The sequence below is a fragment of the Nelumbo nucifera genome, chromosome 2, assembly GCF_055504915.1.
Source record: "Nelumbo nucifera cultivar China Antique chromosome 2, China Antique-T2T, whole genome shotgun sequence".
NCBI classification, from domain to species: domain Eukaryota; kingdom Viridiplantae; phylum Streptophyta; class Magnoliopsida; order Proteales; family Nelumbonaceae; genus Nelumbo; species Nelumbo nucifera.
In genome coordinates, this window is record NC_142650.1 from 28822241 (window position 1) to 28966419 (window position 144179).

At 39.0% G+C, this 144179-nt stretch overlaps 7 protein-coding genes and 1 pseudogene across 15 annotated transcripts in view; 6 read left to right on the forward strand and 2 right to left on the reverse strand.

Annotated features, from left to right (window-relative positions):
• Positions 1–4400, forward strand: part of LOC104586159 (ER membrane protein complex subunit 7 homolog) — a 6914-nt gene extending 2514 nt beyond the window's left edge. Inside the window, exons 3-7 of the mRNA XM_010243313.3 lie at positions 1293–1401; positions 3098–3161; positions 3247–3363; positions 3462–3570; positions 4004–4400. Of these exons, the coding sequence (XP_010241615.1) occupies positions 1293–1401; positions 3098–3161; positions 3247–3363; positions 3462–3570; positions 4004–4095 (491 nt within the window). The 3' untranslated portion in view covers positions 4096–4400. The remainder of the gene's footprint in view (positions 1–1292; positions 1402–3097; positions 3162–3246; positions 3364–3461; positions 3571–4003) is intronic.
• Positions 4401–6620: 2220 nt separating this feature from the next.
• Positions 6621–10080, reverse strand: LOC104586160 (monogalactosyldiacylglycerol synthase 2, chloroplastic-like). Its single transcript, XM_010243314.3, has 8 exons — positions 9600–10080; positions 8866–9038; positions 8599–8760; positions 8365–8506; positions 8040–8264; positions 7866–7928; positions 7693–7767; positions 6621–7132 (listed from the first exon to the last, which is right to left on the reverse strand). Exons 1-8 carry the CDS (start codon positions 9855–9857, stop codon positions 6872–6874), a joined length of 1359 nt encoding a protein of 452 aa, XP_010241616.1. The 5' UTR covers positions 9858–10080; the 3' UTR covers positions 6621–6871.
• Positions 10081–25199: 15119 nt separating this feature from the next.
• On the forward strand, positions 25200–25910 carry LOC148802030 (uncharacterized). The gene has a single exon (XM_088897811.1). It carries the CDS (start codon positions 25200–25202, stop codon positions 25908–25910), a length of 711 nt encoding a protein of 236 aa, XP_088753937.1.
• A 5829-nt stretch (positions 25911–31739) lies between these two features.
• Positions 31740–36438, forward strand: LOC104586161 (uncharacterized). 6 transcript variants are annotated; one of them, XM_088898203.1, is made up of 4 exons: positions 31740–31961; positions 33545–33894; positions 33972–34153; positions 34247–36438. In XM_088898203.1, exons 1-4 carry the CDS (start codon positions 31755–31757, stop codon positions 36211–36213), a joined length of 2706 nt encoding a protein of 901 aa, XP_088754329.1. In that variant the 5' UTR covers positions 31740–31754; the 3' UTR covers positions 36214–36438. The 6 variants fall into 6 exon arrangements, with proteins under 6 accessions (XP_088754329.1, XP_088754328.1, XP_010241618.1 ...); XM_010243316.3 differs by lacking the exon at positions 31740–31961 and adding exons at positions 32007–32933; positions 33015–33103 and having other exon boundaries at positions 33972–36395; XM_088898204.1 differs by lacking the exon at positions 31740–31961 and adding an exon at positions 32007–32933 and having other exon boundaries at positions 34247–36395.
• A 432-nt stretch (positions 36439–36870) lies between these two features.
• LOC104588618 (hydroxyproline O-galactosyltransferase HPGT2-like) lies at positions 36871–86587 on the forward strand. Its single transcript, XM_088898206.1, has 13 exons — positions 36871–37622; positions 37739–37925; positions 38029–38092; positions 38185–38234; positions 38358–38552; positions 39136–39196; positions 39353–39425; positions 79753–79876; positions 80000–80087; positions 82464–82511; positions 85412–85483; positions 85708–85820; positions 85972–86587. The coding sequence occupies exons 5-13, from the start codon at positions 38525–38527 to the stop codon at positions 85992–85994; spliced, it is 630 nt and encodes a 209-aa protein (XP_088754332.1). The 5' UTR covers positions 36871–37622; positions 37739–37925; positions 38029–38092; positions 38185–38234; positions 38358–38524; the 3' UTR covers positions 85995–86587.
• Positions 86588–95666: 9079 nt separating this feature from the next.
• On the forward strand, positions 95667–98959 carry LOC104588609 (mitogen-activated protein kinase kinase 10-like). 4 transcript variants are annotated; one of them, XR_016082017.1, is made up of 3 exons: positions 95667–96799; positions 96893–98043; positions 98235–98959. XR_016082017.1 is itself a non-coding variant. In XM_088897057.1 (2 exons), the coding sequence occupies exons 1-2, from the start codon at positions 95809–95811 to the stop codon at positions 96982–96984; spliced, it is 1083 nt and encodes a 360-aa protein (XP_088753183.1). In that variant the 5' UTR covers positions 95667–95808; the 3' UTR covers positions 96985–98959. The 4 variants fall into 4 exon arrangements, 3 of the variants coding, with proteins under 3 accessions (XP_088753183.1, XP_088753184.1, XP_088753185.1); XM_088897057.1 differs by having other exon boundaries at positions 96893–98959; XM_088897058.1 differs by having other exon boundaries at positions 95669–96799; positions 97082–98959.
• LOC148802031 (receptor-like protein 56) lies at positions 97860–115034 on the forward strand (annotated as a pseudogene).
• Positions 115035–115702: 668 nt separating this feature from the next.
• Positions 115703–118760, reverse strand: LOC104588607 (glycerol kinase-like). Its single transcript, XM_010246611.3, has 4 exons — positions 118339–118760; positions 117982–118203; positions 116820–117813; positions 115703–116122 (listed from the first exon to the last, which is right to left on the reverse strand). The coding sequence occupies exons 1-4, from the start codon at positions 118506–118508 to the stop codon at positions 115883–115885; spliced, it is 1626 nt and encodes a 541-aa protein (XP_010244913.1). The 5' UTR covers positions 118509–118760; the 3' UTR covers positions 115703–115882.
• Between the last annotated feature and the right edge of the window lie 25419 nt (positions 118761–144179).

Below are 144179 nucleotides of genomic sequence, written 5' to 3' on the forward strand. Positions count from 1 at the left end.
ATCATCTCATATTGTTTGATCTTGAGATTGTCTGATACTAATTGAATATGTTTTCTTATGTTTCTGAATCGAAGTGATTAATCACTTTTTACTTTCGAGTTTTGACACAGAAAAGTGTTGATCACAAGTAGGGTAACGGGACTGAGAATTTGATCTATAATCACTTTGCATAATTTATTTTTCAGTTTTATCTTTTATGGGAAAAAATCTGTTTTCCTTGAATTTGTTTTTTCAATGGGCCAATGGGGACAATATTACTTGGATCTTGTACAGACATTTTGGTGATTAAGGATATGGCTGCAATAATATACACATTAAACTTTCTGTTTTTCCCTTGTTTTTTGGTATTGCAATGCAGCTTTGGCACCCATAGGAGCAAGGTGTTATATTCTGGACCTGTAGTTAGCAGGTTAGTTGGGTTAGGGTGGCAGGGTTGCAATGGGGGCCCACTGGTTTACACAATGCAGGGTGCCTTTTTTCTGTGGCCTTGAACCTGCATCACTATGTCAATGGGAGGGATGCCAACTGACTACCTAGTCTACATAATCATTGGCATATACTCATTGAATTTGATCATGTCACTGCATTATCTTGGGATTATCTTTTACTAGTTGAATAAGCTTTCTTATGTTTCTGAATCAAGGTGATTAAGCACTTTTGTCTCTTTGTTATCAAGTAAGATAACAAGACTGAGACTTAAAATATTCTGACTTTGTATCAATTCTGTTAGTCATACTCTTCTATTGGAAAAAAGAATAAATAAAATACTATATACTTGAACTTGATTTTTCAGTGGATACAATATTCCTTTGATCCTGTACAAAAATTTTGGTGATTAAGGACATTACTAGAATCATTCATTCACACCTAGGCATCTCCAACTTGCTTCTCTGTTTGTCCATATGATGACTTTTGGAATTATAATTATATTGTGGTTTGGCTGTAGACCTTGAGAGTCAATGCATTAGTTGAGATAACTGTTTTTTTTTTTTTTTTTTGACTTGTACAAAGATTATAGTTGTTTTCGTTTTGATATATAAGATCATCAGGAAATTCACTGAGAAAAAATTACCATGGATATTGACCAACTGGAAACTTTCTACTTAATGTTTCTTAGGAATAATAATTGAAAGTTGATAAAAAAAATAATAATTGAAAGCATGTTTTATCTTTTTCTTTTTTTTTCTTTTTGCTTTCATTTCTGTTTTTTAGTTGATGTTATGTTTTGTCATAATTCTTTCCTTTGCTGATTCATTGGTTTCTTTAGGTAAGTGATACTTTTTATGTGGCAGGTATGGGCGTGAAAGGTTTTACTCTTCCTGGAAAGATATCAAATGCCAAAGTAATACTAAATGGTGGCCAAAATGTCACTTATCTTAGGCCTGATGGCTATTTTTCTTTGTATCCTTCCAATTCTGATGGCCAAAGTTTATGTTATGTTTCTCTTGCTGAAGGGGGCTTTCTTATGATGATCTTCTTTCTAAAAAATAGTAGTTTGTGTACATTTGTTACAATAATTTTTCTGGCTGCTGACAGGAAAACCTGTAATCTTTCCTGTTTCTCCTCTATTTCTTTCATTTTTCCTGTATTTCCTCATAAGTTAGTGGCGTTTGGGAATTTTTTTTGTAACTGACAAGTGTCATTCCTGTCAGATCGTGGACTCTCTGGGAATTCTGTATATATCTACAACCTTTGAGTGAATTGTATTTTTGAAGATGTTAAAAATATCAATTGTATTTTTGTGTCCCAATTATAATTGGGTTGGGACCAGTTTTTGCTGTTCTGAACTGATTAAGATCCAGACCAATTATGTAATTAATAATATAAGAGTCTCCTGGATTTTCTTGTAATTTTTGTTATATTTCATGTTTAAAGGGTAAATTTCATATACAAGATAATTTTGGTTAAAAATACTTGCTTTATCAACCTGTAAATAGTTTACTATTTACTTTCATTTTATTAAGGTTATATTATTAAAAATGAAGTTCCAAGTTGTTGTATTGTAGGTAATTATAGATGCCAAGTATAATTGGGTCTAGTTGGGTCAGACCTGATTATCCCAATTAATAATTGGTTCAGTTCTGGATCTATTTTATAGAACCAATTAATGATCAGTTCAGGACTGGTCCAGCCTGTCTCGAACCAGGCCTGGCTGATTGACAGCTCTAGTTGTAGAAGTCACTGGATAATCACCTAGGAACTTTCATGACAAGTGAGGTCCACCACTGAACTAAGTGAGGTACGTATTGCCAATCAAAGAAAGTTAGTTACATAGTTGTATAGACAGCAGGGATGTTGTATTGACTGTGTATTATATAAGTGGCTCAAGGGTTGGAACACAAGCTTGATAGGATCAGGTGGAAACCTTGGATTGCCAATGGTCTGGTTGATAGTCTAGCAAAATTGGGTTCACAAGTCAATAGTCTGCCTTGGGGTCTGCCTGGGTCCAAGAATGAATTGTTACTTTGTGAATATAAAATATGCCTCGCTATCTGTGAGCTGTTTATAATTGCTCTTGCTATCTTTTCTTTTCGATGGTAAGTTCCTATTGCCATTGAATACCATATATTCTGTTGATTATGAGAAAACAGTTTGATATGACCATATAGGAGGTCTTCTTCAGTAAACTTGACCGATTGGATAGACAAAGATTACCTGAAATATTAGCTTATTTTGAAAGGTAAAAAAACTGTATGTAATCCTGTAGAAGGTTGACAAAGAAAGATGAGATTAAATTCTCTCATCAGTGAACTTTCCTTGCAGAAGATTGCCCCTGATCAGTTTAGGGGCCATTACCCAATATTGGTCCTGGCTATCCTGGGTCTTGGAGGGGTGAACTGGATACTCTGATCAGTTTACAGAGTATCTTTTAGTAAGGTTTATTTAGAGAAGGAATCTTTTCAAGATAAGTTGTGTCCTGAGAAACCTCCATTCTGACTAGGTTGGTTCTAAAGTCGGCCCATAATAGCATTTGTTGCTTCGGACTTTCAGAAGCTCAGTTCAAAAATAGAGTGCAATTTCTGCAATGTGTTATGGTAGTAATTGCTGATATATAATTTTGTGGGCATTGTTATTCCTTCACCTGTGATGCTTATAGCCACAACATACCAGCGGGAACTCATCTAATTGAAGTGGCTGCCCTTGGTTTTTTTTTCTCTCCGGTAGGTTTCTTGGATCACAGTTTATTCTGGATTTTTAGTCAATAAACCTAATTCCAGATGATTATATTCAATATTACATGTTTAGGTACGTGTTGATGTCAGCGCTAGAAACCCTGGTAAGGTTCAAGCTGCACTGACAGAGAACAGGAAAGGTCTGAATGAATTGATTTTGGAGCCTTTGAGAGAGGAACAATATTATGAGGTAAGTTCATATATTAGCTTTAGTCACTTTCGTGTTGAAAATCTCCATTGTTAACTTTTGGATTACAAGTTTGTCTGGCGTTTGCTTGTTCATTGCAGATAAGGGAGCCCTTCTCCATAATGAATGTCATAAAGAGCCCAATGGGCCTGATGGTTGGCTTCATGCTGATTGTTGTGTTTCTCATGCCCAAACTAATGGAAAATATGGGTACAGTATCCCTCACTTTGGTTCAAGGAATTTCTTATTTTCTATTCATATCTAGATTCTGGGTCTGAGCTGAATGCTCACTCAGGTTGATTGGGGTAGAGAACATTCATTGGCGTATTTTTCTAAGTACAACTCATGTTCAGAGTTTAGTATGGTATTAGCTCACCCAAGTGGGTCAATTTTGATTACTGGCCACTAGATTTGGTTCGGGGGCATTCATGAGTCTATTCTTCTATAAGTGCTATCCAACTGATGTTGAGAGTGCACTATGATATAAGCTCAGTAGCTCACCAAGTGGGCTCACCTGAGTTTGACTGATGGTTGGGTGGCCTTCGTCTGGCATAAGTGTTCTTCAAAAAGAATTAGAACATTGTCATGTTTAGCAAATTACTATGGTTCTGGTTCTGTTACTGATCAATCTATTTGTTACCAGATCCTGAAGAAATAAGGCGAGCTCAAGAAGAAATGAGGAGCCAAGGGGTTCCTTCTCTGGCAAACTTGATACCTGGTGCTGGAAGAAACTAGGACTAGTTCAACCAATCACATGAACTCTTTTCGGATTTTGTGCTTCATCTTTGAGAGTTGTGTATTAGAAAACAACACGATGAAAGGCTCATTTCAAATTGTAAGGCTGCTTCTGCTGCAACCTCAACAACTTTCTGATACACTAGCTCTTTCTGCTGGGGGACAGGGAGAGTGGGAGTTTCTTTGGAAGTTGGTTTATTTTTTGTGATCATATACTCTCATTTTCAACACTAAAAATGTACATTTACATTATCAGACAAGGGATTTTATTTTAGTTGGAAAAGATGATTTTGTCTTGATAGCTACTCTCAGCAAGCAACTCTTGATGCATCTTTTATATGATGGACCTTGAGTGGTCTAAAGCCATTAATGATGGGGTTACTTCTTAGCCCAAGAGCTGCGGAAGTTGGATAATTTATTTCCAGCATAAGTGGATGGGTTTGTGCTATATAAGTGTTCATGATTGATGTCTCGCATGTCTGGAGAAAAAAAAATCCTGAGACTGGCGTTATTGCAAATACTGGTTGTTTGCATTTTTATTTTCTATCATTTTAAATCAATATTTCTGTTACTTCTGTTTTTTTTAATTATTTTTTAGGTGTTTTTTCAATTATTATGGGTAAACAAGTGTTAGGTTCAAAAATGTCATTTAACACATGCGGTATGCCTTAAGAATAGGTATGCAATCGAATTGAGCTTTAGGCTCCGTTTGGATGGAGTATAAATATAAATATGTAGAGTGCAAAACTTTACATTTTGTATTATTTTATATGTATTTGTACTGTTTCCAAACTGAGCCTTAATGGAACATTTCAGGCTTAAATTCGATTAGGCTCATTTGAGTTTTGATAATTTGAATCTCAGAGTAAGTTCGAATAGTTTTTCTAGCTCAAATTTGATTAATAAAATATTCAGCTTGATGATTAAAGATGAGTAAGGTAGCCTGTTGAATTGGAATAATTGTTGATTTATAGCATACCGAACTTCTTTAGTTGGGGCCCATGTATTGGATCCCAATCCTTGTATACATAATTTGACATGTGGCAAGCTAATGTCCCCAGATGGCCAGATCTTCAAGGGTCTAGTGGTTGATTAAGATCATTTAATCCAACAGAGCTCTTAGATGGGGCCCGAAGAATGGAGTTCGGATCTGTTACCAACCAAACGCTTCCAACATGTCCCATCTGAATGGAGTTCAGATGGGGCCCAATAGGACATGTTGGCTAGTTGGTACAGTGTTGGGAGCGTTTGTTGGTACTTGTTAGCAGATCCTACCCAATGGATTATGGATTATGGATGCCGTGTTGCGTGTTGAGTCTTCTGTTGTTCTTATGTTTCCCAAAAGAAACTGAAAGGGACGCGCTTTTTGTCTTGTGATCCTCAACTTGCATTTCCAAGTAGCACACGCCATCAAAAGCACAAACAACATTCCACTATTTTATGGGACTGGTGCCACTTGTATGCAGTCTACTGACCCACGTGGCATTAGAGCATGCAACCCAGTCTACCACCACAAACCCTGCTTATCATGCAACCAACCAACCATTAAAAATATATGCGTATAAAAAGGAACAAACTATATAAATTAGTAATCATGGAAATTAAATAATCAATAAATAAATGTCCTTTTAATCACGACTTGCATTTTTTATCCCATGAAAGACATTTGCAACATCTTTGGCAATAATTATTCTGGGAGTAGCAATTTCAGTCTAGGCAAGTGAAAGATTGAATGATTTTCTTAAGAGTTCTTTTCTTTCAAACAATTGTAATGCTTTCATCTCTGTGAATTTTGTTCTTCTATGTCAAGAGACTCAAAACTCAGGAGTTTTTTTTTTTCTCTTTTTCTTTTGTTTTTTGTTTGAAGGGGGGAGGGGGGAGGGAGGAGGGTATCAGAATCAAAGGAAAAGAAATTGAACATCAATCAACACTGTTGTTTCATGGGGGATGAATCTGAGGATAACGGAACCATTAACCATTCCCAGAAAATGTATAAGCTTGCAGAGGCCAAACATTCAATGAAGATGAGATAAACGATTATGAAGGTGTGGGATTACAATTAGATGGATGGAACTAGTCTGATCAATATGATTTCAATGGTCAGAAAGTGAAAACCATGTGAAAGCACATGGATCTCATAAGGGTAGGACAAATTTAATAGGCGTCCTACTCAAAGAATAACCCACCTGTGACCTGTACAAGTTCTAATTTTGTACAGTTAATCTATTGGGCCGATCATGATTCGTCACGTCACAGATGGGCACCACGTGCCTGGCCAATGTGGTGTATTCTGATTGGTCCAGTGCCATCTGGAAACCAGAGGATTTGGACTTGGACTCAACCTGTATTGTCTAAATGAGAGTTCTAATTGAAACTGCTTGTCCTTAACCAAATCAATTGTTATGGACAAACCTTGAAGATCAGTGCTAAATTTACTAGAAGATAAGTAGTAGTTTAGTGAAGCAAGCTATTGATAAACGTCAAGACAAGAAAGTTTCACACCAAAGAGTTAAGAGTGGACAGGTAGCAAGAGGCACTGATTTTAATTAATCACCAAAATCAAAATAAGCAGCAAACTGAGGTCGTTGAAGGACACATCAAACATTTTCAGGCATAAGAAAAAAAAAAACTACATTAATCACACTCCCAAGACCTTTACAAGAAAATTTACATATTTGTGGAATAAAGCCGCATAAGGCCAAAGAATGACATCAAAGCTAGCTACATATGGTACACAAGTAGGACCTGAATTTGTCCTGATCTCAGATACTTTGAATTAGATTGGGTATGAGAACGATGAGGTTAGTGAATATGAGATGCTGGCTAGGGACCCATGTTGGCGTGCAAGATCATCAATGTCTCTTACAATGTTGAAAACAGCATCCGGTTGTGCTAGTTTAAGTGCATTCTCTGACATTTTCTTCAACTCTTCTGGCTTGGAACTGAACCATTCAGAAACTAGAGCAGCTGTTTCCTTTGGATTTTGCGAGAAGACACCTGCACCGTTGTCTACCACATAAGGGATGTTGCCAACTTCCTGCAAGATTGTCAAATGAAGGGAAGGGAAGTGCTTTGGCATCAGAATTCAAACTGGGGCATCTTGATATGACCCTCTACTTGAAAACCAATGAATTTCTAGGAACACGATTTCAGCTCAACTTGAAGATCAAAAGAGTTTAATGGATAGGATATGGTCTTGACCTACAAGGAGAAATTAAGGAGCACCAAGAAAGAAATGAAGCTTATATTTATATACCTCCTACACCTAAAAAATGATTTGAGGTTCATATACTTTTCCAGTAAGAAAAGACTAGGTAAATTTAATCTAGTTATCTGCAGAAGTTATGTTTCATTAAACTTAATAGGTCAACCAAATCTAAGTTCAAATTAGATGCTTCCCAATTAAGTTGACCAGGGAGAATTAGAATTTTTGTTAGTTCACTAAAGCAGACCATAAGATGCACAGATTAGATCAATTTGGTTGTATTTTTATGAGATTAATTAAACGTTGGATACTTGTGGCATATATTCTGAAGTACATGGAAAACCATTAATTCCATTAACCTTACTGAAGTAAACAGATCCATCAGCACTGACCTGTCCAGGGATAAAGTCGTTTAGGATAATTGGAAGGCCCCTTATCAAAGCCTCAGTAATTGTGCCAGGTCCAGCCTATGACAGCCACAATAACCATTAGCTTAGGATGCACAAATAAAAAACAAATTGAAGAACAAAGAGGAACATTAAGACATGGCAAACTACTAACACACTTTTGTGATAATGCAATCACAAGCTCCCATCCATTTCTCCATCTGTGTCTCAAATCCTCTTATCTGTGAACAAGAGAATAAAAGATTAAAGGGATTTTCCACTATGATTCTTTTGTCACTTAAAGACAATTTGAGTCATCGTTGTGTGACTGGATAAAAAAGTAAAAGTATCACCTTCACAGGCACCTTCCACTGGATTGACCCTAGTGTAGTAGCTAGGTCCTTATTACGGCCACATATAACAATCATTTGGCCAATGGGCTTCCCAAGCTCTTCATCAAAGAGTGATTCACCAAGGGCCCTTGCAGTTTTCTTGACAGGACCCATTCCTTCACCACCTCCCATCAGCAAAACTGCAGGCAAAGAAGGATCCATCTCTAGTTCTTCTCTTAACTCATCCTGCATGAAAAACAAATCCAAAAGCCACAAAATCAGAAATCCACCAAGTGGTCCATAATAAAATTGACTGCTTTAGCTAGATGTTAATCTCAATGTCAACCTTGGGTAGAACTGCTTGACAGAATGATGGGCGGATTGGCAAGCCAAAGACACGAATCTGGGAAGAATCTAGCCCATCTAGTAAAGCTCTCTTTGCTACATCCTCTGATGGGCAGTAGCATCTGGTGACATTAGGGTGGAACCTGGTCATAACACAGCTTCCACCTTAAAACCTCCAATAAGATAAGGCTATTGGCCCAAATAGATGATGGAATTAGAGATGTCTTAAACTAACCATGTTCTGTGGCAAGTATTGAGGTCAGTAATGACTGTAACAAACACCACTTTCTTGTGAAGTCCCTGCCATTTAAGCACCCAGAGGGGAATATGCTGCATGAGAGGATGGACACTAATGATAACATCTGGTTTGTACTCCATCAGACCAGCCTCTACCTCTCTTCAAATGTAAAACAAAAAGAAGTTAAAAAAATTAATATGTACAAATTGAATACTTCTTTCCTTGTGATTGGGAAACATGGTTACTGATAATTGGGAAACATACTTGGCATAGAATGCGGCAAAAAGAGCTAGATAGAAGCAGTGAATCCAGCGAGGAGAGGTACTGTGAAATGCAACCTTCCAAAGCTGTACATGTTTCACCATGAATTTGTATGACCTTTCCATATCATTCAATGGCCAACCAGTGTACTCTTTCCACACATCCTTTATAAAAACCTGAAATCAACGACCCTTTTACATAAGCAAGAAGAAATATAGACCTGAATAAGTGTTTATAGAGGAAATATACCAAATAAAGGAAGAAGACATAGTAAGTTTGAATAAAAAACATACAGTAAAACCCCAAAGAACCTAAATTGAGATCAAGAGTATGCTAACACCATCAGAGAAAAAGAAAAGGAAGAAGGAAGAAACAGAAACACCCAAAAATAGATCCTTTTAAAGAAACTAGCTATCCAGAAATGAAGGGGGAAAAGGCAGCGAAAAACACATAAGCCCATGAATTCAAAATCTGGAAGCAAGAATTTAAATTTACAATAGCAAGAACAATGCAGACCATATTGTCCAGATTAAGAACAAACCCGAGAAGAAAAAAAAAACCATATAAAACAAATAGGTCACATAAAATTTAATTAAAACATCAAACAAATAAAAACAAATTTAAAGAAAGAAACTAACAAAACAACTAATGGAAACAAAAACAGAACATCAATATCACATTAAACAGAAAATACAGAAGAAAATCCATTAAACCCAGAAAAGAAACAAGAAACTTACTCTATACTCGTCCCCAAATTCCAACTGAAACGCGTCCCGAATGGCCTCAGCTGAAGCTCGATGTCCTCCACCAGTGTCGCTCATCAAGATCAAGACATTTTTGGTCCTCTCAGCTCCAATCTGTACAAGCTCCACCGGCTCATCATCGTCACCATGATACCCATAAGAACACCTCTTCTGATTATTATAATCGCCCCCAGCGCTGTTAAACCACGTATCTCTAATCGATCTTCTTGGCGACACCACTGACATAACCATGTCTGTTATGCTTCCCTCCCAAATTTTGAAAGAAACATACAACAACAGTCAAGTTTCCTCCCTCTAGCGCCGGCGAAGCCAACCGCCGGACGAACCAGCTTCCCGGCAGACACCGAGAGAGAAAGAGAGAGGTTGACAGAGAAGAAACGAGGGGCCGGGGGAAGAGCGAGCGTGGGAGCGTGGAAGTTTGAAAGCCTCTGAGCTGGCGAAACGGAACGTTTCGTTATTGTTTGTAACTTGTAAGTTGTAACATTCAGATTCCCGAATGATGCCGGTACTTTGGGTGTTAAGGAATTTATAACCGTCAGATTCGCATTTTAGTTTTGGAATGTTCTGAGAAAAAGATCCGCATCTAATCCTATTTAAATACAAAATAATGATTTAATTTTTTTTTCTTCTCTTCTTTTTTTATCAGTGGACCGTGGGCCCAATTTTCGGGTGTCCAGGTGAGCTGGCGAATAGGCCAGCTTACTGTATCGTGACGGAATGTATGGGCCTGACGTCATACTAAGGCCTTTAATGCAGTTATAAATCTGTCATTGGATTGGATTGGAATCTTATTTTACCTTGGCAATAGATAAAAGTAGAAGATGCTTTGGTATCTCACGTTTTTGAATGTTGATTCTGTTTAAAAGAAACCGGATTAGATTCATTTTCTTTTGTCAGATCTGTTATCTTGAACGTAGAGCTTCAGTAAGATTCCAATCCAAGGGTCACCCATGTTCAATGCATCAATTCCAAGTTGCAGAAGAGACACAGAGCAGACAACAAAGGTGGACCTTGGTTGGTAGGAAAAATGACTGAAAATACGCTTACATCACACATGTTTGTATGGGTCCCTGTCTTCCCATTTGAAACACCCTTTTCCACGTGGAATTTTTAATAAAAGAAAAAACTGGCAAATTAGTAATCATTGATTTGGAATCTATGAAGTGATCGAGTGGGTTTGGGACTGTAGGGCCATCAGATTGGAATATACCGGGAATAAGGATGGGGAGATGCGTGAGTGTGAACTGTTGAAATGAACCGACTGACAATGCCCAACTCGAACTACTGAGAGACTTGAGAGGCAAATCTTCCAGCCCAAAATGACATGGGCGTCCACTGGGCTCTGAGTTTGATACCATTTAGGGTACGTTTGGTTAAAAGTTGAAATCCAAAATTTAAATAAGAATTGGAGTGGTCTATTCCCTCGCCTGTGTGGTTCATATGGAAATTGAAATTGATTCTCATTCTCAAGGGAGGGAGAGAAAATGATCATTCTCTCAAATGGAACAATATCATTCCACCAAAAATAAGAATTGGATTCCAATTCTATCCAACCAAATGGTCAGAAGTGGAATCAGAATGGACCATTTTCAATTCCAATTCTGATTCCTGATCTCTATTCCTGGACCCTTAGTTAATTTGAGCTGATCATTATTGAATTGAACCTCTCTACTGGACATCAAGTCAACAGCAAGATTAGCCACCCTGGCAATTAGGTTAGTACATGTAAAAGTCCACAAATTGATTAAATTGGAAACGTAGTTTAGTGGGCCCCACGTAGAGATGAACTGGGCCAGTGATAGTCATGACCTATGAACATGAAGGTATCTCTATAGCTGTATCTGGACTGTATTAATTCAAGGACAGCCAGAAACACCCTGATCACCTTCAAAAAATTGTCAAATAACTGGAAATCATCTGGTCATGATCATGCAGATACTAGCTAGGTAACTTATGGGACTTGCATAGTACTGAATTTTCAGACCTAACAGTCATAGAGAAATGTATTTGAGACGGATCTGTTCCTCATAAATGGGCGCCTCACATTTACATCCACTGTGCATTGAGAATATCTCCCGTGAATAATAATTAATAAGTACGGAAGATGTTCCTAATGCATGATAAGATGTGCATGTGAGGCATCAGGTGTGAGGAGTAGATTCGGTCTCATATATATATATATATATATATATATATATATTGACACAAATGTTTGTGACATAAAGGTTCTGTTTATGTTAATATTGAGTAAATGTTTCTTGACGGTGTCACATAGGCACCCTGTTAGCAAATACCTCATTAATTGCATTTGTATGTATTGAAATTTGTAAATGTGCGCCTCTCTCGTTTCAAGAAGCTTCATTTTGGAGCTTCTTGAAATGGATAGATGTTTATTGGCATTTTGCTGATGTGGCGTCTAATGGTGCCTATGTATCATAAACGTCCTCATTAAATATATTTCTCGGTTTTACAATTATACAAGTACAGAACGTACTGAATAAACATAAATGGAACCAAACAGCCTGAAAAAACAATATGATTTTACTATTGGGACAGATTTTTTTTTTTCTTTTTGAAAAAGAAAACCATTCATATTGATGAACACCCTCAAGTTGATTCGGTTCTGGTTATTTTCAAATTTTAATTCCATTTGGAAGAAGTTCAGAGAATGGAGACATTTCCTGTTCTTTAAAACAGTTCAAAATTTTTTTCATGGTCGGGAAAGAACTTTAAACTTAGATGGTTTTCCATTGTTGCCAATACTGACTTTTCTGGTAGGGAATCCGTTAATCGATTGGTTGGCCCATTAGACGTGAATTATCTTTCTTATTCTGAGTTTCAAAAATAAATGTGTTTTCTGATTTAAAACTGAACCAAAAACGTATTTTTGCATTTTTTTTAAATCAAGTACGATTACAAAACCTCACCCCTCAAATGAGAAATAGCAACTTTCACCATTTCTCTTTCTTCCCCAGTTTTTTGCCGTTTCTCTGAATATCTTCTACCCAAAGCTTTCTGTTCCCCGCCACTGCCTCAGGAACGAAAATTTCATGACAAAAATCACCAACTCATACCGGGGCAACACAACTCTTAAGATAAGTTTTAACCTGGCCATCAACTATTTAAACACATCACTAGGGAAATCCCATAATGCAACTATACATTTGTTAGAGGAATAATGTATGGCTAACCTCACTTATTGTTACGAAATTTAGTTCAATACAATATCAAAAATTCCTCAAGAGAAAATATATGGAGTGGATATTGAGCACAAGCAATTACTCATCTCCAAAACCAAGTTCACATTCCTTATCACCCAATAAAACCCAGCCCCACTCATGACACTGGGATTACAATTATTTGCGTAGCTGGTCATGGCTGTAACATTCCCCGGTGAATCCTTGCGTGCGACATAACCCTGCAGAAGATTTATGTATATAAGGAATAAAATGAATTGAATGTACAAAAAGATACCGAGTAAACCAATGAAGTCATTTTTGCTTCAAGTGACATTGCAATAAAGCAGATACTGATATTTTGAATGCTAGACTATGTTTGGAAACGATGCAAATGGAGTGTAAATCTCGGTTTAGGATAAGTTTGCATTTTGGTTCATTTTTGTTTGTGTTTAGCAACATTACATTTATGCATTGATAAATGACAGATCAATGCATATTTAAATTGATAATAAGATGTAAAAGTATATCAATAAAAATAAGTAAATTTGCTTTTAAGTGGGCTTTTGATAAAAAAAACATATATTTTATTGAAATTCATGTTTGTATAGCTAAAAATCTGTTTGGTAATACCATAAATTTGTCAGTGCAAAATTAAACAAACTTTACAATTTATATATACAAACCATTTTACACTCTACACATTTGCATTCACACTTATTTGCATCGTTTCCAAACGCAACCCTATGTGTATGACCAACACATGCATGATTTTAATTACTCTCTTGCAACAATTTCAGTATCAAAAACAAAGTAAATTTTTGCAATATATCTTTAGTGATTCAACTCCTCAATAAAGTTTTAGAGGCATCTTAGTATTTCACCACACTCACACTCACATAGTATTATATCAATCCACATCCCTATCTTTTCCTCATACTGTATATAAATCACGGGATATAGTTTCGGATGAATCGAGCCCCCATCTCCCACCTAATCACATCAATCATTCCCTACAGAAATGGTACACTATTTTAGTACTAACAAGGAAGAATAACCACACACAAAATTCAAGTGATGCATTCCATATACTTCATCACAAATACACCGCATTCGCTATCACTGCTCAGAACCTAGATAAGCTTTTTTCATACATATTATCCAACCTACGAGGGCCCCATCACATAAGTGTTCAGCTTTTGACACGTACCCAAATTGTTTCGAGGCTGACCTGATGAATTCAAAAGGCCAATTGATGACACCGGTAACAAAAGGCACCAATTTCTCTCCCAATGTTACTTGTTGTCAGGTCATGTGAGACGCACATATATCAACAAACCCACTCATTTGCTTCTATGCAACTAAACATCAACTTGATGACATGTACTATGTTTCTTGCATACGTTTGGCCGCAGTTGGTGTTCAAGGAACTATAAGCTTCGATTTTATGGTGCAAAATATCATTACCATCAACTGCCGGTATGAGCGATAACATCACGACAGGCATCTGAAAAATACAACTGCATTAGAAACACACAACATTAAGGTAATCTTAAAAGATGCAAGCAATATCACATTTAGATATCATTGAAGACATATGGTGTTAGTGGGTCTTGCCATCGGAAAGAACCCATATGCATCTATACAACATCGACACCATATGTCAGTGGGGCCGTGGGGGATTCACAACCAAGCATGTCAAGTCAACACAAATAATATAACTACAACACCTTGCACTACATGTGCACCCAATCAATACCTCATTATAAGCCCAAGCTTCAGGGTTGAAGAGGGCCAGCAGACAATTTAGGATAACAAACATGACACCATCGTTCCATACTAATTTATCACTACATCGAAATTATCTATTCATCAATGAACAACAAGAAAAAAATTAAACGGACAAAATCCAATATACGATGGTGTGTACTTACCCTCTTTTGGAGTTGTGCAAGAACCGTTTTACAATTGCTAGATCCTCCTTCGAAAGCAAATCCTTCTTAAATAAAGACCATAAAGATCGTCCATCCATAAACTGCTATAAATACTCCATTAGTCACTAGAGTACTAAGCAACTTAAAGCTAGATGGTTCTCACTTTATCTTTTCTTTCACTACTCTTTTGGACCCTACAACAATGGCAAATTCTTTTGCAACCTGCGCTTGCTGCCTAGGATCTAGATTAGGTAACGCCACAATGCTGCTTTGCTTTCATTCCTTGCCCAGGTTGACCTATGCTTGTAGGTAGATACAATGGAGGGAGACACATCAATGATCTCGTAGGATGGCACTATGCTGGCCCATTTAGGAGAATGCCTTGCTCTGGTGGTGCTGCCTACGACTCCAACAGGCAAATCTGCACCAACATCATCGACTTCTGGTAGGTAGGTTGCCAAAGCTAATAAGCGCTCGCTCAAGGGGACTTCATCCAAATCCAAGCCATTGTTTGTTAACATTGCGTAGAGCCTTGTAACATCAGCACGAAGTGTTACATTATGCTTTATCGTTGACACTTACTGGTTGGCCTCTGTATAGTGAATTTGATACTCTGGAGATTCAACACAATTTGTAGAATTCATAAACATCACGTTGGAAACTGGTTAACAAATCTCAATAGTAGAGGGTCGTCACCTTATATATAACTCAAAACATGTATATTACGCAAATAATACCTTCTACCCCCTTCAACCCCATCCATGAGTAGGGTCCACACTATCACCCAATGCTTGGACCCCCAGAGTTCACAAACTACATATAAAGTTTATTATTCTATATCCATCAACTTCCATGTGGTTGGGTCAAATATTGAACTCGTTAGAAAACAAAAATAATCTCATTAATTCAACTTATCCGGCCCTTCAAGCAAACCTCCAATAAAGGCAGCTATTCACTCGGAGGGTTCAAGACCTCAACAACTTGTAATGGGTGCAGAAGTCCATGTGAGATCTTGGGTCTTCCACTAACTAAAATAATAAAAGCTATGACCATAAGTAAAGGAACAGAAGTGAGGACTGTTTACGGCCTAGCTTTTTTCCATACATCAGCTTTCCTAAGCTTTCATTGGTAACCCATCTTCCTCCATTTGAACAGTCGAGGATTGGCACCAAGGACTACAACCATGACTACAAAACGCAAACAACTAACAAAATGTAAAGTAGAAATAAATAAAAATAAATACCAACCACACTATCCATAATTACAACACTGCACGAGGATGCACCTATACTCAATCCGACATGAGCATTGGATACAATCTTGACTCATCCAGCCTAGAAAGAGCTGACCCACGAGCTGCCTTGGGAAAACAAGACAATCAAATTGGAACAGGATGATCAACTTCACGACTTCCTCGATGTGCTCCTCACCATCCAAGACAACAATTTTCTTCAACCTATGCCATACCACTTCCAATTCTATGAAGGCAAGTTCACTTTTGCTCATTCAAGGACGGACGAAAGCATCCGTCCCAAGATTTTTATTGGGCCAGCTGGATCTATTAATCCACGTCAGAGTTGCTTGTTCCAATGCGTTTAAATGAGAAACGATTGGTTACGGGTCGTTAGATTAGATCTAATTTGAATAACTCCAACTATTTTCAACTTTTACAGCTTACATCTATAGGGTTTGAGTTTTTACCCAAAATCTGAAAACAGAGAGAAGAGGAAGGCCGAACTTACTCCTCTCCATCACCATTGCAGAGCACATGAAAAACACAACCATTTCCATAATACGAACCGATTAGCTTTTACTTTTTTGTTTTATTTTTTATTTTTTTCATTCTGGTTTCTGTTATACCAATAAACCTTTTCATTTCCGCCAATAACCCCTCTCTGTTTCTATTATTACAACAAATTAGCTCTAAGCCTTTAAACAAAAAGTCTTCTTTGTTCTGCTGATAACTTCATCAATGACTAGGTTCAATGTTTAACATGAATTGTTTGTCTGCCGATAATTTCATCAATGACTAGATACAAACTATTTATTTGTATCTCACCATTATATAAAGAAAAAGACATAGGGTAATATTTGGCTTGTTAACCTTAGGTTAATATGTTTCTTTCACATGTAGGGAATTGTTTACGTATTAGATCTAAAACCATATTTCATCTTTTTTTTGCTTGATATTACATAGTTTTCAGAATGGTGAGACAGTGTTATTGGCATAACAGAAATCAGAATGAAAAAATAGACTAAAAAAATAAAAGCTAACCAGTTCGTATTACGGAAATGGTTGTGCTTCCTTTCTTGTTCTCTGCAATGGTGAGACAAAGGAGATATTGGTGTAATAGAAACCAGTTTGTATTATGAAAATGGTTGTGTTTTTCATGTGCTCTGCAATGGTGATTGGGAGGAGTAAGTAGGGCTGATCATAATAAGGCCCAATCCGACTAAACCGACTAATTTGGACCGACCCAATCTGAGTTGGTTGGGTTTTTATAAGCACCGGTCGGTTTCAGGATGTACAAATTCATAAACCGATGGTTTGGGTCGGTTTCGATTTTTTTGACCCGAATCGAACCGACTTAGTTCCTACTTAACTAAAATGCCTCTATCCTAATTCCTAATTACAACCTAACCTAGTCTTCTAATTCCTATTTAATTAAGTTGTCTCTATCATAGTTTCTGATGAGGGCAGATTTGGTCCTCCAGTGAAATTACGACACGTGGCACCTCGTGACAACTAGGCAAGCACCCAGGCAACAACTTACCAAGTTGGTGTCCCCCCTGGACACCGGTCTGGCTGGCCCGGCGCGACCTGCACGCGGCCCACGGGCGGCCTACACGCGGCTTAGCGCGGCCCGCGCGGCCTGCGCGCGACCTGGCGCGGCCTGCGCACGGCCTGCGCGCGACCTGGCGCGGCCTGCGCACGGCCTGCGCGCGACCTGGCCAGATCAACCTGCCTCAAGCGCCGACCTGGCAACCTGGCCCGGACACAGGCGCCGACCTGGCAATCTGGCCCAGACACAGGTGCCAACCTGACAACCTGACCCGGACACAGGCGCCGACCTGACAACCTGACCCGGACATAGGCGCCGACCTGACAACCTGGCCCGGACACAGGCGTCGACCTGGCAACCTGGCCCGGACACCGACCCGCCGACTTACACAGGCGCCGGCCTGGCAACCTGGCCCGGACACCAACCCGCCGACTGACATAGGCGCCGACCTGACAACCTGGCCCAGGCACCGACCAGGCCGCCTAGCACAAGTGCCAGCCTGACAACCTCGAGGAGTTCATCACCGTACCCCGGTTCTGACGGGATATGACGTCTTACCATTTGAAGGCTTTTCACCCACCTAACCCGCGAGGGCACCACTATATAAGGACTCCGACCCCCAAATCCAAAGGGGAGAAGAAAAGGATGGTAACCCCCGCTCTCTAGCTCTCTCATTTCTCTCCAAGCCCTTTGTAATCAGAATGCTAACTTAGGCATCGGAGAGTCCCCGCCGGGAAAATACCCACGGGTCCTCTGATTCAGTTCTCGCAGGTCCCTCAGCTCCCGCCGTCTACAAAGGAGAGAAAATCACCTCACGTGGAGGGTAGTCGGGTTGCGCTGCACCAGGGAGCTCCACCATCCTCTGAGTTGCAGACCGCCTAGGAGCAAGTCAAGTGACGAGTTCGCCATCAGGCAGTTCGCCACCAGGGAGTTCACCACCAGGCAGTTCGCCACCAGGGAGCACTACCAGGCAGTTCGCCACCAGGCAGTTCGCCACCAGGTAGCTCGCCACCAGGCAGTTCGCCACCAGGGAGCACTACCAGGCAGTTCGCCACCAGGGAGCACTACCAAGCAGTTTGCCACCAGGCAGTTCGCCACCAGGCAGCTCGCCACCGGGCAGTTCGCCATCAGGCAGTTCGCCACCAGGGAGCACCCCCAGGCAGTTCGCCACCAGGCAATTCGCCACCCGGCAGTTCGTCACCAAGTAGCTCTCCACCAGGGAGCTCGCCACTAGGTAGTTCGCCACCAAGCAGTTCGTCACCAAGTAGTTCTCCCCCAGGGAGTTCGCCACCAGGCAATTCGCCACCCGGCAGTTCGTCACCAAGTAGCTCTCCACCAGGGAGCTCGCCACTAGGTAGTTCGCCACCAAGCAGTTCGTCACCAAGTAGTTCTCCCCCAGGGAGTTCGCCACCGAGTAGCTCATCACCAAGGCACGTCACCACCAGGTCAAACAACGAGGTACTTAGCCAAAAAATTTATACATCACAAAAAATGGTACGTGACCAAAAACGGTTACATCAATTGGCGCCGTCTGTGGGAAACGCTACGAAAAGCTAAGTTCTCATCCTACAAAAGCTAAGTTCTCATCTTACCAAAGCTAAGTCCTCACTTTTTTGAAGCTATCACTTTATAGTTTACATTTTTTATGAACTCAAAAACTATGCAGGGGGCTAACAGACTAAGTAGCTCTACCAACCTTACTTTCAATTCAGATAATGCCTCATCAGTCCTCTCCGCAAGGTCCCCCTACAAAGATGAGCTCTTCATGGCTTCCGCGGGAGTTGACGGCCAACAGACTACATAGGCGCCCTTACCGGTCGAGCCTTCCAAGGCTCTCGTGTGAGCTGGCAACCTAAAGTTAGTAGTGCTGCCCCCGAAGGTCGAGCTCCTAGTAGCTTCTTGTAGGAGTGGGTGACCGGCATTACAAAGCTGATGCAGCACAATCATAGCTCGACACCTCACAGGCAAAGCCTACGGGCCACATTACTGTTTAAGACCCGATCGCCTCTCCGGCACGGGCAAAGTCAAAAAAGAGTAGACTATGAGTCACTCCCAAAAGCCTATGGGCCACATTACTGCTTAAGACCTGGTCGCCTCTCCGGCACGGGCAAAAGTCAAAAGAGAGTAGACTACGAGTCACTCCCAAAAGCCTACGGGCCACATTACTGCTTAAGACCCGGTCGCCTCTCCGACACGGGCAAAAGTCAAAAAAAAAGTAGACTACGAGTCACTCCCAAAAAGCCTACGGGCCACCTTACTGCTTAAGACCCGGTCGCCTCTCCGGCACGGGAAAGTCAAAAAAGAGTAGACTACGAGTCACTCCCAAAGCCTACGGGCCACATTACTACTTAAGGCCCGGTCGCCTCTTCGGCACGAGCAAAAGTCAAAAAAGAGTAGACTATGAGTCACTCCCAAAGCCTGCGGGCCACACTATTGCTAAATATCCAGTCGCTTTCTCAACAGGAACAAAATCAGCAAAAGTGAACTATAAGTTGCCCCAGAGCCTAAGGGCTACACTACTGAACTGGCGGAGACCCCCTCGTCTTACTGGCAACTCGCCACATACAGGCAGCTCCCAAAGCCTAAGGAATTGGATCAAAACTTACTTGCTCGTCGACTTACGGGCCAAAAGAAATCTACTCCCTTCACTGAGTTACTCTCAGCTCGGGAGTGGGGGGCAATTGATGAGGGCAGATTTGGCCCTCTAGTGAAATTGCGACACATGGCACCTCGTGACAACTAGGCAAGCACCTAGGCAACAACTTACCAAGCTGGTGTCCCCCCCGGGCACCGGTCCGGCTGGCCCGGCGTGACCTGCACGTGACCCACGGGCGACCTGCACGCGGCCTGGCGCGGCCCGCGCGGCCTGCACGCAGCCTGCGCGACCTGGCCGGATCAGCCTGCCACAGTGCCGACCTGGCAACCTGGCCCGGACATAGGCGCCGACCTGGCAATCTGGCCCGGACACAGGTGCCAACCTGACAACCTGACCTGGACACAGGCGCCGACCTGGCAACCTGGCCCGGACACCGACCCGCCGATTGACATAGGCGCCAACCTGACAACCTGGCCCAGGCACCGACCTGGCCGCCTGGCACAAGTGCCAGCCTGACAACCTCGAGGAGTTCATCACCGTACCCCGGTTCTGACGGGATATGACGTCTTACCATTTGAAGGCTTTTCACCCACCTAACCCGCGAGGGCACCACTATATAAGGACTCCGACCCCCAAATCCAAAGGGGAGAAGAAAAGGATGGTAACCCCCGCTCTCTAGCTCTCTCATTTCTCTCCAAGCCCTTTGTAATCAGAATGCTAACTTAGGCATCGGAGAGTCCCCGTCGGGAAAATACCCCCGGGTCCTCTGATTCAGTTCTCGTAGGTCCCTCAGCTCCCGCTGTCTACAAAGGAGAGAAAATCACCTCACGCGGAGGGTAGTCGGGTTGCGCTGCACCAGGGAGCTCCACCATCCTCTGAGTTGCAGACCGCCTAGGAGCAAGTCAAGTGACGAGTTCGCCATCAGGCAGTTCGCCACCAGGGAGTTCACCACCAGGCAGTTCGCCACCAGGGAGCACTACCAGGCAGTTCACCATCAGGCAGTTCGCCACCAGGCAGTTCGCCCCCAGGCAGTTCGCCACCAGGGAGCACTACCAGGCAATTCGCCATCAGGCAGTTCGCCACCAGGCAGTTTTCCCCCAAGCAGTTCGCCACCAGGTAGCTCACCCCTAGGCAGTTCGCCACCAGGCAATTCGCCACCAGGCAGTTCGCCCCCAGGCAGTTCGCCCCCAGGCAGTTCGCCTCCAGGTAGTTCGCCATCAGGCAGTTCACCACCAGGGAGCACTACCAGGCAGTTTGCCATCAGGCAGTTCGCCACCAGGCAGTTCGCCATCAGGCAGTTCGCCACCAGGGAGCACTACCAGGCAGTTCGCCACCAGGCAGTTCACCACCAGGCAGTTCACCACCAGGCAGCTCACCACCGGGCAGTTCGCCATCAGGCAGTTCGCCACCAGGGAGCACCCCCCGGCAGTTCGCCACCCGGCAGTTCATCACCAAGTAGCTCTCCACCAGGGAGCTCGCCACTGGGTAGTCGCCACCAAGCAGTTCGTCACCAAGTAGTTCTCCCCCAGGGAGTTCGCCACCAAGTAGCTCATCACTAAGGCACGTCACCACCGGGTCAAACGAGGTACTTAGCCAAAAAATTTATACATCACAAAAAATGGTACATGACCAAAAACGGTTACATCAGTTTCTATAGTCTTTTACACCAAATAGGCAACCAATTAGACAATTATAATTAGATTTAGGTGTCATTTTTTACTTAGATTAGAACTTAGAAAGTTTCTTGAAATATACAAATTTCAGCATTCTTTCTATAAAACAGTTTGACTTTCTATTTTCTTGATAACTTTTGTCTTCTATTCTAATTCTAACTTTTTAAATATATTTCTAGAAAATATGTTAAAAACTTCAGTTTTCAGAATAGATATTTCCTTTTAGGCTTCTATGTTCCTTTTGTACAGGAGCAAAACCGAAATCGACCAAACCCGATACAAACCGAGTAGGTCGGTTTTGCTTAACACTGAGTCGGTTTCGGTTTCTATCTCAAATAACCCGACCAGATCAGGTCGATTGGAAAAACCCCAATAAACCAACCCAACCCGACCCGTGAACAGCACTAAGAGTAACATCGAGTTTCCCTCTTCTCTTTGCTTTTTGATTTTGAGGAAAAAAAAAACTCAAACCCTAATAGATGCAAGCCGTAAAAGTTGAAAATAGTTGAAATTGTTCAAATTAAATATGATGTCGTTAGATAAATACGGTAACCAATAGTTTCTCATTTGAACGTTGGGACAAGCAACTCTGACGTGGATTAATAGATCCAGCTGGCCCAATAAAAATCTTGGGACAGATGCTTTCGTCCGTTCTTGAATGAGCGAAAGAAGACGACGTGATTTTCGGCTAGGCCAAAGGAAGCCATAAACAATCTCCTGCTAGAAAGGCCTTCTGAAAGGGCGATAGTGCTACCCGACAAGCCAAGCCTTGTTATCAACACAACATTGGTCTTAGAGAATTTCATGCTCCTCTCTAAAAGCAGTGGATATCTGAGCCCCACGACCTCAAGAGATCACTCAATAAGCATGTTTGACTGAAAGTGCGGCAGATCCAATAAGTGACTAAAAGGAGTCTGTTGGAGCCTTCGTTTGTACTCCAAACTCACTAGCAGACTATCTAGCATCTCCTTGAAATGTTTTGTAGAGCACCTTGTCCCAATTTTGCCGCTTGACATTTTCTGCTAGGAATATAACATAAGTACATTAACACAAGAGACAAACCTCACACAACAATCCGTTTCAATTAGCTATAAACGAATTCACATCGTCTGCATCCGGGTTGCAGAAAAAAAAATTCTGCAACCACGAATAAAAAAAGGCCACGTCACTCCACCTTATTAATCATAATTTAACGGAGTCCAAGCGGTTAACGGGAGTCTGGACTCCAAAAAAAAAGTTGAAGTCTATTAATCCCGCCTTCATTCTCCCCTCAATCGTTTTCTCTTCCCAGTTCCCCCTCTCTCTCTCTCTCTCTCTCTCCATTATCCTTCAACCCAACACTGTCGTCCGATCCATCGCAACCACCAGCGGCTGACGACGAGCAATGTTTCTCTCTCTTCCCTGTTATTTCCTCTCCCGCCCCCTCACCACCCGAACCAGTACAACAAAAGATCGCTTTAGATAACGCTTTTGTTTAATTCGATTACAGAATTGCTAGAAAGTTGATCATGTGTTGGATTCAGATATGAGAGAAATTTCTTAGTGTTACAATCCTTTTGGCCCCCATGCTTGCCTAGGTAGAAATTCAAGTTGAAAACCTCGAGCAGAGCAATCTATATAACAAACAGTTGATGGGATCTCTTCCACGATCCATCAAAAGCTTATTTGACAAGCAAAAACTCCTTGACAGGAATTTTTTGAGGTAGCAATACAACTGAGATGGTAATATTGCAACAAGATGGATTTTAGCAAAAACAATTTCTCGACCCCAATCCAATCACCTTAGAGATCAACCAATGCAAGCTGCTAACATTCATTGATCAAAATAGGAGTGAGTTACCTGGTGAGATTCCACCTAAGATGAGAGGTATACGAATCTTGGATCAACTGAATCTATTGAGGAATATGAAAAATCGTTTTGTAGGGAGCATCCCTGTGTCTATCTTTGCAGTGACGGCACTAGATGGAGGGTTGGGTTGCCGATTCCAAGGAAGAGAAAAGAAACAGGAGAGAGAGAAAGTGTTCGGACGGCGCACCAGTAACGGTGGACGCTGGACGGTGATAGGTTATGAGAGCCTGAGAGGAGAGAAAAGGCAGGGAGAGAGCGAAGGGGATTGGGATTTGGGATTTGGGATTTGGGATTTGGGCGGGTTTTACCAACGTCCGTTAAACCTGACTCCGTTACTCTTGAAATGCTTTCTCATTAGCGGATGTAGAAATTTTTCTGCAACCCGGATGCAGACGACGTAAACTCGCTATAAACAATGACACAACCAACTTATCGCTCAGCAAATCCAAGAATTCAACTCCCAAAGAGACCAATCAAATTGAACAATTGAATACTTGGTATTGAACTAACAAATGATTTGCATTTCGCCCGGTAAAGAGCAAATGACAATGTCCCGTTATAAAACTTAACTTTCTACACAACTTGTTATGTAAGGATCTATTCATTTGGATAGGATCAAGGAATGGTATTTTTTCTGTCAAGGATATGTATGCTCATCTCTGGAATGAACTCAATTTCTCGTTGAGTGAGTTTGTCACACAAATACTATTTGCGTGAACTGTAAAACTAGGGGATATCCCTTGAATTTAGGGATAAATTTCAGCCTAAATTGTATGTAACTAGGAGAGTTAGAACCAGAATCTATGTATAATTAGGAGATGTTTGTATTATGAGTATATATATTTCTCAACCCCTGCAAAGGAAAATAATAAGAAGAACAGAGAAAAAGTTTCTCATTCTACTCGAGTTATCATGGTATCAGAGCATACCGATCCATAATAAACTCGACGATATGATCGCTGCGAAATCTTGGTCATCGACAGAGGCTCCATCCGCTGCTATTACCGCTGCAAATCCCTGTCGCTGCGAAATCTTGGTCATCGGAGGTGACCGCTGCTATCCCCGATGCAGGTTCTGACCGCTGCGAAATCTTGGTCGCCGGGAGGCGACCGTTGCTATCTCCGCTGCAGGTCGTGATCGCTGCGAAAACTCGGTCGCTGGGAGGTGACCACTGCTATCACCGCCGCAGGTTCTGATCGCTGCGAAAACTTGGTCGCCGGGAGGGGACCACTACTATCACCGCTGCAAATCCTGGTCGCCGCGAAATCTTGGTCATCAGGAGGTGACCGCTGCTATCACCGCCGCAAATCCTAGTCACTGCAAAATCTTGGTCATCGGGAGGTGACCGCTGCTATTATCGCTGCAAGTCTGGCGGTGGCTCTATCCACTGCCATTACAGCTGCAACTCCGGCAGTGGATCTATCCAGAACTATCAACCCCACCGCGGACCCCGGGTGGTTGGCTACTATTATTGTCGTTGCAAGACCGACAGGTGCTCTGTTACAATCTCGCCGCCCCATCGTGGTCGACGGTGCTACTACCGCTACAACCCGCTGATAATTATGTCTGATTCGGAAACCTCATATCCATTTGGAGAACAACGGCCTAATCCTACTCTCACTGAATTGACCACCAGAATGACTGAACTCCTGCACAGACCGATCTCAACTACAGAAACCTCTGCAACTCAGATCGGTATCAAGTTGGATGGCACCAACTATGCCCTTTGGTCCCAAGTTGTTGAGATGTATATATTTGGCAGAGACAAACTGGGATATATTAATGGAGAACTTCCTCAGCCTCCACAAACTGACCCAACCTTTCGAAGGTGGCGCACCGACAACACTATTGTCAAAGGTTGGTTAATTAACTCCATGGACGTATCCTTGATTGGTAACTTTATTCGATTCCCTACAACAAAGATGGTGTGGGATTCTGTGGTTACCACATACTCTGATGGCAGTGATACCTCGCAAGTATACGATCTCCGGCGCCATGTGACCCGCTTGCGCCAGTCTGGAGGGTCTCTTGAAAAGTACTATAATGATCTCCAAGGATTGTGGAGAGAAATTGATTTTCGCCGTCTGAATCCGATGGAGTGTGTGGTAGATATTCAACGGTACAATACTCTCCTTCAAGAGGAGAGAGTGTATATCTTCCTAGTTGGCCTTGATGACAGACTAGACAAGATTCGGGCAGATGTACTCCAAATGCATCCGTTTCCCACTATTGAACAGGCTTATGCACATGTTCAAAGAGAAGCTATCCGATAGAGGGTCATGATAACCGACAACCATATTGAAACTCCAGGAGCAGTTTTGACCTCTAAAGGTGTTAAGACTGGGCAACCTACGCCCTCTTCAACGAGCTCTCTGCCTGCAAGCAGCGAAAAATCTGGTACGTCCTCTAAATCTCGAGCATCTTCTGGTGGTACTAAATGCTCTCATTGTGGCAACTCAAAGCATACCCGGGAGAACTGCTTCAAGCTACATGGCTATCCCGACTGGTGGCATGAACTCCAAGCTCGGAAACGCTAAGACAAGGCTGAAACTAGTGGTAAGGCTGCAACAGTTATAAGAGAATCTCAACTCTCATTCACACCATAGGGAGAAGTTCTCCTCTCGGATTCAGGTAATAATCTTCCCAACAAGACCATTGACAACAAGGCATGGATACTTGGCTCAGGAGCCACTGACCACATGACCTATGATGCTACTGATTTTTCAAAGACTTCACCACCAAGACGGACTACAATTGCTAATGCTAATGGGGCAATCTCTCAAGTCACAGGAGTAGGCACTGTGACCTTGTCACCTACTATATCCTTGAAAAACACCTTGCTTGTTCCCTCGCTCTCCCACAAATTACTATTTGTTAGTCAAATCTCCTCTGATCTGAATTGTGTTGTACTCATTTATCCTACTTTCTTTCTTCTTCAGGATATTCTCACCAAGGAGATAATTGGGCGTGGGACTAGGCGAGGGGGGCTCTACTACATGGATGATCTTAGCACGGGTCAAGCGCATCATACACATCATCAAGGTAACACCAAGGAACAACAGATTTGGATTCGGCATCGCCGGTTAGGACATCCATCATTCAGTTATATGAGACATTTATTTCCGGAGTTATTTTCAGATATACAACCGCATGTTTTTCAATGTAACACTTGCATCCTAGCTAAGAGTCATAGAACAATCTATCCCTTAAGTATGAATAAAAGTCAAGTTCCATTTGCTTTGATTCAATCGGACATGTGGGGGCCATCCCCGGTGACTACAGTCTCTGGATTCCGATGGTTTGTAATCTTTGTTATGGATTGCACTCGCATGACATGGTTATATCTGCTGAAACATAAAGATGAAGTGCTGACTGTTTTTCAATCCTTCCATATAATGGTGAAGACTCAGTTCAAATCACAGATTCAGGTACTCCGGTCTGATAACGGCGGGGAATACATGAATCAACGGTTCCAAGATTATTTTTGGGTCCATGGATTACTTCATGAGACTTCATGCCCCCAAACTCCACAGCAAAATGGCATTGCAGAAAGGAAGAATCGGCACATACTCGAAACTGCCCGCGCCTTGTTACTTGGAGCACATGTACCTAACCGACATTGGGCTGATGCTGTTGCTACCGCCATGCACCTCCTTAACCGAATGCCCTCACGGGTCTAAAAGTTTAAAACACCATTACAAGCTCTTTCATCTCATGTCTCATTGCCCTCTGTTTTGATGATTTCACCTCGAGTTTTTGGCTGTGTGGCGTTCGTGCATCTACATCCAAATCAACGTACAAAACTGGATCCACGGGCAGCTCGATGTATATTCCTGGGGTATGCGCTACACCAAAAAGGGTACCGATGTTATGACCCAGTCACCCACCGTACCTATGTTATCATGGATGCCACCTTTCTGGAATCTGAAACCTTCTACTCTCGATCTACAACCAATTCTTCTCTTCAGGGGGAGAGTCAGAGTGAAGAACTGAACTGGTTTTTACCCGACTGGCCGAATACGAGTGCTTCAACAGAAATGGTGGTCCATGAAGCAACTAGTAAGGCACCTATAGAGACTACACCAGAAGTATCTACAAAAACCTCAACGTCGGCATCGCCTCTACTAGCAGAAGAAGTAGAGACCCCAACTTCGCCAGTACCGGAAAGCCCACCTCCTGAGGATATCCCGGAAGCACGTGAAAGCATCCCTGAGGTAACCTCCCCTACCACTCCTTCAAGCTCTAACGATACTTTGGCTGGCTACACCTTACCTTTCAGGCATAATCGTGGAAAATCGTCAAATAGATATTCTCCAGATGTTGAGGATAGGAGGACAAAGTATCCAATTGCCAACTATGTATCAACGAAGAGACTCACCAAACCTCTAAAATCATTTGTGCAAGAATTGTCCTCTAATCATATTCCCACTAGTGTCCAAGAAGCTTTGACAAACCCAAAATGGACTCGAGCCATACAAGAAGAGATGGAGGCACTACTGAAGAACAAGACATGGACTCTAGTCACCTTGCCTGAAGGAAAAAGACCAGTAGGGTGTAAATGGGTATTTTCCATCAAATACAATGCAGATGGGGCAGTCGAGAGATACAAAGCAAGGCTAGTCGCAAAAGGATATACCCAGACACAGGGCGTAGATTATCAAGAGACTTTCTCCCCAGTAGCCAAGCTGAATACGATCAGAGTCTTATTATCTCTTGCCGCAAATCTTGATTGGCCACTACAGCAGTTCGATGTGAAGAACGCCTTCCTCCATGGTGATCTTGAAGAGGAGGTATACATGGACATCCCACCTGGTTATACAGCGAACTCCAAGAACCAAGTTGTGTGTAAGCTACAACGAGCACTATATGGACTAAAGCAAATCTCCACGGGCATGGTTTGGGAGGTTCAGTCTTGCGATGAAAAAATATGGCTTACAGTAAAGCAATTCAGATCATACACTATTCTTAAAGCACCAACGAGGAAAGGTAACAACCCTAATAATATACGTGGATGACATGATTATCACAGGGAATGATTCGGGAGAAATAGCAACACTGCAGAAGCAATTGGCATCCGAGTTCGAGATGAAGAACTTAGGTGGGCTAAAGTACTTTATAGGGATTGAAGTTGCTAGATCAAAGGAAGGTATATTTTTATCCCAACGGAAGTACACCTTGGATTTACTCTCCGAAGTAGGACAGTTGGAGTGCAAACCGGTAGACACACCTATCGTTCAGAACCATAGACTTGGAGAATACCCAGACCAAGTACCTACCAATAAGGAGAGATACCAAAGGCTGGTGGGTAAACTCATTTACCTTTCCCATACTTGCCCAGACATCGCCTACGTCGTCAGCGTAGTGAGTCAGTTCATGCACTGCCCAACCGAAGATCACATGAATGCTGTAATGCGGATTCTTCGATACTTGAAGTCCTCACCCGGAAAAGGACTCATGTTCTCAAAAAATGATCATCTGAAGATAGAAGGGTACACAGATGCAGACTGGGCCGAAAATGTCTCTGATAGAAAATCCACCTCGGGGTACTTTACATTCGTCGGAGGAAATCTAGTTACATGGAGGAGTAAGAAATAGAAGGTCGTGACCCTATCAAGTGCTAAAGCCGAGTTTCGAGGAATGGCTAAAGGGCTGTGCAAGCTACTCTGGCTGAGAAGACTGATGACTGAAATTGGTTTTCCCCCAACCTCTGCAATGGACCTATTCTGCGACAACAAGGCTGCCATTGACATCTTTCAGAATCCCGTCCAACATGATCGAACAAAGCATGTGGAGGTGGACCGACATTTCATCAAACAAAATATCGAAGACAAAACCATTCGATTTCCCTTTGTCAAATCTGAAGACCACCTGGCAGATATACTTACAAAGGTTGTATCCAGTAAAAACTTCTACAACTCACTTGGCAAGTTGGGTGTCCAAGATCTGTATGCACCAACGTGAGGGGGAGTATTGGCGTGAGTTGTAAAACTAGGGGATATCCTTTGAATTCAGGGATAAATCTCAGCCTAAGTTGTATGTAACTAGGAGAGGTAGAACTAGAATCTATGTATAATTATGAAATGTTTGTATTATGAGTATATATATTTCTCAACCCGTGCAAAGGAAAATAATAAGAAGAACAGAGGAAAAGTTTCTCATTCTACTCGAGTTATCAAATACTACCGTAAGGGCACATGCAAATTCAAACTCCCACTGTAAGGGGATTCATAGGTTAATCAACATTAAACACTTCATTTTGAGAGGGCCTTACTGCACTCAACCAACCAAAATGGAAGGAAACAGAGTAAAATGTCGGTGGTGGAGCACCGTTCCACTATGCTCGAGTGTTTGCCGTCGATAAAGTGCTACGGACATTGCAACTAATAGGGATTCCGATCTCCGGTACGCTGCAGATGATCGGAATGCATGAGGAGGGTTGAAGGGTTGATCGTTGAGGTTGGCCAAGAACGTCGAGGAATAACGAAACAAAAGCTTTGGGAAGGCTTCCGTCAGCGCGTAAGAGTGCAAAGAGCTGGAGAAGGCTTCGCACAGGTGGCAAACAGAAAGCTAAAGCTTAAGGAAGGCTTCCGTCAATGAGTTAGAGTGCAGAGAGCTGGAAAAGGCTTCGCACGGGCGGGGAAGAAGATACTCAGAGAAACGGTCCAAAACTGGGTAAGAAGTTGCTATTTCTCGCTTGAGGGGTATAATGGTAAATATTGGCATCAATAAGTGATGACGTGTGAGGCGGGTGGAGTTAGAAATAAATATGCATTTAGTAGCTTGGGATGACGGGGGGTTTTGTAATCCCTACAGGCTACAAGGCTATTTGGCATTTCCGTTTCTACCATAAACCTGCCGATAACAACCCCATGTTTATATTCTAAATTTGTTTAATTTTAGTAATCATCATTTTGATAGTTTCAGAAATATGAACACAGTTTAAGAACTTTTTTTTTATGTGACAATTTCAAAATCAAATAAAAAAACAAAAATATTCATTTCTAAAACATGGAAAATATTGAACTCATTCCCAGTTAGGGGTGCAAATTGAGTGGTTTGGGTCGTGTTTTAGCTCAGCCTATATTCAACCCTTAGAATTGGGCCTAAACGAGTTTGAGGTCAAATCAAACTATTTGACCCAAGCTCAATTTGTATTAAAATTTGGTGCACTTGAATTTAGTTCAAACCTAGGTTAAACTTTAGTGTTGGTCAATCACCCTGCATTAAAAATTGGTATTGTTTATATAAAAAAAGATATGCATATATGAATGTATGCATGCAAATATGTGTCTAATACTATATATATATATATAAACATGTCGATAAAAAATGTATATACACGTATATAATTAAGTCAAACTCAAGTTTAAATAAGGTTAGGCTGGATTTGAGCCCAAACTCAACTCGAGGACAAAAGTTTAAGACTGGCTCAATCCAAAGTTAGTTTGAATCCACCCAAGTTATACCTCTAAACTATTTGTCGTGTCAACCAAAGCCATTTTATACACCGACTTTTGAGTTTAGGGTTTTAAACTTTAAAGTTTAGATTTTAGGATTAAAGTTCAAGGGTTTAAGATTAAAAATAAAAAATTTATATTTAAGATTTAAGATATAAAGTTTAATTTTAGGTTTAAATCTGAAAATTAAGAGATAATAGGAGCCAAGTATTGCCCGTAAAAACACCCACTTGTCGTGATGCAACGTGCCACCGTGGGAATGTAGGACTAGTTTAATTGGATCGATCGTATTGAAATATGTGATATGAACAGTTGTGGGCCCTTGGATATTTCACTCATCTACTAGCCATAAACTTCAGACATCGCCAAAAATCGAGGATCAATTCAAAAGGCATCCACATAGACTATTGGGTGGACCCTACCTACACTCTAAACTTTGTGCTTTCTCATCATCCATCGTCCATATAATACAGCACGGAAAGTCAAAATGATAGGTCCACCATATTGATCTCGACCATCCAGTTGATGGACTTTTATGAATTAGCCCACAGGATTAGGGTCCAAAACAGAAAGTCCGCCCAACAATGTGTAGTCTCCTCTCTTTTGGTATTTTCCCTAAGCATTGTCCTTCCTTTCTGTTTTTCGCTTTTTTACGCTTTAATGCGTTCCCATGGTTTGGTAAATTTCCAAAAAAGTCCCTCCTTTGGACTTCACGTTCCAACTCCACATATAATCGCACAAAACTTAATTTCGATCAGGCCCTCCTCCTTTCATTTCCCGCATTCCTCTCTCCCTTCTGCCCTAATTTCGAAAAGCCCCCAAGCTAGGGTTTCCGTCCACCGGCTCGTCCCTGCGTCACCGACTCCGGTAAGCGCTTCTTCTCTCTTCCTTCTTTTTGGGTTTTTCTATCTCCTTGTTCGTTTTCCCTCTATTAATCGTTCTTTTCTCTGGTTCAATGAGATGGGATCTGTGAGTTTGTGCTTGGCCGACACAGCTTGTTCAAAACTGCTCTCTTCCTTTTGTTTGTTTTTTTCTATGTATTTATTCGTTTTTCTTCTGTTATTCGTTCCTTTTTTCTGATTCAATGAGATGGGTTCTGTAATTCTGTGAGTTTGTGCTTGATCGACACACAGCTTTTTCAAACGATGTCGTGGTAATTGAGTATTGCTAGGATAGTTACAGTGTATAAATGATGTACGTGGGGGCTCGTAAGTGGTATTCGTAGCTTGGATCAGCTTGCTGGTTTATTGATCAGATGATAAGGTCATTGTATATAGATGATCAAACCCTAATCGGTGGACTTAGCTGTTGCGCGCCTATGGGTTTCTGTGTCCGGGTTTGTGCGTGCGTACAGTGTACCCAGTACAGAGCAGAAAGGAGGTGATCCATGATAGTAGAGACCATTTAAGCGGGTTAGGGTTAGTTTTTAGCTGAGGAGATATAGTGGGTCCCCATTGATATAATGCTCAAAATATAGAATCATATGCCATGGTAATTGATATGATTTGATGCCGTCTATGGAGCAGGAACACTGAGCAGTTGCAAACTTGCAATACAAGATCTGCCGGTTTTATTTTTAAGTGGGTTGAGTTGAATAGTCCCAAAACTGTATAGTTTTTGCACTGGATGATCATGTCAAGAGTTTTGTTCTAATGATACATTAAAGGAAAAATCTATGCTGCCTGAAAGACATGATATGGGAAGAGCTTTGGCCAATCAAAACCTCCCTATGAATTTTGATAAATCCCACCTGATTGGTTACCACTTTTATGATACTGGTTCATTTGTTACAAGTTTTCTGGTATCAAAGTCAAACCCTACATTAAGTTGCAGAAAAGAGTAAGTACAAACTATAGAAAGAATCTTTTCTTATAACAGTTACAACGGTAAGTAACTGTTTTTCTTAATATTCATTTTCAGAACTTGCTTTCCCTGCACTACATGGGCGTCCACATGCTTTCCTTGATAGGCTAATAGAATGCACTACAATCACAAGTATGGTGGCAATGGTAATGCCGTGGGTAGATCAATGTGATGATCAAGATGCTTTGTAGAGATAGTGTTGTTTATATTGGTTGCTACCATTGCACTAGACATTTCTTCAATCACCATATAAATTCTGAAGTTAGTTGGCAAACTGGTTTTCTTTCAAATCATCTGTGGTGGTTTGCAATGTTTTTGTTTGGTGAATTGTGGTCTTCAGTGTTGAGAAAACAGCTTTCATTTTCTTAACCCATAATTTACATGATGTCCCTGAATTATAAATGAAGTTGTTTATTATTCTTTAGTCCATAGCATGATAATGCAACACTTGCTTCAGAAAGTAATAGTAATTTGCTTCTCTTGACTTAGAATACCTGAAGCATATTTGATATTTCATGGCAAGAAAATATAGTTGGCAATTACTCACATCTCTTCATATTTTCTTCATTTTTTTTGTTTCTTTAAAGGACATGGCGAGAGAGAAACTTATACTAATATGCCAATCTGGTGGTGAGTTTGTGTCAAATAATGATGGATCCTTGCAATACAGTGGTGGGGAGGCACATGCAGTGGATGTCAATCGTGGCACCAGGTTTGATGATCTCAAATCAGAAATAGCTGAACTGTGGAATTGTGACATCAAGAAAATGTCTATCAAGTATTTTCTTCCAAGCAACAAACACACTCTAATCACTGTATCTAATGACAAGGACCTACAACGGTTGATTGATTTTTATGGGAACTCAGTAACAGCTGATGTTTATATTGTGACAAGAGAATCTGTTTCACAAGATGTATTGGACATGAATGGTAGCAGGTATTTTCTAAAAGTGATTCCTATTTCAAAACCTGATTGTTCACTTTCCATAAAATCACATATGAGGTTTTCTGCAGGACAAACCAAACAGTAGTAGCTGAATCAGCCAACCGCATTTCTTCTACTCCTGCCATAAACTTCCCTGCAACTCCTGCTGCTGCTTCACCAGTTGTCAATGCTTCACCTTCTTTCACTGCATCCCTTGCTGCTGCTGCTGCTGCTGCTGCTGCTACTCTTGTTGATGATGATAATACTAATGGTACACCTACCTCCATTGCCACTCCTGCTAACTCCACTTCAGTCATCCCTGTTGGCACTACTGATAGTTTTACTATTGCTGCTGATATAACAGCCCCCTGCTCCCCCAAAATGGTCACTACCTCCTCCAGCCCTGTACCTGCTGCCTCTGCTGATGATGCCATCTTTGAGAGTGTTGGGCAGCAAAAGCGAACTGCATCTTGGAAATTTGGTGTCAATGGTTTTTCTATTGTTTCTGTTACTGATGGTGTTGGGCAGAAAATATGCACTGTATCCCAGGACACTACTTCCAATGGTGAAGATGATGCTGGGGTGAAAAAGCTCATTACATTGTGGAAAAATGGTATCACTGGAGTTGGTCAGCAATTCAGTGGTGTCCATGAATTTCGTGATGCATTGCGTAAATACTCCATTGCACATCATTTCATGTATATCCTAAAGAAGAATGAAGCTAGTCGTGCAACTGCAAAATGTAGGGCAGATGGCTGTACATGGAGGATTCATGCATCATGGGTACCAACTACACAGACATTTACAATAAAAAGGATGAACAAGACACATACATGTGGAGGGAATATTGGGAAATGTTCTCCTTCAACAAAAAATTGGTTGGCAAGTATTATAAGGGACAGGCTGCAAGATAGCCCTCACTACAAGCCCAAGGATATTGCAGATGAAATCTGTCGAGATTTTGGCATTGAGTTGAACTACTCACAGGTTTGGCGTGGAGTGGAGAATGCAAGGGCACAACTTCAGGGTTCGTATAAAGATGCATATAACCAATTGCCTTGGTTTTGTGAGAAGATAGTGGAGACAAACCCAGGTAGCATCTGTAATTTTACCACCAAGGATGACTTAAGCTTCCAACACCTTTTTCTCTCATTTCATGCCTCATTATTTGGTTTCAAAAATGGTTGTCGTCCCATCCTTTTCCTTGATTCCACACCTCTAAAATCAAAATACCAGGAGATATTGTTGATTGCTGCTGCAGTGGATGGGGAAGATAGTATGTTTCCAGTTGCTTTTGCTATAGTTGATGTTGAGAATGATGCCAGCTGGCACTGGTTTTTGGTGCAACTGAAGTCAGCTGTGTCAACATCTAGATCCATTACATTTGTTTCAGACAAAGAGAAGGGGTTAAAAAAATCTGTTAGTGAGATTTTTGAGAATGCCCACCATGGTTATAGCATCCGTCATCTCGTGGATAATTTCAAGAAAAGCTTGAAGGGTCCTTACCATGGGGATGGCAAGTCTTCTTTGGTTGGCAATCTTTTGGGTGCTGCCCATTCTCCACGACTCGATGGCTTTAGAAAGTGCATTCAGAGAATAAAAAATGTTTCTTCAGAGGCTTATGATTGGGTCATGCAGAGTGATCCGGAATGCTGGGCAAATTCTCTATTTAAGGGTGAGCAGTACAGTCAAATCAATCTAAAGATTGCAGAAACATTCAATAATTGGATAGTAGAGGTGCGTGAGTTACCAATAATACAAAAGATAGATGCAATAAGATGCAAGATGATGGAGTTGATTTATGAACGTAGGGTGGGTGCAAGTGACTGGTCTACACTGCTAATTCCATCTAAGGAAGAAAGACTTAAAGAAGAGATATCAAAAATTGATAACTTTAAAGTCTTATTTTCATCTGATACCATGTTTGAAGTTCATGACAATTCTATTAATGTTGTTAACATTGATCAGTGGGACTGTAGTTGCCAGGGGTGGAGAATGACTGGATTGCCTTGCCGCCATGCTATCGCTGTATTTAATTGCATTGGCAGGAATCTGTATGATTACTGTTCCAGATACTTCATGACTGAGAGTTTCCAGCTAACATATTCAGAGTCAATAAACCCAATGCCCAACATAGGGAAGCCTGCAAGTAAAGATTCTTCAGACAAAGACCAGGTACATCCTCCTCGAACACAGCGCCAGCCAAAACCACCACCAACCCAACCAAAAAGGAAGCGGAGCAGATCAAAGGGAAAAGTCCAAAGGCCACTCCATTGCAGCAAATGCAAGGGAGAAGGGCATAACAGGGCTTCATGCAAAGAAGCATCATAGGTCAATCAAATCTCTTCTATCAGTGCCATCCATCTTTTGCCCAAGGTTTTATATCTTGAGCCTGACAGAACATTGTACAAAAGATGTAGATTTGGGAAGTTAGTTACTCTTGACTATGTCAATTTGAATATGGCTTGTATTTCCATATGCATCATGAATATATGGGTGTACTTTTGCGTAAATTTTTGAATCCCGCACCATCCTGTGGATTTTCATGACAGTTCCTTTCTTGGGTGCAGAAGGTGAGCAAATATAATCAAATTATTCTTCTATTTTCCTTATTGTTTTGCCCATATATAACAAAATTGCAGACGTGGACAGTAAAATCAGCCCAATGAATTCTTGGTTGAACAATCTCACCATTAATTTTGCTTGTATTCGAGTGTTTCAGTGTTTGGGTAGTTTTCTTGTCTTATTATCAAATTTTCATTTTTTCCTTTCTTTTCAGTATAAAGATGAGATAACGTATTGTTTGATCTTTGGCCCAAATTGACTTATTTAGGAATGTAATGGTTTATTTATTAGATATGGCATGTTTTACAGGACATGCAGTTTCCAGAAGTACATTACGAGAACCTTATAGATATTCTTTGGGTTAACTGATCAAAATTCCTGCATATATGCTCTTGACAGAAGATGGTTCTCTATATCACACCGACTCCAATCTTTCATTGTAAGATAAAATGACAAACTTGTTTCACCAAAGATTCCAGAGACTTAAGAGAGTGGTCTGTTCTGATTTTGTTCGTTGTATGGAATCATAAATGGCGAAGCAGGACTATACTGCATGCATACAATGCCCCAGATATTAAGAGGTGTTTGTTAATGATCACAAGTATTAAAACATGTTATTATTCTCCTACTTGCTAATGAAGATCGTATTGCTCTATGACTATGTCTATGGTATGCATGGAATGAGTCCCAAGAGGGCCTAACAAAGAAATTGAGAGGATTCTTGTGAGAATGTTTATGCTGATTTTGGGATCCATTTGAGTACTGGAACAGTAGCCAGTAGGAGTACTTACCAGCGAGTATGAGGGTAGAGAGATGAACGCATGAAACCGTTTCGCGCCATACACCATATTGCCACGTGGAAAATTTTTAGGTCGAACTCCATTTATCATCACATAACCTAGACATTCTATTTTAGTGTGATGGGAACAACTGGAGGAGGAGACAGTATGGGCGGAGATACACAAGTCTACGCTACCGGTATGGAGGTCTGTCTCTGTCAGTACTGTCACGGGCTGTTACCTACGCAACCGCAATGCTCAGTGAGGGGCAGAGCTGCCTGCCTGCCTGCCTATGTGTACGAGCCTGGGGGAGTGGTTATCCATTTATGCTGGAATCGCCTACAGTTCGACTCGTATATGGAGCCAACCATGATAAACCACGTTATCTCCATGCACGTATGACATGCTTATTACGAATGTACAGCTTACTAACATGCAATTTACCCATTTTATTTAATCTTATTTTTCTAAAAAAATTAATCTTTTTTTTCCTGCTTCTTCGAAAACGGAAGTTCTGCTTACCAACCCGGTCGAATCCCATTTCTAGTGCGGTGAGATTTACATCTCTCCATTTGAGGAATGTTCAGCGACTACGATGAAGCACGAAAGGAAATGGAAGTCGAACTCGTTGCAGACGAACAAAACCTCAGTCGTCATGGTCTTACTGTCTTGCCTCGCTTGGCTCTACGTTGCTGGCCGGTGAGTTTGTTTTATCGAACTTGATTCCCTTGCCTAAAGTTTGGTCTCGATCGTACCTCGCTTGTTTTGTTATTATCTAGTTGAACAATCTTCGAACAATCAGGTTGTGGCAAGATTCAGAGAACAGAAGGTTACTGGTTAACCTTCTTCAGAAGAACTCAGGACAGGTTCTTCCCGATTATCGTTTAATAATTTCAAAATTTATTTTATGGGTTTTTCCCCACTTTTCATGTTCTTATTTAAATAATTTTCGTTGTAGCTGGCCAAGGTCCTTACGGTTAAGGATAGGCTCATGATCCTAGGATGCAAGTAAGTTTTTTTTTTTTTTTTTTTTTTTCCTTCAGTTTTACAAATTGCATTTTTTGGTTTCGTTGTGTTTATAAAGCTGTTCATTAACTTTATGATTTATGATTTTGTTTGAATCATTTTCAGGGATTTGTCAGGAAGGATCGTGGAAGCTGAGATGGACTTGGCGATGGCAAAGAGTCAAGGGTACCTACCTCAGGAACCAGTTGCAGCTGAGTGGGTCTGCTTCTGGAGAGAGGCTTTTGGCCGTTATTGGGGTATATACTGGATTTGGTAGCCGCTTGAAGCGGAACATGTTTAGAGGATCTTGGATGCCAAAAGGTCAGCTGGAATTCTCAACCAAGTCCCCCCTTCTTTTAATTTCGTTACTGTCTCAGACTTTTTCAAACTTTCTGTTGTTAGTGGAATTCACGTTTTGGGATATAATCTTGTTTTCATTTGCGACTTCTGATTTAAACTACTTTTCCTTTGCTGTGGTGCTTGCACATTGTAAGGGACCGTTTTTTTTTTTTTTTTGTGGAGGATCGTAGTATTTTGGTGAATATTTGTATAAAGTTCAGGTAGATGTGCTTATTCTCTCTCTCTCTCTCTCTCATACACACATGGCGCGGAGTCCACTGCCAGCATTAATTCCATTAACTTTTCTGAAATTTCAATTGTTGCTTTTCCCCATAGATCATTTAACTGAATATTTTACTTTCATATATCAGTTAAAGAAAGATTTTCTCTAATACCTTTTACCATACTTTTCTGGTTTAAATATCATGTTTCAATTTTAATTTTCCACATCATTTTATTTGCTATTTCAATTTTGACTTCTTATATCAAGTTTATTTAAGAACTTGGACAACCTGTTTTCTGTTATCTGTTTTTGGATATTCACTTTGATGGCGATTCATTGTAGGTGATGCTTTGAGAAAACTTGAGGACAGAGGAGTGGTGATACGTTTTGTAATTGGCCGGAGGTTTTCCCATAATACTTAATACTGTGCTGTTTTGGTATTACTAATTCATTACTATTTTATATAATCCTCTTCATGTATTTCTGTTCCAGTTTTATGCATTTTGGGATCTTCTTAGTGATTATCTTGCATATTGATTTGAATATTGGATATGGACAGTGTTAATCGAGGTGATAGTTTAGATCGTAATATTGATACGGAAAATCGACAGATGAAGGATTTCTTGATTCTTTAAGTTATTGAATTTCAGGGTTTTTAACAATTTAACTCTTTGGATCTTGAAAATTTGATCACATGAGGAGATGTTGGGTCATTTTATTATGGTGTTTTCTAGGGGTACAAGTCGGGTGGGTTGGGCCAGGTTTATGGTCAACCTAGGCCTGACACTAAAATTTGGGCTTAAGGCTCGAGCCCGAACCGAACCCGAGGTCAAACCCGATCTTCCCAACCCAATCCCTGCCCGCTCTTTAATGTGATGCACTTGGGTTGGGCTCAAACCTAGGTTGGTCAATGAATTCACTCTAAAGTTTTACATATATATATATATATATATGTAAATACGTATACATATATTTATGTATTTGTGTAAATATGTATGCAAAATATATATGTATATAGGTTAACTAGTAAAAGTGCACGCGCATTGCACGTGGCAATATCAAATGATGATGATGATAGTTAGCAACCAAATGACCTTACTGATTGAACCATTAACTTATTTAACCAAGAAAATGGACTATGGTTAAGACATTAATTCATTTTTTTTCTTTGTATTTTAGCCATTTGTATCTTTACTAACAATAATTCTTATTTTTCAAACATATTTTTGTTTAATATGAAGAATATATAATATTAATGCATGTTCAAATTTTGTATAAAATTTATAAAAAAATCTATATTTTTATTTTTTATTATTTAATTTATGAGATAATAAAAATTATTTATTTACCAAGAGGAAATGCAATTCCAACATATTGTTTGAATATTGGTTTTTAATATTGTGGTCTAATCAATTATATATAATATATATGTTATTTATTATTTATTTATAAATATGTTATTTATATTGCATTTTTGTAAACTTCTTATATGATGAAAATAGTTGAAAAAATACTTATAAATTTTGTTTTTCTTTATTTCAACTATTATATTTTCTTTTCCTTTTAATAATTTATTTATTTTTTAAATTAAATTGGATTGTATCATATTCGGATATCCAACATCTTGATCAAATTCTGATTCAAAGCAATATTTATGAGATCCGATCAGATCTTCGGATCGAATCGGATTCGAATATACCCTGATTCAAATCCAATCCAATTTGTTTGCATCCCTACCAAACCACTTGCCTACAATTAGACCTGTTCATGGGCCGGGCTGGGCTTTGTATATGTGTCAACAAAATACACTTAGGCCCAAGTCCGAGCCCAACCTAATCATCGGGCCTAGGTCTTGAGCCCGAGCCCAGCCAGAAATTAGAAAATAGAATTTTTTTCTTTTTTATTCAATAAAAAAGTGTTATTTATATTAAAAACCTTCAAGACTCAAAAATAATAAACATCTCACTATTACTTGGAAAAAAAGAGAAGAACAAAGAAAAAATATTGTATATATATTTTATTTATAAAATATATTTTTATTATTTAATATATAGTGTCAAGTCGGGCTCGGGCTCAGGCCAAGCTTTTTTGAGAAAGCCCAAGCCTAGCTCGAAAAAAAGTCAGGCCTGGTGCAGGCCCAAGCCCGAGCCCGCGGGGCCCATGAACAGGTCTACCTATAATGACCTAGCTAATTAAATCAATAAAGCATTTAACATGGTTAGTAGGGTCATGTGTTATACATTAATGCTCTTTTTTTATCCTATTTTTTATCCCATTTCTATCATTAATGAAAATGGTTCTCATTAATCACACTTTTTATATGATAAATATATAATATTATAAAATGTACCCAAAATTATCTACAAATTTCTACATTTTCTAGAATTTTATGTATTTTATTATTTAACAATAACACCATGTGTTGATCCATTTGACATGGATAGTTGAATCACTAACCCACCACTTGGATGGAAAAACCATTTTTTCTTTTTTTGGTTGATTTTAAATCATGTATTCCATTTACATCGTCAATAAAAGTAATTTTTATTTTCGCATTTACTTTTGCATGTGGTAGTATCAAATGATGATGATGATGATAATAATCAACAATCAAATGACCTTACTGGTTGAACCGTTAACCTATTTAACTAGGAAAATGGACTATGATTAAGACATTAATTCATTTTTTTCATTGTATTTTAGCCATTTCTATCTTTACTAACAATAATTCTCATTTTTCAAACATATTTTTGTTTAATATGAAGAATATATAATATTAATGTATGTTCAGTTTTTTATAATATTTATAAAAAATTCTATATTTTTATTTTTTTATTATTTAATTTATGAGATAATAAAAATTACTTATTTACCAAGAGGAAATGCAATTCCAATATATTATTTGAACACTGGTTTTTAATATTGTGGTCAAATCAATTATTTATATATGTAGTATTTATAGGTTATTTATATATAATATATGTGTTATTTATTATTTATATATAAATATGTTATTTATATTGAATTTTTGTAAGCGTTTTATATGATGGAAATTGTTGAAAAAATGCTTATATTTTTTGTTTGTTTATTTCAACTGTTATATTTTCTTTTTCTTTTAATAATTTATTTATTTTTTATAAATTAAATCAAATCATATCATATTCGAATATCCAACATCTTGATTTGATTCGGATTCGAATCAATGTTTATGAGATCCAGTTGAATCTTTGGATCATATCAGATTTGAATATACCCTGATTCAAATCTAATATGCTCTGTTTGCATCTCTACCAAACCACTTGCTTACGATGACCTAGCTAATTAAATTATTGAACCATTTAACATGGTTAGTTGGGTCATGTGTTAGACATTAATGCTCTTTATTTTTTATCCTAATTTTTATCCCATTTCTATCATTAATGAAAATAATTCTCATTAATCACACTTTTTTATATAATGAATATATAATATTATAGAATGTACCCAAAATTATCGACAAATTTCTACATTTTCTAGAATTTTATGTATTTTATTATTTAATAATAACATCATGTGTTGATCCTTTTGACATGGATAGTTGAACCACTAACCCACCACTTGGATGGAAAAACCATTTTTCTTTTTTAGTTGATTTTAGATCATATATTCCATTTTTCATCATCGATAAAAGTAATTCTTATTTTCACATTTATTGTATCAAAATGCTTTATACGAAGCTTATATTTTTACGACATCATAGATTACCCAGAATGTTAGATTATTGACCTACCTACCATCTAGATATGGAAATGGTTTCATTTTCAAACTGGTTTTAAATTTTGCATTTCATTTATATCATTGATAAAATAATTATTGTTTATCATACTTATTTTTTGTTTATTTTATTAGTATATAATATTATAAATGTGCCCAAAACTGTTTCTTATTTTTTGTACTATTATATTTAAAAAAAAATATTTTTTAATTATACATCATGGGTTAACCTATTTGACCTAAAAGGTTGAACAACTAACCCATCCCCTATAAGAAGATGGTTTGATTTCCGATCAGTTTTAAGTCGTATATTTGATGTCCCTCATTAACAAAATTATGTCTATTCTATCATACTTATTTTTTAATATGACAAATATATAATAATGGAAACGTGTCTATTTTTTTCAAAATTTCCTTTTTTTTCTATATTTTTTGTATTTTTTATATTTATAGATTTGTATTATTTATTTATGACATCATGAAATTATCCATTTGACCCAAATGGTTGAAGTACTTACCCACCACCTAGATGGAAAATATGATTTCATTTCTAGCTTTATTTTAAAAATATAAAATTTCATTCTATTAATAATTATTGTGTATGGACTTGTTAATGGAATTTAATCATGATAAACAAAAGTATTTTTTTATATTTCTAAATTTATATTATTTATTTATAACATCATGAAATTATCCATTTGACCCAAATGGTTGAACTACTTACCCACCACCTAGATGAAAAATATGATTTCATTTCTATGTTTATTTTAAAAATATAAAATTTCATTCTATTAATACTTATTGTGTATGGATTTATTAGTGGAATTTAATGATGATAAACAAAAGTATAAATGTTGGATTCAATGAGAGAGAATGTGATTTGTTTAATGACTTAAATGTGAGATTTAGTGAGAGGTAATTGAATGTACTTAATGGTGTTCTTTTAATTACATTTTCTGCCCTTTCAATGGAGATGAACTAAATTCAAGAGGAGGGGTATTTTAGTAAAGAAAAATTCTAGAAGCCCATATATATATATAACACATATGTTGAGCCGGGTTCGGGCTACCTAAAGGCTAGGCCTGGGACCACCCAAAAAATAAAAAAGCCCAACCCAACCTGAGGACTGAAAATCCAAGCCCAGTTTGCATAAAATTTTGGGCTCGGGCTGGGTCCGCCCAAGTTGCACCCCTAGTGTTTTTGCTTCTAGCTAGTAGTGTTTTCTGATTTCTTTATTGCACTATTATTTTGCAGCCATTGTATAAAAATTAGTGATTATTTTTTTTGATGCAAAAAATGCTAGAGATTAGGTCTGTATGCAGCCCACCCTTCCCAAGACCCTGGATAGTAGGTACCGGCATTGGGTGATGGCCTAATTGTAATAAGGTTGAGACAACAAGTGTCTTTTTTTTTCCTTTTTTGGATTTCTCAGAGATTTTCCTTCTATACTTAAGGAGCATAAGGACTAAGGAGTCCTTTGTTAGCAAAAGAATGAGTTAATTGTTCTACTCGCTGGTCTTGCCCTTATCTCCTCTCTTCTTTGTATACACTTGACATCTCATCCCCAAAATTTAACCCATTTCTTCACATTTTCATTCTCCAATCATTGTGTAAACTCAAGGAACAACATTCTGATAACTGAGAAAGTGGAGCATTTAGAAAGAGTTTATGCATGAACACCAATGCGTCTCTTTCTTTTATTCTGTCAAGATCTAGGGTTGTTAACAGCACTTTGCCTCTTTCTTCCCTCCAAAAAACATACACACACACAAAAAAAAAGAAAAAGAAAAAGAAAAGTTAAAGAAATAATCTTAAAATCAAATTGATATATTAGAAAAAAGATGACACAAAAGCCTATCATTATGAGTTATCATTTAACAATTTAAAATTTTTATTAGAAGTCTTTAATTGACTATGGTATATAAGAATAGATGGAATCCATTCCATTCTTTCTGAACTGTCAAATGGTTTTCCTAGTCCAACAGTCTGGTAGATCATGCAAAGAATGTTCTTGACTTCTAGTAAGTTTCTTGCCATAGGGATTGCAAGTTGGAGCTAAGTGGGAATCTATCTAGTTGAGAGAGTTTAATTCTATCAACTGGTTGATGCTGGTTTTAAAAATCCATTGAGTTGTGAAGCTGCACAATGTATCTTATACAATAGAAAACACTCAAACTTGCAATGGATAGAGTCCTTGAATTGGAAATTTCTAACTGAATAATAGTAGAGGATACTGCAAAAATGGTGATAATAAATCTATTCATTTCTTTAATTGTTGAGATTGTATGAGGCAAGGGTCTTTTGGGTCATTTCATGCTTTCTGTATTTGAGTACCCATATGAGGGCTTTCATGTTATTTCTCTTTCATAATATAAATTTCATGTTTGAGAGAGTGAATAGTAACACTCTCTCCTCTATGTATGAGGCAAGGATCTTCTTCTTCTTCTCTCAACAAAACCCTCAACATTGCAACTTGTTATCAAAGTGACTAGAAGCTCTTGGGAGAATCTTCTTTCGCTGATCTTTGCTCGGAGGATGAATTGTTGATGTTTGGCTATTGTCGGATGATGTCAGTAATCTGTATAGGTAATGGAGGCAATCCCTAAAAATCACATGGTTTGATTTGTCCCGATTTTATATGAATTTTGGTATATGTCTCGTTTCTATTTGATGCCTCTATGATTTGTTGTGGGTTTTTCAAGTGGAAAATCACAGAAATTCCAGATCTGGTTTTGAGTATTGTTTCTGTTGTTTGATGGGTTCTTATCTAGTGAAACTTGGTTCTCTTAGGTCATTTTATATCTTGGGAATGACAAGAAGTGATCCCGTAATTTTTTGAACCCTAAAAGATTTTTGGGACTTTTGCTTCTCCTTCTATTTTGTTGCCAGCAATCTTTTTGGCCTTCAACCGAGTTTGATAAACTTTTTTGGGGTTTTTGTGTTTCGGTTAGGTGTTGGGGTTTTCTTTGGTTGTCAAGATAGTTGTTGGTAAAGTATGAAATCACCAAATGATGTATAGATGGGTTCCAATGTGTTTCCAGGAAACGTTGATGTTTCTAGTGGTATGATAACTATTGTAGAACTTGATGGAACCAACTTCTTGGAGTGGTTTGAATCGGTTAAGTTCACTGTTATGATCCATTTGTCCCATGTTGGTAGTATGGGATGCTAATGTGAGGTATCCCACATCAGTAGAATGGGATGCTGTTGTGGGGTATATATGTGCTTGGGTACCCTCCCTCTAACAGCTAGCTTTTAGGGGTGAGTTCTCCTAAGTTATGTATCAAATGGTATCAGAGCCTACACTATGCCTCCCAGTTGCAATCGTGCGGCACAGGTGGTGATGTCGGTATTGCAGTGTTCGGTCTGGACTAGGTGGACTAGTGCAAAGCCAGCCTGCATGGGTGCCGGGACTGTGGAAGCATGGTGGGATGTTACGATCCATTTGTCCCATGTTGGTAGTATGGGATGCTAATGTGAGGTATCCCACATCGGTAGAATGGGATGCTATTGTGGGGTATATACGTGCTTGGGTTCCCTCCCTCTAACAGCTAGCTTTTAGGGGTGAGTTCTCCTAAGTTATGTATCAAATGGTATCAGAGCCTACACTATGCCTCCCAGTTCCCATGTTGGTAATATGGGATGCTAATGTGAGGTATCCCACATCGGTAGAATGGGATGCTATTGTGGGGTATATACGTGCTTGGGTTCCCTCCCTCTAACAACTAGCTTTTAGGGGTGAGTTCTCCTAAGTTATGTATCAAATGGTATCAGAGCCTACACTATGCCTCTCAGTTGCAATCGTGCGGTGCAGGTGGTGACGTCGGTATTGCAGTGTTCGGCCGGGACTAGGTGGACTAGTGCAAAGCCAGTCTGTGTGAGCGCCAGGACTGCGGAAGCGTGGTGGGATGTTACGATCCATTTGTCCCACATCGGTAGAATGGGATGCTGTTGTGGAGTATATATGTGCTTGGGTTCCCTCCCTCTAACTGCTAGCTTTTAGGGGTGAGTTCTCCTAAGTTACGTATCATTTACTATACAAGGAGAGGTAAGTTGGGATTCATTGCAGGTAAGGATGTTAAGCTGGAAATTGAAGACCCTAAGTTTGCAAAGTGGGTGCAGGATAACTCATTGGTAATGTCTTGGCTGGTGTATTCAATGCAACCTCACATTGCTCGTAACTACATGTTCCTCTCAACTGTTAACTAGATTTGGGACAGGGGTTGTCGCACTTACTAATAGATTAACAATATTGCTAGAATACATTAGCTTCAGAGGGAAGCTTGTAGTATGCGTTAGGGGGAGAGAACAATGGATTTAGGAAGAAATGGGCCACTTGAGGGCTCTAGAATGGAAGGGTCTTGCATATGGTGAGCAGTACAAGAAGCACATTGAGGAGAATAGGGTCTTTGACTTTCTGGATGGCTTCAAATTGGAGTTTGATTTCACTAGGGAGCATATTCTTAGTGCAGGTATTGTCTCTTGGGCTACTGCTTACTCTCTTGTGCAAGGGGAAGAAAATAGAAGGGCAATCATGATGCAACCCCTTGTGATTGAGCACTCTGCCTTTATGTCATCTAAGTCCAGGTAGAGTGTTAGTAATCATTTTGTTACTAAGAAGACTAAGGATGTCATCTGTGAATATTGCAAGAGGCCAAGACATATTAAGGAAAGATGTTGGAAACTCAATTCTCACTTGAAAGTTGAAACCGAAAAAGTTTAAAATTGGAAAGAAAGACAATGCTCATTTGTCTACAAGTTGGTAATGATGGTCAGTCTTCTAATGTGTCCACCCCCTCTCATGACTCCTTTGATGTGATGGCTAAACTTTGGAGTCTCCTGTTGCACTTGGAAAAGAGTGAGGCATCCTCCTCATCTGGTTCTGGTAATCCATCCAATGCATATGCTAAAATAGGTTCTGCACTTTCTTGTTCCACCTCCTCTAGCCCATGAATTGTTGACTTTGGAGCTAGTGCCCATATGACCGACATGCCTTCACATCTTACTTCATATAAGTTTGTTGAGTTTTGGGCTGATATTATTTGTTTTTATTTACATAACATAGTTAGGGAGTTATTGGGCCTTAGACCCATTAGTTTATGCTTTTAAGTAGGGCATACTTGTCTTTGTACTCTATTTTATTTGTGAAGTATATAATCTAATGAAGGGGGTGGCCAAACCTAATTTTGGCTTCTCCTATTCTCTTCTATCTCTCTTCTCTTTCTTCCCTTGCTGAAATCTTCTCTTCTCTTCTTTCTCTTCTTTTCTTTTACAGTTTTTATTTCAAAACAGATTATTCAAACCTTTCTACTTGGTATCAGAGCAAGCTTAATGACCTTTTGAGCTGCTCCATCATGCAGCCCTAGATTGGCCGACTGCATGATGAGGTAAAGGGCTGATTGAAGACTTCAGGTAAGCTTAGTTTTTTGATTTTTTGGTGGATCTGCAATTCCCTTTAGCTGGTTTAGGGTTTAACACCAAAATCAGGAAGAACTGGAGGAAGGGGGAGAGTTTTGATTTTGTAAGACTCTTCAATTTTGACCTAGGAAGTGGTGCTCTAGTTTTCTAGGGTTCCTTGAGGTTTTCTAAAGGGGGTGGTTCAAATCCTAGCCTTTTTGGAGGTCTCTGGAGGGAGCGACAACCTCTTCTCTCTCTCTTTTCCTGCTCCTACGGAACAGAGAATCTTTGGAAGGAGGGGCTTGTAGGGTACCACTACCAAGGAGGTGTTTGAGGTTTCTAAAGGAGATAAGTACCTTTCTTTTCATCTCAAATTGATATCCTAATCTATTGTGGGAATTATGGAGGGAAGTGGACTTGAAAAAAAATTGTAGGTGAAATGGGATCAGGGGGAGGAGGTACTAGAGACCTCTTTGGGGCCGGGACAATCATTACAGTCAAGTTGGATGGTACGAACTACTTAGAATGGTCACAATCTACAAAGATGGCCATTGGTGCTCGTGGGAAATTGGGGTATGTCCCTGGTGAGGAAAAGAAACTTGAAACTAACTACTCCTGGTGGGTATAGGAAAACCACATGGCGATGACTTGGCTGTGCAATTCCATGTTGCCCCATATAAGTAAGAACTTTTTATGGGCTAACATAGCTAAGGAGATTTGGAATGGAGTAGCAGAAACCTATTCATAGAGTGAGAATGTTGCTAGAGCCTACCAATTGAGAAATCGAATGATTGCTACTAGGTAGGGAGATAAGTCTGTTCTATTTACTTTTTAGCCCTTAAAACCTTATGGTAGGAGATAGATCATTTGGAGACAGTGGTTTGGGAAAGTAGCAAAGATGCAACAACTTATTAGAAGTTGGTAGAGAAGAATGAGGTTTTTGAGTTTCTAGTAGGACTTAACCTTAAGTATGACATTGCACGGCAGCATATCCTTTCCCGAGACAATGTAACTCTCTCTCAGGCATATGCCTTTGTGTCTGGAGAGAAGAGTAGGAGGAATGTGATGATGAGGAATCCAGGCCTTGAGTAGTCAACTATGGTTAGCATAGCCAAGTGGGGATAAAGGTGGAAATGAACCGATGAAGAAAGACAAGAAGGATCTGATCTATGACTACTGTAAGAAACCTAAACACACCAAAGATACTTACTAGAAGCTTTATCTACACCTTGTACCGAGCCGACTCAGAAACAAGAAGGGAAATGCAAATATGACAGTGATTGGTGATTTATCAAGACCACCTACTACAACCTCTCTATAGTCTGTTGCAACAGCTGTAGTGAGGGCCGAATTGGAGAGATATGGGAAGTTTCTAAATTAGAGGTACATAGCCGGTTCTAACTCATTATTAGGTGGACAACAAGGTGCAGGCGGATCAAGAGGTAGTCATTCTACTTCATTTGCACATACAAGTAGTTCACATGCCACTATAAATTACGTATCCACTATAGGTAAGGGGGGACCTCCTTGGATTATAAACTCAGGAGCCTCAGAACACATGACCAACATTTCCACCATTTTCTCATCATACCACCTCTGTTCTGGTAGAGATAGAGTTTCCACTGCTGATGGATAACATGTTCCCACTACCGGGAAAGGGTCTGTCAAGATAACCAATTCCATTACCCTACCTTCTGTTCTTCATGTTCCTAGACTGAGTACTAATCTTTTATCTATTAGTAGCTTGACAAAGAATTTTGTTCAGTGATTTTCTCTCCTGGTCATTGTGTTTTATAGGATCTGGAATCAAAGAGGACGATTGGGAGTGGTTGTGAGGTGAATGGAATCTATCTTCTTGATACACTTCCCAGCTATCAGAGTCATCATGTCAACAGGAACATTGAGTTAGAGTCAGTGAGTCAGATTATGCTTTGGCATAATCATTTAGGGCATTTGTCTTTTGCTTCTTTGTGTTTTTTTTTTTTTTTTTTTTTTGTTTCCAAAGTTGTTTAAGTCTATTAGTTTGTCTAGCTTAGAGTGTGATGGTTGTCAACTTGGAAAGCATTGTAGACATTCCTTTAAAGCAAGTGGTCTATGTTCTTGTTCCTCACCGCTTTAAGGGTGTTTGGATGTGTATGCTTTGTCCATGTTCTTGGTCCTCACCTTTAAGCTAGACCCTAAGGTGAAGAAGTGTGTCTTCCTTGGGTATGTTGGAAATTAGAAGGGGTATTGTTGTTATGATCTAGTCTCTGGGAATCGGTATGTTATTATGGATGCCACTTTCTTGATCCACACCTTTTTTTCTCGGGGGGTTCTTCTCAGGGGGAGTGTTTTGGGGAAGGAAGTGAGCAACCTATACCACTTTCTATTCCAGCTCCTTTGTCCACCCCAGTGTTTGATCCACCTATCTCACCCACTTTTCCGCCACCATTGCATCCTATCTCTCAGTGTTTTACATGATAGTGCCTACAACAACATAGGGAGGTTGATTCCACAGCAAAGGAACCCATGTCACTCCCTATTGGCTCATCGGAGATTCCAAGTTCGATTGACACAAACCCAGGTATGCCTCTTATTTCCTCTGATGGTTTAGTTCCTATTGATACTACTACCCATGCTCCTAACACCATTGCAGATGACCTTGATGTCCTTATTACACTCAGAAAATGGAAGAGGAAGTGTATTGCTCATTGCATCTCAAACTATCTTTCCTGCAGTGGATTATCTCCTTCCTACCAAGCCTTCCTCTCCTCCCTTGATTCTGTGTTTATACCCAAGAGTGTTAGTGAGGCTCTCTCCAAATCTGAGCGGAAGGCATCTATGCAGGAAGAAATGAAAGCATTAAGAATCATACGTGGGAGATTGCAGATTTACCTAGTGGCAAGGAGATAGTTGAGAAATTGAGTCTTTTATAGTTGTCGCACTTGGTCATATGTCCTTTAAGTTTGTAAAACTTTTGTTTCCAAATTTGTTTAGTTTAGTGTCTCACTTGAATCCTCAATGTGAAGTTTGTCATTTATCTAAATAATGTAGAACCATATATTTGTGAGTAATAGAAGTAATGTTGCTTTCCATTTGATTCATACTGATGTTTGTGGCCCATATACCATTCCTTGAATGGGTCGGTATAAATACTTTACATGGTTCTATTTGATGAAAAGTCGGGATGAAGTTCCTATGATTGCTCAAAAATTTCGTGAATATGGTGGAAACATAGTTTGAGAAAAGAATTAGGATAATAAGATCTGACAATGCTAAGGAGTACTTTGAAAACCATCTTCATGTGTTTCTTGAAGTATGAGGAACAAGATGGAAGAGAGTGCGGTGCTACAGGTGGACGTAAGGAATAGGGAAGATGGAGGAGAGAATGAGTGTGCTTCAAGTGAGTTTAGTTGTGAGGGTAGTAGAATGGGAATGGACATTGAGAAGGTGGAAGTGCTGGTGGTAATGGAATGGGGAAAAGAAAAGGTTATGGGAGTGAGAAGTCTAGGCAGTGGGATTCTCTTGTTCATATTCCATAGTAGAGAAGCGGTGGACTGGGTGGTGGATTCTAAGGAGGTATTTGGGCTATCAAGGGTTTAGAGGAGGTATCTCTAGGTCGGATGGGGCCCACCTTATTGTTAGAAAGCGATTTGGTTTTAAGAATAGGAATTGGGAGAACTGGAAAATAGAGGGGGGGGGAGTTAGAGAATTGAGGTGGAGTAGATGGAAAGTGGAAATCAAAAATTGATTGGGTCTGGGTCATCTCAAGGTTTGAAGGGAGAGAGAAGAAGTTCTTCTAAAAAGTTAGTAGGAGGAAGCATAGTAGTAGCAACCATGTCTAGGTGATTGGGATTGTGAAGCGAAAGAAAGCAAAAAGCAAGGGTGCTTCATCAGTAGCCCTAGATAAATTTAGAGAAGTTTCAACAATGACTATCTAGACTAGTGCGGTGGCATCGTGTGGGGAATCTAGAACTAAGGGAGGAGGTTGGTGTTGGAGTGGTGGGCTTGCAACTATGTAAGGGACTCATGGTTGGGGAGATCGACAGGATAAATGAATGAGAAGTGGTAAGTTTTGTCCTTGCTCCCCTCAAGGTTGCTTTGACTGAGATTAGGGGTGAATGTGAGGGTAGTGGTGGCAAGGGAGAAGTTGGGGAAAGAAGAAAACACTGGGAAGGAAGTGAATGGGGTGACAAAGTGGACAAGGTGTATAAAAGAAAAAGGAAGATTTTAACAATAGGCGGGAAGGAGGTTGAGAGAGTGGAGAGGGAGTTGGGGTCGGGGGAAAGCATTGAGAGGGAGGGAGAAGAGGGGGCTGAGAAGGAAGAGGGAGGAAGGAACTCATTGTTGATTGAAGAAAGAGCATGTGGGAGGAGAGTAGATATTAACAAGCCATTTGAAAGGGAGGTGGAGGTGGAGAGAACACTTGAGCTATTTTTTTTTTGGGTGGGGAGGGATTTTCAACAAACACATTTGAACAATTTGAGAAGAAGAGGAGAGGAGAGAAGAGAGGGAGCAAAAAAAAGTGGTGGAGGGGGGTGAAGCCTAGACCTATTCATGGGTCGGGTCGGGCAGGGCTCGGGCCGGGCTTTCACTCTGTATTAACAGATTTTTCTAAGGCCCGATCTCGAGCCCGAGCCCGACCCGACCATCGGGCCTACAACTTGGGCCCGAGCCCGACCCTCATAAAAAGCCCGAAGCCCGAGCCTGGGCCTGAGCCCGAAATTTAGCCCATGTTGTTACTACTACTGAAGTGGCTGAATAGAGAGAGAGAGAGAGAGAAATTATAAAGAAAAAATAAAAAAATGTATATATTAAATTATAAATATATATATATTTCAATAAATATTATATTATTTATATATTTTAAATCCCGTGCCACTTCAAGAAGGTGTCGGTTCTTCCGTTCAGCCACACCATTTTGTTGTGGCGTGCGGGCACAAGAGCTCCAGTGAAGTGAGCCATGTGAAGCAAAGAACTCCGTGAGGTCACTATGAAAAAACTCTTTTGCATTGTCTGATTGAAATATTTGAATTTCGGTCTGAAATTGGGTGAAGACCATCCGCTGAAAATCTTGGATAATTTTTGGTACTTCCTCACGGGTTCGCATTGGATATACCCAAGTGTATCTGGAATAATTGTCAATGAAGGTAATGAAGTACTTGTAGCCACTCTCAAAAGGTAAAGTAATAGGGCCCCACACATCAGAATGCACAATGTGAAAAGGAAACCCAGATTTACTATTTGTTTGAGGAAATTGAGTTCTACAATGCTTGCTTAACTGACACGTTTGACAAGAAAAATTAGAAACAGACACTGACTTACACAGTTCTGGGAAAACAACTTTCAAGGACTCAAAAGACAAATGACCTAGACGACAACCATACGTCCAACCGTATTCTCCAGCATATAGAGTCCATCAACCGTATTCTCCAGCTTGAGTTCTACAATACTTGCTTAAATGACCTAGACTCTGTAACATGAAGGCCAACCGTATTCTCCAGCATATAGAGTCCATCAACCATACGTCCTTCTCGAGGCCAGATCCTGAATCACACAATAGGAAGGGAAAAAAGTCACAGAACAGTTCAAGGAATTTGTAACACTACTGACTGAAAACAAATTCATAGGGAATTTTGGAACATGAAGAACATTAGAAAGAGAAAGGCCAAGGGGAAGAGAGAGAGTTCCTTGACCAGCTATGGAAGTGTATGATCCATCAACTAGTCTCACTTTATCTATTCCGGAAAGAGGGTGATAAGTTTGAAAGTAAGAGGACATACCAGTCATGTGTTTTGACGCTCTAGAATCAATGATCCATGGAGAGTCAAGGTCGTGAGAAGTAACATGGAAAGTTGTGGTAGGATTACTTGATGTGGATGCAAAAGAGGTGGTGGGAGGAGCATCCATCTGGCGAATTGCTCTACCATAAAGCTCTAAATGGTCACGGGAGGAGTTTACAATATCCTCCCTTGGGTCAGATCCAGAGTAGCTATGTTGGCCATGTGGTGTTTGAGTCACAGTAGAAGTGGACGGCTGATTCTCCCGAGTAACCATGTTGGCCATGTGGTGTTTCTTGGTACCTTGTTGCCCGGGTCTTCTAATTACATCTAAGCCTTGCTTCTTAGGTAAATCCTGAGCCCACTTTGATTTCCCATGGAGATCAAAAGCCATGACATAACCATACTGTTCTCCTGATCCCATCTATCATGTTCTGCATTTCTTAGGCACTTGCTGATTTTCGGTTTCACAGAGAACCAAGCACAAACACTGCAACTGCAGTACTAGGTTGTATGACCTACACTATGTAGGAGTCCACAGAACAATATATGAACTGCACTTGCAGTGTAACCAGGTCTGAATGACCTACAGTTTTACAACTTTAATGCAGCTTCTCAGTTGAAAAAAAAACTCAGTAGGAACAGCAATATGAGTGGTGGTTCACCACACCTAATCGGCTGATATCCACTTTCCAGGGCAGCCGAACAGTCACTTAGGGTTTAGGGTTCATCAACAGTCCCTTAGAGAGCTGAATAGAGCAACACACAATCGGAGGAAGGGGGACAGTCCCTACTCAGATTTTGGGACATTAACAGTGCATCGAAGGAGTGCAAGAAGAGAACCACAAACAGAAAAAAATTTAGTTCAGTACCTAGGTCACCCGAACTGTGAATAGGCAGTACAGTCATGGACTCAAACTTCTCTTCAGGTCAGAACCCTCCTTCGTACATCTGGGATGGTTTTCTACAGGCTTCTTAGCCGAGTAACTCCAGTTACCAGCACCTTGGGCTGAAGGATGAAGGATGAGGAAGAAAAAACTTGTTGCAGAACCTTTTTCTGCGCTAGGAAGTTGAACAGTCAGCTTTCTTGTAGCAGAACCCTATTCGGCAGTGGAGACTAATCGCAGCACTAGAGAAAGCTTCCTCTTCCTTGTCTTCGAGCATCAGGACTATAGCTTCTATGCAACAATGGAGAGAGACCTCAGCTGGTTGTTTTCTAGGCCTGGACGGTCCTGCTCTGATACCATGTTGAGCAGGAGAAGAAGAAAGGAAAGAAGGAAGAAGAAGAAGAAAGAAGAGGCTACTGAGTTAAGGCCTCAAAAGAACTGCTTCAGTCGAGTGAAGCATTTGTATTTATACTATACTGGCCGTACAACACAAGATGTCTACAAAATTACAAAAATACCCCTATGGGCACTAAACCTGCGTACAGTACATATAATACACCTGTCAAGAGAGTCAAAAGAGCTAGTGGCACTAAAGGCAGAGGCTGTACCTGATCTGGCAAGAGAGGTGCAAGCAAAAGAATTATTCCTTAGACGGGCTAATGCTCGACTAAGGACCTCTACCTCACTAGCAGTGAAGTCCAAAGCACCAGTTCCAGAGGAATCAGCAACCTGCCCCATAGGAGAAGAAGACACTGTTGGTGAGTTATCACCATTGTTGCTGGTGACAAGATTCCCACTTGCCACATGACCCTTCTGTTGTTTCTTGTCCTTCCTTAATGCAGCTGGCTTCAGGTGAGGATACAGGACCTAACACTTTTCCTTTACATGTCTCTCACCGCCACAATGAGTATACTTGAGGTGCTTCTTGTCCGGATGTCTGTTTCCCTTAGTAGAAACCAGGGCTGAATGTTCTCTAAATTGTTCAGTTGGTTGAGTCTGAGAGTCAACTTGCATCTCCTTTCTCCTAACTTCATTCCTCACCAGATAATAAACATGGTGTAACTCGGGCAATTCATCTCTCCCCAGAATTTGTGACCTTATACCCTCATACATTGGGTCCAGACCAGCTAAGAACTTGAAGGCCCTGTTCTCTTCAATCTACTTATCATGTCTCTCCTTGTCCCTGGCATTTTCCCAATCTAATATCAAGTGATGGTCAAGTTCTTCCCAAAGACCTTCCAGAGTTGCAAAGTATGTTGCAACTGTCATATCACCTTGTCGTAAGGCAGCAATGTCTTGATTCAATCTGTAAATTCTAGCATTGTTTTTCTTCTGTCCATAGGTCTTAGACACCTTTTCCCAAATCTTGGCTGTTGTAGGAAAGTGATGAACAGTCCTGGCAACCCGAGGAGTCATAGAGGCAAGCAACCAGGACATAACTGTGGCATTCTCCTTGCGCCACACAGCATAATCTGCACTGCCAACCTCAGGTTCTTTCTTGCTCCCATCAAGGTAGCCTGTGAGGTCACGGGAAGTAATAAACAGCATTGTAGAAACGGACCACTCCCTGAAGTTGTATTCATCCAGCAGCACACTTGTAATCTGCAAGCTGTGTAGATTAGGGTTTTTCAGATTTGAAGACCTTGCCGCAGGTCTGTTATCCCTAGAAGAAACATCTCCGGATATTGAAGACATCTTGACTGCAGCCCCTGTGAAGATGGCACTGATTTAAGACTAGCTGAACCAGTTCTGAAAGTTCTGAACCAATTCTGAAGCAGGTTCTGATTAGCCGAAGTGGTCACAGCAGGCTCTGACAGCTCGCAACACAGTTTCAGACTTGCCGAGGCTGTCGCAGTTCTGAAGCAGTTCGGTTACAGCAGCAAATGAGGTGTTCTGGGCTGGTAACCAACCTGTGCTATGCAGACTCCACTTGAACTTCGAGTACTGCAACTGTAAAGAGAGTTCCCCTCCTTACAGCCAACACTAGGACTGCTGAAATCAGTCCTCAACTAGGTCTGCCCTATACAAACCTCTCTTAGCAGTCAAATAGCTGCTAACTACTAGAAACTAGTAGGACATCAGCTTCTGGGTCTTACTTCCCTTGTGCCCTACAACCAAGGGAAACCCTAGGTCGAACCTTGTGTTGTTCTCCTGCAACCCTAGGGTTTCACAGCAGCAACCCAGATAAAAAAAAAGAAGAAAGACAGCAAGAGAAAGGAGATGGCGTCGGCTGTAACCAGGAAGGCGCTCAATGCTCTGATACCATGAAAGCTGAACTACTGTAGCCGAAGTAGCAGAAAAGAGAAGAAGAAGAGATGTTGGAATGTCGAACTGCCTGACCCAGTCGACTGTACAATTATTTACATTAGTGTATAGTACAATGTTACAGAAAAAGACTGGAATGCCCCTGATTAGTGATGGGACACCCAGACAACTTAAAACACTAAACAAGCTTAGGCCCATTAACACAGGCCCAATACATGATAACTTAAACTCAAATACAGGCTAATAAGAACTCTTATCAGCCGAACCATCAGTACATAAGAAAGCCTTCAACCTAACAATGCTGTTGAGACATCTATATATCTTATTAATTGGCTTCCAACAAGAGTGCTAAACCTTTGGTCCCCTCATCTTCGGATGTGTTTGTTTTGTTTTTGATATGAGTCCTTCCAGACATAAGTTTGATTTTAAGTCCATCAAATGTATTTTCCTTGGTTACTCTCATGTTTAGAAATGCTGTAGATATTTTGATCCTTAGTCTGGTGGGAGGTATGTTTCTAAGGATGTTACCTTCATAGAGTCCTCATCTTTTTATTAGTCATCCTGTCCTTCCCTTCAAGGGGAGATTACTAGTGAAGACTGGAATTGGACTCCATTCCGCCTTCTTGTTCTTGCTTTTGTACCTTCTAGTTCTCATTCTTCTTCTCATCCTTGTAATGGGGGCATTCCATCTCCTCCTCCTCCTGTGTATCGACCTTGGTTTTGGTGGCAGTTCTCCATTAGACATGGTAAGAGGGTGGCTTCTAAAGTTGAATGCCTATCACAATCTAATCCTTTGGTCTTAAGTAATGTCGGAATCTCTTTTACTTCTATTATTGATCCTAACCTTGATCATCCTATTGCTATCTGGAAGGGAAGGAGAACATGTACCAATCATCTCATTACTAATTATGTGATGTATGATGCTTTCTCACCCTCCTATTGTGCTTACTTTTTTACCATTTCTTTTATTTTTATTCCTTGTAGTGTTATAAAAGCAATGTAGTCTCCTCACTGGAAGAAAGCTATGAACCAAGAGATGGAGACCTTAATAAAGAATTAGACCTAGGAGATTGTTCCTTGTCCTAAGGATAAGGTCCCTATTGTGTAAATGGGTGTACATTATTAAGCACAAGGCTTATGGTTCAATTGAGAGGTATAAGGCCCGACTTGTGCCCAAAGGATATACTCAAACTCATGGCATTGACCATTTGGAAACCTTTGCTCTAGTTGCTAAGATGGATTCTGTTCATGTAATTATGTCACTTGTTGGATGTGAAGAATGTCTGTCTTAATAGAGATCTGCAAGATATGTACCTCTTGGAGTAAGCTTCCCTAATAGCAAAGGGAAAGTTTGTCATCTAAGGAAGTCTTTGTATAGGCTTAAGCAGTGTCCTATAGCCTGGTTTTACAGGTTTACAAATGTTGTTTTGAATATTGGATTCTCTTGGTCTCAGGCTAACCACACCTTGTTCATAAGGAAATTTGGTGGTTTAGCTAACTATGTTGATAGTATATGTTGATGACATTGTTGTGACTAGGGATGACACCACAAGAATCTCTCAGTTAAAATCCTTCCTTGCTTTTGAATTTGAGATTAAGGATCTTGATAATCTCAAATACTTTCTTGGAATTGAAGTTGCAACATTCAAAAGGGGAATCTTCCTCTCCCAAAGAAAGTATATATATTCTTGATCTTCTCCATAAAGTTAGGAAATTGGAATGCAGATGTAAATCAGTCCTTTAATATCAAGATTAAACTTAGTGATTAGCAGAATAAAACAGGTCTGAATAATTGTACAAGAGAAGAAGATGGTGAAGAGAAGAGGTAAGAGAAGAAGGAGTCGAATGATTCTCCATTCTCCTCTAACCCTATTTTATTAAGATCTAAAAATTTGATGATGACAAGAATGCCCTTAAGTGGGCGGCCAGCATGGTAGTTACATAAAGAAAAATAAAACAAGAATAAATAACAGGCCCATTAAGTGTGGCCCATCAACATAAAATAAAAGATATTACAAGAGAGGCTGTTAGGGCCCATTCGGCCCAGTCTCTTTACACTCCCCCTCAAGCTGAGTATAGATGTCAATCATGCCCAACTTGCTTATATAGTGTGTCAATTTCCTCCTTGGAGCTCCCTTGGTCAAGATATCAGCTAGTTGCTCATCTGAGGTGATGAATGGTAAATAAACTTCTCTTGAAGAGACTCTTTCCCTTATGAAATGCCTATCAACCTCAATGTGCTTAGTTCTGTCATGTTGAACAGGATTATGTGCAATATTGATAGCAGCTTGGTTGTCACAATAGAGCATCATTGGTTTCTCGTAGTCCACCCCGAATTCCTCTAGAAGGGATTGTAGCCATAGTAATTCTGACACACCATGAGCCATTGCCTTGTATTCTGCTTCAACTGAGGATCTAGCAACTACTGATTGTTTCTTACTCCTCCAAGACACGATATTCACAGCAACTAGAGCACAATAACCAGAGGTGGACCTTCTGTCATCAATACATCCTGCCCAATCTGCATCAGTAAAGGCTTCCAGCTTCATGTGACCATGCATAGCAAATAGAATACCTTTCCCTGGAGTACCTTTCAAGTAGCACAGAACCCTTTCTGCAGCAGCTAGATGAGTATCTCTGGGAGAATGCATAAACTGACTAATAACACTTACTGCATAGGAAATATCTGGCCGAGTCATGCAAAGGTATAACAACTTCCCAAGCAGTCTCTGAAACACTCCCTTATCAGACAAAGGTTCACCATCTGTGGCAGAAAGCTTATGATTAGGATCAATGGGAGTGGAGATAGGTTTAGCTCAAAGTTTACCAGTTTCAGCAAGAAGATCAAGGACATATTTGCGTTGAGATATGAAGATACCATCCTTAGATCGAGCAACTTCAATGCCCAAGAAATACCGAAGATCTCTCAAATCTTTGATTTCAAATTCAGAGTTGAGAAATCCTTTTAGTTTACTGGCCTCTTCAATGTCATTACCCGTGACCACAATGTCATCAACATAAACAATCAAGAAGGCCACCAAAGAGTCATTTCTCTTCAAGAATAGTGTATGATCAAATTGTGTTTGAATGTAGCCAAAGGAGACAAGAGCAGCCCAAAATATCTCAAACCAAGCCTGAGGAGATTGTTTGAGACCATAAATAGATTTGTGTAGTTTACACACCTTGCCTTTCATTTCTTTCCCATACACTCTTGGAGGTAGAGACATATAGACTTTTTCATGCAGGTCTCCATTCAAGAAGGCATTTTTAACGTCAAACTGGTGTAGGGGCCAGTCAAAAGTAGCTGCTAGAGAAAGTAAAACCCTGACTGAAGTCATCTTAGCTACAGGAGCAAATGTCTCAAGATAGTCAATGCCATACATTTGGGTGTAATCCTTAGCAACCAACCGAGCCTTGAACCTCTCAACAGAGCCATCAGAGTGATACTTAATGGTAAACACCCATTTACAACCCACTGGTTCCTTCCCTTTTGACAAGTCCACAATATCCCAGGTATGGTTCTTATGCAATGCATCAAGTTCAGTCATCATAGTATCCCTCCATTCAGCTTGAGATAATGCTTCCGGTACAGACCTGGGTATCACATGGGAAGAAACAAATGCAAGAAAGGAGTAGTAGGAAAGGGAGAGAAGGCTGTAAGATAAGTGTTTGGAGATACAGTGGGTTGTACACTTCCGCTTGCCTTTGCGAAGAGCAATAGGAAGGTCAAGGTCTGGGACAGTCAGAGATGGGTCAGTAGAGGGCTGACCTGTTTCCTCAGGAATGATGGGAGTGGCAAGATGCTCTTCTGAAGGAGTGGAAACAACCTGCACATGTCTGAATCTCTGCCTTTGGTACCACCTTTGGAGAGCAGGAGCAGGAGGAGGAGGAGCAGGGATATCGGAGGTAGGTCCAGTGGAAGAGGTGGACACCCCATGATCGGGTTCACAAGGGATGGGAAGAGGAACAACTGGAGGCATAGCAAAGGGCTCACTAGATTTCTCCCCCTCAGGAGGAATACTAAAGAAGGGAGTCAACTCGGCAAAGGTGACATTCCGAGATACAAAGCGGGTGCCACGAACTGGATCAAAACAGCAATAACCCTTCTGTGTGAAAGCATATCCCAGAAACACACACTTATGAGCCTTAGGTTCAAACTTGTGCCTTTGGTGACTATGAATATGCACATAGCAAGTACATCCAAACACACGAAGAGGAAGAAAAAAGAGATCCTCATCCGGGAAGAGAAGACTAAAAGGAGTTTTAAAGCCAAGGACCCAGGAGGGCATACGGTTGATCAGAAAGGTAGCAGTAAGAACAACATCTCCCCAAAACTTTACAGGAACATGGGATGCAAACAAGAGGGATCTGACAACCTCAACCACATGCTTGTTCTTTCTTTCCTCCACCCCGTTTTGTTGTGGAGTGTAGGAACAAGAACTTTGATGAATAACCCCAAAAGTTTCAAGATAGGTGGAAAGGGTTCTCTCAAAATACTCCTTAGCATTGTCAGAGCGGAATATTTTGATACGAGTATTAAACTGGGTGAGGATGAGTTCATGAAAATTTTTCACAATAGCTGGTACTTCATCCCTGGATTTCATGAGATAAATCCAAGTGCAACGCGAATAATCATCAATAAAAAGGATAAAGTACCTGTAACCCTCATGGTTGGCATGTGATATGGCCCCCACACATTAGAGTGAACAATATGGAAAGGAGAAAGTGATCTTTTATTGCTAATTGAATAGGAATGTCTATAATGCTTTGCTAGCTCACATGATTCACAATGAAGACTCGATAAAGACACTCCTTTAAACATATCTGGGAATAGATGACTCAAAGTAGAAAAAGACAAGTGACCAAACCGAAAATGACATAATAAAATTTTGTTAACAGACTTTGACACGACTGACTCTAAGGCATCTCCATGAGGTGGTCCCAAAGCTTGATCCGGTGTGTCTAGGAAGTATATTCCGTTCACCTCATGGCCACTCCCAATCATCCTCTGAGATTGCAGGTCCTAAAAAACACAATGAGTGGGAAAGAAGGTTATGCTGCAATTCATGGACTTTGTTAAACTACTAACAGATAAGAGGTTTGTGTTAAGCTTAGGGACATGAAGAACAGAAGATAAGAACAGGGTGTCAGAGGTCTTTATATCACCTTTACCAGAGATGGGGGCAAGGGACCCATCGGCAAGGATATTTTCTCTTTCCCAGAGAGAAGGTGATATGAGCAAAAAAGGTTAGATAGACTGGTCATATGGTCTGATGCACCAGAATCGATAATCCAAGGGATTTTATGATTACCTAAAACTGAAGCATGATTTGCAAAAGCACGAGTACCTGAGTGAGCAAAAGCCGATGAAGATGATGTACTGTTGGAAGGGTGAGCTGAAGAAACTGTAGCTTCCAGTTGATTTAGGAGCCTCCCATACTTCTCAAAATCCAACTTCATTGCAGCCAACTGCTCAATGGTTGACTTCTCTTCACTCTCCTTACTTCCTCCTTCAGGTACTATAGCAACATTAGCAGTCTTGGGTTTTCCCACCTGACTGCCCTTCTTAGGGTTATTATTGTTCTTAAACCTACCAGGGAGAAGTCCAGGATGAAACTTCCAGCAGGTGTCCTTTGTATGCCGTGGTTTCTTGCAATATTCACACACCTGCTCTCTTTTCTTAGTAGGGCCCTTTGGTTTCATTCCCGCATGTGCAAAATGTTTTGTAGGTGGACTCTGCAACTGAACTTGCCGCCTACTCTCCTCACTACTTATCATAGCATATGCCTGTGAAAGAGTAACTTCATCCCTGGCCAAAATGTTCTGTCTGATAATATCAAACTTAGGGTTGAGTCCAGTGAGAAACTCAAACGCCCTATTTCTCTCCACCAGCTTTCTATACATTTCAACATCCTTTTTACTCTCCCATACCACTGTCTCCATAACATCAATTTCCTACCATAGGGATTTTAGTATAGAGTAGTAGATTGCTACACTCTTCTCCCCCTGTCTCAAGTTTTTCACATCACTTTTCAATTTGTACGCTCTGGCCACATTCAGTTTCTGTGAATAGGTCTCAGTTATACTGTCCCATATCTCCTTAGCGGAAGACATCCAGAGATAGTGCTGGCTTACACTAACCATCCTATAACAGTATAGTTCTCTTGCATCCATTTTTCAAATTCAAGGTCTGTCTCTTTGGGTTTCACTTTACTGCCTGTGAGATACCCGAGTTTTCCTCTACTACAAACATAGATTTTTATAGATTGTGCCCAAGCAAGATAGTTCGTCCCATCTAGCTTAATTGTGGTAACACCAGTCAAAACAGAATCTACTAAGGCAGGTCTAGAAACCAGCACCTGCTTGAACTCACTTCCGTTTGTCTCCATTAATCAAACGAAAATCAAAGAACAGAAATTTTGACTATGTAAACTTACTTGAAGTCAAACCAGAATTCGGGTGCTTGAAAAACTAGGGTTTTGCTCTATCCAGTAGATGGAAGGAAGAGAGAAGATGCTGCCGCACCTACCAGACTAACCCAAACTCTTCCAAACCTGAACTGCCCTCCTTTAGCAGTCACAAGACACCTTCCAAGCACAGAGCGCCACACCCGAGCTTCACCTTTCTTGGTAACCTCAAAAATCTCTAGTCGGCTAGGGTTTCGGGCAGCAGCAGAACAACATCACTTCTTGGCAAAATCTAGCCAGAACTAAACTCTCCAAACCCTTCTACCAACTAGGCAAGTGATTCTCTATACTATAGAGAACCTATCTCTCCATACACTCTTGATTTTAGAGTGTACAGGAACTAAGAAAAATAAGAAAGAGGAAATAAACCCGCTCTGATACCAAGATGTAAATCAGTCTTTTAATATCAAGATTAAACTTAGTGATTAGCAGAATAAAACAGGTCTGAATAACTATACAAGAGAAGAAGATGGCGAAGAGAAGAGGTAAGAGAAGGAGTTGAATGATTCTCCATTCTCCTCTAACCCTATTTTATTAAGATCTAAAAATTTGATGATGGCAAGAATGCCCTTAAGTGGGCGACCAGCTTGGCAGTTACATAAAGAAAAATAAACTCTTAGATGTAGCATGCTTCTCATTGCAAGTTTATATCATTACTCTCATCGGTTCCCATTCCCAAGACTGTACAGGAAGCCCTTACCTTCCCAGGGTGGCGGCAAGTCATGGAAGTAGAACTCTCTGCTCTACAACATAATCACATGTGGGAACTCTCAATCCTTCCTCCTGGTAAGCACACTGTTGGGTGTAAATGGGTCTATACAGTGAAGCATCTTCCTGATGGCAGTGTGGAACGATTGAAGGCACGGTTAGTGGTCAAGGGCTATTCTCAGTTATATGGTGTGGACTATATGGAGACATTCTCTCCTGTGGCTAAAATTGGTTCAGTTCGGGTGTTGATCTCATTAGTTGCTATGTATGATTGGCCTCTCGTACAACTTGACATAAAAAATGCCTTCCTACATGGTGATCTTGTTGAGGAGGTGTATATGGAGCAACCACCAGGGTTTGTTGCTCAGGGGGAGGCTGGTAAGGTGTGCAGGCTCAAAAAGGCAATCTATGGATTGAAACAATCTCCACATGCATGGTTTGGCAGGTTCAGTGAAGTGGTGAAGGCCTTTGGGATGAAACAGTGTCAGGTTGATCATTCTGTGTTCAGCTACAACTCAAAGGATGGGAAAATCTTGCTAGTCGTGTATGTAGATGATATTGTCATAACTGGAAGTGACAGCAATGGAATTGACAGGTTGAAAAAATTCTTACAGGACCACTTCAATACGAAAGATCTGGGGAAGCTAAAGTATTTCCTAGGAATAGAGGTTGCGAGGTCAAAACAGGGGATCAACTTATGTTAGAGAAAGTATGTTCTTGATCTACTTGAAGAAACAGGGTTGTTAGGTGCTAAACCAGCAGAGACTCCTATGGAACTCAATGCCAAGTTAAGTGTGGATGCAGGTGAAGAGTTTGATGATCCTAGAAGATACAGAAGGTTGGTGGGAAAGTTGAACTAACTGACCATTACCCGACCAAATATATCATTTGTTGTGAGTGTGGTGAGTCAGTTTATGCAACATCCCCGGGTTCCTCACTGGGAAGCTGTTCTGAGAATTGTTAGGTACCTAAAGGGTGCTTCAGGTCGTGGTTTGTTATACCAAAAGGGAGGAACTCTTGAGATAGTAGGGTACACAGATGCTGACTGGGCTGGCTCTATATCAGACAGGAGGTCAACCATAGGGTATTGTACCTTCCTGGGTGGCAATCTTGTAACTTGGAAGAGCAAGAAACAAACAGTGGTGGCAAGAAGTAGTGCAAAAGCAGAGTACAGGGCTATGGTCCACACCACATGTGAACTAGTATGGCTGAAGAACTTACTACAGGAGATGGGTTTCTCAATTGACAAACCCATGAAACTATACTGTGATAACCAAGTTGTTGTTCACAGAGAGGCCCTTGAGTGGGTAGGAAAATACAAAAACAGAACATTACAGAGTATGGGCCCAGAATAAGGCCCACAATAGAGAGAAACATAACATAACATGAAATGACAGTCTATGGGCCATTCGGCCCATCTTCTCTACACTCCCCCTCAAGCTGAGCATAGATGTTAATCATGCCCAGCTTGCTAGTGTCATGTTGAAGTCTTGCCTTGGAAATGCCCTTGGTGAGGAAATCTGCCAATTGTCCTTCAGAAGTAATGAATGGAAGACACACTTCACCGGAGGAGACTCTTTCACAAATAAAGTGTCTATCAACCTCAATATGTTTGGTTCTATCATGTTGTACCGGGTTGTGAGCAATGTTGATGGCAGCCTGATTATCACAGTACAACATCATGGGTTTGTCATGATCAATCCCAAGTTCTTCCATTAAAGACCTTAGCCACAACAATTCCGAGACTCCATGTGCCATGGCTCTATATTCTACTTCTGCGGAGGATCGAGCCACAACTGTTTGTTTCTTAGTCCTCAAAGAGACAACATTACCATCCACCAGACTGCAATACCCTAAAGTAGATCTTCTATCATCAATATTTCCAACCCAATCAGCAGTATAGGCTTCAAGTTTCAGATAACCATGTTTGGCAAATAGAATTCCTTTTCCTGGAGAGCCTTTCAGATAGCACAAAATCCGTTCTGTTGTTGCCATATGGGTATCTCTAGGAGCATGCATAAACTGGTTAATGCAACTGACAGCATACGCAATATCTGGCCTAGTCATGCACAAGTACAAAAGCTTCCCAAGAAGTCTCTGAAAGACCCCTTTGTCTTCCAACAAAGTTCCATCCGAAGTTGAAAGTTTGTGACTCATATCAATAGGAGTTGCAGCTGGTCTTGCACCCAATTTTCCAATTTCAGACAACAAATCAAGGACATATTTCCTCTGGGAAATAAGAATCCCATCCCTGGATTTGGCAACTTCTATGCCAAGGAAGTATCTCAACTCCCCCAAATCCTTAATCTCAAATTCTGTACGGAGGAAAGACTTAAGGGCCAGAATGCCTGAGGCATCATCACCAGTCACTATAATGTCATGAACATACACAATGAGATACACTGCTAGAGATCCACTTTTCTTCACAAAAAGAGTATGATCTGACTGTGTCTGAACATAGCCGAATTTAACAAGTGCAGCTCTAAATCTCTCAAACCAGGCTCTAGGAGATTGTTTGAGGCCATAAAGAGATTTCTTTAGTTTACATACCTTTCCTTGCATATCTTTCCCATACATTCCTGGAGGAAGACACATGTAGACCTCCTCATGTAAGTCACCATTCAGAAATGCATTCTTTACATCTAACTGATAGAGAGGCCAATCAAAGTGAGCTGCCAGAGATAAAAGAACCCTCACAGATGTCATCTTAGCAATAGGGGCAAAAGTCTCCAGATAGTCAATCCCATATGTCTGTGTGTAGCCTTTTGCAACAAGTCTGGCCTTGTACCTCTCAATAGTCCCATCTGCCCTGTATTTAATGGTAAAAACCCACTTGCATCCAACTGGATCCTTCCCTTCAGGCAAATCCACTACCTCCCAAGTACCATTTTCATGTAGAGCATCCATTTCAGTCTGCATGGCATCTCTCCATTCTGGAATCCCAAGAGCTTCTGATACAGACCTAGGAATGGGGTTAGAAGCAACTAAAGAGAGGTAGGCACAATATGAAGGGGAAAGTAGGTCACAATATGGGGTTAGAAGCAACTCTAATAACACAGCCACATAAGCAAGTTACTTAATAAACAGAAGAAGACTAAACTACCCCTATTCGGCACATCTTAACACTCCCCCTCAAGCTGGAGAATATATGTCATATAATCCCAGCTTGTTACATAGATAGTTCACTTTCCCTGAGCTTAGAGCTTTTGTAAACAAATCTGCCCACTGGTCATTGGAGCCCACATGTTTTGTATTTATCTCTCCGGCAAGAACCTTCTCTCTCACAAAGTGGCAATCAACCTCTATGTGCTTTGTTCTCTCATGAAAGACAGGATTGGAAGAGATATGGAGTGCAGCTTGGTTGTCACAGTACAATTTCATAGGTTTATCCATGTGAAACCCAATTTCTTGTAGAAGATTCCTCAGCCACACTAATTCACAGGTAGTGTGAGCCATGGCCCTATATTCGGCTTCAGCACTGCTTCTGGCTACAACCGTCTGCTTTTTACTCTTCCATGTCACAAGGTTTCCTCCCAGAAATGTGCAATAGCCTGTAGTAGATCTTCTGTCACTCACTGAGCCTGCCCAGTCTGCATCTGTATACCCAACTACTTCAAGTTTTCCTCCTGGTTTATACAATACCCCACGGCCTGGAGCTCCTTTCAGATACCTCACAATTCTAAGGACTGCATCCCAGTGAGGTATACGAGGGTTCTGCATGAATTGGCTCACCACACTGATTGCAAAGGAGATGTCGGGTCTCGTGATAGTCAGATAGTTCAGCTTTCCCACTAGTCGTCTATACCTTCCAGGATCTTCAAATACTTCTCCTGTATCACTGCTCAACTTAACATTTGGTTCCATAGGGGTCTTAGCCGGTTTTGCACCTAATAGTCCTGTTTCTTCCAATAGATCAAGGACATATTTCCTTTGACACAGATTCACACCTTGTTTTGACTTGGCAACCTCTATTCCCAAGAAATACTTTAATGTTCCAAGGTCCTTTGTTTGAAAATGATTTTGCAGAAATGCCTTTAGTTTGCCAATCCCCAATTTATCACTACCAGTGATGACAATATCATCCACATAGACCACTAATAAAATCTTCCCAGCTTCTGAGTCATAGCTGAACACTGAGTGATCAACCTGGCATTGCTTCATTCCAAAACTCTTCACCACTTCACTGAACTTCCCAAACCAAGCACGTGGAGATTGCTTCAACCCATAAATTGCTTTCTTCAGCTTGCACACCTTACCACCCTCCCCCTGAGCAACAAACCCAGGTGGTTGCTCCATATATACTTCCTCCACTAGATCACCATGGAGGAAGGCATTATTTATGTCAAGTTGAAGGAGAGGCCAATCATACATAACTGCCAAAGAAGTTAGGACACGAACGGAACCAATTTTAGCCACCGGAGAGAATGTCTCCATGTAGTCCACACCATACAACTGTGAGTAACCTTTAGCAACAAGTCTGGCCTTCAGACGCTCCACACTACCATCTGGCAAGTATTTCACAGTATACACCCATTTACAGCCCACAGCATGCTTCCCAAGTGGGAGAGTAGTGAGTTCCCACATTTGAGTATGTTGAAGAGCAGAAAGTTCCTCCTCCATTGCCCGCCGCCATCCAGGTGAACTAAGAGCTTCTTGAACATTGTCAGGTATGGAAATAGAAGACAAAAGTGAAACAAACTGGCGATGTGAGGTAGAAAGACGAGATAATGAAACAAAATTGGAAATGGGATGGAGTGTAGAACTACGTTTACCTTTCCGTAAGGCAATGGATAGGTCAAGATCTGAAGGTTCAGCAATAGGAGCCATGAGAGGATCCGCAGACGAGGTAGAAGTAGGAGGAGGGGCCGGTGTCGTTCGACGTGTATACACTTGTCGGATCGGTGGTCGTTCAGTGGTGACCTGCACTGGATGAGGAGATGAGTCTACTCCAACAACAGCCTCTGGAACTGAATCACTAACAGGAAGAGGAAGAGGAGGTAAGGGTGAGGACAAGGGTGCTTCAGGACGGGAGAAGAAGGGAACAAACTCAAAAAAGGTGACATCAGGGCAGACATAGCACTTTCGGGCAATGGGATTATAACACTTGTACCCTTTTTGAGTCCGAGAGTAGCCAAGGAAGACACATTTAATTGAGTGTGCATCTAGCTTGTCTATTCTAGGACTCAGATTATGAACAAAGCACACACAACCAAAGACACGAGGAGTTAATGGAAACGAAGATAAAGTGGAAAACAAGATGGAGAAGGGGGACCGACCATGAAGAATAAAAGAGGGTATCCGATTAATGAGAAAACATGCAGTGAGTACAGCATCACTCCAAAACCGTTTAGGAACATTCATGTGGTGAAGCATAGACCGAGCAATTTCAAGAAGATGATGATTCTTCCGTTCAGCCACCCCATTTTGTTGAGGGGTGAAAGCACATGATGTCTGATGAATAATGCCATGCTGTTCTAAATACTATTGAAATGCAGTAAGAAAATATTCACGACCATTATCTGAACGGAGAACTTTGATTGGAACACCAAATTGTGTACGTATTTCAGCATGAAATTTTTGAAAAATGGAAAATAATTCACTTCTTTCTTTCATTAAGTAAATCCATGTCATTTTTGAACAATCATCAATAAAGGAGACAAAATACTTGTACCCATTGTAAGACTCAATTTTGATTGGACCCCAAACATCTGAATGAACCAAAGAAAAAGGACTCAACATGCGACTCTCAACTCTTGGACTAAAGGACACATGACGGTGTTTACCAAACTGACATGACTCACATTGTAAAACTGACAACTGACTCAATGATGGAACCAACATCTTGAGAACCTTGAGAGATGGATGTCCCAGTCGGCAATGCCATTGTAGAGGAGTAAGGGAGGTCTGAAGTGCAATTGAAGATCCACCGCCGTCAAGGTAATACAATCCACCAGCTTCATGCCCCCCACCAATCTTCTTCCCCATCTTGAGATCCTGAAAAACACAAGTGGAAGGAAAGAAGGTAACAGAACAGTTAAGAGCTTTGGTTATTTTACTAACAGACATAAGATTGAATGGAAACTTAGGTACATATAAAACAGATGATAAGGGGACAGAAACCAAGTCAACATTACCAACACCACAAATGGGAGATGAGGACCCATTGGCAAGTGTAACAGTTTGTGATGTGGAGGTTTCAGAAAGAGAAGAGAACACACCTGGAGTCCCGGTCATATGATCTGAGGCTCCAGAGTCAATAATCCAGGAAGGAGTTTTAGATGACATGCAAGCAATACCTGATTGGGCATATGTGGTAGTGGTATGCTGTGAAGTAGTTTGAAGGAACCGTTCATACTCATCACGCGGAACACTCTCCATCTCCCTTCCAGAAGTAGATGTAGATGTGGGAGGTGTTCGGTCTGCCAGTTTATTGTCACTAATAGCAACCTCGCCTGCTACAGCATGATTAGCCCATTTAGAGGGAGGGCCATGTAGGTCATAACAGAAATTCACTGTGTGTCCATCCCTACCACAATGAGTACATTTCCTTGTAGAGTTATTTTTTCCTCTACCACGACCTCCCCGTGAATCACGGCCACCCCGACCAATCATGGAATTGCCACGGTCCCCTCTGGAATGACCTCCTCCTCTTGTACTATGTCCACCACCTCTAGCTGTCACAAGTGCTGATCTATCATACTGTGTGGGGTTCTCTGTCTAGCCCAAAGAAATTCTACGAAGTCTTGAGAATACTTCCTCAAGTGTAGGAAGAGTAGAGCCCCCCAATATTTGAGCTCTAACTGGTTCATATTCTTACTTTAGCCCCACTAAAAATCTTGTAACATCAAGTTGCTCCTTTTGCTGTTGCTGAACTTGAATATCTGGAGTAAGGGGATGATAGACATTGAGTTCATTCCTTATATTCTTCATACAGGCATAGTACTCTTCTAGTGTTTTGGTTCCTTGTTGTAGATCAAAGTACTCCTGATACAGCTGATATACTCTTGTTGTGTTGTCTTGTCCAGAATATAGCTTCTTAGCATGCTCCCATATATCCTTAGCCGTATCAAGGAACATGAAGTTGGCACTGATTTTGGGTTCCATACTATTCCACAGCCAAGTCATGATTTGAGCATCTTCTTGTTCCCAATCATCAAACCCTGGAGAGTCAACCGGTGGCTTCTCATCTCTTACATGCTTTACTTTCTTCTTTGCCTTGAGAAAAACTTCCACTGATTTAGCCCATGGAACATAGTTCTCTCCATTTAGCTTAATTGAGGTCATTTGTACCCCTAGGTAGTCGGAGGAAATTACTACACTAGGTTTCTGATCATTGTAGCCATCTCCTATTGTTGCCATTGTACTCTTTCACAGTTGTCTCTAACTTTACTTCTCAGCTACAAGCTGATTGATGTTGTTCACAGTTTGATATTTCAGCACCTATTGCAGTCTCTAAACACCACAGTGGAAGCACACACTTGTTCTTATTCACACTACTGCTGACTTCACACACTTACGTCCCACATAAGCATCAGTTTACCATTCACTAATCACAAGTAGAGGCCCTCTTACAACCACTCAAGCACCACAACACAGCCAAATCTGCTGCACCCAGTTCAGACTTGTTTAACACACTTAAGAGGGCATTACACAACCACAAGGAGTTCGGCAAGGTCACTGCATTCTACCTTACACCACTCGGCCACTTACAGCAGCCCTAACACCATTCAACAACTTACAGCAGCCCTACACCATTCGGCTACTGCACACACAGCCCTTCCTAGGGCAACAATGAACCTAGTTCTCTAGGTTCTACTCAATACTAACAGCTTCTTGTAGGGTTTCTACCCAGAAATATAAGTGACACTAGAAGAAGAGAGAACCGACCTTCTTTTGAGAATATCAATCAATCATTCACTGCTGAAGTCACTTTCCTTGTTGAAGAGGGTTATGCGTAGCAGAGAGACAAGCTGTAATGTTTCTGACCTAGGGCGAACCAGTCCTCTCCATCGACTGACCAGAAACGAAGGTGAAGAGTCACGAACAATGCTGAGGTGCTTTACCAACTGACTTAGATCAGGAACCTTGCTCTGATACCATGTTTCGACTGCTGCTACAGTAGTCCGAACAGGAAGAGGAGAAGAAGAAGAAGAAGAAGAAGAAGAAGAAGAAGAAGAAGAAGAAGAAGAGGAAGAGAAGAAGAAGGGTCTGTCGAAAATCTGATGGTCAACCCATCCAGTCGACCCCCTTAATCTATATTAGATTATAATCATGTTTACAAAGACAGGAATGCCCTTACTTAAGTGTGGGGCAGAGTAACTCTAATAACACAGCCGCATAAGCAAGTTACTTAATAAACAGAAGAAGACTAAACTACCCCTATTCGGCACATCTTAACACCCCATTTTCCTTTGCTAAAAATATGGATTTTCACTAATTGTGACCAAGCCAAGTAGTTGGTCCCATCAAGCTTAACTGTAGTTACAGCCAGCATAGAATCGGTTGGGGTTTCCAAAATCTGTCCATATTCAGCAGCATTCTTGTTTTCAAGGCTTGAGAATTCCATCATGTACAGGCTCCAATTAGGATTTTCAATAGGTTTCCCAAGGTACTGGGGTCTTGATGAGTTTAGTTTGAGCTGAATAGGCAACAACAACTAGCTCACAGAATCAGTTCAATCTTGATAACTGTGACAGTCCAGTTCGGTGGTAGTTCTTTCTTTACTGTTTCATCCTTCAAAGGACACCCAGCAAACCTCCAATCACAAGGTATTTCAGGTTCCCAACAGCTGTTGTCCCAAAGAGAAGAAAAAAAGGGGCCACAGTCCTTAAGAGACCTTTTGTCGAACACTCAGTGTGCAGTAGTTAACAACCTACTGTTAACTAGAAGAAACCACTTCAAAGTGTTCAGTATAGGTCCAAGAAGAGGCTGGGATGAAGATGAGACTAGTACCACTTAGTTTTAGATCAGTTTCAGCAGCTTGGTAGTCCAATAATCAGCCAAATAGCACTTCCAAAACAACCCAGAAATTTCTGAGTAGAATCAGTCCAGCAACAGTGGGCCGAATGGAGGTGGGCTTTGAATGCTTTAATAGTCCTCCCAAACAATAAAAATAACCCAGCAAAGGACTGAGAAAAGACTTACAGCAAGAGAGTCTCTGGTTTGAACTATAAACCAGGCCGAACACTTGTTCTCTGAGATAACTTCGAAATTCTTTTTCTCTGATTTCAAATAAGGCCAAACAACTTGCTCTCTGATTCTTCCTGGTCACCGAACCCTTCTCCAAGTGTATAGAAATTTGGGCACCCTCCAATGACCTCCAAGAACTAGGCGGATGACTATAAACTTTCAGCCCTAGAACCTCCTCATGTAGTTGGCTGAACTAGAACCACATGAGGGACACGCCAAGCAATGGCCCGCTCTGATACCAAGTTGAAAAACAGCCCACTTGATGTATGGAACTGTTTGAGATTGGATGCAAACTAGAAAATAAACAAACAAAAGAGGAAGAGAAGAGAGAGTTGGCGGCAATGAGTGTTAGAGAGTAAGAGGTTCGAACATAACTACTCTCTAACACTCTAAACATCTTATTAATAAGTTAATCTTTGACAAATTACAGAGAGGCCCTTGAGTGGGCAGGAAAATACAAAAACAGAACATTACAGAGTATGGGCCCAGAATAAGGCCCACAATAGAGAGAAACATAACATAACATGAAATGACAGTCTATGGGCCATTCGGCCCATCTTCTCTACAAATCCCAAGAAAGTATCTCAGATTTCCCAGGTCTTTGATCTCAAATTCTGAAGCTAAGAACTCCTTCAGCCTCTTCATCTCTTTCACATCATTTCTAGTAATCACCATATCATCCACATACACAATGAGTGCTGTAAGTTTGTCATCCTGTCTCCTTGTAAACAATGTATGATCTGCACTGCTCTGAGTGTACCCTACTTTCTTCATGGCCAAACAAAGTCTCTCAAACCATGCCCGGGGAGATTGCTTCAAACCATATAATGCTTTCCTTAGTTTACATACCTTCTTTCCAACATCATATCCAGGTGGGGGTTCCATGAATACCTCTTCATGAAGATCACCATTTAGGAAGGCATTCTTCACATCCAGCTAATGAAGTCCCCAAGAGAATTTTGCTGCTAGTGACAGTAGAACCCTGATTGTGTTGAGCTTTGCTACTGGGGCAAAGGTTTCCTTGTAGTCAATTCCTTCCTTTTGTGTAAATCCCTTTGCCAAAAGTCTGGCCTTGTACTTCTCAATTGACCCATCTTCCCTGTGTTTTACTGTGAATACCCACTTGCACCCAACAGTGCCTTTCCCCTCTGGCAGGTCCACCAATTCCCACGTCCTTGCTTTCATTAGGGCTTTCATCTCCTCATTCATGGCTTCTTTCCACCTTGGATCAGAAGCCGCCTCTGAATACCTGGAAGGGATACATACGGAGGAAAGAGCAGACACAAAGGAGTGATAGGCAGGGGATAAGTGTGAGTAAGAAACATAATCAGCTATGGGATGCCGAGTGGTACAAGAGCGAACAGGCTTACGGAGAGCAATAGGAAGGTCCAAATCTGAATTGAGTGAGTCGGAATTACCTTGGATTGCAGAGACAGATTGATTTGAGTTCAATTGGTTGCAATCATGAGGTTGAGGGGCCTTCTTCCTTCTACTGTATGTAAGTATCTCTTTCTCTTGTTCACTGGAACCTTCAGAAGCATCAGCCGAATCTGAAGAAGTAACTGGCACAGTGGGAGTCTCACTAGGTTGACCCGGAATGTTACAGCTAGTAGTAGTGGAAGGTGATGAAATGGGAACAAAAAAGAAGGGAGAATGAGAATCCTCTTCCATCCCACTACTCTCCCCCTGAAGAGGATTCTGAGAAGACTGGAAATAAGGTTGGGACTCAAAAAAGACTACATCTCTGGTGACATATTTTTTCTTGGAGACAGGGTCATAACACTTATACCCCTTTTGTGTAGGAGAGTACCCCAAAAATATTCCCTTTGTAGCCTTAGGATCCAGCTTGGTTTTCTTTGGATCCTTCACATGTATGAAACATGTACAGCCAAAAACCCGTGGGGGAAGAGGAAATTCTGGAAGAGTGGGACACAAAACAGAAAAATATGTTTGAGACCAATATTGCATCTGATTTATCAGGTATGATGCAGTGAGAACAGCTTGAGACCAATATTGCTTGGGCACATTGTGCTGGAAAAGAAGGGCTCGAGCTGTCTCCAATAGGTGCCTGTTCTTGCGCTCAGCAACCCCATTTTGTTGAGGGGTGGGTGTAAGCACATGATGATTGATGTAACATGCCTGCATCTTCCATGAATGAGTTCAGGGATCTTTCAAAGTATTCAGTTGCATTGTCTGAACGGAATTGCTTGATCTTTTTATCAAATTGTGTTTCAACCATCTTGCAAAACATCATAGTTATCCAGGGAACTTCATCACGTCCTTTCAACAGATAAATCCAAGTGCACCGAGAATAATGGTCAATAAAACTGATAAAGTAACGGAAGCCATCAATGGAAACAATGGGAGAAGGACCCCAAACATCAGAATGAACCAAATCAAAAAGGGCTTGAATTTCATTTCTAGAAATTGGATACATTGATCTGCATTGTTTTGACATTTGACACACATCACAAATTAAACTCTAACTCGGAATGCCCTTACATAATTCGGGAAACAACATTGCTAAAGAAGAAAAAGACAAATGACCTAGCCTAGCATGCCACAAGTGCAGCCTAGCTATTGACTCTACACATTCCGGACTAGTAGTAGAAGCTTGCAAGGCTGAGCTGACATCTTCATCAAAATAGTAGAAGCCCCCATACTCATGACCACTCCCAATCGTTCTCCTCGTCAATCTGTCCTGGAAGACACAATGAGAAGGAAAGAAAGTTATACTGCAGTTCAAATTTTTTGTAAGCTTTGAAACAGACAACAGATTTGAGGTAAGACTAGGAACATGTAGGACTGATTTAAGAGAGAGATCCTTGCTTAGGTCAACCACCCCCTTTCCAGAGATGGTAGAGAGGGACCCATCAGCTACTCTCATCTTATCTTGGCCAGACAACAAATGATATGTAGAGAATAAGGACATATGTGTCATATGGTCAGTGGCTCCGAAATCAATCACCCAAGAGGTAGAATTAATGGAACTAGTTGCACTAAATGTAGAGGTTGTACCTGATTTGGCAAGAGAGGTGGAAGCTAAAGAATTGTTCTTCAGACGGGCTAATGCCCGGCTGAGAACCTCTACCTCACTAGCTGTGAAGCCCGAAGTACTTGGTCCAGAGGAGTCGGCATCCTGCCTTGTGGTGGAAGAGGACACTGTCTGAGTACTCTGTGAGTTGTCACTACTGTTGTTGGTGGCAAGATTCCCACTTGCTGTATGGCCCTTATGTTGCCTTTTGTCCTTTCTCAGAGCAGCTGGCTTCAGATGAGGGTACAAGACCCAACATTTCTTCTTTGTGTGTTTCTCACCACCACAATGGGTACACTTGAGGGACTTCTTGTCTGAAAATCTATTCCCCTTAGTGGAGACTAAGGCTGAATGTTCTCCAGGTAGTTCTGTTGAATGTGTCTGGGAGTCAACTTGCATCTCCTTTCTCCTTACTTCTTCATTCCTCACCAAGTAGTAGACATGGTGAAGCTCAGGTAATTCATCTCTCCCTAGAATCTGTGACCTTATACTCATATACAGGGTCAAGACCCGCCAAAAACTTGAAGTCTCTGCCTTCCTCAATCTGCTTGTCATGCCTCCCCTTGTCATTGGCATTTTCCCAATCCAAAATCAAGTGGTGGTCAAGCTCTTCCCAGAGGCCTTCTAGTGTTGCAAAGTAGGTTGCCACGGACATGTCTCCTTGCCTTAGGGCTACAATGTCTTGGTTCAGCCTGTAGATTCTAGCATTGTTCTTTTTCTGGCCATATGTCTTAAATACTTTCTCCCAAATTTTAGCAGTTGTAGGGAAGTGATGAACAGTTCTGGCCACCCTAGGAGTCATAGAGGCCAGCAACCAAGACATGATTGTGGCATTTTCCTTGCGCCACACGGTGTATTCAGGACTGCCAATTTCTGGTTGTTTCTTGTCTCCATCCAAATAGCCAGTGAGTTCACGAGAGGTAATGAACAGCATTGCAGAGACGGACCGCTCTCTGAAGTTGTACTCATCCAGTAACACACTTGTAATCTGCAAGCTGTGCAGATTAGGGTTTTCCAGGTTTGAGGACCTTGTGACAGGTCTGTTATCTCTAGAGGAAACTTCACCGGATAGTGAGGACATCCTGACTTCAGTCCAAGAGTTGTTCACAGTACTATAGGTGATTCTGTTAAGGACTGGCCAAAGTGGTCACTGTGTTCACAGTACTGGTAGAAGTGTTCACAGTTCGGGTACAGTAGCAAGTAGAGGTCTGTAACTGAACTAGTTCACAGTGCTGGTAAAAGTTTAAGGCTGCAACTGTGTGGTGCAAAAGTTGCCGCAGTTCTGGTAAAAAGTAAAGGTCACTGAACCAGTTCAGCCCAAGAGTAGGGCAGATAACCGACCTGAAGAAAATCTGTAACTGAAGTTGTTGCAGTTCTGTAAGAGTCTTGCTGATGCACCGAGACTGCAACTGTAGAAGAAGCTAAGTCTTTATCACTTGTTCTGCACAAGTCTTGCTGGAGCACGAAGCTGCAACTATAGAGGAAGTTCTCCCCCTCTCGGCTAGTGCTAGGACTGTTGAATCAGCCCTCAACCAGGTCTGTCCTATACAGACCTCTCTTAGTAGCCCAATAGCTACTACTTGCTGGAAATAATCAAGTAGGACATCTACTTCTGGGTTTTACTTCCCTTGAGTCCTACAACCAAGAGAAACCCTAGGTTCGAACTTGCTTTACTCTCTTACACTCCTAGGTCTTTACTGCAGCAACCCAGAAAAGGAAGAGAGAAGATGAAAAGACAGCAAGAGAAGAGAGTGCACCTGCTGAAACCAGGAAGGAGCTAATGCTCTGATACCATGTAATCTGAAGAGCTATACTCGAAGTAACAAGGAGGAGAAGAGAACCACAGAACTGAAGAGAATGTCGAACTGTACTAGGCAGTCGACCAGTCTTTTATTTATAGATGGATATAGTACAAGGTACAAGAAATTACTGGGATGCCCCTGATTAGTGATGGGACACCCAGATGACTTAAATCACTATACAGGATTAGGCCCATTAACACAGGCCCAGTTACAATATAAGTTAAACATAAGACTGGGCTAATAAGAACTCTTATCAGCCGAACATCACTCTAACATTCTAACAGATATTACAAGAGAGGCTGTTAGGGCCCATTCAGCCCAGTCTCTTTACATATGCAAGTTCGCAAAAACTCCAATTGATCCCAACCACAAGTTGAGTGCTACTGAAGGAGATGTTCTTCTTGATAGAGGGGTCTTTTAGAGCGTGGTTGGCCGTCTTCTTTATCTGTGTTTGATTAGGTTTGATATATATTTTATGCAGTCGGAGACTCGAAGTGGTTATCCAATACATACATGAGCCCAAAACCTCTCACATGCAAGCTGTCAATAGAATCCTAGCCTATTTGAAGAGATGCCTTGATAAAGGAATGTTGTACTCCCAACTATGGACATATAAAAGTTGAGGCCTATGCAGATGCAAATTGGGTAGGATCTGTTGATGATAGAAGATATACATCTGGTTACCGTGCCTTAGTTGGAAGCTATGAGGTTTCGTGGAGAAGCAAGAAACAATTAGTTGTTGCTTGATTTAGTGCTGAGGTAGAATATAGGGTAATGGTATATAGGGTGTCGGAACCACTCTGGTTGAAGACCTTGCTGACCGAAACGGGCATTCGATATTCCAATGAGACTATCGTGACAACCAAACAGCCATAAACACTGCCTACAATCTTGTTCAACATGATTGTACAAAGCATATCAAAGTGGATAGACATTTTGTCAAAGATAGGATAGCTAGTGGAGAGATTTGTCTACCTTTTGTAAGGTCAAAAGACCAACTCACTGATTGCCTCACCAAAGGCCTTCATCATCCAAAGTTTGCTAAGAACCTAGAGAAGTTGGGCATGGTTGACATATATGCTCAGTTTGAGGGGGAGTGTTGAGATTGTATGAGCCAAGGGTCTTTTTGGTCATTTCTTACCTTTTGTATTTGGGCACCCATATGAGGGCTTTTATGTAGTTTCTCTCTCATAATATAAATTTCATGTTTGAGAGAATGAACAGTAACACTCTCCTCCATTCGTTACTTTCTCTCCTCTTTCTTCTTTTCTTCTTCTTCTTGCTCTCTCAACAAAACCCTAGATATTGGCATATTGCAACTTTAATAAAATCTTACTTTGTCTTCTTTAAAAAAAGAATCTATTTATTTCGTGAATCCTTTTTCTTTTGTTTTGAACCTAACAACAAAGACAAACTTTTGACTTATAAGTAGAAGTGTATTCTTAAAAGAAATGTCATTTATGAAGTTTGAAGTCTTTATTCTTTCAAATTATTCATGTAATCAAACTATTCATTAGCATCATCAGTCCATGAGTTGTGGAAAATCTAACTTCTGATACTTCTTTGTAGGATATAACTTGTTTGAACTAGGTATATTATGAAGTTTTATGTAAACTTCTTTGGTTCACTAAATAAATTATGGTTATGGTTAATCAAATGAAATAGGAAATTTGATGCACTTGTGGTTGTGATTATTAGAATGATCATGAGGAGGCTCAAGAAGAGTTTTTGAAGAAAACAGAGTTCTTCTTCAGTGCAGCAGTTGAAAATTGGGATGCGGAATTCTATGTTAAAGTTGATGACAACATCAATCTTGACCTTGGTTAGAGTTCTGCATTGTCTCTTGTTTAAGGAACTTTGAAGTATAAAGAAATGTCTATCTATTTTTTGGAAATATATGCATATTATTTGTTTGATTCATCTTTGACACTTGATTTCTTTTCAGAGGGGCTAATTGAAATGCTTGGAACCCGACGTGGTCAAAGTGGTGCTTACATTGGGTGCATGAAATCAGGGGATGTGATAACTGAGGAGTAAGTATTTTTCTCTGTCCTCTATGTAGGTATTATTTCTGGAAAATTACTCCTACACTCCATTTGGAGTTATTGGGGGCGTACCTTGTCAGCTTCTTCCCCTTGTTGCCTAGAATGCTTTGCCTGATGGTGGTAGTACATATTTCTTATTATATGGTTGTTAAGTGTTCAATCTTTGCATCAATTGTCATGCTTTATATATTAATAAAGTTCATTACGGAAAGGGTATCCTTTTATAAAACAGGAACAACTTTCCACATTATGTGGTTTTACTTTATTGGAAACACTTGAAACTTCTACTTAAAATTGTGGTCTTCTTTGTTCTTGTCCATAAACATTCTGAGGTCAAAGACACTTAGAGTGAAAATGCAAAATTGCAGAAGAATTATGATATCTCTTTTAAGTAAAATTTTAAACCTGGTCCTTCATGGTTCTTTTGAGAAGAGCCTCGGAATTAAAAAATGTATATCATAGATTATGAAGTATTGGCTGGTATTATGTAATGGCTTTTGCAGCCTGACAGGGATGGATTTGTTGAATTCTACCAGGAGAACCTCTTTTCTGCAGTCGACCACATGTATTTTCACCTCTTTTCGCCTTGGATGGGAATGGCTTTAACTAAAGGCCAATATTATCACTTATGAAGAAATTTTGCGGCTACTTCATTGAAAAAGAAAAGACAGAGAGAAACCAAGGTTATCCTATTAATTTAAACCCCAGTTTCAGGATCTGAATCTTCAAAGCCAACACTAAATTGATTATAAATATCATTTCATGAATTTTTTATTTAATATAAAAATTATGATATAAATATTATATGTTTTTATTCAATTATATTGTTTATCCTTTAACAAGAGTTTAAGATATTAAAACATCAAGTATATTCTCTTAAATTATATACAATTAAAGCATTTATAACGAGGTAAGAGAAAAAATCATGTTATAACAAATTATTTGGATGATATTTGGTACATGTAAATTGAAAGCATTACATTGATATAATTAACTAAGTAAAACATGTTAAGAATGTTATAAAAATTGACAACACGCTGAGGAACATGTTAGATATATTCCTGTAATACTTTGTGTTAGTGTCCATTTAAAGGCAAATATGTTGTAGAAATATTAGGAAATATTTGGACATTTTTAATCCATAACCACTTCAATCACCCTTCTCTAATTCTATAGATAACATCTTTAATTTCACTCCCATTCCCATTGTTGGTGATTGATTCAAGGTATCAAAAGCAGTTAGTTTGGGGTATCTTGTGATTATCAATGCTATTTGTCTAACCTTTATTACTAATATTTTTACTAAAATTTCAATACATGTATTCTTTCTTTGGTCAACTATCTTGAAACCTTTTTATTCTAAAATATCTCTCTCCATTCTAAGCCTTATCTCAATTATATGGGCTCAGCTATAGGAATCTTGTTTCGCCATTCCTTCTCTGTTTAGTGTCAGAACACTAAAAGACAAATCAGGATCTGTGACCATAAAGTTTGGCATAAGTTTTATGTCGGCTGCCAACGTGACACAACCTTCTTTATCTGGGCCTGGGCCCGGTGGTGTAAGATAAGCTTACATTGGTGGAGTTGTGCAAATGATCACTTCTTTTCCACAAATATGAAGCACCATTTGACAGATGTCAAAAAGTTTTTAGATCTGAGCCATCAGCCATTATTAGTTGTTTTAATCTCATCTGATCTCCTGGATTGATCTTTTGTTCTCTCAACCAAATTCAGGCTGCACCAGGGGCAGCTCCAATATAAACCACCTCGAGGTCGGATATGTATGGTTCTAGTACACCTCTGGTTAAATAATTTTCTGATGATGAATACCATCTTTGTCTTCTTCCATGGCTCCTTCCATCATATCTTCACAAAGTAGAAACAACAATCTAGAGGTCTCTTGGATACTTCTTTAGAACTCTCTCTCTTTCTCTCTCTCAAGTTTCCCATAATAATTGAACAAAGAAGAGTATTACCCATCTCTAGAATCTGTATTCTTTGTCTAAAAGTTTTAATGACAGATGGACTGACTGACAGCTAGAACAGTTGATTAACTATACCTCATTTTTTCGCTGAGTTTGGGGTCTGACCAGATGTAGATCCTTGTAGGTTTACAGTTCCGGTATCTAGCTTGGTCTTAGTTTCACAACACTGCTAAAGAATATACACCTGGAGTCTTATGTAGAGGTGCAAGTCACTGCTCATAAGGTTGAGGGGCATGCATGTAAACTGGTTTCATGGATTGCTGGTCATGGTTTCATGTTTCTACAATGTTAAAGCATTTTATTTCATCCTTACCTTTCAAAAATATGATTTGACTTTTATATATTTAATCAGTCTTTAGCATCATATATTGATTTTCAGGGGAAGGTCATGGTATGAACCTGAGTGGTGGAAGTTTGGAGATAAGAAGTAAGTATCTGACTCATGGATATACAAACAATGGATTACTGCATATATCTGTTTTCTTATAAAATGTGAGCTCCTATATTGTACTAGCATGGCCTCATACTCACACACATAGTTTCTTGTTTACTACCAATTCAAACTTAAATGACATTGTAATTTGAGTGAACCCTTGTTTAAAAGTTTCTTATTGATTTCTAAAGAAAGGATAGAATCTCTTTGTATAATGATAGTAGTCAGGCTCAGGCATAACTGAATAAACTTAGCGTGTTTCAACTCTTGGTTACAAAGACTTGAAGACCAGAATATGATAAACTCGGGTTTGTTTTATAATCTGATTGTTTATCGCTTTAGTACTGAAAATAACAAGAATGCTTATTCAACATAGGTAGTACTTCTTATATATATCAACAACCATTAGACTTGGGTGTAAGAAGGGGATTAAGGAATCATGAAATTCCTATTAATTGTGAACTTCTAGAGTCATTGGATGCTGTCTATCTTGTTCCCACTCTTGTTGATGGTAGAATTTGGATACCAAATCCTTTTGAATACTTGAACATCCTTTTTTAAGCTATTTTATTTCCATTGTGATGCAGCACAGACATTTCTAGTGAGTGGGGTTAGGTGTAAACTTATCTCACTTAAGATTTAGCAGTTTGTTGGAAGGTATTCCACTTGAGAATCAATTCTTGTGATTGGCTCCAAAAGAAAAGACCTAACTGTGCATAGTTTTCAAGGCACCAAGGCAAGGCTAGGCGACAGGGAGGCACCTAGGAAATGGACTTTTTTTTATAGATAAAAACATGAATTCTAGTTGTAATTCCTTAGGTTCGAAGCAACCAACTGCCATCTTTCAGTAGTAATTATTTATAATCCCCCAAAAAATATAAACTTCATATTATATCATAGAAAAATCAACATACTCATGAGAATAAAGAGAATAAAGAAAAGAAAATGCAGAAAATACTGGGGCTGACCTCTATTTTTGTCCGAGGAGGAAGACAGCAAACACATGTATGTTGAACTGTTTATTGAAATTTATTTTATTATTATAATCTTGAAAAACAAGGAATATTAAAACAATCATAGTGTGGTGTACAAAATATCTAGGTGTGAAAGTGAGGCAGCCCTCCATAGGTGCTTTGTCGCCAAGGTTCAAAGTATTGAAACAATACGCCTCGTCTCCATGGGTGCCTTGTCTCCATGGAGATGCACAAAGAAATGATCTGACTTATTATTTATGCTCCATCTTGAGGGGGAATGTTAAGAAGTATTTATAGTTATTATTGGAAGTAATTATAATTATTATTTATTTAGGCACCAGGGTATTCTTGGAAGTCTACTTATGTTTTAATTAAGGAATGGAAGTGTAATTTTACAGATTTAAGTTATAATTAATAATAGTTGGTGTTAGATGGGAAATTTTATCAAACTCTTATTATGCTCAGCCCTATTTTCTTTCTTCTTCTTATCCTCACTTATTCTATTCTCCTTTCTTTGTGCTTTATTTTCTGGTTTTTCTTTTGTTCTACATCCAATCTAGCATTGATCTTAGGTTAGTTACAACCTGTAAGTGTTCAGAATTTCCTGTAGCCTAAATCTTTTCTAGAATATGCTAGCCCTCCATTTTGAAAATATGCTAGCTCTCAAACAAGATCTTGGATCAATCTGTGGGTTTGCAGGCCAGTCTGAGACCTAAAAGTCTTAGATCAGTTTGACCTAAGGTCAAGTTGTGTAAATTAATGGTGCAACTTGAGTCGGGTTGGGTTGGCAATTTTATTAAGATTTTGATGGGCCTAAGCCCTAAACTGAGTGCAATGTAATTGAAATTCTTCAAATTATATAACCCAACTTGCAGCTCCCAATGCTCCCCCCCCCCAAAAAAAAAAAATACAAATAAATAAATAAGATAAAAAATTAGAAAGCAGCCCTATATGGATCAACTAAGGTTGCAAATGATATCCATTTATCTGAATTTAAATCTGATCCTGTTCAGCTTAATCCAAATTCTATTTGTTTATAACTGGATAGAATATGGGACTATGGGTCCACCCCTATCCAATTCATATATAATTCAACTTGTTCTATTTAAATGTATTTGCTTATATATACTTAAATTTTATATTCAGTCTATTAGTAAAGTTGGTTTTAATGTTTCATTTTTACCAAAGAGACATTGGATCAAGTTTCATAAAATTTATTTTCAATATATATATATATATATATATATGTGATTGCAATCCGAATTTGTTTCAATTTGGACATAAATCTGATGGATAAGATTTAATTTGAATTCGTATATAAATAATAATGTTTGATATACCTTATATTCCATTCAGTCCTATCAGTTTGCAGCCCTAGGATAAATTGTCTTAAAAGGTGTATTTCATGTATTGCCTCTCTCTCTCTCTCTCTCTCTCTCTCCCCAATAGTAGCATAAGAAAAAAATTGGCTTATTCATCAAAAAGAAAAAAAAGTTTGGTTTTAAAGATGGCAGGAAAACATTAATAGGCTCTTTATTACCAACTTGTAATGGAAAACCTTTCTAAATGTTACAGTTTGAAATTAATAAATACTTATTATTAAAAAAAAGGAAACTTAAAGCCTTGAATATTTTCCCCCTTTCTTTCTCCAAACAAAAAAAAAGGAAAGAAGAAAAAAGAAAAATCCGCCATTCATTTCTACTAATTCAAATCAAAACTTTCATTTTGTTATAAATTTAACCTTCAGAATTATAAGACTTTAAAAAAGTATGAACTTTGACCTAGTTCACTGTATTTTATTTTATTGGGTATGGACTGCATAGTTAAGTAGACGCAAGATGATTCTCTATTGAATTGAGGGGTTCTTTTATGTTTCAGCCACTATGCTAAATGCATTCATTGATTTTTCACTACTTTCAGATATTTCAGACATGCAGCTGGTTCTCTATTCATACTATCTAAGAACTTGGCTGAATATATCAACATAAACAGGTTGGTGCTTAGGTCCTTAACCAGAAGCTCATGGGTACAAGCACTGAACTTGCATATCAAAGTTGTATTGTATGTCATGAAACTGATGAAGCATTGAATTGATTTCCATTCTTCCACCTTCACCAGAAGCACCGAGGAGGATGTATAATGTACTACATTCTTGGACAACTCTGTAATCTATATGTATTGCATGCTTATTTTCATTTGCCATCTCTTCTATGCAGTGCATCTCTGAAGACTTATGCTCATGATGATACATCTGTTGGATCATGGATGATGGGCCTGGAAGCAACATATATTGATGATACTCGTCTTTGCTGCAGCAACTACCGTGAAGGTGAGTTTACTCCCTTGGTATTACTGTCTCTGGTTGTGCATTTTCCTACTTCGGACGCTTTACTTCCTTTGTCTTCTTATTCGACCTGTGTAAATAGTTACAGATCGAGACATAAACATGTTGACAAACTCCATCTAATTTTGGTTTGCAGACAAGGTGTGCTCCATGGCTTGAGTCAACTCGTCTTCTAATTTTGATGTGGATCCTATGAGTCAACTCGTCTTCTAATTTCCTTCTTGGTGGATCATTCAAATCGGGACTTCAAGAAGTTAAAATAACTGAGATGTTTTCAGAATATGTAACATTGAAGTTCATGACTTGCCCAAAAGCAGCAAGGGTCTTATCAAAAGCTACAATAAAGTATCCTTCTCTATGAAGAGAGCAATTTCAAAACAATGTTGTGTCATCTGGAGACTGCCAGATTTTGATACTCATCGAAGTCATATTTTCTTGAGATGGATACAAAGGCTGGAGATGTAGCTCTGATATTGCCTTTGTAGGATTTATGTTCAACCAGCAAATGCTAGAGGCAATTGGATTTCCATTTAGAAAATTAGTAGATATTCAGAAAAAGATCGTTAAGTTTGCATTTCACATTGTAAACATTATGCCATTTAAAGGTGATCAAAGGTTTTAATTATTGATATGATAATTATCTGAAGGGTGGATTTGGATCGTATTGGTTTCTAGGCTATGTAGCTGAGGATTGGAATCTGGGTTGCCTACTTGACAGGTCAGAATCTTTACTACTACGTTATATTGCATAACTAGTGGGACCCGTGTGATGCACTGACTTTGTTAAAAGAATTTGAGGCAAAAGGAGTTGAGGGCACAACTTCAGTGGCCCCAATTGGCTCGCCAAAGCTCTTTTAAAAGTTGGGCTTGATTTTTCAATTTTCAAGTTGGGCTTGGGCCAAAAAACTGAGGCCTAACATAAACCCAGGTTAGGTGTGGGTTGAGGCCTCAAGTAGTCCAAGCCCGACCTAATTTAATCTAAGCCCTTCTAACATTTTATGATATACATATCTACATATTATCAATCTATTATACCTGAAAATCGGGCTACAAAGTTCAATTTACCTAAGTCCAAGTCCAACTTGAGATCTTGGATTAAGCTCGGGTTGAGCCTGGGTATAAGTTCAGGCTTAACTTTGAGTTGGGCCAAGCTTGAGCTTGAGATTTGAGATTAGGTTTGGGTTAACCCTCAACCAAACCCAACCCACCCAACTTGTACCCCAAGAATGAGCATTATGACTTTCCTAATTACATTTAAAACTAACAATTATTTAAATTTTTTATCAACAAATTTGTTGTTTTATTAATAAACATGTATTAATTTGTATTAACTTTATTTCTATTAAAATTTTGGAAGAATTTTTACATTTTTGTAGTTTTAAAAAATTATTAGAACTTTATTTTTAAATTGTCATTAAATAATTTATTTTCTTTTTTAATAATTTATTTACAAAATATACTAATTTATCTTTTTTCCAATATAAGCTGGTCATTAATTTCCTTTTCCAAAATTTTCCAAAACTATACTAATTTATCATTAATTTATATATTGAGAAATACAATCTTTTTAAGAATTTTTCCGAAAGTACACTAAATTATCTATAATTTTCCAAAATTTAATTATATGAAAAATTTATTACATTTGTGTAATTTTGACAAATTATTGAAATTAATTCTAAAATTCCTATTAAATAGTTTATTTACAAAATTATATTAATTTATCTTTTATCTTCCAATATATTATTTTAGTTAATAGTTTCATTTTCCGAAATTATACTATTTATTTTAATGCATTACTACATTTTGATTTCAATTTAGAAAATTATAATACATTACACTAATTTCTAATAATTTTCAATAATTAATGTTTATAAATCAGAAAATGACATTAAATTATAGTAAAAGATGAAACATTAAATAACAACAAATTAAAGTAATTGTTGAAAAAATTACACTAATTTCTGATAATTTTCAAAAATTAATGATTATAAATCAGAAAATGATAGTAAATTACAATAAATTATACTACTTTTATAATTTTCAACAATTAATGTTTAAAAGTTGGAAAATAACAGTAAATTACAATAAAAATAAATTACATTAGCTTCTTATAGTTTTCAATAATTAGTGATTAAAAAACCAGAAAATAACAGTAATTAACACAAAATCATTCCAATTTAAGTAAATACAAATGTCAAGTTTAATAATACAAACAATTATAAGTCATAATTATAATTTAAATATTTTAAAAGATGTTTGAAAACTTATTAAATTTGGGAGCAAATAAATGATAAAAATTAATAAATAAAATAAATATTTTATTTAATGAAGTAAATGATAAAAATTTTCATAGTTTTTCTAAAAATTATAAAGCAATTTAAATTATTAAATCCAATAATGAAAATTATTTCAAACCAAATAATTGATAAAATAATAGTTAATGATTTATTTGGAGAAATTGAAATTTTATAATTTAATTTTCTGAAGAATAATGTATTCTAATTTAATAATATATTCCAAGAAATTAAAATTTAATTTATAAAAGTAAATTAAATTTATTCCATGAAATTAAAATCTAATTTATGAATGTAAATTTTTAATGTTCTAAACATAGGGATCATTATAGAAGCAGGTGACCTAATCACTAGGTCGGGTCCAGGTTTTGTCAGGCAGGCGTAAGCCCAGATTCATGTGCCACAACCTAGATTGGGTGGGTCTAGGCTAGGTGGCCAGATGGGCCGGGCCGGCCCCCGGATGGGCTTGAACAAACGTTTGAGCCCGCGGGCTTGCCCTTAGGCCAAAAAGTCTGGCCCGCAATAAATTTGAGCCAGGTTTGGGATTTGCCAAAATAGTCCGGCCTAAGCCCGGCCTGGCCCAACCTATAGGTTAAACCCAAAAAACCCTAACCCTAAATATCCTAACCCCTTCCTTCTCACTCATCTCTTTCTCTTAGTCTTAATTGAACCCCAGTTCTCTCTTCTCAGTTTTCACAGCCAAACCCCAATTCTCTCTTCTCTTGGTCTCTCAAATTTCTTTCTCCCTCAACCAAACAATATCACAATTGGTAGAGAAGGTTGATGGAATACCAAGCTTCATCTGCTCCTCCCTCACTCTGCCGAACGAGATTGCTGTCGCAAGATCGCTGTCGGTAGAAAATAGTGATGCATAGCAAGGTTTGTCTGCTCTTCCCTCACTCTGTCAAACAGGATGTTGCTGCCAAGATCGTTGTTAGTAGAGAACCCTGATGGAATAGCAAGCTTCATCCAATCCAGTTAAACAGGATTTCTCTCTCTCTCTCTCTCTCTCTCTCTCTCTCTTCCCCCCCCCCCCTCCATGGTCGCTTGTTCAATTTTCTTTTTTTCTTTGGGTTTCTCAGAAAAGAGGGGTTCTTCCTCCCTATGCTTTATCAATGCGAACTCAGCACCAACGAACACAGTCACACAAACTCAGCACCGGTAACCATCTTTCTGTTAGGTCGGCAATAGATTGGGCTTCGGGCTCGGGCTCGGGCCTCAGAAAATCCTATTTATGAAGAGTAAAAGCCCAGCCCGGCCCATGAACAGGTCTACCCTAGACCAATGTAAGATCAATAAAAGATAGGGTGGATGTTAGTTGTGTCAATCCTATCAAGTATCAACGTTGCCCAGATGTTTATATAATATTTTTATTATATTACTTTAGCATAAAAAAAATATAATCAAGTTTATGAATGGGCTGGGCCGGATTTAGAGGTATGTTGTATTTGAAAAACCCGATCCAAAACATCTATCTTCTTTACCCATATAATCATTGCTGGCCACGCTCATTCAACCGCACATATGGAATATCGGTTGTGTTGTGGTCATCGATGTTCCATATGTGCGACTGGATGAACATGGCCAGCAATGTGTTGTGTTCAGTAGATCCGAATTCATATAGCTATAGTGGTCAAGGTTCAAATCGTTCCGGGACCCCACCGATACGCCTCTATAGTGGGTGTATCAGGGGTCTGACCAGTTCAGGGGATGGAGGAGACCTAAACCGGCCCCCCTGAACCGGTTTCAGAAAAAAAATAAAAAAATAGTATTGATTCGCCCGATACACCCATACCAGCGTATCAGGCGTATCGATATTTTGAACCTTGATAGTGGTTATTCAACACAACAACCACAGTAGCACAAATAGGGGGGGCATCCTCTATGGTTTTTCACCCATCCACGCTGTATTCACGTTAGAATAATGCCGGCAAATATTATTCACACCGGAAAACAAAAATTTTTCACTCGGTTTTGGATTTTCATTAGATGATAACATGGGCCCCGGTTTCGGTTTTTGACACCTAGGAGACATTATTCTAGTCAGGAAGAGTTCAAATGACATTGGAAGAGCATGGTTAATGTGATGCAAGAATAACCTTTCACGATCAAGCCACTATTCCAAGTGCTCAACCCCTGGTCCAAGGAATTCAGATCTGTGCCCCATAAGGTGGTGCCCCATAACGTTCGACAGCACATTCCCGTTATGTATTGGGAACATCTTCCGATGATGACATTATCTATTTTGGTATATCATCGGGAGATGTTCTCAATACACAACGAGGATGTGCTGTGGGACGTGTGGGGCGCAGATGTGAACTCGTTCCAAGTGCTCCACCCATGTGCTATGAATGTCCATATTCTACGGGTCTCTCAATCTCTACAATCTACTACGACTCACAGAGTGTTTCATTTGGCCCTGCTCCAGACCGAGATAATAGAGTGAGGCAACGGGAGGGAATAGAGAGACTATGGAAGAAAGAAGTCGGCCCTATTTCCTATCATTATCACCATTGTGAATTGTGAATTGTGATCGGCCTGTTTCCTAGTATGTCACGTTCTCTTCCTAATTTTTTTGGCAAAAAAGAGAAGATTGTCATGCAAGATGACAACTTCATGGGCTTGTAGAGAAATATCTCACCCCTCTAGAATTGCTCACTTGGGGTAATGGAACACACAGAGGCCTTCTGACATGGCATAACATTAATTGTAATATATACACCATCTCAACCAGAAATTAGAAAGAAAAAAGGAAACAATTAGTTGATTATTAAAATTAGTATTTTTAAATACTAATGAAATATATGAAAAAATAAATAAATAATTAATTGTTAAAATTAGTATTTTTTTTTGTATTAATGAGATTTATTTTGGTTTCTTAAAGTATATTTGCATATTTCAATTGCATTTTCTATGTATATCCTATAGGTCACATCTTTTTTTTGGGTAGACTATAATTCATACATTTTACTTCAGTAAGCTATTGAAATATATATGATTCTCATGTGTTCATACCTTAGCTATAGTGATCAGAGACCTAAATTTAGTGCTAGTAATGCATGTGAAAGATTTTTGTGACTTTTCCTAATATGTTCTCGTGCATCTAAATCATTCTTGTTCTAAAATTGCATTGCTGATATTTTGAACATTTGAACCTTGGGGTGATTTATTTATGATACTATAACAAATATTGAAGAAACATTAATTTTTTTTGAAGGGTTGCACTATTAAGCATTACCCAATTTTAGAAAAAAAAAAGTGATTATCCCAAGAAGGATGCATCACCCTAATGCACATGAATTGAGATTTGTTCTTCAGCGTCTCACACTGACCTTACAACCACATTTCACCCTATATTGGGAATATTTTCCCATGAATAATAAATACAAGTATAAAGATGTTCCTGACGTGTGGCCAAGACATGATGTGAGGTCGGTGTTAAACACACTCTGTGAGAGCAGATCCGTACTCAGTGCATATATACAAATTGGGATCTGCTCCTCACATAGGGCACTTCACACCGACCTCACATGCACATCTCACCATGCATTGGAAATATCTTCTGTAAATAATAACATATAAATACGGGAAATATTCCCAATACATGGTAGGATATGCCTGTGAGATGCCCTGTGTGAAGAGCAGATCCGGTCTCCACATATACCCAAAATTGAAGGCGCTGTTTAGATTGAGTTGCTACAAAGAAGCGGATCGTGTTGAGCATCCATGTTTCTTGATAAGTTAAGAGTAGCTTCGTATTTTAGACATGTGGAGTTCAGAACACTGATTTGGGATTTCTGGATTTTCCCCAAATACAGTTTCCCATGTTTCACTGGGGGACCGATCTTGGAATGCCAAAAACCGTCTCAAAATCCCTCCCAAATGGGTAAAAGCTTTTGTTTTCATTTTTGTTTAGATTCCTCCTTACCGATTTTTTAAAAATGATTTTTGCCCTATGATGTAGGCGCAGATGGTCCCGTTCATTTGCGGGCTTACACGAGTCAGATGGTGTAAGTCAGAGCAAATCGAATCAGGGTGCGCATGTGGCAGAGCTCGGCGGGTTCCGAGGAGCTAATAGCACAGAGTCACCTGGCAGCCTCGAATGGCCACACTCATTTCGTAAAGACTGCATTCCAATCGTCCGAGTTCATCTACCCCAGGCGGCTTCAAGTATAAATAAGAGGTGACCCCCTCAAGGTAAGGGATTGGAATTTAAGTTCTCTAGCGACCACTTGAGATCTCCTATCATCTCTTGTGGCCTTGTTTAGGTGTTCACACCCAGGACCTCACACACCCAGAACCTCGTCCACTCTGCATCTCCCAATACTAACTTGATTGTCAAAATCTCTGCCTCGGCTTTGCACCTGAAGCTTCTGATGTTCTCCTCCTTATAGGATCAACCTCAGTCTTTGACCACCTCGAACGCCTTAGATTCACCTTGGCTTAGGAGCGAAGTGATAATATAAGTGATAATATAACCTCAGTCTTTGACCACCCTCGGCCATTCCGAGCATCGGCACCATATAAGCTGATTTTTGAGAAACCAGCCGAGTTTGTTATGTAGTGATTCTCAATAGTGATTTTTTTTTCATTGGAATTATTATTAACTGTGTTGTACTCTCGTATTTTAGATACAATCTAGCGATTCTAATGGTAAATCCGTATCAAATGGTCTAAATTACATACAATTGGAGAGATTACAAAAATTTCCCAAAAATAGTTGCAAAAAAATGCATAAAATTGTATGAAATTGGAGAAAAAATTGTACAAAATTGCTTAAATAGCAGAAAATTGTAGAAAATATGCAGAAGTTGTATAAAATCGCAGAAAACTACTAGAAAATAGAAGATATTTGCAGAAAACTCACGAAGAAAACCAGAAAATTGCTGGTTATTGCAGAAAAATGCATAAATATTACAGAAAATTTCAGAAATAAGGTACAAAACTACTGAAATAACCGAAAATTGCCAAAAACGCAGAAAATTGCATGATATTGCAAAAAACTCTTAAAAATACCAGAAATGACAATTTTGTAGCAAGGTCATGAAAAATAGCATATAATTGCTGATTGTTCAGAAAATGCAGAAAATTACTAAAAATTGCTGAAAATGCAGAATTTTGTTATCGTTCTCCCTGGGTAGGGATGACAATTTTTCCATTTTTCTGATCCTTGTAGGGATCCACCTTGAATAAGACAGGGATGGGATGATTTTCTTCCCCTAGGGATGGAGATGGAGATCATCCTGGTTGGTGGGGATGGGGTGAAGACGGGAATGACACTTCCCGCCTTATGGGGCCCGACCCCCACTAATATATATGTATATATGTGTATGTATGTCTATATTTGTATGTGTACGTATATATGTTAATATTTTTAAAATATGATTGAATATGTTTAAATATATTTGAATCTTTTTCAATAGGATTGTAAATTTTAATTAAATTATTTTTAATTATTTAAATAAAATAAAATAAACAAAAACAAAATCATTGACATTATAAAAAAATCATGGGCAGTGGGGATCCCCATGGGGATGAGGATAACCTTGTCCCTACTAGCAGGAACGAGAATGGAGATGGGAGATAGAGACGGGGACAGAGATGGGGATTTTGGCAGGGACATTGGGGAAGCATTATTTAACATAGCAATGCATAGGGGTGGATTCAAATCGAGCCGAGCCAAATAACTAGCTATTTGAACTTGGCTCACCAAGGTAGTATAAGGCTCGAGCTCGAGCTAGAACCAAGGTTCAAAATATGACACATATCGGCTCATATCGGTTGATACGTATCGTATCGGGAGCACCCTGATACGCCCCTATAGAGGGTGTATCGGGGTTTTGACCGGTTTAGGGGGTGGAGGAACCTTAATCTGGCCCCTTGTACCGGATTTGAAAAAAAAAATACCGATATTACCCAATAGACCCCTACCAGCATATTAAGTGTATCGATATTTAGAACCTTGGTTAGAACTTTGAGCTCGAATGGACTCGAGTCAAAAGGTCATAAACTCAAGCTCGGCTTGATTCAAGGTTGATTTAAAAAATATATATATTTTATAAAAAATATATTTATTTAATATTTAAAAAATTAAGAATTATAATAATTTATTTGATGCATAGGACGACTAGATCGCCCAACATTCGAAATCCGTTATAAATCGAGTGGACAAGATCCGATTCAAATGCAAACAAATCAAATTTATATACCAACATCCGATTAGATTACATCCATTTAATTTGCAATCCTATTTTCTGTTTCTCGGCTGACTCGGCATTTGTCTTTAAAAAACAAGTATGGAAAAGATATAATATCTGAAAAACACCAAATCAATCAATTGGAATCATAAACTTGACAGCGAATCATGTGTTATTTATCAACATTTTAGGTGGGTTTTGATTGTCATACCATCATGGTTTTTAAAATTGGACCGAACCGGACGGTCAGACTGGAAAACCGGGAACTGGTCACTTGACTGGTTCCATTTTTCCCCAAATCCGCTTTTTCCCCAAAATCATTGATTTTGGTTGGCAAACTGACGAATCAACTGGTTAATTGTTCGAACCGTTCGAACGGTTTTGACCGTTTTCAAAATTTTTAGTTTTTTTTTATATTTTTTATTTTTTGTTAGAACAGGCCGGTCATTTGGGTTGAACGGTCAGACCGTTCGAACCGGTAACCGGACCCCTGACTGGTTCGGTCACCGATTCAATTTTAAAAACCATATATACCATATCTTTTTCATATCATAGATTTTTCTAAATAAAAAACATATAAAAAGGTTTACTTTAGTTGGGCCACATGGCAACGTGGTGCACTGTAGGGGTGATCATTTCAGCCCGGCCCGGAAATTCTAGGCTTGGGCCTGGGTTTTGTGTTCAGGCCTGCAAATTTTAGGGCCGGGCTTGGGCTTAATACTTCAAGCCCGGCCCGGCCTACATATACTTAAACTTGCACATTTTGTGTATAATGTATATATATATACATACATATATGTTATTATATATTATATATATAAATATTATAATATTGACATATATAATTTTTATTATATGTAATATTTTATGTTATGTAATGTATAAAATAAGTTTATATGCATGATATGTCATTTAATACATAGATATATAATGTTTTACATATGAGTGACATTAATGGCCCAGCCCGGCCCGGGCCTGAACTAAGAATTATGATTCAGACCCGAAACCCCAGGCCAGGCCAGGCGTGGGCCTAAGCTATAGCGCTTATCACAAGTGCAAAGCCCGGCCCGGCCCACGATCACCCTAGCGCACTGACTGGTCAGGAATTTCTGCCGCGACTCGGCAGCGTTTTTCCCATTTAAAACGTGCTTAAAAAAATCCTTACAAAAACCAAACCAAAGATTTGAATTTTGAAACGTTCCTATGAACTCCGAAAAAATTGAACGGTCGAGATTAGAGTAGGTGGTGGCCCCCCTTAAATCGCGAGCGTGTTCGGCATGAATAAAAGATAAACGTGGTGAGTGGTGAGACAATAAAGCCCAACTCCACAAGATGCGCACCGGCCCCACTTTTCCGAAATCCACCTACCCCATACTGCCACATGTCACGTGCGGGCCCTTTTTATATCAACCTGTTTGTGAAATTGGAACAGCGACAGCGAGTGTGAAGCGAGAGAGAGAGAAAAAGAAAGAGTTGAACTAAATGACATTGGTAAGAGAAAGAAGACGCCAGCAAGCACTCAGGCTTCCCTTACCTCCCCAGAATCTATCACCGTATTTTTGTTATCGGGTTCAGTCGCCATCATCACTGCTGTCATCTTCGATAAGGCCGGATTCTCCCGACATTAAGGGCCTCGCGGAGCTCGAGAAGCTGGCCGTGCTTGGCCACGGCAATGGTGGGACTGTTTATAAGGTTCGACAACGTCGGAGCTCTTCCATTTATGCGTTAAAGGTGCTGAGGTTCGACCATGATGCAATTGGCATTTGGCACCAGGCTGGTCGCGAGGCAGAGATCCTCAAGCGGGTTGATTCGCAGTTTGTTGTGAGGTGTCATGGAGTGTTTGACAGTGGGACGGATGCAGACAGCGGTGAATTATGCTTTGTGATGGAGTACATGGAAGGTGGGTCGTTGCATGATGTACTGAGGCTCCGCCGGAGGCTCCCGGAGAGTGTTATCTCCGATGTGGCCAGACGGGTCCTGGAAGGACTCAAGTATCTGCATGGAATGAAGATTGTTCACAGAGATATTAAGCCATCGAATTTGCTTATCAATGGCAAAGGAGAGGTCAAGATTGCTGATTTTGGGGTGAGCCAGGTGGTGGCGGGTTCACTTGAAGCAGGCGATTCCTACGTAGGGACGAGCGCTTATATGAGTCCCGAGAGGTTCGATTCTGAAAAGTGGAACGGAGGGCCGAACGACGATGGGTTTGCCGGAGATGTTTGGGCTCTTGGAGTGACAATGCTGGAATGCTATATGGGTCATTTCCCCTTGATTGCTCCGGGACAGAAACCTGATTGGGCTACACTCATGTGTGCCATATGCTTCGGTGAGCCACCCAAGTTGGTGGAGACGGCATCGCCGGACTTTGAGAGCTTCATCCAGCGATGTCTGGAGAAGGATTGGAGAAACAGAGGGACGGTCTTGGAGCTCCTGAGTCACCCTTTTGTGACCAAGCGTTGCACTTCCGCAGGAGGTCTGGTTGGTTTTCCTGATTGAGACGAGTTATAATTTTCCTTTATTTTATCCTTCTTTCTTTTTCACAATCTTTTTTGCATTTTTTGGGCAGTTCCTTGGGTAGGTCAGGTCGTCAATTTAGACATCTGGAGATCTTTTCAATTCTCTTTCTGCAAATTAAACTACAACAGAAAAAAAGGGTGAAAAATCATAAAAATAAAACAGGAAAAAAGAAGAAAAAAGGGAAATGGCTCTTATTTCTGATGTAGATTGATTGAGTGCATCAATTTCTTCTATGAAGGTCTCCATGAATCTGATAGACTGGTTACCTGATGGGACTGTGGGAAGAAGAAATGATGTATATTCATATGGGGGGTTCGCATCCGCCCCCCACAACTTTGCCCCCCAAAAACGTCCCACGCGCTGTGAGTGCGCCGCGTGTCCTCCCACACGCGGATTAGAGGGACTCTTGCGGAGCTAACCGTGTGTCCTCTCGCCCAAAAGGTCATCCTTCTCATTTCAGAACACTTCAACCCTTTGAGCTCCGCTGGTCGACGCGCTCACTTCAACCTTCCACCTTCTGCTCTCAGAACTGAAATCCGCCGGAGATTGCACCCCTTTGAATTCCGCCGGTCGACGCCGACGACCGTTTCGAAAGCGAAGCATTTTTAACAGCGAGAAACGACGAAGAAGATGTCCACTCAAACGCCTTGTTACAGGTCCCTTGTTATATCCATTTTCTCAGTTTTCATGAACCCATTTTGCCTTCTTCAAAACCCACATAATCAATCAAAAACAACCAATTTGTTATTTGAAAAAAAAATAGATTTTTCTTTCGAGTAGGCGAAGATAGTTTAAATTGATTGAAAGGGGAGTCTTTGATGCCGTTATTCTGTGCAAGGCACGCAACACAACTCCCACATAATTTGGTAGTGAGAAGAAAGAATCTCACATCCAAGCATGTAGGCGTTCTGCAATTATCCAGTAGTAAATGCTGCCTAGCCGCCTCTTCCAGCAAGGTGGGTCTCTCAGAAAACGCTGCTTCTCTTTCGGGTTTTCATCGAACTTCTCCATCGATCATGGAGGACGAAAAGTTGGGGATTATATCCTCTGAAACAGAGGAATATTCAACAGAATTGGATGTTGCTGTTAGAATCGTCCAAATGGCTTGCTTTCTCTGTCAGAGGGTGCAGGAGAGCTTGATTTCCAAGGGCAATAATCAGGTTAAATCAAAAGATGATAATTCTCCGGTCACAGTTGCAGGTAACTGCATTGACTGTCTACAAAATGGTTTCTTTTTGGTGATTCTGTATTCTTTGTTGTGTGCTATTTATTTTTCATCCATTACAGTTGCATTTAATGGAACCCTTGGTTTTATCCTTTTTATTTATTATATTTTTTTGGCGAGTGTTCTTCAGTTTTTCCCCCTTTGTTATTTATTTTTTTTTTTGAAGGAAATGGTTCTGCTGCTAAACATGAAAATTTGTTATTCCTCCGAGGGACTGAGGGTATGGGTTCCGTTTCGTTTTCTAGAAGCCACATCTTGAATTTGTTGGCTGGTTTTGGTTTGGTTTACAACTGAAGTCTGGGAGATTTTACCAACAAAGGTAGATTTTTGGTTTTGGTCAATGGAAGAGATAGAGTTGCAGATGTTGCAGCGGTTCTGACTTGTTGGCGTCGACCGGCGGAACTGGAAGGGGGTTCTCACTCCGGCAAAAATAAGAAAAAAAAACATAAAAAATGAAAAAAAAAACTTGCTTCCGGTAAGTAAATCTGCCGGAGTGATCGTCAGCAACGACCGGCGGAACTCAAAGGGAACAACCTCCGGCGGGTTTCAGTGGGAAGACACGCGGCGCGCTCAGAGCGCATAGGACGTTTTTGGGGGGCAAAGTTGTGGGGGGCGGATGCGAACCCACCCAAATGATGTATACATGGCAGAGAGAATGTGAGGCATTAATTGTTTCATGGTGAAAAGCAATGACAAAGCTGCTGCAACCTGGTAAAAATGCAGAGGCAATGGTGGTGCTGACCATGAAACAGATTACATATATGAGCACCCTACATATGAATTATGATATATACATTAACTGTGCAACCTGTTAAAAATGATTATTTGTCTCTACCACCCTCAATTTTAAATAGTATAAGGATCAAGTTTCAGACATTTGACGTGTATCAACTATCAACTGGACGGTTTCATGGAAGGGGTAAGAGTTCTGGCGAGCTCATGCAATCACATTTCTAATTAATTTATTAGCAGTGGAAATGCCAATATTACATCCAAATTCTTGTTTGGCAATGATGGCATCTTTTCTTAATTTCTCCATCTTTTCCCTATTTTATTCAATTTGTGGTTCTTAGTTAGAAAAGGAGCAGGGCCATTAATACTCGGGCTGTCAAAAAAAAAATTGGTTAGACCATCCAGTATGAGATTGCGTTTGGCAATCCGGATACCCCTCAATAAAATGCTAAGAAGCAGCAGGTATTTGAAAGAGAAAACAGCACAGGTGTTTGGTTTAAAACACTGGCGTGTTCACATTTCATGGGCTGTCAAATGTGGGAATGTGGACTAGATGGACTGAGACAAAACTATAGGGCTCTATATAATGAACTAACTGGCCAGTATTGGGTATGCATGTTGGATTTTAATCTCATTAAGGATTAAATCTAACGGGGTTTCATTGGACACCTGTTTTGAAAAAATAGCTTTTCTCTTATTAAAACCAGTTTTAATTTGTCTCACATTGGAAAATTATAAGTTTTGTTTTGAGTTTTTTAATAAGAATTGATTTACACTTCTTAGAAATAGAAGAGAATGGTATGGAGGTTTACTACTGCGCAATGCATGTGCATGTGTGTGTGCGGCACAATGAGGTGCATTTTGGTTTTTTGGTGTGATGCTAATCGTTGATATGATCAATGACCATGATTTGATCGGGTATAATCAAGAGGTACAATTCAAATTTAACAATCATTAACTGTTAACTATCTTTTAAACAGTTACAATGTTTGAAATTGTGACTATTCAAGGTGTCTTTCTCTGAATTCGATGACTCTTGAACTTTACTGGTTGTGGATTTTCGCCCAAGGCTCAGTTGTATCTTGAGAAGGAATTTGCCTGTAACCCAATAGTAAACTCAGTAAAACTGAGTGAGCGCAAATAATATTTTAAAGACAATGTCTTCAGATGTGCCTCATAGCTTTTCCTCCAATTTTTCGGAGACCTCATTTCCCAACAACGCATATGATGTGGTTCAAGTCTAAAAGCAGTCACTTTGTGCAAAATATAAAATGTCCTTTTAAGTAGAAAAGGAGAATGTTTGAATGGAGTTTTATATGAAAGATGAACGACCTATGCAGCAAGATCTCTTTTGCATATCTAGGGATGTCAATGTACTGGTTTTGGGAGTTACTCCATCCAAATTGGATGGACCAATAAGACATTGAATTGGACTAGTCGAGACTTAATGGTCCAAAGTATTTATTGGATTGGATTGAACCTAGTCCATCTATAATGAATTTATATTGGATTAGGTTGGATTGAATCCAATATCTGGTCCGTTGATGGAAGATTGTCCAGACACTAAATTAGACTGGTCCAAAATATTCATTGGATTGGATTGGACTAGGTCAATTTGTAATGGACTCACATTGGACTAGATCAGATTGGACCAAATCAAGTAAAATTGACACCCCTATGCATATCCATTATTTTTCTCGATGGTATGTTTCAAATATCTAAAGTTAGTTGAGTCAGAATCCAAAACTGAGTTAGGGGAAAGCTATAAATAAAGAAATTGAAATGACAAAGAAGAACAAGATATGTGAGTTGGTTAATAAACCCAAAGAAAAAGAAATAATTGGACTGATCGAAATGGGTTCACAAAATAAAGTTCAATGAAGATAGCTCAATCCAAAAGCACAAAGTAAGACTAGTGGCTAAAGGCTATGCCTGACAATTGGGGGTAGATTTCCATGAAACTTTTGCACTAGTTGCAAGAATAGAACAATTAGAATTGTTCTTGCACTTGCTGTTCAATTAAAATTGCAAGTGTTTCAATTTGATGTGAAATCAACATTTCTAAATGGAGATTTAGAAGAAGTTTATATTGAACAACAAGGATATGTGATAAAAGGAAAATAGGACAAGGTTTACAAGCTTCAGAAAGGTTTGTATGTATGGAAGCAAGCACCTCAGGCATAGAATAGCAAGATTGATAAATACTTCTATAAGAATGGATTCAGAAAAAGTCCAAATATGTCAAGAAGGAATGTATGCACAATTTTGTTCTTGTTTGTCTTTATGTTGATGATTTGATTTATACAAGTAACAGCCCAAAATTGTTGAATGAATTCAAATTAAAAATTATCAAGGAATATGAGATGATTGATTTGGGGTTATTGAGATACTTTATTGGGATTCAAGTGAAGCAAAGAAAAAGTGAAATTTTTATATCCCAAGAGAAGTAAGTTGATTTATTAAAAATGTTTCATATGTCAACTTGTAAACCCCTAGCTATTCCTATGGCTATCAATGAAAAGTTGTCAAAGGAGGATGTAATAGAATTGGTAGATGCATCAATCTATAGAAGCCTTGTTGGTTCTTTGATTTTTTTCACCAACACAAGGCCAGATATTATTTTTGCTATGAATATTGTTTCAAGATACATGAACAAGCCAAGTAAAATTCATTTTGGGGCAGCAAAGAGAATACTTAAATATGTGAAAGGAACTAAAAACTTTGGGCTGAAATATGAAAGTGAAAATGAATGCAAGTTAGTTGGATTTTTAAATAATAATTGGGCTAGTTCCATAGATGATCAAAAAAGAACAGTTGGATACATTTTTTCTCTGGGAAGTAAAATGATCTCTTAATCATCCAAGAAGCAAAATATTGTGACACTTTCTTCAACTAAAGTAGAATACATTTTAGCCACTAGTGCATCTTGCGAAGTAATTTGGCTTAGAAGACTTTTAGAAGACATTCAATTTGTGCAAAATAGCCCAATTACAATCTACTATGACAACACTTCAACTGTTGTAATAACCAAAAATCCAGTTTTTCATGGAGGAATAAAACATATTGAGTTGAGACAACACTTCATTAAAGATTCAACTAAGAAAGGAGAGATTGAAATGTTGAAGTTCATCAAGATTGAAAATCAACATGTTGATATCTTCACCAAGCCCCTAGCTTCTGAAAAAATTTTGCATTTTAGATCTCTAATGAAAATTACAAATTAAGAGTAGGTGTTGAAAAGTAAAGTAGTAATTTTGTAATTTTCCTTTATATATTGTCTTTTATATTAAGTGAGTTGCCTTGGGACTTAGTGTCAAAAGTGATGAAGGGAAATTTGGCCCGACCTCGCTTGCCACTTCAACACTTCGCTTCCAATGCACCAGGCTGATCAAACGTACCTGACACCAAGGACGTCCGTATCCAAGGGCGCCGCACCTTACTGATTTGTGATCTGACACCTGACAGCCGCACTTCAAACGGCCTCCTGCTACCACCACCTGCAACCGTCGCTACTAGCCGTAGAGACGGCTCCGACAAAAGGAGCAGTGGCGGTTCTGTCCGGCCAGAGGAAATGACATCCGAACTGGCAGGAGTTCAGAAGTAATCATGCCCGATTTGACGGAAGCCTGGAAGTGAGTGCGCGAGGTGATTATAAAAGGCTCCTACCTCCCAGGAACGAGGTATGCTAACTTTTGCGCTATCTGGTCTATCTTGCCTTTGAAAGACTCTAACTTGAGCTTCGGAGCCCTTACGCCGGGTTCTCCCCGGAGCTTCTCTTTTCCTTCCGTTTTTGGTCCCTGCCACTCAGTTCAGAGGCAAGATCGTTGATAGCTAAGATCGGCCGGATTGTTCATCATCAAAAAGTTCTAGACGGTAAAAGTAAAACTCATTTTTATATCTTGTAATTTGAAACATTTTGTAACAGAGAAGAAGCAGCAAAGACAAAAGTAAAACCCAGAACCATAAATTGGTTTTTCATCTTCTTTTCTTGTTCTCGTAATTCTATATTCATTTTTTCTTCTACTGATTTTTTAGTTCTTTGATTTTTACCACCACACTTCCATTGCTCCAACAAATTACATGCATTACTTGAAGTGCCCATACTCGATTAGACGTCAATTCATTATTGAATTTTCCAACAAAACAGGAGTAATACATTAGAGGGCAATTGACCATGTAGCATAGACGTTACAAGCAAGTGAGCAACTCTATTTCCTTTTCGTGGAATGAAGGAGATAACCGTGTCACGGAAACAATGCAGTAGCATCCTGCAATTTGCTATCACAGTATGCAAATGCCCAACGAGGAGTCTGACAGGAGTGATATTACCGACTACGCATTCCCTTCTAACCAAATTGATCAATATTAAGATGTGAAGCCAGCAAAGAGACCTTTTCGACAAGACATTGCTGCTTTGATATTCTAGGCCTTCAATACAACTTCTTGAAAGCCGAGTAGGCAAACTGCTTTATCAGTCAAGACCCGAAAGATAAAGGCATTGATTCCAGTCCGCTGGATTCTCCACATCTTCAATCTTAGCTTTAACCGGTTCATTTTCACCCGGGTGGAGTCTTCTATTTTTGAACCTCATAATCAAATCCTCTATTTGGGGGGATGGGAGTGACATGATCATACGTAAAGGGTAAATCAGAAACTTAGTGAAAGAAGATGAAAAAACAACTCACCCACTACACCAAAAAGTATTTATATTGTTGTTTTGATCTCAAATTAGCCCCTGTTTGGGGCTAAGTGTTATTTCGTAAGCACTTTTTTTTTTTTTTAAAAAAAAAAAAAAGCTCTTATCTAGATGGTTGGTAACAGGAAAGTTGATCAAAAAGTTGTCAAGCACGAAGAGCCCACCATTCCTTTCACCAAATGGGGGCCCATTATGGAAGACCTTAACTGAGTAATATATGGCCCATCAGGCCATCACCCACCCACGCGCATACGTTCAGCTTATTAGGGGTGCCCACGCCTAAATTTTAAATCGAATCGATAGCACTGATTTTTGAAAAACCGGTAACTAAAACTAAAATTGAATCAAAGCCGATTGGTCAACTGATTTATCGATTCATCGGTTTAGTTTGTTGTCGATTTTTTGGTTTTTTATTTTTATAAAATATATTATAAATAAATATATAATAAAAATTAAAAATACATATAAAATATTATATTATAAGTCATAAATATATATTCATTTATAATATATAGATAATATAATATACATATAAAAATATATAATATGCATTGATATTATATACATCAGATAAATCAGATAAAGTCCAAATGGGAAATAAAATCCTAAAATAACTAGAGGATAAACTACTAATGTAACTAGGAAACTATCAATAAGATAAACACTCGACTGATATATTAGAGTCCTTCTAGTATTTTAACTTATCTCGCTGATACACCCCCTCAATCTTAATGGGTGTGAAGACACATTAAGTTTGGATTGAAGAAGATGAAACCGAGAAGAAGTTAAACCCTTGGTGAAGACATCAGTGATTTGATCAGATGAACTAATGTGTTTGATGCAAAGTAATCCACAAGCAACCTAATCTCGAATGAAGTGAAAATCAACCTTAACATGCTTTGTGCGAACATGATAGATTGGGTTGGCGGCAAGATAAGTAGCGCTGATGTTGTTGCACCAGACGGCAGGAGGAGAAGAGAGAGAGATGCCTAAGTCAAAGACAAGGGACTGCAATCACATGATTTCAGCAGTGACTTCTACAAGAGCACGGAACTTAGCTTCTGTTCTGGACTGAGCAACGGTAACTTGCTTGTGAGCTCGCCATGAGGCAAGGTTCGCTCCAAGATACACTTCATAGTCGCCTGTGGAGCACCGGTCATCAAGGCAGCCAGCCCTATCAGTCACAAAAACCAACAAGAGAAGTGGGTGATGCGGTGCTGAGGTGGAGAACATGAACAATAAAGCCTTTGAGGTAGCGGAGGATGCATTTGACGAAGCTCCAATGGACATTAGTGGGGTTTTGTTGGAACTGACAAGCTTTATTGATAGTAAACGAGATGTCCAACCTGGTGAGAGTGGCATACTGTAGTGCTCAAACAAAACTTCAATACTTAGATGGATCAGCCAGTGGTGGGACATCAACCTTGGAGAGAAAAGTTGGATGGAACTGGAGTTGAGATTGGTTTAACGCCATCATTTTGCACTTCAGTAGAAAATCGAGTAGATGTTTCTTTTGGGAGAGGCATATACCAGTAGCAGTGTTGGTTTCTTCGATGCCTAAGAAAAAGTGCAGTGAATCAAGATCTTTGAAGGTAAAAATATCAACTAGAGAGTGAACAAACTGAGAGAGAGCTTCATAAGTGCTGGCAGTAACTAGTAAATCATCAACATAAACCATAACAATAATTTTAACACCATACTGATTATAAATAAAGAGAGATGAATCAGCATTGGAGGGAACAAAACCAAAGTCTACTAGGGTGGATCCCAGTTTATGGAAGCAGGCACGAGGGGCTTGTTTGAGCCCATGGAGTGCTTTCTTTAGTTTACACATATGTGATGGATATTGAGGGCTAATGAACTCTTGAGGTTGTTTCATATATACTTCTTCACCTAAATCCCCATATAAGAATGCATTGTTAATGTCAAATTGTTGAATTGGCTAGTTATTTGCAAGTGGAATACTAAGAACCACGCTAATGGTAGCAGGCTTTATTATAGGGCTGAAAGCTAAGTGTCACCAACATCGATCCCCTCCCATTGGGAGTATCCCTGTGCAACAAGTCTGACTTTGTACCTTTGAAGAGAACCATCGGTATTATACTTCAAACTATATACCCATTTGCAACCAATAATATTCATATGAGGGGAGGGGAGAACTAGGACCCATGTACCATTATGCATAAGTGCATCAAATTCATCACTTATAGCTGTCCGCCATTCTTGGTGTTGAATGGATTGGGAGTAGCTCATGGGTTTAGATGGTGCAGAGGAGGGTGAGAGTAAAGCATGAGGAAGAGGGTGGTGCATAGACTTCTAAACAGGGCGAGAAGCATGCACGGTGGAGTCAATAGAACAAAAACGCAAAGGGAGAGAAGATATGGACTTGATGGAGGGGTAGAAATAGTGTTTGATGAAGGTGGTGTAGCTAATGGTGACTCTGAAGGAGGAGCCGAAGAAGGAAAAGTAAGAGGTGGAGGAGCAATGATGGTTGTACCTGGGTTAGTGTAAGGAGGAGAAGAGGATGGACTCAATGCAAAGAGGAAGGTGCTCTCTTTGAAGACTACATCCTAAGTGATGATAATTCGCTTAGAGAGAGGATTGTAGCACAAATATCCTTTGTGATGAGATTGTAGCCAAGAAAAATATGTTGAGTAGAGTGATAGTCAAACTTGTGAGAGTTGTATGGTTGCAGAAAGGGGTAACATGCACACCCGAAAGTTTTAAGAAAATTGTAGTAAGGGGGTGTGTGGAAAAGTGCTTCATGAGGAGAGGAATTACCCAAAATAGGAGTGGGGAGTCTGTTGATGAGATAAACAACGGTGTCAACAGCATAGCCCCAGAAAGAGAATGACATGGACGCATTAGAATCAGGGCAAGGGTTGTTTCAATAATGTGACGATACTTGCGCTCTGGAGCACCATTTTGAGCATGAGTTTGAGCACAAGAAAGTCGATGGTCAATATCACATTTTGCAAAATGGGAGGAAAAAGTATGGTATATTCACCCTCCAGTCGGATTGACATTGCTTAATGCAACAAGAGAAGAGATTTTCAGCAAGCGTTTAAAAGCGCAAAAAGATAGAGAAAGCATCGGGTTTGTGGCAAGACGATAGACCCATGTAAATCTGCTAAAATCATCCATAAAAATAATGTAGTAACAATAACCATTAACGGAAAAGGTCCCCAAATATCTGAATAAACCAAATCTAAGGGCTGCTGAGAGAATTCATGAACATTATTACAAGGAAGCCGATGGCTTTTGGACACTAAACAATGATGACAAGAAGAAAAAAAAACTAGTTTAATAAGGTAAACTAAAAGAGGAGGGAACATTCTAAACATCAGTGAACACCATGTCCATGCAAGCATACCAAGAATGAATATATATATATATATATAAAATAAATGTTATAATTTATATAATATAAAATGTTATCTATAATATGTATTATAGGCATAACAATATGATATATTTATATATAATATATAATATAATATAAAATAATAATTTTTGAGTAGTGGACCTTTTTTTTTCGTTCAGAACTCTTTTAGCCCTTATGTTTCTCAACAATTCTGGTTTGTTTTATTACTTAAGACAATTACTAGGAAAATTAAGAAATGAGAAATTCATTCATGTTCCTTCCTTTTATTTGCAACCAAACACAACCTAAATCTATGAATAAAATAATTGTGTTGAATAATAATTGCTATATTATTCTTTCTATATAGAGAATAGAGAATAAACTAATAATTTGTACTCATCATACCTCATATGCGTCATGAACAACCAATATTTTTTTAATATGTAATTATGATTTCCTACATTTTCTAATATCATTTTTTATTTTTTTTTACAAATTGTGTTTTTTATAATTTCTGATTTCTTTTGTTTTTGAGACATGTCTTTTTGGGTTTTTACGAATTTGTATGTTTTTTTTTGTATTTTATGCATTTTTTGAATAGAAATCTGTTTTTATGAATTTTTGTGCTTTCTGATTTTTATGATATTTTCTTACTTTTTTGTGCTTTTGGGGTTTTTATGAAATTTTATTTTTTTCCTGAAATTCATAGAGTATTTTTATAAATTATGTGAAATACTTTTAATTTGTTTGTTTTTTCTAAAATTTCCGATTTTTATGTAATTTCTACAATTTGTTCTCGAAAATATATGATTTTTTTGTATTTTTTTCTAAAATTTCTATATAAAATATATGGTTTTAAGAATTTTTTAGTTTTTTTCTGAATCTTCTTATTTTTTGGCAATAAAAAAAATCTTTTTATGTTTATTTCTTTGCAATTTCTGATATATATTTTGCTGAAATACATGCAATTTTTATAATTTTTCATAATAGCTACATGTTTTGACAACTTTTATACAAATGAGCAACTGGGGAATGCGTATTAACCTTTAAAACAGATAGCAGATTGAGGAAAAGTGTTGAAATCCCAAACGGCAGGGTGTGTTTCTCCCCCAATAAAGTTCTGCAGGGTGCTAGGTGTCATGAGTAGGGCTATTAATGGACCGGATATTGGTATTGGTCCAATCCGATCTGGTCCCGTATAAGTCCAATATAGATGGATCAGGTCTCCCCAATCCAATCCGATATTGACACCCGTACATTGGTTCAATCCAATCCATTACAAATGAACTATTAGGCCTAGATTATCTTATGCCAATGGAACTAATGATCATTAGGTCTAGTTTAGTCCAATACAATATGTCTTAATGGAGTTGGAGTTGTGAGGCCAATTGAAGACCATGCAGGACAGCGAGAAGGCCATAGCTTCTGCCTCTAAAGGGGAATTCACCCAAAGCTTCTATTAATTCTCCATTCGAATCTCTTATCATCACCCCTACTCCATCTTTGTTTAAACAAAAGACCCCATTGAAAAATCCAGTATTAAGGGGACGTAACAAATTAAAAGGCCACCTTTTGTTAAGAAAGCATTTGATGAAGATAAATCTTTTTTAGAGATGGTTAAGCTTTAAAATGTTTATGTTGGTTCATAATCAACTAAATATATATAGGCAATTGGGCTAGCTAGCCGATCTTAGTTATTCAAAAATATTATGGCCGGCTTAAATAGAGGTGGATATGTGGTGGGGGCTATACAAATATCATGCATCTAAACAAATCAATGTATGTTATATATTACATATAACATATATTTATATATGACATGTACTATAGAGTCAAGTTCAGGTTGGGCCAGGTTGGTTAAAGAGTCAATCCTAACCCAATCCAAAATAAAGTTGAGTTCATGAATTTCAACCTTAATCCTAACTCAAACATCAACCCAACCCAACCCAATTTTTTTCGGGTTGAATTAGGGTTGGGTTCAGGCCAACCCCGGCTCAAGTTGCAGCTTTAGATTTCATGATTGATTTCCCCGGCATAAACCTAAGTTGGTTTTCTGATACACTTGTCAATGAAGCTTACATACGTTGCATTGTAGTAATGACACTGGATCCATTCTGACTCAAATCCAAGGCTAGCTAATTCTACAAATTATTCATCAAATTTGAGAGCAAAAATAAAGAAAACATAATCAATAAATAGAGAATCCAACTTTATGCAATTTATGGTTGAGTTAAAAAGAACATATAGCATCTGAATATACCTTGAGTTGGAATGTTTCCTTCCAAATAGTTTCTACTAAGAGACAGATTCTTGATGAATTTTAGGGCACCCAAAGACGCAAAATGGTGTTATTGAAGTATATAATTCCCACTTCAGTCGAGGACCTCCAACTTTTTTAGTCTACTCAACGGTTCCAAGTCTTCAAGAATTAAAAAGAAAATTATACATATGAATTGAAGATCGATATGCAGGGATAGTCAAGTAAGAATTGAATGGCAGATGGTGGGTGTCATACTAGGATGACGAAGATGTATGTCATCATAAAATCTTTTGGGTTGGAACTGTACTTGATATGGATTGGTAGTATCATAGTCAGGTCATAATGAGAGATTTGTGGTATTTTATATAAGTTTTTTTTTAATAAAAATAGAGATTGCATTCATGGTTTTCAAAATCGGATCGGATCGGATGGTCGGACCGGAAAAACCAGGAATTGGTCAGGTGATTGGTTCCGGTTTTCCCCAAAACTGGATTTTTCATAAAAACCATTGATTTTGGTTAGTAAATCGCTGACCCGAGCGATTAACCATTCGAACGGTTTTGGCCGGTTTTAATTTTTTAATTTTTTTGTCAAAACGGGCCGACCATTTGGTTTAAACGATCAGACCATTAGACCTGATAACCGGACCCCTGACCGGTCGGACCAGTTGACCCAAGAATCGGTCAGGTAACTGGTTCCACTTCACCCTAAAACTGTTTTTAGACAAAAAACTGTTGATTTGGTCAGTGGCCTGGTGTACTAGGCAATTAAACCATAAACCCGTCAACCTGAACAACGGTTTTTGGATTTTTTTTATTTTTTTATTTTATTTTTAATTATTTATTTTTTAAAATCAAAATGGATCATCCATTCAAATCAGACGGGTTGGACCATTTGACCCAGGAACGGTGGCCAAAACGGTTCTGTGTCTAGTCTGGTTTTTAAAACCTCGATTACAGTTCCCCTATTGATAGTATTGTTTTTGTTACAAAATTTACAATTTAGGCATAAATCTTTACCATGTGTATCACCCAATTAATTAATTAGAGGGCATTCTACAACGTGAATTGTTTCTGTTATTAGCAGTTCCGAAAATAAATCAAAACCATCTTATTAAAAAATAGATTGTTTTCAAAACAAGAACACAAAAAATATGTTCTTGGTTGTGTATTTGTTTTCAAAATTGAAACCAAAAAACACGTTCTCGAGATTCTGATTTTAAAAACATATTTTCATCAGGTTATTCAATGCCATGTTCTATAAATCATATAATCTTTACACTAATAAAATTTGTTTTTGTTTCAAAAACAATTATTTTGATGGTTCTAAAAACATGTATTATTATTATTTTTTTTTGAAAGGGTAAATTACAGATTACTATCATATACTTAATTTGGGGGTAGTGGCAATCAATAATGTTTGTTGATAATATAATATTAATCGATGAAATTAGCAAGAATTAAATGCAAAATTAGATTTATGGACAAATACATTAGAAACAAAAGGCTTTAAAATAAGTAGAACTAGAACAGAGTATATGCAATGTAAATTATTTAATGATAATAGGAGTATAAACTAGGATACACATAGGATTGGAGACCAATGTGACCTATTTCAACGAACTTGGTCCCATAATTCATATTAAAGAAGAGATTGAAGAGGATGTGACTTAGAGAATTAGAGTAAAATGGGTAAAATGGAGAGGGTGCAGTTGGAGTCATATGTGTAGCGTGTAGGTAATTACCACTTCTGACTAAAGGAAAATTCTATAAAATAGTTGTGAGGCCAATTACATTGTATGGAGTAGAGTGTTAGGCACTTAACTGAGGTGGTTTGGTCATGTGCATAGATGGCTATCTACAACACCTACTACAAGGACTTGGAAATAAGTATTAAGAAATTATTTAAGCACCCACAGTTTGATGATAGATATGACATTGAATATAATGAAAACTGACCGTATATAGTTTTTATGCAAACAGTACCTTCTTCTAATTAAGGGTGATCTAAATTCAATTTCATTATAATTGGACCGGAAATGGATCCAAAATATATATACAAAAGAGCCATAGGCTCAAGTTTCATAGGAATTATTTCAATTCATTTTTATTCATAACATTCAACTTCAAAGTAATTTTTGTTCATTTTATTAAAATGTTTGGTTTGAAGGAAAAAGTAGGGAAAGGAAGGGACCTACCTTTCCCTTCCTTTGCCTAAAGCACCCATAGTTTGATGATGGATATAACAATGAATATAACGAAATGGTGAAACAGGACTCATGTAACTGACCATATATAATTTCTATGCAAATAGTACCTTCTTTGATCCAATTAAGGGTAATCCAAATTCAATTTCATTATAATTGGATTGGAAATGGATTCAAAATATATATACAAAAGAGTCATAGTCTCAAGTTTCATAGAAATTATTTCAATTCATTTTGTTCATAACATGCAACTTCAAAGTAATTTTTAATTCATTTTATTAAAGTGTTTGTTTTGAAGGAAAAAGTTAAGGAAAGGTGGGGAAATCTATACATTTTATCTTTCTTTCTCTATTTTTTCCTTCAAATCAAACACAGCTCAAAGGTAAAAAAGATTTAAGCATACAAATTTTCATAAATTGACTTAAGCATATCCTCGTTTCTTCTCCTCTTATTAACCTCTTTTAATGTTTTAAAAAATTTGTTTAACCCTTTGGAAATAGTCCTGTTTTGAAACAACATAACTTGATTGGTCAAGGATCTTGCTCTCTTTTAAATGCTATTCAATATCCTATTGTAATGTGAATTTGATTTGAATATGATATAAATCTGGTTGAATTTTTTATCGAGGAGTCACATCCTATCCCCCATACTAGTGAACTTTAATAAAGAAATCCTTTTCTTAAAAAAAAGAAATGGATCTAGGTATATCCATTTTGATTGACCTTTTAAAGCCGCTCACCAATGTAATAGATAGTTAGTAGTTAGACAGGACCTCAAAAATTGCATAATCCCATAAGAAATGCCACCAGCAATATTATATAATTCATAAACAACTCTAATAATCCAAACCACGAAATTTGTAGGTTTTAACCTTAACATTTTCAAAAGCAAAAACCAATCCAACAGGCTTAATAGGAATGGCCTTGAAGGAACTCTGCCTCCCAAATTGAGCCTAATAGAATAGTTTGAAGGGTTATTTATTAAAACAACCCTCTAGTTTCACGGATTTACTTAAACTTATCTTATTGTTTTTCAATTTATTAAAACACTCCCTATAGTTTGTTATCTATTTGCTTAATAGATATTTCACTAAGAAGTATCTGTTTTGCCATTTGAAAATAGTAACATGATCGCCTAAACTGAGTGGAGAGTGTTTAAGGGCATGGGCTCATGATTTTTTTTCTAAAAGTACCCCTAACATTTCTTTGTACAAAAAAAAATGAGCAAATAGAGCCCAATATAGTGGTTGTCTATCTTATCAGGGGTAAAAGTTGTATTTTTCAATTTTCTTTTCTTTTGATTAATTTTTTTCAAATGGACATTAAAGTCAAAACTGTCATTTTCCACTATCATCTATAGAAAGGTTGATTAAGTAAATCAATTGCAAACTATAGGATTTACTTACAAACTATAGGGGTGTTTTAGTAAAACACAAACTGGTAAATTTTAGTAAACCCATGATTGGAAATGACCTTAGTTTAAATAAAGATGGAGCCGCTGATTGACTCTATTCACTTTTTCAGACTTTTGTAAATTGAAGAACCTCGAAATCTTGGACCTTAGTAGGAATGGCCTTGAAGGAACTCTGCCTCCATGTTTCAACAATTTGACATCTCTTTGGATGATAGATCTCACTTACAATCAATTCTCAGGGAAAATTGAAGAACCTCGCTGAAGAATATCCATATTGGGTTCCACGTTTTAAATTGAAGAAGCTCTCATTAAACGAGTTCACTGTGGGGCGGCCACAATGTCCCATAGTGCATCCTCGCCGTGTATTGAAAACATCTCTCCATGACAATATCAGATCCAATGGTGTCATCATCGGGAGATGTTCCCAATACAAGGTGGGAATGCGCTATGGGACATTGTGGGGCACCCCGTCGAGGGGCGCAGATCTGAACTCTCATTAAACAACTGCAAGCTAAACAATCTCAGTGGTGTTTTACCAAAACAATTCACTATTGGAAGTGCTAATATTAAGGAATAGCACATTAACAGACCAGTTTCATCTACCATCCATTAATACTTTGGTGAATGCAACTCACATAGACATCTCGGACAATTACATTCAAGGAAAGCTTCAAGACAATATTGGTGGAATACTTCCAAATCTGGGGTATTTAAATCTATCAAGAAATGCATTTAATGCATGGTGAGATTCCTTCCTCAATTGGTGACATGAGCGGATTGTGGGCTTTAGATTTTTCTTATAATAACTTCTCCGGAGAAATACCAGAGCACTTAGCCAAGGGATGGATCAACTTGGGAATCTTGAGCCCATCAAACAATAGTTTGCATGGCCAAATATTTCCAATGTATTTTAACCTAACTTCCTTGTTATTTTTGGCTGTGGACAACAATCAGTTTTCAGGGAATATCTTAGATGGGTTATCTAAATGCACCCAACTAAGCATATTGGACATGAGCAACAACCAAATATCAGGCAAGATTCCTAGCTGGTTTCTCAACTTTACTTCTTTGGATACGCTTGTCATGAGAGATAATCTTTTAGATGGCCAATTCCCAATTGGATTTTCAAGTATTCAGTTTTTGGACCTTTCTGGAAACCAATTTTCATGCTCTATACCATCTTCTCCAGAATTAAATTACATGCATTTGCAGAGAAATCGATTCACTGGATCACTTCCATCATTGCTCCTCAACAGCTCATCTTTAATGTCACTAGACTTGGGATATAACAACTCTGGTGGCATTCCTAGTTGGATTGGAGAGCTCTCTGAACTGCGAGTTCTTTTGTTGAAAGAAAATAACTTTAGTGGTCCAATTCCAGAACAGTTGTGTCAATTAAACAGGACTCTTTTCATGGATCTTTCCCTCAACAACTTTGTTGGGTCAATACCCCAATGCCTCAATAACATTAGTTTTGGAAGGATAGATGATATGGAGTATCCATTTTACCCAAGATACAGTGGTGACTGGTGCGTGAAGATAATATTTTTGGTGGATATTATGAGCGCGTACAAAATGGATTTTCTCAGGATCATGTAGATGACTACTTGGAGTTCACAACAAAGAGGAGGATCAGCTATTAGTCTATTACACATTCAATTCTCAATCAGGTTTCAGTATTGGATTTATCTTGCAACCACTTGACAGGCAAAATCCCTTCTGAAATTGGAGACCTACATAAAATAATTGCACTCAACTTATCACACAATTTCTTGACAAGATCAATTCCTAAATCCTTCTCAAAATTAAGACACCTGGAGAGTTTGGACCTTTCCTGCAATAATTTGAGTGGAGAAATTCCTCCACAACTAATTGAGCTCCACTCTTTAGCAGTCTTCTCTGTGGCTTACAACAACTTATCTGGTAAGACACCAGATATGGAAGCGCAGTTTTCAACATTTGAGGAAAGAAAGCAGCTATGAAGGCAATCCTTTTCTTTGTGGACCTCCACTGCAGAAGCAATGTACTGGTATTATAAAACAAAGGTCGATCTTTACCAGATGGAGTTAAGGGAAAAGGTTATGAAGAAGTTGATTTGACTGCTTTCTCTGCAAGTTTTGCAGCTTCATACATAACGTGCTTGTTGGCATTAGCATCTCTTCTCTACATCAATCCTTACTGGCGAAGGATGTGGTTTCATCTCATTAATGAAGGTATATTATTCATTCTATGAATTTATTACACATACTGTGCGAAAGATGTGTCATCCTAAACGTATTAACTAGCAATTTATGTGTCTGCATGTGAATGAACAGGAGAGTTCTTGTTTAAGTTGAGTCAGACTCTTCAAGTCTTTTGTTTCATGATGAAATATTTCATTCTGCTTGTTTCTCACCTTCATGAAAACCTCTGAACAATATTTTCAAGTTTTGCTAGGGAAGATCTTAATGGAAAGCTCAGAAATCCCTGTGGATCCTACCTAATATGTAAACCAATGAAATTTCTGAATTCAACAATTACAATTCCAGTGCACAAACTGGTTGATTACCGATATTCAACAAATGCTTATGAGACATACCTGACCAACTCTCAAGTGCAAATTAAAGACTTCTGATTACTATTAGTTTTTTTTTTTTTTTTTAAATCTTTTTCGGAGTATCAACTAGGACTAACATCTATGGTGTCAGTGTATATAGATAGATAGATACAGAATGAGTATGACTTAGACTCAGTAGCCCGTCAACCTTATCAAACCTTCTACAAACCAATTCAACGAATACTAAATGGATGTAATAAATTAATCTATTGTGTTCATCCAGATCTCCCTGAAATATGTCTACCCAGTTCATCAAAAAGAAAACATTTGCATCACTACACCCACCCACTCTAGACCTCAGAAATAATACTGGGATCAATAATAAAGCAAAAGCTAGACAAGTACTGTACTAATTTATGGACATAAATAAAAAATGGAGTGCTAGTGTGCTTCATCTTTCACTAATAATAAAAAAATCATGAACTGTATCTCATTGACAAAAATCTATACATAGCACAAAGAATTCTTATTGTTCAACATAACAATATAATTCAAATAAAATGCAACGATTATAATTAAAAAAAAAACAAGACCCTGTACTAGGAGTTTAATGGGAAAGACCGGCCAAATCAAAAGCTCTTGACACAGCCTTGGACCAAGATTCCAGTTTCTTCATCCTTTGTTCCTTGTCTAATTTGGGACTGAAAATTGTGGGCTTTCCTGCTCTCTCTGCAAAAATGACATCTTCTGTCCATAACCCCACAGCTATTCCTGCAGCATAAGCTGCCCCAAGTGCAGTTGTCTCTACATCAGCTGGTCTCACCACTGGGCTTCCCAATAAGTCAGCCTGCAAATCATTAATATATCAAAATTATGGAAACAATTCTATTTACAGAAGATCTCTTACTCAAAACCAGGGAAGCAAAACTTTGAGACAAAATGGTGGTTCAATCTAGTAATCTGTACTTGGCAAAGGGCTTCTCACGCCAATGAGACCTGTCTACACTCAAGCATCACAGACCCAGAAAGAAATGGTGTTTCAATCTAGTACTAATGTCATCATTCACAAGAGCTCTAAAGCAGGCCTCATCAATGGCACCTAGTAGCTGAAGATACAACAGTAACCGTCTTTCATGATGAAATTCAAACAAGAAAGCAACAGAACAGAAACAAAAAACAGATAAAGAGTTGATCAATAGATCTATGAAATAGACAAACAGAGTCCACTCAACAAAGACATGCCTGCGTTTGTTTATGGCGTAAACTTCATCAATGTAAAAGTACATCAATGGAGTTCAACACCAATGGGTTTAAAACTAATGAACCGTTCGAACCTTTTTAAAGTGTGATAATCAATGTAAAACTCAACCGATGGGGAGGGAGGTCCTTATTTACACTGAAAACAAATGTGTGAAAATAAGGATCGGGAGTGGAGTTCTACACTGACTGAAAACAAACGCGGACAAATGCGAACAGACGATGGAGCTTTACATCGATTTGCATTTACACTGAAAACAAACAGAGCCTTAGTAGAATCCACACACCTGAATCTGCATCAAGAGGTTGTTAACTGTTGCACCACCGTCCACTCTAAGCAAGAACTCCCCCTTGTCATTCTTGAACTCACCCTCATCTCCTACATCCTTGTGCATTGAATCCAACACATCGTTTACCTGGAAGCACACACTCTCCAGCACAGCTCGAGCAATGTGTGCCTTGCTTGTAAACCTTGTGATCCCAAGGCACACCCCACGAGCATCTTCTCTCCACCACGGTGCAAACAACCCATTAAATGCCGGCACAAAATAACACCCCCCACAATTATCTACCTTCCCTGCCAGCTCTTCAACCTCCTCTGTGCTCTCAATCAGTTCAATGCCGTCTCTCAGCCACTGAACTGCGTCACCAGCAGTAGCTATCGAGCCTTCCAAAGCATAATACGTTCGAGCAGAGGGGCCTAACTTGTAAGCAATGGTGCTGAGGAGCCCATGAGATGACCTAACGATGCTCTCACCAGTGTTCAGTAGTATAAATACACCACTGCCGTAGGTGCTCTTGGCCTCTCCTCTCCGGCACGCCTGCCCCAGCATGGCTGCCTGTTGGTCTCCTAGGCTACTGGCGATTGGAACACCAGAAATTGGCCATCCACTGGCTATATTTCCGATGATTTCAGAATTACTGATGATCTTGGGCAGGATAGTAATGGGTATTCCCAAGGTATCCAGTGTGGCTTTATCCCAATCAAGAGTTCTGAGGTTCATGAGCATGGTTCGAGATGCATTCGAGACGTCAGTCACATGCAACCCAGTCATCTTGTTGTGTTTTCCGTCTTCACCATCGCAACCTCCTGTCAGATTCCAGATCAACCATGTGTCGATCGTTCCAAACAGAGCATCCCCTGTATTCACAGCGTGCTTGACAGCGGTGACATTTTCCAACAGCCATAGGAGTTTAACTGCGCTGAAGTAAGTGCTGATGGGCAAGCCACAGGTCTCTACAAAATGGGTTCTTCCCCCTGGTAAGTCTTCTTCCAATCTCCTGAAAACAATCGCAAAATAACAAAACCCAGATTCTAATTGAAAATTATAAGACATGGAAGACATGGGCCTTCTTTAAAATCTCAAATTAACAACACGCGGAAAGCTTCCGCCAAAACTGGGAACAGAGAATGGGAAAGAAGAAGAGAATGGAATAAGAAATGTAAACCTGCAGATTGAACTGGTCCGAACGTCCAACCAGACTATGGCGTTATAAAGAGGGCAACCAGAGGACTTGCTCCAGACAACCGTCGTCTCTCTCTGATTCGTGAGGCCGATCGCTTTCAATCCTTTTTCCACATTATGGCCATCCACTGTCGCCTTATCAATGGCCTTCTCCATGCAAAGACGGACACTCTGCAGAATCTCCATCGGATTGTGTTCTACCCAACTAGCCAAACAACAACAAAAACAGAATCAATATGAATACAAAATCAGAGTTTTAGAAGAAAAGATCGATCCCAGAAAAAAAATAAAAACGAAAAAAATGATCTTCACAGAGAAAAACAAATGCATGCATGATTACCCATCTTCGCAGCAGAACTGAGTGAACTCAATCTGATGAGACGCGACAGGCCTACATGACTGATCGTAGATTATAAATCTCGTGCTGCTCGTTCCCTGATCAACCGACCCAATAAAAACCTCCTCTTTCTCCATTTCTTTGGGATTTTTTACCGAATTAGATCCACTCATCCTCCCCCCTCAAAAGCCTATGAAACAGTAACACCAAGGAACAGAGGAAAAAAACACAGAGCAGACCACAATTGACGTGAGAGCGAATGAACGTCAACAGGGAGAAAAGCTTTTACATATTTGAATGGAAAAGGATTTTATTACAGAAAACAAAAGAAGCTCCAAATCGTAATTAATGCGAAAGTAATAAACATATCGTTGAAATTAATTAGCTAATCTAAGCACTGGTTGGAGATTGTGAACGACATCTCCGACCGGACCCTCCGAGAAGTCGTTTATGACGTTGTTTACGGAGATCTTGGTCTGCTCAACCGGATCCCACTATCTCTAATGTCGAGCTTATTAGCCACGTGGACACTTTTGATATGTTTTCGCTCGAGGATGGCTTCCGTGTGACCCTCCAGGACCTCCCGGTCCAAGCAAGCTTATTTGAGTATTTGGACTCTTTTCTAGACCGGCCCAGCCCGCAAATTGTCGGGTTTGGGCCTTGGGCCAATACTTTGGGCCCTTGCAATATGCTTTCATGGATAACATACAGATTACTACCCTGTACTTTATGGGTGATGATACTTACCCCCCCTCCCCTCTAATTTTCATTTGCAACAAATAGTCAAATACCCTTATGAAGTTTCAGATTCCAACAATTTGCTCCTTCTCCTAGCATTCATCAATGACTTAAAAAATATTTTCATGTGACCGTCATGTGCTTATTAAACATTTCTTCCCAACAAAACACATTCTAACCCCCTATTAACATGATGTAACACCGCACATCGCAGAGATAGAAGGTCCCACTTTTTGTTGGTATGAGATCCCAATTCAAATTTCCAAACTATATTCCTTCCATAATTTTGTGGGATCATTTTGTTATTTCTCTTACATTTTTGGATAAACATTTTTATGATGTATATTTGTTCTTTCTCAAGGTGAGGGTTCTGTTCAAATAAGGCTCAAGAGAAAAGTGAGTGAAAAGGAGATAATGTACTTTGCCCTGCCCATTTTCATCATTTTTTAGTTGTTCTCATCTTTTCCATACAAATATCAAGAGAGCATTTTAATAAATTACTAGTGGGGACCTATGCAATGCACGAGATTTATTAAGCGAAAGATAATAATAAATAGAAAGGGTCATTTATTAAAATACCCTTTATAATTTCATGAATTTATTAAAATATATTTTATAGTTAGTATTTTACTAAAATACCATTTATAATTTACAATGAATTTAATCAATCTTTCATTAGATGACAATGGAAAATGACAGTGTTGACCTTAATACTCATTTAAATAAATTTAATCAAAAGAAAATAAAAATAAAAATACAATTTTTGCCTTTAATAAGACATGAGCAACCACTCTATTGGTTATATTTGGTCAATTTTATTTTATGTACAAAAAAAAAGTGTTAGGGTATTTTTGGAATAAAAAATCATGGGCTTAATGGCAAAACAAACACTCCTTAATGAAAGGTTGATTAAGTAAATAAGTTGTAAAATATATGAAATGTTTTAGTAAAATGAAAAGTATAAAGTTTAAGTAAATATGTAAAACTATAAGATGTATTCTAGTAAATGACTAATAGAAACACATAATTATTCATATTTTATATACTACTTTTGATAATTTTTTTAAAATACAAAAATAACAATAATTAATTTCAATTAGGTTTATTTATCAAACTAATGAAACCGACCAAAATCGAATGACCTAACCATAGATATATATATTAATATTTTATATTTTAACTATAATTTTTAATATGGAAAAGTGGGAAATTTCCCATATTTTTTAGTCTAAAACATTTTATATCATAAATCTAATTTTTAAATTTATTATTTAATAATTGCACTGTGATTTTTTAAATTAAATTTAATTTTTAAGTTTAAATATTTTGAATCGACTAACCAAACCAAAAAATTGACCCAAACCGATACAACTTCAGTGGGTCGGTTTTAATAAAAGGTTAGTCGGTTTCAGTTGACCAACTCCCCAACCTAACCAGGTCAATTTGGTTCGCCAAATAGCCTACGACTAAACCGAACCAACTAATGAACACTCATAATTTCAGCTCAGTTAATAGCCTCATCTATGATAAATAACAATAATTTAATCTCCAATAATTATTAAAAATTTATAGCAAAAATACATAATTATTGAAAATATATTGATAATGAAAAAAATATAATAATTACAATAAGTACTAAAATATATTAACTTAGTAAATAGTATAATCTCAAATTATACTTTAATCTCTAATAAATGTTAATTAATAATTTATAACAAAAATAGAATAAATACAATAAGTACAATAAATTAAATTTAAATTTTTTTGTTATTTGAACTTTATTTATTTAAAGCTATTACATATTATTAGATATTTGAAAAACATTTAAATTGGTAATCCAAAAAAACATAATTTAAATTGTTAGTACATAAATATAAAATTATTTTTTTTGTGTTTTTAATAAATATTTTGAAGTTATTATATAATTTTGTTAGAATATTTAAATAATTCTTAATTTTTTTAATCCAAACTTTCTTTAGATTGATATCGATAAAAAGTAGGGGAGAGGATAAATACGAATTAAAGATAATTTTGGAGAAAGTGGGAGAGGTAGTTTAGGAGAAATTTTAGGAGAAGAGATTATTGAGGTTATTGGGAAAGTGCGTCTCATTGGTTGCTTCAAAAATGACATGAAATTAAAAAAAATAAAAAATTCAGAAAAAGAGAAAATTATATATATATATATATATATATATAGTAGGGACCCGTGCGATGCATAGGAAAATCTTAAAGATTTAGTAATTTTATTTTTCACTTAATGTTGATTTATAAAAAATAATTATTGTTAATTGAATATGAACAAATATTTTTTAATAAATTTAGTTTTATTAGTAATTTATAGTAATTTTAATAATTTTTATTTTTTTATTATTTTTAAATGAAATTTTGCTTAATTTTAAATAAATAAAAATAATTATAAAAGCTAACATTTTTATTAATTCCACTAGTAATTAACAATTACATAGGAATGACAACAGGGTGGGTTCAAGGTAGGGCACCCTATTCCTTTCCCTGCTCCATAGTCAAGACACTCTACCCTATCCCTGCCCCGTCCCCAATGTCATGCGGGTTCAGGGGAAGGTAACCACTCCTCAATGTCGGGCGAGTTCAGGGGCAAGACACTCCACTCTTCATCAAGGATGGAGAATCCTCGAATTTCCCTGCCCCATCCCTAATATTTGGAGGGTTCAAGTAGAGGTGTAAATTGGGTCGTGTTGGGTCAGCACGACATGACCCGCATGTGGCCCGCACAAAGTGCGAGTCATGCCGTATTGGCCCACGAGGGGCCCCAGGCCGTGCCTCCCTCCTCTAAGATAATTTGGGGGGTCGGATCGGCATGGCCCACGGCTAGAGCCCGCACGGGCTCGTGCTTTGTCGTGGGTCGGGCTGGTCCATGGTCGGGCCTTGGGCCAAGCCATGTTGCACACCAAGCCAAGCTCAAATCAAGGCACCCACTTCTCGTCCAAGGTTTTTAAAATTGGATCGGATAGGGAACCGTTCTAGGGTTAAACGGTCTGACTGTTTAGTTCAAACGGATGACTCGCTCTGACAAAAAATAAATAAAATTAGAAAAACAAAAAAAAGGCCAAAAACTATTATCCGGGTTGATGGTTCGACCGCCCACGTCAGTAGTTTGCTAACCAAATAAACGGTTTTTGGATAAAAAGTGGTTTTGAGGTGAAACGATGTCCAGTTCCCAAATTTTCTGGTCTAACCATCTGGTTTAATCCAGATTTGAAAACATTGTCCCCGTCAACCCAATATTTAGTTTGATGATAGAAATTATCAAAATGATATATTGAGTATCAACCACATGGTAAATTTCTAAAAGTACACTAAATTGTCTTTAATATTCAAAAATGTAATTTTATGAAAATTTTGGAAAATTTATTGTACTTGTGTAATTTTGAAAATTTATTCAAATTTATTTAAATTTTTATTAAATAATTTATTTTCTTTTTAAATGATTTACTTATAGAATTATACTAATTTATCTTAATAATTTGTGTAGTTATTTGTTCAAATTATAGTTTTCCATTTCCCATAGTCATTTATCTTTAATAATTTTCAATAATTTGCAATGAAAATTACATAATATTTAATGGTTTTCCAAAATCTATCAAATGTAATAAATTTTCCTAAAATTTTCAAAATATTCTAATAATTTTCAATAACTATTTAATACATTTTAAATAAACTTTCAAATACTTTATATCTTTTAATTTCAAAAATGTTATTTTATGAAAATGTAGTTTTATGAAAATTTTTGAAAATTTTATTACATTTGTCTAACTATGGGGATTTATTGATTTTTTTTTAAAATTGTTATTAAATATTTTTTTATTTGATAGTTTACTAACAAAATTACACTAATTTATCTGTTATTTTTCAATATAAATTAATTAGTAATTTCATTTTCAAAATTATAATATTTTGTTCCCCCATTTGTATTTGGTTATTAATTATAATAATAACAATAACTAAAATTTTATACCTTTTGATAATTGTTAAATATAATTCTCAATTTTATAGAAATTAGTTGAAGAGTTTTCAGTTTCTATAAAATGTTGTTAATGAGTTAATTAATAACAATATTTATTACTTTTTGGTCATTTACTAACCGTACTAATAAGAATATTTAATTTTTGGTAATTTACTAATGGTATTTATTAACTTTTGGTAATAACACTATTTAATACTCCTTGAATATGGGTGAGATTAAATATTAACCGTATTTAACTATTTATTAATTAATATGAATATTTTAAAAGAGGGAGAGTGGATATAAATCGGGGGGATGCATTTTAGGAATTGATTAAGGAGTGGGGCAACATGATACTTTCCTATTGGTTTAATTTAGATATCTTAGGATTGTAGGAATATTTATAGATAGTTGGGTGACATGGCTTAATGGGAGTGGTGGAAAGGGGAGAGGAGAGAAAGTCAAAGAGAATGCAAGGTGGGGATAATGGAGCAAGGAGAGGCATGGTGACGAGGGCCCATGCTTTATTAAGCGAAAGCTAAACAATAAAAATACATGAGTATATAATTGTTTTATATTTTAACTTTTTAATAAACAATCCGATCAAACTCAACCCAAGTTGGTCAGTTTTCTAGTATTTCAAATTGGTTTTGGTTTAATATATATATATTAATATTTTGTATTTTAAATTTAATATTTTAATACGGGAAAGTAGGGAAATTCCCATATTTGTTAATCTAAAATATTTTATATCATAGATTTAATTTTTGTAATTTATTTTTTAAAAATATCATTGTAATTTATGAAATTTAAAGTTAAATTTTTTAAGTTTAAATCTTTTGAACAAACAAACTAAACCGAAAATATACCCAAATCGATACAACCCGAGTTGGTGGGTTTTTGCTAATGGTCAATCAGTTTCGAGTGACAAACTATGGACTTGACTAGATCGATTTGGTTGGCGAAACAACCTGCAATTGAATTGAACCAATCACTTAACACTCCTAATTTCAACTAAATTTATAGTCTAATCTCTAATAAATAACAATAGCTTAATCTTAAAAAATTATTGAAAATTTATAGCAAACGTACACATTGAAAATAAGTTTATAATGAAAATATGATAGATATATAATAATTAAAAAAATATAATAAATACTAAAAATATACAGAATTAGTCAATAAATAGTGTAATCTTAAATCATAGTTTAATCTCTAATAAGTATTAATCTATAAATTATAAAAAATATATAATTACTTAAAACAAATTTATAACAAAAATTCAATAAATACGATAAATTAAATTTAAAAAGTTAAATAACAGTTGTTTAATCTTCAATAAATATTGATAATTTTCTATTAAATAAAAAAAATAAAAATACACTTATAAATAATTATTGAAAGCATATTTATCAAAAACAATAAATAATTATTGAAAAAAATAAATATTAATTATAGTATATATAAATATATAATGAATATACACTATTATTGTAAAATTATTATTAAAAAATATAATTTTGTTGATAGGTATTTTATATAATTATTAATTGATATAAGTGAAATTAGTTATTTACATTATTATTTAGTTATTGAAATAATATTGTTATTTAAATTCTTAAAATACTAATTATTTATTGAATTTAACAATCCATAAAATTATAATTGTACTATTATTACATAATTCGTTATTAATTTTGTAAAATATTAAATTATTATTAATATGAATATTATGAATATTATAATTATTTTTCTACTTTTAAGAATTGTTTTTAAATTTATTACATAATTTCATTATTTTAACTATTTAAAATTTTGTCATGTTAAATATCTTGTTATTTAAATATTTAAATAATATGTAAAATATTTAAAATTTTTTGTTATTTGAATTTTATTTATTTTAATGTTATTACATAATATTAAATATTTTGATATATTATTTAGCTATTTTTAATGCTTTTTATTTAAGATTTTTAGTTATTGAAATATTTAAATATTGTTTTTTTTTAATGTTGAATTTTTATTATTTGAATAAAATTTAAATTGAATAATTCTTAAAATTATAATTTATATTGTTACTACATAATTTCATGATGAATTTTGTAAAAATATTGAATTATTAATAATATGAATATTATTAAATCTATTAATTTTTTGTGTTTTTAATAAATAATTTAAATTTAGTATATAATTCCATTATAACATTTAAATAGTTCTGAATTTTTTTAATTGAAACTTTCTTTAGATAGATAAAGATAAAAAGTGGGGGAGAGGATAAATAGGAATTAGAGATAGCTTAGGAGAGAATCTCTATACTAAATTAGAGATAATTTAAGAGATAAATAGAAGTTAGAGATAATTTAGGAGATAAATAGGAATTAGAGACAACTTAGAAGGAAGTGGGGGAAAGTGGTGTCACTTGGCTAAACATTAGGGGGGCTGTTTGGCATTGTTGCCAACGGTGCCACATCAGCGCCACATCAGAAAAAACGGTGCTCCAAGAAACAGGCATATGTTTGGAACCGTTTTTCCATAAAAACGGTGCTCCAAGCCATGCCTCAGAAATCGGGAAGCCATGACTTGGAGCAACGCCAAATTTGGCGTTTCCTGGAGCTATAGCTCGTTGCTGCTAAAAGGGTAGTGATGTGGCACTGGATAATGGGTACCAGTGCTGAAAATGTTTCCTAGAGCAATGGTACCAAATAGAAAAAGTTGTTGTTGCTCCAAGAAACGTCCTAGCTGGCAGCAACAATTCTAAACAAAAATAAAGACACTTTTTTCTCAGAACACGGTGCTCCAAGCCACACATCAACATAACCATTTTCTGAGAAAACGGTGCTGCAATTGCAGCATCGATGCCAAACATATACTAGAAAAGCAAATTCCTCTTTTTTTTATGGTTGTTAGAAATAGTTAAGCACATGTGATTTCCTTATTGGTTTAATGAGTAATTATGTGAAATTAAAAAATAAAAAATTCAAAAGAACAAAAAATTAGGAAGGGGGTTTGAAGCAAGGAGAGGTATGATGACGTGGACAGATCAACTATATATATGTAGGTATGTATGTATGGATGGATGGATGGATGGATGGATGGATTTTCCTCCATCAATCGGGTTAATGGATTTTCCTCCAGCCCCGCTGCCCTGTTGGTTCGAGGAGCCATCTACGTGAAGGATCCAAGGCTCCTCATCCCAGTTCGCGTTTGGCCTAACTAGGAGAGATGCCACCTTGGCTGCTACCTCACGGGGTTCGGACTCTATTGGCCTGGGAGCTCCGGGCTCACCCGAACTGGGGATCACGGGCTCAACCGGCCTAGGGACTTCGAGGCTGAACGTGCACTCGGTGATAAAATCTGCCAAGGCTTGGGCCTTAATAGCAGTTCGTGGCTTATACTGGAGGTCGTACTCACTGAGCTCGATGGCCCACTTCGTCAGCCGACTGAAAACCTCGGGCTTGAGTAAGACTTGCCTCAGAGGTTTGCCAGTCAAGACGATGACAGTGTGAGCCTGGAAATATGGGCGGAGTTTCCGAGCTGCAATTATCAGTGCGTATGCCAGCTTTTCTATCTGCAGGTATCTCGTCTCTACTCCCTGCAGAATTTTACTAACATAATAGATGGGTCGCTGGACCCGATCTACTTCTTTTATTAGTACTGAACTGACCACCTCGTCACTTGCCGAGAGGTACAGTTCTAAGACCTCGCCCTCCTCGGGCCTGGTTAAGACCGGCACACTAGCGAGGTAGTTCTTTAGCTCATTGAACGCGAGCTGGCAGGCAGCGGTCTGCCGATTTGGACATGAAGCGGCTCAAAGCAGCTATGCGGCCATTTAGCCTCTGAACCTCTTTTACTTTTCGGAGTGGTCTCATATCTAGGATGGCCTTTATCTTGTCCAGGTTGGCCTCAATACCGTGCCGGTTGACGATGTACCCTAGGAACTTACCTGAGGTGACTCTGAAGACACACTTGTTTGGGTTCAGTTTCATGCTAAATTGACGCAGAATTTGGAAGACAGAATCTAAGTCTTGTATTAATTCATGCGAAAACTGTGTCTTGACGACCATGTCGTCTACATAACATTCTATCTTCGTGCCAATTAAGGGCTGAAACAGCTTATTCACAAGTCTTCGGAAGGTCGCCTCAGCATTCTTCAGTCCGAAGGGCATGACCTTGTAGTAGTACCGGCCGAACTTGGTTATGAAGGTGGTTTTTTCCTCATCGGACTGGTCCATCCTGATTTTGTTGTAGCCCGAGTAGGCGTCCAAGAAGCTTAGCAACTCATGTCCCGAAGTTGCGTCCACTAGGCGGTCAATTCTGGGGAGGGGGAAACAATCTTTCGGCCAAGCTCGGTTCAGGTCGGTGTACTCGACGCACATGCGCCACTTGCCGTTTGCCTTTTTTATCAGCACTGGGTTGGCTACCCAACTCGGGTAATGAACTTCCCTTATGAAGTCTGCTACGAGGAGCTTTTTGACCTCCTCGTCGACCGCCCTCCAGCGCTCTGGGGCTAAGTTGCGTTTCTTCTGTCTAATGGGTCTGACTACAGGGTCAGTATTAAGTTTGTGAGTTATAAGGCTTGGATCAATACCGGGCATATCGGCCGCAGACCATGCAAAAATATCTAAATTTTGAAGCAAGAAACTCACCAGTTCAGTTCGTAGAGGTTCCTGGATGAAAGCACCGATTTGTAGTGTCCGAGCTGGGTCTGCAGCTGAAGTTGGGATTACGACCGTTTCTTCTGTGGGCGAAGCTCGTTCTTCGCCTTGCTCCGTAAGCCGCTCCAGTTCGAGGTCGTCGGCCACCTTGGTTTTCCCTTCAGGGCAGCAACATAGCACTTGCGGGACTCAAGCTGGTCGCCCCGCGCTACCCCCACACCGAAATCTGTAGGAAACTTTATTGCCAAGTAGTAGGTGGAGACCATTGCCCGTAGGACATGAGTGATTGGCCGCCCTATTATGGCATTGTATCGGGAGGGGGTCGCGACCACCAGGAAATCGTGGTTGAGTCTGACCGCACAGGGCCATGTGCCGACTTCCATAGGTACTGTTATTTTCCCGAGGGGCCTAACTTCCTCTCCGTTGAAGCTCACCAGAGGAGTGTTTGCGGGCTTCAACTCGCTTCTCTGCAACTGAAGTTGGTCAAACGCCGACTTGAAGAGAATGTCCACCGAGCTGCCTGAATCAACAAGTTCGCGCCTGACTTCGAAGTCGTTGATCCTTAGTTTTATGACAAGCGCATCATCATGGGGTTAGTGGACCCCTCGCGCATCGTCTTCCGTGAAGAAAATTGGTTCCTCCGTCTTCGGCCTCTTCGGAGGGTTCTGTTCTTCTCGGGCAGCTTCGCGAACTGACGCCCGGGCCGCTGCCGAAGTACAACCCGCTACCACCGAACCTCCCACTATCACGTGGATGGTTCCCCGAACTGGCCTCTCTTCCGGAGGATATCTTTGCGACGGTTCGGCCGGCCTGCTGCTGGACTCGGGGGCATCCTTACCGTGCTCCCCTTGCCAACTTGTCTTATTATTATTATTATTATTATTATTATTGTGTTGTACAAAATTTCTCAAGTACCTGCGACGGATGAGTCCCTCTATCTCGTCCCGGAGATTATTACAATGTTCGGTACTATGACCGTGGTCTCTATGGAAACTGCAGTACAAGTTTTTGTTCCTCTCGTTTGGGTTCCCTTTTAGGCGAGGTGGCCATTTTACATACGGGGCATCTTTGATCGTCATCAAGATCTCGGCCCGCTTCGCATTTAAGGGTGTGTAGTCCGTTCGAGCTCCTAAGGGAGCTCGGAACGGCTGGCTCAGCTTCGTCTCCCGGGCTGGATCTTTCCTTCTTCTGTCATCTGGGTTGGAGGGATCGCCTTCCCTCTTCCTTTTCTCGATCTAGCTTTCGGTCCCTTGGTTGATCTCCTCCTCTGTTCTCATGAATTTATCCGCGAGCATGAGGAATTCAGCTATGGTCGCAGGCTGGCTAACTACCATGTGCCACTTGAACTCCTTGTGTGTCACTCCTCTCTTGGCCGCCGCGAGCTGCACCGCAGGGTCCAGTCGCGGTATCTGCAAGCACGCATCATTGAACCGCTTGATGTAGCCCCGGATGGACTCTCCTTCCCTTTGGATTACTCCGAAGATGCTCTCCTCGGTTCTGGGGCACCGCTTGTTGGTAACGAAGTGCGCGGTGAAGACCTGCACGAACTGGGTCCAGCTTCTTACTGATCCGGGGGCCAGGTTCCTATACCAGGTGCGGGCCACCCCTCTGAAGGTGGTAGTGAAGGCCACACACATGCATGATTCAATGGCCCTTGCCAGGTGCATTTGGGACTGGAAGGCATCGACGTGGTCGTTGGGGTCGAAGGACCCATCATACTTGTCTAAAGGGGGACTGCAAGGAGTTCTGATGAGAGGGGGGAAGGGACTGAGAGAATAGGGGCAGCTTTTACCTCGTCCGAGCTTGTCTCTTCTTTACCTTGGAGCTCGGGCAGGACACGGGTGGCAGTTTGGCGACTTCGCCGGCGTCTTCGTTGCTGAGTGGGCCTGGTACTGGCGTTGTTGGCCTCTGTGTTGCCGAGCTTGATGGGCCCGGACTGTTGGTAGTCCGCCGCTAGGATGCTGAATCGGTTCTCTATGGGCGGGAGCTCAGACTTGGAGTGTCGAGGTGCTGACTTGGCGAGTGAGGTTCCCGACCCGCCGGCGAGCTGCGAGGCGGGGGTGATTTTTCTTTCCTCCCGGCCCGGGGATGAGGCCTGGCTCTTGGGGGGGTTTTGAAGTTGGGAGGCTTCTCCTCGGTGATGGCGTCCGCCCTGAGGGGAGGTCTTAACCGGCTTTGGAGCAGGGTGCCAAGGTGGAAGCTGTGGTTGGTTCAGAGGCAGTAGGGGGAACTGCTGCTGATAGTGATACTGAGAAATGTGATGCAGTACTTGGAGCTGCTGGAACTGCTGCATTTGGACTTGCATTACCCGCATGCACTGCATCAAGTCATCAAACTGGTTCTGGCTAGTTGTCAGGGGGACAGTAGTTGGTTCGGTAAAGGTCGTCTCGACAGGGAAGGTTCACGGGCGCCACTGTTCGTGGCGCATTCAGGCTGGGGATCCCATCCATCGGAAGGGGGATGGTGAACTATCCAATGCACACCACGGGGACTTGAAGTTGTTCCTCGGTGGCGTTCATCTCCGTGCTACGTCCGGCATTGCTGGAAGAAGCCATTAGTGTTGGGGTTTCTTGGAAAAAATGGGTTATGAGAGTTTTAGAGGGAGGCTTTCAGAAGCGTATCCCACAGACGACGCCAATTGATGGAGCGCAATCCGGCCGGTCCTAGCTGTCAACGATCTTGCCTCTGGCTGGAGCAAAAGGTGCCTGAAACGAAGAAGAAAGCGAGTAATCTCCGGGGAGGAACCCGGTGAGAGTGCTCCGAAGCTCAAGTTAGTATTTCCTCAAAGGCAAGATAAAAACCAGATGGCACAAAGTTATCACATACCTCCTTCTTGGGGGGGGGGGGGGAAGAGAGCCTTTTATAACCACTTCGCGCACTCACTCCCAAGCTCCTGTCAAGTCGGGTATCATTACCTCTGCACTTCTGCCAGTTCATGTGTCATCACCTCTGCTGGGGTAGACAACCGGCACTGCTCCCTTTGTCGGAGCCGTCTCTGTGACCGGAGGTGGCGGTGGCAGGTGGCCGTTGAAGTGCGGCTGTCAAGTGTCAGATCCTAAGTCAGTCAGGTGTGCCGCCTTAGGATACAAACTCCTTTGGTGTCAGGTCAGGTACGGTCGTTCAGTTCGGTGCCCTGGAGATGAAGTGTTGGAGTGGTGTGCGAGGTGAAGTCTTGAGTTCGGATAGTGGGCCGAACTTCCCTAGGGCGGGCCAGTTCGGGTTGTTGCCCTTTGCGCTCCTCGTAAGGCTCGGGGTCAAAGGGAGAGTTTGGGCTCCTTTTGGGGAGCTCGGACCGCTGGTTCCTCCTTTTCAGAGCTCGCGCCTTGAGCGTAGTGCCGTGCCGAGCTGTTGCCTCTGCCACGTGTTGAGTGGTCAAGAGGTCGGGCCAAATATTCCTTCATCATAACTAGTCAATTAACTAAATCATAACAGTAATTTAAGAAATTTGCCCTATTAAATATAAAATGAAAACATATTTTTTAAACCAGAAAATCCTGCCGGCTATCCAACAGATTATCTGATATCCAGGGTGCAAGAGGAGCCAAGTTCAATTTCGGGATGCCCCTAGCTTTCTGTGATATTTATGGGTGGGTAGAGCTGTTCATGAGCTGGGTAGCCCGATGGGCTGGCCTGTTCTAGCCTGTTATTCATTAAGTTTGGACAAAATTTTAGGCCCCAGGTTTGGGCTCAGGCTTTATACACCAGGGGTAACTATTTTTTTTGGGCCAAGCTCAGGCTTTCTCAAATAAGCCCGACTTGATAATATTACAATTAATAAAAAGATAAATATATATTAATTTATAAAAGTATTATAAATACCAATTTACAATTCAAGAAATAAGAATTAGTTTATTAGTTTATGAAATAACACCGCAAATAGGACTTTTTATGTCTAGACTGGGCTTTGGACTTGGCCCCAACCTTTGGGCTTTATGTAAGGGCTGGGCCTGGGCTCAATATCTAGGTGCAATAGTTGGGCCAGGCACAATGGTTAGGATGGGCTTAGGCCTGGATATTTTCTGATTTCTGTTGATAAAGATGCAAAGCCCAGCCTGATCTGTGAACAGGTTTAGGGGCAGGCTACCTCCATCTTTTAGCCTTTTCCTTCCTCTTGTACAAAGAAAATAATAAAAGTAAGTAAAAAAGGAAGAAAAAACTAGAAAATCAAGAACATGTCTGTTAGCTATAAAAACAAAAGACAGATCTACAACCAATGACATGAGCTCTGTGTTTTTGTTTTTAGAATAAATTTGCATTCAAACCATATGATTTTGATTTGTTTCTAGAAACAAAAACAACTCACATTGAAGAACACCATCTAGGTAACTTGATTTTACCTCAGCCATATAATTCTTAATTGATTTTATTTGTTGTGACATGTGCAAGGTTCAAAATATCGATACAGGCCAATACGCCTGTTGGGGTGTATCGGCCTGTATCTAGGTTCACATTTTTTTAGTTTTACTTTTTACAAACTGATTCAGAGGGGTCGGTTTAAGGCCTATCTACCCCGTGAACCAGGTCAGACCCTCAAAACATCCACCATAGGAGTATATTGGGAGGTTATCAATATAATACGTATTGACCGATACAGCCCGATATGTATCGATATTTTGAACTTTGGACATGTGAGACTCAAAGTATAGAGGGCAGGAACTGGAATATATCAATTTTGGAGAAGAGGGGTTGTTGGTTTCATTTGAAGAAAACAAGATAAAAGATCAAGACGTCCCTATTGACCTATTCTTGACAAGCATCCTCTCTATCACAATAAGGATGCAACTTGAGCAGGGTCAGGTTGAACTTTTATCAAAATTTGAATGGATCCAACCCAAAACAGTATAAAATGTTAACTCGGGTCAACCTGATTTACAACCCTACTTCTCAAGCAAAATATATGTGTTAGTAATGGAATTGATTTGATCCTCACAATAATTAATAGGCCAAAATTTTGGAAAAACTCTTATAGAGAGGCCCATGTTAAAAGAATCTGTATAATGGGCTATGGTTTCCCGGAGAAATCAACAATGCTAATCTAATGGCCCAGGCCCATAACCTTAACCACCATATAGTTAATATGTTGTGGGTTGAATGAAAACCATCACAGGCTACATAGAAATATCTTCGGTGCTTTTGGGAAATTACAAGTTTCCCTTTTTTTCCTTGCCCCTCTTTTACATTAATGCGTGCTTGAAAGTTGACTGGTTTCGCCAAAACAATTTCAATTTCATCACTCTTATAACTTAAAAATACTTGGTTTTGGTTAATAACTGCTGCTTATATGCTTGTTTACTGTTTTGTTTAAGATCCATGTAGACTTGAATGGATTAAGAGAAGTTGGATAGCTTTTCAGAGATTTCTTTATTAGTTTTTGAGACTTGGTGGTAAAATTTCATCGACTATTATGAAGGAATATAGTTAGTGCCCTTATTTTCTTAGTAATCCTTGATCCTCTTTGTTTGAGTTATTCTTTTAACTCTTTTTGTTGACGTTTATTCATTTTTAACTGGTGAACTGCACGCATATATTTCCGTTAAATTATTTCTATGTCGATCCATTTCCTTTCCTATTTTTTCCATTAAGATCCATTATGTTAAACAACTAAAGTAAATGAAACTATTTGATCAGATTATTCTTTTCTTCTTGAAATGGCAAGTGAGACCTAAATTCATGGAACCAAACTTGGGATTCGTCTTGTTGCTAGGCACCTGTGACAAAATGGACCCCATGTATGGCCTATGTGCAATAAGTAATTTTTATTCTTTTAGGGTGAAAAAAAAATGGTAACCAACTTGTGATGTGATGCACTAGTGATTGAAAAGTGATATTGATATTGTATATCCATATTGCATCGATCTGAAAATGGTTTGGGTGGAAAAAGAAATGATTTAGTAGCTCTTTGGCATCAGTGTGGGAACATCACACTCTTCTTATAAAAATAGTTTGGGCATGTGGTGTTGTAAGTATCGTATTCTCACTTATTTTTTGTTTGGAATTCGTGCTGCCACATAGGTTGGTTTTGTTTGGTACTAGTGCCGGTAACAATGTTTTTAATATTGGTCTATTTATCCAACGTCCAAGATGATGTCACATCATTGCACCGCTGGCAGCAATGTATTGTTTTCTTAGAAAACATCAAATTTGGCATAGCTTTATACCACACTTTCCCAATTTCCAAGGCGTGGTCTAGAGCAGCATTCTTTTTGGAAAAACAATACCAAACAAGAGGATGTTGTTTGAAGCACTGATTTCTCTGATGTGGCGCTATTTTCTCAAAAAATGGCATCGATGCCAAACATCACTTTAAGCGCTCATATTTTAAAGATAAGTATACCACAAATGACCAGAATGGGAAAATAGGATTCATGTAATCGATCTCATATGATTGGGACAGGGCTTAGATGATGATGATAGTGATGATGCATCAGTAATTGAATTTTTGCATAAGGTTCACATCAAATCACAATCTTAATTAGAGAAAAAAAATCACAGCAAAAAGGGCTGTCAGGCTCAAACCAACATTCTAACGCTGTCCTGAGATTCATCACACCAAACGGAATATCCACCTTTGAAGATCCTCGTGTTGAAAAGTTGGAAGAATTTGAGTGGAAGTCTTCCCATTTAATTGCTCAAAGAGCAATAACAAGTTAGAAACTCTAAATACTCAAGCAATTCATTGAAGGTAGGGGTGTCAATTGGACTGGATTTGGTCCAATCCGATCCAGTTCAATGTGAGTCCATTATAAATGGGTCAGATTCAATCTAATCCAATGAATGTTTTGGACCAATCCAATTCAATGCTTGAACCGGCCAAACTGTTCAAATTCATTTTGATTTAGATTGGTTTCAACCCAAACCTGGTTTATTGACACATATATTCTTATCTTATATAAATGGATCAGATATTAGCTTAATCCAACCCAATTCAATATAAATTTATTAAGGATGAACTAGGTCCAATCCAATCTAATAAATATTTTAGTTCGGAGTCTTGTTGGTCTATTCTATCCGTCCAAAATGATTATGTTCTGGACGGGGTCCAATCCAAAACTGGTCCATTGACACCCTTAATTGAAGGGGTACTTCCATCTTAGTTTTCGACTCATGTTTTCTGTAGTTAGTACACCAAAATGTAGGGCTGCAAGTCAGGCCGTGTTAGGTCGGGTTGGGGCCAACCCTAAGTTCTAAACCCCGACCCTAACCCTAACTAAATTCGTTCAACCCTAACCCAACTCAACTCAACCCGAAGTCAATTTCGGGTTGGGCCCAACCCAACCTTCTCCCCATCCCTTAAAACCCTCATAGAATTTCTCGAGTTTAGATCTTAATTCAATTTTCACTACATATATTAATCCTATATTTCATTAGTATTTGTTTATTGATGTTTTTTTTTTCTTTTGGTACAAAATTCAAAAAAACAAGTATTAGAAATGACTATAGTTTATTATGAGTTATGACTTACGATAGATCTTTCTTGAGCAGCAAACAACATAGAGGAGATGAAGAATAAAATTTTCAAAAAAACATAAAATAATGTTATTAAGGTTTTAGTCTTTCTGATTAGGATTAAGTGAGGTGATTATCTTAAAAGAAATACATGATACTATGTGGAAGGGGCTATACAAATATCATGCATCTAAACAAATCAATGTATATTATTTATATTACATATAACATATATTTATATATTACATATACTATAGAGTCGGGTTCAGATTGGGTCGGATTGGCTAAGGGGTCAATTCTAACCCAACCTGAAGTAAAATCGGATTCATGAATTTCAATCCTAACCCTAACCTGAACATCAACCCGATCCAACCCAACCCAACTTTGGGTTCGGGCCAACCTGGCCCAAATTATAGCCTTACCAAAATGCCACTGTGCAAAATGTATTTAAAGGCAATTTCCCTCATAAATTGGTGACATAAGACAATTATTTCATTTAGCATTGTCTAATAGTTATTTTCCGGAGAGGGCTTGGCCATAGATTGCCAGTCAGAGGTTATTCTAGAGCTGTACTACACAGCCAAATGTTCCCAACACTCTACTATCTATTTGATGTGTTTGGAAGTGCATAGTACTCGATTCTTTGGAAACACTTCAAATATACAAAAGAATTCTCCTCAGAAGACTAGATACTAGCAACGTCATTCCTAGTTGGATAAGCAATCTCACTGGTTTTGGATACACACTTTTCTTTTAGAGGACTACAACATCCCAATCCCCAACCAAGAAAGGCAATTAATCTAAAGCAAGTTTGATGTTTAGGCCTTTGTGGGAACTTTCCTTTTTGGCCCCATAGCTTGTAATTTACCAAATGCTAGCTTTATTTATTTCAAGAAAGGAAGAGAACTGAGGATCATTCCAATTACTTTATTAAACAGGTTATTCTCTCTCATTACATTGGACACAAAAGTCAACTTGTCATGTCTGAGAATTAAGTTCCAAGTATTGTCAGCTTATAATTAAAACATTTTCTTTAGGTTGATGTATTAATTTGCAGTTTTGCGCAAGGTGGTAGAGGGGAACTTCATATTTTTTGAAAGCATATGAATATGATCAGAGCCTTCTTCAAAGAAGATACACATCAAAGCAGTTGTCTTATAACCATGGTCCAAAGTATATATTGATATTCTGGACATGCATTTTTTTTTATTGTTTAATGTTTAAGCCCATTAAACAATCTTGATTCTCAGTTTTGGATTCAAAAACTGATGCATATTGTACAATATACACTGAATTACTGTGACCAATACATTTCAATATTTTGAGCCTTGCTTATGACCACTTAACAGATTATATCACCTAAAATCAGATTTATTTATTGCTGGTTAAACTTGCTATACAATCACCTAACTGGACCAATTATGAAAGCCTTCTCAAATCTAAAGCAAAATAGAGAGCTTGGTCCTTTCCTACAATAAGTTGAGCAGAGGGATACGTTAGAACTCTTAGAGCTATATGGTCTTTGTCATGGGCATCATGGCTTACAAGTTACAACAACCGATTTGGTACATGAGGCACAATTTTGACGAGTCAGGATCTGATGCAATCTCTTCTTGCACTTCAATTCAGTCTATGTATATGTCCCACAATCATCTCAATCTCTCACTTCGAGTGCATGGTTTATGTGGGGCATTATTATTGGTTAAACAGCTCCTAACACAACACAACCATCAAGTATGCAGTTAATCCTAGGAATGGCAAGAGGACGGGTTCGGGGTGGAGATCATATTTTCTGTCCCTGCCCCCAATTCTGAAATTAACTCCATCCCTGTCCCTGATCTCTGTCGGAGATAAAACTTGTCCTCCATCCCCAATTTTCGACGGGGAAGGGATATCCGTAGGGACCTGAATCCTTGAAATTTTTTTGGATAATACTTTTTTTTGAAAAATAAATTTACTTAAAATAAATAAAATTTTTAGACAATATATATATAATTGGGATCGGGGCAGAGCAGGGACTTCAATCCCCATTTCCGACCCCGATCCCAATTGAGGATTCCTATTAATCCCCGTCTCTATTCCCCACCCCACCAAAACAATCCCCATCCCCAACCCAATGGAATCAAAAAAGTCGGGTCCCCATGATGGATGGAAAAAATTACCATCCCTAATTAATCTGAATTCTTTTATCAGACTCCCAGGCCCATTTGAGCATACTATCGAAAATCAGTTCGGTGGCCTGGCTTTCCAAGTTAGGTCTTTTATTTTAGTAAAACGACTGTGGAAGATGAAATGACGCACACATCCTCCTCCATGCATACCTTTTTTACCTTTACTTTTTCTTGTGGCATGTTAGACCTCAACTCTCTGTTTCTCTATTATTTTCTATCAAATTAAACACAGTAATAGGGATGCCAACTGTTCAGGTTCGGAACTGGTTGAACTGGTCCATGCTGAATCCGTCTTGACGTCCAGAACCTGATCAAGCCCATGGAAAGAGTGAATTGAGATTTGAGGCACAAAGCAGAGCAATATTAAAAAGAAAAAAAGAAAGGAAAACATTAATTACTTGCTCCATAACAATCTAGGGTTGATCGATTTCTTGTGGGGAGAGGGCTCCCCAATGGACAGAGTGCGCCCCATATGTATACATCGTCCTATGATAAATATAGAAGATATTCTCAATGCACGATTGGATGTGCATGTGAGGTGCCCTCTGTGGAGAGTTCATCCTAACTCGGATAGTGGAATTGATCAAAGTTCAAAAGAACATGCGTAGCAGGGTTTTGATGACCAACAGTTCAAAATATCAAAACACTAATATTTCACATATCGGGACGAAGCCAATACGATATGCTATATTGAATATTCCCGATAGATGACGAAATTTGAATAATACTATTACCCGAATCAGTGACAAGAACCATCAATGAAACAGTGTAGATGACAATAGAGCCATCAAATTTGGATCTATTGTCATCTATTGTCGTGGACGGCATTTTAGTGTTTGACAGTTTGAGTGATGCTCTCACTTTGGAGATATCAATTTCGAAGTCCAGGGGTTCAGCTTTTTCTGGAATATTGTGTTCCATGCTTGTCTTCTCTTCTACGGCTTTCTTTCTTTCAACAAATATCAAATTTGAATTTTCATGATAGGCTGCATTCAAAGGAAAAAAGCAAGGAACCGAGGACCATATCATTTAATTTGTGGCCGGTCTCCGGCACCAAAACCAGCCAAAACATTCTTCGGAATCCATATATGCCCCGAAACACAGCTCCCTAGGCATATTTGAATAGAAGCAGCCAAAAACAGATGACTGCATGATTAAGCCAAATTCGGATCACTTTTAAATGGGTTGGAAACCATTTTGATTATGGATAAATGGATACCATTTGTAGCCCTAATTTTTGGGTGTTTTATTGTTGAGCCTGAACTGATTCTTGGAACAAAAGATTGCACTATTTGCTTCTTTATCGGGAAAGTGGTTAAAAATGTCATAAAGTTGGCATAACTCTTAAATTTAGGGAAATGCTCCTAATGTGTGGCTGCATGTGCAGAGTCAGGATTTTTTTCTTGGCAAAAGTTAACATGATTGCTTGAACATGGATCCTAATTTTTATAGTAAAAATACTAATAATTAAAATAAAATCTAATTCATGATTTTAAATACCAAAAATTATAACATTTTTATTTAATTTTTCACTTGATGTTTTATATATATATATATATTTGAAAAAATGGCTTTCCTTGGCTTTGCTTTTGCCTTGTTAATTATCAGGGGTGGGGGCAGGGGTTAGGCAAGATCGGCTTCAGTCAGTGCAAGGCCCGTTCGATCACTGTTCAAACAGCCTGTACAGCCTTGCATCGGGAACATCTCCGTACTTCTATGCTCTATTTCATGGAGAGATATTCCCAATACAAGGCTATAATGGTTGTTTGAACTGGCTTTGCACTGACTGAATCCCATTTTGGCTAAGGTGAGTGGATTGGGTTGTTGAAAAAATAATAAAAAATGTAACCATAAATAAAAGAAAAAAGAAGAAAAACATAAAAAACAAAAGAATTTTATACCTCAAATGTAAAACTTTTTTCTTTTGGTATTCCAACTTCTAATGTATTCAATCAATTTCAATTTGTACATAGACAAGCTGACATTAAAAAAATTAGAAAAACTAACAAAATCACTCTTGAATTCCTCTAATTAATTAGTTATATAAAAATCTTTAAAAAGCAGAAGAGATTCAAGAATGAAAAGAACACTTAACTAACAAGTTCATTGTTTGATCCATTGGGGGGACCAAAGACCATATGGCCCTCCTACCTCCACAGTTTTACATTCCACAAATGTTATACCATAAAGGGTATATTATCAAACCATGGGGGGCCATCTGCCGCCCCCCGGTCCCCCTAGATCTGCCCCTGCTTAGGAATCGCAATGGGGCAAGGCACCCCCTTCCCGTCCTTGCCCTGAAACCAAGATACTCTATCCCATCCGGCCCCGTTCTCAATGGCACGGCAGGACACCCATTTCCGGTCAGGGATAAGGAATTTCTGAATTTTTCCCGCCTCGAATCAACCACCAAAAAATACATTTAATTTCAAGATATTTTAAAAATAAGACTATAGGAAATTGGGGTATATTAGGAACTAGATCATGATAATTTGGAGGTATTTTAGAAATGGAATTATGAGATCTTAGGATTTTAGGAATTTAGGGAAAACTTAGAGATATTTTAAAAATTAATATTAAATGTAAGGATATTTTACTAATTTACCATTGGAACTTGAGGAATTATTTACAAACCTCATCTCTTATTTGGGACAAAAATATTTTTCCTATCCCCATTTAAGATTGGGGAAAACCCGCCCTATTAAAAGCAGAGCCCGGTTTTACGGGGAAAATTGCCATCCCCACCCCTACTGAATTCCATGCTTTCAAAGTGTGCAGAGTTCGTGCTTGTAGGGAATCCCATTCACAGCTCCTAGACATGTTTTGTCTTCCTCAAGTTTCTAGCTAAGCGGGATCTCCTAAAAGCAAAAATCTAGCATCCAGCCATATATAACGAATATCTCTCCATCAATTTAAAACACAAGTATGGGAGACGTTACCTCAAAACCCCACTTAAAATAAAAGTGAATATAAAAGCACACCTTATCCAACTCTAGGACGTGTTAGAGAGGAGAATTAAAAAGTAAAAATATAGAAAAATTATGTAAAAAAGTTTCAAACATTTTATACATCATAATTTTTTCCATCTCTTTTCCTACTATTTTCGTTTTATTCCCCTTGCATATTGACCTCTTTCTCCATTTATTTTTGTTATTTTTATATAAATTTTTTATCATCTCTTTTCCTACTATTATCAATTTATTCCCCTTCATATTGACCTTTTTCTACATTTATTTTGTTATTTTTATATAATTTTTTGCCATTTCTTTTCTCTCACTGCCTTGACCCCTTTCCCCAACATGTCCTGACTTGCTATATTCACACACTGGGGCGGGTTCATATTGAGTTCGGCTTCAGTCAGGGCAAAGTCCATTCGAGCAGGTTTTACTGTCTTGCATTGAGAATATCTCCATACTTATGTGCTTTATTTCATGGGAAGATATTCCCAATGCAAAATTACAAAAGACTGTTACAATGGTGTGGGTACAGGTTTGCCCTGATAGAAGCCAATACCGTTCTTCTTGGGGTATGATGTTCAGGTTAAGCCCAACCCATGCCAAACTTGATCCATTGACTTCTATATAACCCACAGTGCAAAACAAAAGAGGAGAAAAGAAAATTTGCACTAGTACAAATGCATGTGAGTGCAAATGTAAAAATGCAAATTCTTGTTTAATTTTGTTTTGGATTTACTTTATTCTGCTTCATGTCTTAATTTACTTCATTTGTATGGCAATCAAACAAAAGTGCTAAAATTTAAAACAAAAATAGGTCAGAATTTACACTCAAATCATTTCTATTGCCACGATTTTGCATCAGTGCAAATTTATTTGCATTGCAACCAAACACAGCTTAAAAGACATAAAGCAACAAGGAAAGTAGAAGTAGAATCAAGGTTCAAAATATCGATACCGGGTCATACGCTGGTAGGGCGAATCGGCCTATATCGATACCATTTTTTAAGTGTTTTTTTCTCAAAACCGGGTCATTGCTGGCTCGAAGTGTAATATAAAAATTGTTTATTGTGCTTTGTCACACATAAGTACCACTAGGTGCCACATAGGAGAAACGAAAACACAACAATGGAAAAGTGCATAAAAAATGATGTTTCATTTAAAAGTGAGTTCCACATAGCCCAAGATAAGAAAAGTATAAAATGTTTGTATTTAATTAGCAGAATCACTTATATGGCGCTAATGTGTCACTGAAACAAGAATCATGGCAGTCACACAACACCAAGATACCAAAGACACACATTTGGTGTCTAGGTTTAGACATGGTTCACTTGGTATGAGGTCTTAATATTTCTTGACAGAATTGTGTTTCTCAGTTCTGATTAATGTGTAAATCCATAGAGATGGTAGCATTTTTCTACATCTAATTTCCATTCTTTATATATAAGCCACAAGAGGGAGTGCACATGGTTTTGATAGTGTAAAGTAGATTTTCCGAGGTATCTACTTTATATAGTAATAAATATTATAGGGAAAAGATTTTTTCCACTAGGGTCAAGGACGAGCTTCACTACTCAATCTTCCCTAGTTTTGTTAATTATATGGATGGGTTCTGGAACATGGTTAGACGTATTTTCAGCCAACTGTTCAAAATTTTAACATTTCAATATAAAATTTGTCCATGGAAATGACTTATTTTTAACATTTGACCCAGTAAGAATATCTCTTTCAGTCATTAAATTAATTTGTCTCTTTATTTTTAATAATTTTATTAGGGTCATTACTTGATGTAATGGCAAAATCTCAGGGCTGATAAGCATGAGACTACGGGTCCAATTTTGAGAGCGCAATCAAGAGAAAAGTGTCAAAGGCTAGGTCTGTATCCATTTTACCCCAAGACCCCAGATAACTAGGACCAACATTGGGTAATGACCTTTTTTATTTGGCTTGTCTTGCAAAAGCTTGTATTGGTCCAGGTCTCTAGGCCAGGGTTTGATTGCACCTGTCAAAGTTGCACTCCTACCTAATTTAGGCCCATACATGTGGAATCCAAAGGCTCAGTTTGAAAAGAGTACATATAAAGTGCCAAGCCTTGTATTTTGTATTCTTGTGTATGTATTTATACTGTATATATTTGTATTTACTCTTTCAAACTGAGCCAAAGCAAAATCTGGACTCATTTGAATCAGTTGAGTTTGGTTTGAGTCTTGCCTAAATTTCACCCCTTTGATATTTTCTGGTTCAACTCAACCTCTCTCTCTCTCTCTCTGTGGATCCTTTCCTTTTGTAATGAGGATTGATTGTGTGTGCAGAATATCTACCCTCAACAAGCAGAATTGCAGCTCAAATCTGATTGAGATCCCAATCGAAAGGTCTACTGCATTGAATCGAGATTGTATAGCTTTTGTCTATTCTCTCCATACACAGTAAAAATATCTGAATGGGAAGGCACAGCCGCACAGTATCTGTCATTATGCTCAACAGTACCATCACAGCCCAAATGACATTGTTTTCTTAGTAGAAGCCAATAAAGTGACATGTTAACGTTGCGTAAAGCCATGAAGATTCTCAGAGAGATGGAATGTGGAATTTTGTCACCATCCGAACAAAAAAGAAAACCATCAAATATGTCACGAAACAGCCTTTTGGCTTGGAGCCGGATCATACAGTTGATGGTGTTTGATCTCTTATTTACAAAATAAATAGCCAGAAAATGACTTGGGGTAGTAGGCATCAACTATAGGGCTATAATATCAAATGCCAATGTAATGGAGTGGCTCGTGAGCTACCAAATTGGGTCTGTATGTCTAGTTCACAGAATTGGATTCCTTTCTCATTCAGTAGACAACCACCCTTATCTTTCCAACTCATGCCCAAACCATGGAATTAACTTTTCTTCCCTTCACCATGTATCTATTTCCTGTGTTTGTGTGTGTCTATGAGAAAGAGAGAGAGAGAAACCTGATCTGATAGCTACATGGAAAGACCCATCTCTGGTGCCTTATCTTGTGACACATGCCAAATACACATAGGATGGAGAATCAGACAGAATGGATTGCCCAAGCCAAAACTCAGCCATGTCACATTATTTTTAGCCACCCAATCTCTCTCTCTCTCTCTCTATATATATATATATATATTATATTTTTTTTCTTTTACCCATTTTTCGGCCGGTTCAATTTCACAAAGGGGTGCCATGCTGGATGTTTATCAAAGGGGTTGATGCCAAATTGCCAATACAATGTGGGGTATTTGTTATAAGTGGTTTCAATGTGATATACGCTTATAATTTAATCAAATATATATAAAAAATAAAAATATTGTCCAATTATCATGCTGAATTTAGGCCCAAACAGCCCATTTGGATCCTTTGCACAGTAGACTCATATCAAGATAGGGCAGAGAATGTAGTCCAAATCCAATAAGGATGTTTATACATGTATCAGCTGAGCTATTATATTAAAGGGAAAAAAGCAACCATGTCTTATAACAATCATTGAGATCCATTCTTGTTTCCAAAGCATCAATGTCCATCACATGCCTTTAACTTTCTTTGGTACCTAACACTGCCCTAACTAATGCAGAGTTGGATGATGGAACAGATACCCTTCCATTGTTTATATGTTGAAGTTGATTCTATAGAAGTAAGAATTCAAGTTAACAAAGAATTCAACGATATAGAAAAAACTATTCGAAGTTTTCAATCCACATTTGTGACCAACCGACAAATAGGAATAAATACTGAATTTTTTATGGGTTAAATGACAGAGAGAAGATCTGCTAATCACATCCTTCAGATCTGTAGTTTTTTCCCATTTGAGTGAAGAACCCTTGAGAGATGAAGAGGAGTGTCAGCCTGAACATGAGGTCCATCTTCTTGTTTTTTTTTTTCTTGTTT

What these genes read in the sequence shown, in the direction of transcription:
- LOC104586160 (XM_010243314.3), bottom strand. Translation starts at nt 9,857, where the DNA reads ATGGTTATGTCAGTGGTGTCGCCAAGAAGATCGATTAGAGATACGTGG. An exon ending in AATTTGGGGACGAGTATAGA is followed by an intron (nt 9,039 to 9,599) that starts GTAAGTTTCTTG and finishes CGTTGATTTCAG; the next exon opens with GTTTTTATAAAGGATGTGTG. An exon ending in GTCAAGCAGTTCTACCCAAG is followed by an intron (nt 8,265 to 8,364) that starts GTTGACATTGAG and finishes TTTTTCATGCAG; the next exon opens with GATGAGTTAAGAGAAGAACT.
- LOC148802030 (XM_088897811.1), top strand. Translation starts at nt 25,200, where the DNA reads ATGTCTGATTCGGAAACCTCATATCCATTTGGAGAACAACGGCCTAAT.
- LOC104586161 (XM_088898202.1), top strand. Translation starts at nt 31,755, where the DNA reads ATGCGTTCCCATGGTTTGGTAAATTTCCAAAAAAGTCCCTCCTTTGGA. An exon ending in TCCCTGCGTCACCGACTCCG is followed by an intron (nt 31,962 to 33,544) that starts GTAAGCGCTTCT and finishes GTTTCTTTAAAG; the next exon opens with GACATGGCGAGAGAGAAACT. An exon ending in TTGGACATGAATGGTAGCAG is followed by an intron (nt 33,895 to 33,971) that starts GTATTTTCTAAA and finishes GGTTTTCTGCAG; the next exon opens with GACAAACCAAACAGTAGTAG.
- LOC104588618 (XM_088898206.1), top strand. Translation starts at nt 38,525, where the DNA reads ATGTTTAGAGGATCTTGGATGCCAAAAG. An exon ending in CGTTTTGTAATTGGCCGGAG is followed by an intron (nt 39,197 to 39,352) that starts GTTTTCCCATAA and finishes GGATATGGACAG; the next exon opens with TGTTAATCGAGGTGATAGTT. An exon ending in GGGGATGTGATAACTGAGGA is followed by an intron (nt 80,088 to 82,463) that starts GTAAGTATTTTT and finishes ATTGATTTTCAG; the next exon opens with GGGAAGGTCATGGTATGAAC.
- LOC104588609 (XM_088897057.1), top strand. Translation starts at nt 95,809, where the DNA reads ATGACATTGGTAAGAGAAAGAAGACGCCAGCAAGCACTCAGGCTTCCC. An exon ending in GCGTTGCACTTCCGCAGGAG is followed by an intron (nt 96,800 to 96,892) that starts GTCTGGTTGGTT and finishes TTTTTTGGGCAG; the next exon opens with TTCCTTGGGTAGGTCAGGTC.
- LOC104588607 (XM_010246611.3), bottom strand. Translation starts at nt 118,508, where the DNA reads ATGAGTGGATCTAATTCGGTAAAAAATCCCAAAGAAATGGAGAAAGAG. An exon ending in CAGTTCTGCTGCGAAGATGG is followed by an intron (nt 118,204 to 118,338) that starts GTAATCATGCAT and finishes TTGTTTGGCTAG; the next exon opens with TTGGGTAGAACACAATCCGA. An exon ending in CGGACCAGTTCAATCTGCAG is followed by an intron (nt 117,814 to 117,981) that starts GTTTACATTTCT and finishes GATTGTTTTCAG; the next exon opens with GAGATTGGAAGAAGACTTAC.